The sequence below is a fragment of the Anser anser genome (genome assembly GCF_964211835.1).
Source record: "Anser anser genome assembly, contig: HAP1_SCAFFOLD_270, whole genome shotgun sequence".
In the NCBI taxonomy this organism is placed as follows: domain Eukaryota; kingdom Metazoa; phylum Chordata; class Aves; order Anseriformes; family Anatidae; genus Anser; species Anser anser.
In genome coordinates, this window is record NW_028153832.1 from 1 (window position 1) to 110,825 (window position 110,825).

General features: G+C 42.1%; 4 protein-coding genes across 22 annotated transcripts; 2 read left to right on the forward strand and 2 right to left on the reverse strand.

Moving 5' to 3' along the window:
• Positions 1 to 3,820: 3,820 nt before the first annotated feature.
• Positions 3,821 to 15,201, reverse strand: LOC310891380 (adhesion G-protein coupled receptor V1-like). Of its 2 annotated transcripts, XM_083853652.1 has the most exons (7): positions 14,575 to 15,201; positions 12,879 to 12,959; positions 11,414 to 11,553; positions 8,417 to 9,026; positions 7,255 to 7,470; positions 6,062 to 6,277; positions 3,821 to 4,863 (listed from the first exon to the last, which is right to left on the reverse strand). In XM_083853652.1, exons 2-7 carry the CDS (start codon positions 12,910 to 12,912, stop codon positions 4,412 to 4,414), a joined length of 1,668 nt encoding a protein of 555 aa, XP_083709778.1. In that variant the 5' UTR covers positions 12,913 to 12,959; positions 14,575 to 15,201; the 3' UTR covers positions 3,821 to 4,411. The 2 variants fall into 2 exon arrangements, with proteins under 2 accessions (XP_083709778.1, XP_083709779.1); XM_083853653.1 differs by lacking the exon at positions 12,879 to 12,959 and having other exon boundaries at positions 14,575 to 15,199.
• An 11,646-nt stretch (positions 15,202 to 26,847) lies between these two features.
• LOC310891381 (adhesion G-protein coupled receptor V1-like) lies at positions 26,848 to 63,816 on the reverse strand (the record flags this gene model as incomplete). Its single annotated transcript, XM_083853654.1, has 15 exons — positions 63,781 to 63,816; positions 60,541 to 60,725; positions 57,627 to 57,776; positions 56,436 to 56,531; positions 55,195 to 55,299; positions 53,662 to 53,775; positions 50,207 to 50,772; positions 48,731 to 49,001; positions 47,819 to 47,932; positions 43,618 to 43,757; positions 34,473 to 34,599; positions 34,199 to 34,384; positions 32,169 to 32,349; positions 31,346 to 31,554; positions 26,848 to 26,865 (listed from the first exon to the last, which is right to left on the reverse strand). The coding sequence occupies exons 2-15, from the start codon at positions 60,721 to 60,723 to the stop codon at positions 26,848 to 26,850; spliced, it is 2,460 nt and encodes an 819-aa protein (XP_083709780.1). The 5' UTR covers positions 60,724 to 60,725; positions 63,781 to 63,816.
• Positions 63,817 to 63,957: 141 nt separating this feature from the next.
• LOC310891378 (uncharacterized protein) lies at positions 63,958 to 82,775 on the forward strand (the record flags this gene model as incomplete). 7 transcript variants are annotated; one of them, XM_083853647.1, is made up of 6 exons in its annotated part: positions 63,958 to 65,098; positions 65,572 to 65,634; positions 65,834 to 65,912; positions 69,719 to 69,793; positions 70,100 to 70,165; positions 79,998 to 82,770. In XM_083853647.1, exons 2-6 carry the CDS (start codon positions 65,611 to 65,613, stop codon positions 80,108 to 80,110), a joined length of 357 nt encoding a protein of 118 aa, XP_083709773.1. In that variant the 5' UTR covers positions 63,958 to 65,098; positions 65,572 to 65,610. The 7 variants fall into 7 exon arrangements, with proteins under 7 accessions (XP_083709773.1, XP_083709776.1, XP_083709772.1 ...); XM_083853650.1 differs by lacking the exon at positions 79,998 to 82,770 and adding an exon at positions 70,603 to 70,679 and having other exon boundaries at positions 63,962 to 65,098; XM_083853646.1 differs by having other exon boundaries at positions 63,972 to 65,098; positions 65,834 to 65,965; positions 80,003 to 81,217.
• A 4,042-nt stretch (positions 82,776 to 86,817) lies between these two features.
• On the forward strand, positions 86,818 to 110,807 carry LOC310891377 (serine/threonine-protein kinase PAK 1-like). Of its 12 annotated transcripts, none has more exons than XM_083853641.1 (11): positions 86,818 to 90,900; positions 91,091 to 91,150; positions 92,718 to 92,816; positions 94,500 to 94,612; positions 98,043 to 98,160; positions 98,565 to 98,664; positions 100,409 to 100,605; positions 100,711 to 100,821; positions 102,083 to 102,220; positions 107,589 to 107,648; positions 109,216 to 110,807. In XM_083853641.1, the coding sequence occupies exons 2-11, from the start codon at positions 91,100 to 91,102 to the stop codon at positions 109,405 to 109,407; spliced, it is 1,179 nt and encodes a 392-aa protein (XP_083709767.1). In that variant the 5' UTR covers positions 86,818 to 90,900; positions 91,091 to 91,099; the 3' UTR covers positions 109,408 to 110,807. The 12 variants fall into 12 exon arrangements, 8 of the variants coding, with proteins under 8 accessions (XP_083709767.1, XP_083709768.1, XP_083709763.1 ...); XM_083853642.1 differs by having other exon boundaries at positions 86,818 to 90,404; XM_083853637.1 differs by having other exon boundaries at positions 86,818 to 89,589; positions 90,236 to 91,150; positions 109,216 to 110,806.
• The last annotated feature ends 18 nt before the right edge of the window (positions 110,808 to 110,825 follow it).

The following is a 110,825-nucleotide window of genomic DNA, read 5'->3' on the forward strand; positions in this document are numbered from 1 at the left end:
GGGGATTTTCCCCCGAAACCCGCTGCTTGGGACCCCAATTAGGGACCCCCCCGAAAAAAAAACCAAAGTTTGGGAAATTTCCCCCAAAACTTGTGGTGTGCCTGTAGGATTCCCCCCCCAGACCCCAAATTTTGGGTGAAAATCCCCCAAATCCCTCCCCGTGATGTCACTTTTGGGACCCCCCCCCAAAAGACCCCCAAATTTGGGGGGGAATCCCCCAAAGCTGCTATTTGTGCCCCCCCCCCCCCATTTTGGGGTGAAATCCCCCCGAAGCTGCTGCTGGGACACCTCAAAACCCCAAATTTGGGGAAAACTCCCCAAACCCATTTGTGACCCCAGTTACCCCCCCCCAAAAAAAACCAACCCTTATTTTGGGGAGAAATCCCCCAAAACCCGCAGTTTTGCCCCCCCCCCTTAAAATTTAGAGGAAAATCCCCTAAAAAAAATACATTTCTTACCCCTGCGCCCCCCCCGACCCCAAATTTTGGGGCAAATCCCCTGAATCCCGCTGTTTGGGACCCCCCCCACACCCTAAACGATTTGGGGGGGGCATTTTGGGGCCCCCCCCTTACCTTAAACACCCTGGGGGGTGCATTTTGAGCCCCCCCCCGCACCCTAAATCATTGGGGGGGCATTTTGGGGTCCCCTAAAAAAAATCCCCTAAAAAAAAATACATTTCTTACCCCTGCGCCCCCCCCGACCCCAAATTTTGGGGGAAATCCCCTAAATCCCGCTGTTTGGGACCCCCCCCCCCAAACGATTTGGGGGGGGGGCATTTTGGGGCCCCCCCTTACCTTTAGGGCCTTGGGGGGGGGCATTGTAGGGCCCCTCCCACCCCAAATGATTTGGGGGGGGCATTTTTAGCCCCCCCGGCACCCGAAATCATTGGGAGGGGGCATTTTGGGGTTCCCCCTGACCCTAAATGACTTGGGGGGGGGCATTTGAGTCCTCAAATGAGCCCCCCCAAAAAAGAATTTAGGGAAATCCCCCCCTCCCCAAAAAAAAAGCCCCAAAATCCAGGGAAAATGCCCCAAAATCCGGGGAAACGGCCCCAAAAGCTGCTGCTTGTGACACAAAGGGGGGGGGCACGGGGACACCCCCTTAAAAAAAAACAAACTTTTTTGGGGGAAATCGCCCAAAACCTGCACTTTGTTACCCACGTTTGAGACCCCCCACCCCCACTGAAACCCCCCAAATTTGGGGAAATCCCCCCAAAAGTCCCAAAATCTGGGGAAATTCCCCCAAAACCGCTGCTTGCGACCCCGTTTTGGGGCCCCTCCTCAAAGAAAACACTAAGTTTGGGGAAATTTCCTCAAAAATCCTCAAATTTGGGGATTTTCCCCCGAAACCCGCTGCTTGTGACCCCAATTAGGGACCCCCCCGAAAAAAAAACCAAATTTGGGAAATTTCCCCCAAAACCGCTGCTTGTGGTGTGCCTGTAGGATTCCCCCCCCAGACCCCAAATTTTGGGTGAAAATCCCCCAAAATCCCTCCCCGTGAGGTCACTTTTAGGACCCCCCCCCCCCGAGACCCCAAAATTTGGGGGGGAATCCCCCAAAGCTGCTATTTGTGCCCCCCCCCCCCATTTTGGGGTGAAATCCCCCCGAAGCTGCTGCTGGGACCCCTCAAAACCCCAAATTTGGGGAAAACTCCCCCAAACCCATTTGTGACCCCAGTTACCCCCCCCCCCCAAAAAACCAACCCTTATTTTGGGGAGAAATCCCCCAAAACCCGCAGTTTTGCCCCCCCCCCTTAAAATTTGGGGGAAAATCCCCTAAAAAAATACATTTCTTACCCCTGCGCCCCCCCGACCCCAAATTTTGGGGGAAATCCCCTAAATCCCGCTGTTTGGGACCCCCCCACACCCTAAACGATTTGGGGGGGGGCATTTTGGGGCCCCCCCTCACCCTAAATCATTGGGGGGGGGCATTTTGGGGTCCCCCCCCCACCCAAATGCCTCGTTCTCCCGGGGGGGCCCCCCCCACTTCTGCCCCCCCCCCCGCCTGTACATAAACGCCGCTCCCTCCCTGACCCCAAAGCCCCAAAATCCGGGGAAACGGCCTCAAAATCCGGGGAAACGGCCCCAAAAGCTGCTGCTTGTGACCCGTTTTGGGACACCCCCCCCCCCCCGAAAAAAACCACTAAAATTTCAGGGAATTCCCCCCAAAAACCTCTTCCCCCCCCCCTCCAATCAGGGACCCCCCAAAAGCCCCGAATTTGGGGGAAATGCCCCCAAAAAGCTGCTGCTTGTGACGCAAAGGGGGGGGCGCACTGGGACACCCCCCAAAAAGAAAAAAACAAAAACTTTTGGGGGAAATCCCCCAAAACCTGCACTTTGTTACCCACGTTTGAGACCCCCCCACACCGAAACCCCCCCAATTTGGGGAAATCTCCCCAAAAGTCCCAAAATTGGGGGAAATTCCCCCAAAACCGCTGCTTGTGACCCCGTTTCGGGGACCCCCCCCTCAGCAAAACTCCCTTAACACCCGGGGGGGGTATTTTAGCCCCAAAATAGGGGGCCATATGTGAGCCCTCCCCCCCCCCAAAAAAGAACCAGAAGGGGGGCACCAAATGAGCGCCCCCCCCAATAAGGGGGGGAGAGTCCTCAAATGAGCCCCCCCAAAAAAGAATTTAGGTAAATCCCCCCCCCCCAAAAAAAAAAGCCCCAAAATCCAGGGAAACGGCCCCAAAATCCGGGGCACGGCCCCAAAATCCGGGGAAACGGCCCCAAAAGCTGCTGCTTGTGACCCGTTTTGGGACCCCACACCCCCCCCGAAAAAAACACTAAAATTTCAGGGAATTCCCCCCAAAAACCTCTTCCCCCCCCCCCCCCTCCAATCAGGGACCCACCAAAAGCCCCGAATTTGGGGGAAATGCCCCAAAAAGCTGCTGCTTGTGACGCTGGGGGGGGGGGGGGGGGCACGGGGACACCCCCTTAAAAAAAACCAAACTTTTTGGGGGGAAATCGCCCAAAACCTGCACTTTGTTACCCACGTTTGAGACCCCCCCCCCCCACTGAAACCCCTCCAATTTGGGGAAATCCCCCCAAAAGTCCCAAAATCGAGGGAAATTCCCCCAAAACCGCTGCTTGCGACCCCGTTTTGGGGCCCCCTCCTCAAAGAAAACACTAAGTTTGGGGAAATTTCCTCAAAAATCCTCAAATTTGGGGATTTTCCCGGAAAATCAGGTCCGGAACCCTGAAGTGTTGTTAGTTAATGGGCTGATATCTGACGTCAGCCAAAGGCAGAGAGGAATCCCTGAGGCACTGGAAAATGTAAAGGCTGAACATGCTTGTTCTTTTAGGCACTGAGCTGCACAGGAATACACAGGGTCACTTGCTGCTGACACATTCACTCTGGTCTTGGATGGTTTGTCAGGAATTCCTTGTACAGGAGGCTCGTAGTAGGCCAGGATATCCTGACCTTGCTCCACAGCAAGAGCTACAACGTCAGTCTCAGAAGTGCTGTAGAAAATCTGCAGCTGACCAAATCTTCCCTCACTAAAAGACATTATAATAAAATAAAGTTCTGTTAGTTGACAAAGGATGTCTAATATTCTACATGTTTCTGGGTTAATAATAGAAGTGAACAAAATCAACTGACCCTTTCTGAATTGCTGAAAAATTCCAAATAACACATCAAAATGCATTCCCTTTGAAACTAGTACCAGAATAACTGAGTTATCTTATTTTTTTGTGGATAGCAAGTTTGATTATTTATAGCTTAGGTAGTAGTCTGTTAAGAATGCATATTTGTAAACATTTGGTTCTAGGAGTTAACTTAGTCTTCTTCAGGACTTGGCAGCTCTCCTTACTTGCAAGGAAGAAAAAGCCGGTGACACCCAGACTTATCATCCTTCCTCTAGGATCACATGCATAAAACCTGTTTTCCTTCTCTTATTTTCATCCTGTAAGGGCTGGCCATTTTGTCCTCCTGTTCAAATCACAGGAACAGGCTACCATGCAGGTTTAAATGATTTGATGATTAAACGGACAAAATGAATAGTACACTGTGTACGCTGAGTTTACATTGTGCATTTCAATGTATACTACGTTTAAGTAATTTATGTAATACACAGACATCTACTTCAAAAACAATGTGTTTGAAATGAAAATACATTGAGATGGCAGATCAAAGAATTGATGCACATATTTTTATGAGAGGAGCATGAAATTTGACATTATAGTGGAAACAAAAGTGAAGAATAAATAGTAATTACAAATAAAGCAAACATTATACAAACCTTCGCCTGACTGTTATGTTTGCCAGCAAATTTCTTTCTAGTGGCTCCTGAACTCGATATAAGGATTGATGAAAGAAAACTGTGCCATAAGGATTATCATTGGCAGGTATTATAATACTTGCCACGCCATCTAACCCAATAGCACCACCATTGGAGGCCTGAGTTAATTCTACACGGACAATCTCAAAGAGAAGAAAAGAAAAAGAAGTAATGCAGCTAGACAATTTGTGGTTTTTCTAACAATAATTACAAGCAAAGTATAACATGAAATTATAGCACCTTCCTGCCGGAACATTTCTTGTTTTCCATCATACATATTTCTAGAACAAGTCAAAATTAATACCATCTTCAAGGAAGATGTAAGTGCTTGACTTACTTCTTCTATTTCTGGAACATCATCAGCCAGGATTTCCAATAGTAGCATCTGAAAGGCTTCCCCAGGGGCAAAAGTAATATTGCCTGAGGCAACCTGCAAGTCCTCATCAGCAGGGTGTCCACCAATGGTAGCAACCCACTCAACAGTAACGTTACCAAGTGTCCCAGCATTGCGGATTACTGGCAGATTTATGGGTACTGATCCAGATTCAGGCTCCTCCACAGTAAATTCGGTCATCTGGAACACTGAAGTGCAGCACAAAGAGGTGTATTTCATTAACAGTAATATTTAAAATAAAAACACCATCCTAGTTACTGAATTATATATTTTATTTCACTTGATTGCATTCATTTGCACAATTAAAAAAATGTTAATCAGGTTTAAACTTCAAATTGAACTTTCAGTATCATTTTATCTGCAAATAAAATTGGCATGAAAATTCAGCCCCCACCCAAGAGTTTATTCCAACGTATCCATTGTTCAAGGCTAGCCATGATCTAAGTTTTTAGAAGACGGTCAGAAGGTAATTTTTCCCAGTGAGGAAATTTTTTATCATTTTTTATGTCACGTATGGAAAAAATGTGTCAACATATTCCATCTAAATTGTTTCAAATATAAGTCTTTCTTGTATAAAATCTTTAGTTGTTAAGAATGAAGTTAATGAATTATCCATGTGGAATTATTTACTTTTGTCAATTTCCTTTACATTTTGCTGATAAAATGGAATAACTGAAATAAAGTAGGGTACTAAAGGGAGAAAGAGTAAGTCAAATAAAATGGCTGGAAAACATACACCAGAAATACTGAAATAGAAAAAATAAATAGAAAAGATAAATTTCTAAAATGTCATTAAATTTTTGAAATTACCATTTTTTTCTCAAAACCTGTGTAATGAAACTATTTTTGGAAAGTGTCCACAATCCATTTTGCTGATAATGATAGAAAGAAGAAAAACTACAATAACTAACAACCAGAACATACAAGAATGCAATTTAAGTCATATTTGTACTTTCCAATTTCCCCAGATATTTAAACCTGCTTTGCCTGATTATTTTGTAAAACAATGACACTGCACTATCTAAACAGGTTTTGGCATGTAAACTTAAGCTTCAAGCTATTGCAGAAATGCAACATTTAGAATAGATAAAAAAATACAAATTAAATTAAAATCCATCCCCATTAGGAGACTCCAAAATCCACCTTCGTCTCACAAAATCTTGATATATAAGTTGACTGAATGCTTCAATTTCGCTATATAAGGGCACCATTTGCCCTTACTTACACGTTTTAATTTAGTTTATCTTATTTTGTCCTTTACTGTGTTCATCCAGACTTCCCTTTTTGTATTCTGAAAATTTTTATTCCATTGCCCAGTAATAACTCACCCACAAATCAGCAGATTGCTACTGGACAAGAGAAAATATGCAAATAAGACTCATTTACCAAAGGATCCAAACGGGTCATCAGAAGCCTCAATGGTTATGACTGCCCTCATCAAAGATCCAAGCAAGGCTCCTCCTGTCGTTTGATTCAGCAGCTGAACATAAAAGGACTCCTCAACTTCAGGATTGATATCATTAATTATATAAATTGGCACAGCTTTACTTGTTTCTCCTTCTAGTAAGACAACATCTGATGAGGCTACACTGTAGTCCTCACCTAGATTTGTACATGAAAAAATAACAAAACAATCAAAACACAGAAGAATATTAAGGCATTCTGGTTCATTATGAAACATCACTAATGTTTATCAGCACTAATATTTATCTGTTCTTTTTGCATTCCCTTGTGTTCATATGTTGGTGTGTTTTTTTGTGTTTTTTTTTTCTTTATCTTCATACCCAGAAAATACAATTGTTTATTTCCTAGTGCCTTTTAGATATCTGGATGGATGAAAATAAATCTCATCTTGGCCAAAACAGAGTTTACACTGTCAGTCCAAGAAGCAATTACAAAAGGTCCATTATTATCTTCCATTGAGAAGATCACACAACTGTGACATTTCTATATTTGATTTCTGATAGTTGTCTGGCTTTCCAAGAGATAAAATGAAACAGAAGTACCTTTTTCAAAGGAGATTTTACTAAAGGACATAAGGTCACTCCTTCCCTCGTGGAGCTTTTCAGGGATCACCTGAGAGCTTTACCTTTCATTTGCAAAGTAAAAGTCTTCTTGAATTGTGCTTAACATTTGTCTGTTTCACAGAGGAGTCACCAGCTCTCAATTTCCCTCCAAGAAACTCAAATAAGCCATGTATGGTAGGTTGAAATATGTACAAAGGACTAAGTACTAGCTATATATACTACTACAGGATTTTTTATTTTATTTTATTTTTTTGAGAAAGTGAGTGGCCACCAGGGAAACAAACAGCCAATTCCTTTCCTTAGTTTTCTTGCTAGATTCTTCAGTGATGATATCTCTGAGTTTTTTTAAATTTGATGTAAGGTCTCTTCTATAGGACCTGAATTCCTGTCTCCTAAGTACACTCAGTAAGTATCTCACACTTTGGTATTTTTTCTACTTGTTTTACTAGACTGCATTCAATACACACTTGCTTGCTTTGGTTACTCGAAGCATACAGTATGCTCTTTCTGGTTTAACACAGAATGTGTGTTTCTGCTATTTTGATTTCTTACCAGCTGTTGCAGTTATTGGCATAGCTTTGAATTTCACAGAAACATCTGCAAAAATTCCCCCAGTTCTGGTCACGTTAATGATTGGTCCAACATAATTTTCAGCAACTCGCACAGCTGAAGCTGAAAGCTGAAGTGTTCCAAAAGCATCATCATTGGCATTGATAATTACATGAGCTATAGTCTCACCCACTGATCCAAGACGAGGAGAATTTACAACTGAAATATAAAAAAAACCTCTTAGAGCAAGCCTGAAATGCCTCCTATATATGGCTATACTGTTCATATACATACACCTGAGTTTAGTGGATGGCCACTACTAGCTTTCAATAAAATTTTCATTTTAGATTTGGACAAAATATAACTACAAACTGCACAAGCATATTTTTGATGTTTGAATTATATTATGTCAGAAAATCCACATTCTTACTAACTTATTATTCTACCCTGCTGTGGAGCATACAAAACACCAGTTCTTTGAAGAGGTGAGGTACTAGCAAAATTACTTATTTATTTGTCCATAGGACAATAGAATTTTACACTAGCAATGATGAACTATAAGTAACCTTTCAGTTTCCCAGTAGAATTTTTTGTAGTGTTTCCCTTAAAAATCAAGATTAATGTGGGAGAGTCATGGGGGAGAGGGAAGGGAAATTAGGCATGCCAAGAAGCTCTTAAGCATAAATAAGGCTGTAATGACCTGAATTTATCTGATCGGGCAAACATCCTCTACGCTAAAAAGCCAGCATGAAGCTGCAATTCTACACCACTTAATGTTTAAAAGGCTTTTTTCGCTTTCAGTAAGTGCAACTAGCTTATTTCCTATCATTGTGCTTTACAGAAACAACAGGTGAGCAGGTATTAGCACACAAAACCAATACAGTAATACAGTTGGCCTAAAACACCTGGGATAAAGCAGATGCAGAAGGGAGAAAGAAATGTCCACCCCTGACAAAATTTTGTGGTAAAGGAAATATATGCTGACACACAGAATCTTCATACTTAATGTGAGATACTCTGACATATAACTTACAGGATTCTTAACTATACAGAGTTAGGCAGAGGTAAAATTTTACTGTAATTTCAATTGCTGCATTTTATCCTATTAAATATAAATATTAGCCTACATATTTAAGCTTTGGGTTTACATATGAAAGACACTTACTTGGCCGATCCTGTACTTTGTCGATCAAAACAGTATTGTTTAGCTCCACAAAAACAGATTCTGACCTCTCAGGATCATAATCATCCAAAATAGGCAAAGATATTGTGGCTTCGCTTTCATTGGCTGCGAAGATCACATAACCAGTAATGGGTATATAATCTTCTCCTTGTATTGCTCTAACAACATCAGGTGGAAGAAAGGGTGACTTTTCATCATCACCTAAAGTTCTGTATGTAACCACTACTGTACCAAGAAGACCACCAAGCCTTACTATTGTCAGGGAGATATTTTTTGTTTCTTCCTCAACTTTTATTGGTCTGTTTCTCTCAGAAAAGATGAACAGTCCATATGGATCATCATTAGCTAAAACTGTTAATGTTGCATTAGTGTGATTTCCAAGACGACCACCGGACACATTGATGATCAAAACTGAAAACACCTGATCCAGTTCAGGCACGTTGTCAGGAGAAACTTGTATGGTAATATTTGCTCTCACTTGGCCAACATCAAATGTTACATTCCCATATGCAGAGACCAGGTCTTCTGTAAGATCACAGACTATGACCCAATACAGAGTCACCTCAGACAGGGCCCCATGAGTTCTCACAACCTAAGTGGAAAACACAAAGATTTATGTATTTCTTTGTACTATAAGAAAGAAGAACATAAAAGTGTAAAATGGCATACAGCAAAGTCACAGAATCACAGAATATCCTGAGTTACAAAAGATCCACAGGGATTATCAGGTCCAACACCTGACTCCACACAGGACCACCCAAAATCAAATCGCATGTCTGACAGAGTAGTCCAAATGCTTCTTGAACTCTGGCAGCTCAGTGCTGTGACCATGTCCCTGGGGAGCCTGTCCCAGTGCCCGACCACCTCTGGGTGCAGAACCTTTCCCTAACCCCCAGCCTGACCCTCCCCTGTCCCAGCCCCATGCCGTTCCCTCGGGTCCTGTCGCTGTCCCCAGAGAGCAGAGCTCAGCGCCTGCCCCTCCGCTCCCCTCGTGAGGGAGCTGCAGGCCGCCATGAGACCTGCCCTCGGCCTGCTCTGCTCTGGGCTGAACAAACCCAGGGACCTCAGCCGCTCCTCATACTTCTTGCCCTCTAGACCCTTCACCACCATAGTAGCCCTCCTTTGGATGCTCTCTAATAGTTTATGTCCTTCATATATTGTAGCACACACAGTGCTAGAGGTGAGGCTTCACCAGCACAGAGCAGAGCAGGACAATCCCTTCCCTTGACCATCCAGCATTGCTGTGCCTTATGCTCCAGAACACAGTTGACCATTTTGGCTGCTAAGGCACACTGCTGGTTCATATTTCTCTTGCTGTCAAGCAAAACCCCCAGATCCCTTTCCATGGGGCTGCTCTTCAGCCTCTTGTCCCCAGGCCTGTCCGTACAGCCAGCATTGCCCCTTGCCAGGTGCAGAATCCAGCACTTCCTCGTTTAACTTAATTCCAGTCAACTGTGACCTCTCCAGACTCCAAGACTATTGAAAAATTATTGAGAGAGGTCTTGCAATGACATCAGCCAGCTCTTTCTGTACTTTGGGATTAATCCCACTGGACCCCATAGACTTATATGCATCCAGCTGGAGCAGCAAATCCTGCACAAGTTCAAAGTTGGCTGGGAGTTTATCATCATCACAGTCCTGAAATTCAGAGCTTTGGGTGTCCCCGAGCCCATCATTGGTGTTAAAGACAGAGGCAAAGAAGGCATTAACCTCTGCTTTATTGGCGTACTTATTTGTGAGGTTACCAACCTCAACAAGTAATGGATCAATGTTTTCTCTGCTCCTCCTTTTGCTGTTAGCATACTTTAAAAAAAGCACTTTTTGTTGTCCCCACAGTACTGGCCAGCTTCAACTCTGAGTGAACATCACCTCTGTAGTCCTTGTTCAACTGACCTTGCTTCCAATGCCCACAGATTTTCCTTTTTCGCCTAAATTCTAGAATAAGATCCCTGCTCAGCCAAGCTGGCCTTCTGCCCAGCTTGCTCAACTTCTGACTCTTTGGAATTGCCTGTTCCTGTGCTCTTAAGAGGTGTTACTTAACTAACCAGCACTGATGGACTCCAATACCTTCAAAAGCAGGTTCCAAGGGGACCTCACAAACTAGTTCACTGAGTAGTCTGAAGTCTGCTGTCTCCATAGCTAGGGCTGAACTTTTGCTGGCAGTTTTCCTCCTATTACCAAAGATTTTAAACTCAGCCATCTCATGGTCACTATGGCCAGGACAGCCTCCAATCACCACTTCACCCACAAGACCCTCACTGTTTACAAGCAACAAATCTGGAGGGCACCTTTCTTAGTCAGCTTCCAGAGTAACTGTACCAACAAGTTATTGTTAACGTGCCTCAGGAATTTCCAGTACCTGTTTGTATTGGCTGTATGGTATTCCCAGCTAACATCTGGGAAGTTGAAGTCACCCACAGGGACAAGGGCAGATGACCTAGAGATATCCCTTAGTTCATTATAGAATAATTTGGCAATGTTGTCCTCCTGGCTGGGTGGTCTATAGCAGACTCCCACAACAACTTCATCTTATTGTTATAACTTATTTCCATGTCCCTTAATCCTTACCCGGAGGATCTTAAGCATGTCATTGCCAACTGCAAGCTGCACACAATCCAGCCCCTCCATTATATACAGTGCAAAGTCATTGACATGATGAGTTAAAAATAAACTAATTTTAAAAACAGTGTAATCTTTATCATCTTAGCTTTGCTGTATTTGTTGTGTCATCAGCACTTACTTTAAAATATTCATACCTCAAATGTAAACAAGTAGAAGTAAATTTAAACTTATATAAAACATTTTAGTTTTAAGCTGAAAGATACACTTTAGAAAGTGAAGTATAAAATGTCAAGACAAATGTACATGATAAAGTTAAGTTAAAATGCTGTAGACCTATTATAAAAATATTGCAGAATGCTCTGTAAAATAGACATAAAAGAGGATTGCATAGCAATATGAGACCCAAAACTTTCTAACCTGCAACATAATATTGCTATCTCCATCTTCAGGCTCAGTTCCATTTACCGAGAGTGACTCAGTACTGAACTCAAAGACGCCATGAGCATCATCAGAAGCCTCAATAGTCACAACGATGTGGGATGCAATTCCCAAGCTGGCTGTAAGTGCAAGTGCCAAAATGAGTTATTTTTTTATACCATCTTTTCTTAAAAGCTAAGGAAGTTTGTTACAAAAAGCACACAGAAAAGCATAACTGGAATATTTCTGCTGTTTTGCATTTTGTGGTGTGTTTTTTTTTTTTGTTTTAAATGTGGAATAATTATCCACATGGATAAGGAACTCACTTTCAATAATGCAGTCCTGGCAGCCCTTCTATGGAACAACACTCCAAAGCAACATATAAAATGCAAATATTTTAAGAGAGGATCAAAAATAAAATTACTTGTCTAATTAAGGAAAATGAACTAGAATTTAGGGTAGGGGAGAGTTACGTGGTAAAACACAGTGTAAGCAGTGCAGACAGGACAAAAGCAGGTACTATTTTAACTGAAGCTGGAACAAAGAAAAAGCTAGTCCAGGAAATTCTACTACTGTAATGATCATCTTGTGTGAGATAACTTGCTGCTTAGAAAGAGAAAGAGCCTGGCATTTTAAAAAAAATCTGGAAACACAGAAGAGGAAACAACACTTCCCAGGAAGTTCCAAAAAGTGGTTAAACCACAGACTTACTCTCAGGTTCAAACTGAACTCCTTTGTATTTTCAAATAAAACAGAAAATCAGGCTGTCACTGTGGAATAAATTATTTGATTTCGATAATGGGTGCTAACACAATATTTTCAGGTCTCTAGGGTTTAATTCAAAATCCGCCATCATTAGCGTTTCCCTCATAGTAGGTGCTTTTGTTTTCATCTTATTTCTGCATATTGTATGTTTTTAATTTTCTCAAGATTAAATTATCTTTGTTTTCTGTATGTTGTGACAAAAATAGACTTCAAAAATGAAAAATAATCAAAGCATTCTTTTAGAAAAAAAAGAGCTAACACCACTTTTTATTAAGAGTATTTTTGAGATGCAGAGATCAAAGCATAAAGCAAGTGGCAAAAGAAAGTATCAAAACACACAGTCAGGTAATTTTTAAATTACCTTAAATTTAAAAAGTTTCTCTCCTCTTTGCTCTCCAGAAAATTTTACAAAATTTACAAACAAAGCTAATTTTTCTAACTACTTCTGGAATAACTACATTGTGTTCTATAAAAATACAGCTTTGAAGATAGAGAAGCTGTTATTTTCTGTATTACGGTTAGTATTGACTGTTGTTGAAATTAAGCCTTTTTTAAAATGGGAAAGAATGTTTTGACAGGACTCTATGATATATCTCAAACCACAAGCAAAATAACACTATGATAAACTGTGTCAGTAGTGTAGTTCATGAGGGATATTACAGTTAGCATAAAGAAATAAAGATTAATCCAAAATGCTTACCATGCTGATGGACAGTTGGAAGGAAGAAATCCATGTTCCCATCACCACTACCACTGCCATCATTTCTAAAGAGCTCAGCAACTTTAAGATGACAGACATACAGATATATACACATATATACATTTATAAATCAGAGCGCAAGCAAAGAGAAATTTAAACTATTCTGGACAACAGGAAAAAAAGAGGGAAGCACTCTAGGAAGGTATCAACTTTGCTTCTGAAAGTGTACAGGAGTTCTAATAAAGACTGAAATATTTACATATGCCACCTCTTACTTAATTTATGACATTGGAAATAGCAATGGGAAGTCAGAATGAAAGAAAACACATACACATAGTTTATCTTTCCTCTCTTTCCCTCTTTGTGTCCCCATTTTGTATTTCCCCTTTCTCACTCCTAACTGAGGCTTGTCATGGAGGAATCTAAATTGAAAAAAAAAAAAAAAAAAAGGTAGGGGAGACGATAAAGTCCCTCAAGCTCCTTATTCTAATATTTTCTCACAAAGTGAAAATGTTGGGAAAATCTGCAGAAAACTTAACTAATGGGGACTTCATAAGCTTTGTGTTTGTGTTGGAAAGGCCAAAAAGAAGGCTCATTTTAAAAAGGCTATATAGTTACTGGATTACTAAAGTTAGTTGTAAATTTTCTGTCACAACAATTTGAAAGAGAAAAGTTTGACTCCTTTTAACAAAACAACTATTCAACCAAAAAGACAAAATACGTGAAAAGTCTCAAGACTTTACCAAAAGAATCACTGAGACCATGTTGCACCATAGACACATACAATCATAGCAGAGAGCTGGATTAATTCAAGGAAATCTGATACATCCTCCCAGAAGGGACCACACTTGCAATTTCCGAATTGTTTAAAAAAATAACATCAGTTTAAAAAAAAAAATCAATTTATGGCTGTCAGTGTTTCTAATTACTTTTCCCTCCAACAAGCTTTACAATCTCCGTTAAAATTTTTCTCAAATGGAAAAAAAAATCTGTAAGGTATTCAGGGGTTTATGTGGCAGCACCACTATGCTTTGCCGTCCCTTCAGACTAGCCCTTCAAACCAATAATTCTTTCAAGTGTTTGTCTTGTTCTTACAGACAGTTATCTACGAGCTACCTCTGCAGCTACAGCTCAGCAAACTCCCTATGGCCCTCAACATCCACAGCCTATTACTGCTATAATCCATTTGACCTATGTATTGCAGTTCTTCTGATTTCACTCATGTGGAAGAAAAAACAAAACAAAACAAAACAAAACCAAAACAAACAAACAAAAACACAACACTTTGACTGTTTAGCCTTAAATATTTTATAAATATTCCATATTTTTGAAATGCAACATATTGCTAATATATTTTTGCATTATTTTAGTTCTCATTACCAACCATGAAGTTATACAAAGTGAAAAGCAGCAATTGCCTTTAGATGACCTAACAGATGGCAGTGATACACTTTCCCTAATACATGGTAATAATATACTTGCTATGGGATCTGGTTGTTTCCACCAAGGATTAAGAAAAGAACTGAGGAACAGTTCTTCCCTACGAAAAAAGACAGCTGTATGGGGGTGGGGATGTAGAGGTGCTTTTTGTTTGTTTTCAGAAATAACATAGAAAATAATGCCAAGAAAGACAAGATTTTTATGAACGAGTAGAGGTCATGAAAATACAACTAAGGGACTGATATATGTGCCTTACCTCCTCCCTCTGGGTTCAACAGCTCCACTTTAAACGTTTTTTCTAATTCAGGAATAGTATTATCAGTGATGTTAACAGTAATGTACTTGTATCTTTCTCCTGGCTGAAATTCCAGTGTACCCACAACAGCCTGCAATATAAGAGCTCTTCATATTTTTGTTCAAGTCTAATGTTTTCATCCATGTAAAAAAAAGAAACAGAACCTTCATTTTGTCTTTTTCAAAACATCTACTTTTCCTCACTTAAGCTTTAAAAAAAAATCTGAAAAATCTGTTTTACAAAAGAAAAAAAAAAAGAAGAAGACATCTAAGTTGACATACTGGTGAGCATCTGCATTCATGTACATTTTTCTTATTTTTCTGCACAAATGATCAGTTGGACAAGCAAGTGCAGATACATGCAGGTTATTTTGCTAGGCATATACAAATCCCAGTATGTACAAGCATAATGTTAACCTGTACATGCACTTGAATAATATGGTCTGTAACAACAGCAAAACTCACAAATTGCTACACTGAAAACTCTGTTAAGAAAAAAAAAAAAAGTTCAAAACCAGAGGCTTTTCCTAGACAATGCAACTTACTGCAGAGAAAAGAATGGAGAAGTCACATGATGTATATTTTTAAGTGAATATTACATATCCATTTGCCACATCACCTTGTAAAGTAGTCTTTCTGTGAAAGAATCATAGCTGGGCTAGAGCAGTCAAACCGAAAGCTATCTCCACGATAAATAACTCTAATTAATTCCAAAACAATTATACCACCTTGGCAGTTGCCATACCTGATAATCTTTGGGACTGAAAGCTGTGACTGGCACTGTTCTGTATTCCACCAGAACTGTTCCAAGAAGGCCTTGTGCACGAACTACCAGTAATCTGACGTGTCCAGCTTCTTCTTTAATAGTAATATGGGGCACAGAAGAGGCTGGAAGAATCATTTTATCACCTGGCTGAGGAGGTGGCCCCACAGAGAACTGGAGCAGACCTGGAAGACAAGAATTACTACTTACATGGCTTTTCATAACAAATTTTAAAGATGATAAACAATTTAAATAAAGTGATTGATAACATATCTTGTGATGGTTCTGAAATTAAAAACCACATATACCAGTATACCCTTAAGCCTCAATCACACTATTTCCAGAGATGTGCTGTGTGCCTTACCCTCTCTCACTGATATTCTTGTCAGTCTTGATAAAAGGCACAGCACAATAATAAAACCTTCTCTTCCCAAAAGAGCCTCACAGGCCACGGTTTTGCGTATTTACTGGTACAAGACATATGGAGAAATGACTCTCATTGTCAGGAATTCTCATTTGATGAAAAACCTGGACAGGATCAACTACATGCAGAGCCTTTATTTGCCCTCACAAGAGAATCATTGCTTGTTTGGGCAGGGAAGATTTGAGGCCTTTTTGTAAAATTATAAAAGAAAACTAATTCAGTATTCATTCATGTATATAAACAATGAATTAATTCAAGTTAGATAAAGTGGAATATATGAGATTGCTTCCTCAACTATTACAACCAAGCAAAGTTTTCATCTGACTGGAAAGAACTACACAATAATCTGAAACAAAGCTGTATAATTCCCATCATTGTTACCGTATGGGTGGTCACTGGCTTTGATGCTGATATCAGTAGTTTCCTTTTCTGGATCTATACTTGCTCCACTGGTAGGAGTTGAACCTAGTTTCCCATCTCCAGACACTGCAGAGACTAATGTCACACGGAAATATTCATTTAACTCCGGAATGTCATCATCAATAACATGCAAATTTAACACCTAGAGAAGGACCAAATCATGGAGAAATCAAACCATGCAACATTCTTTGATTAGTCAGTCAGCTGTATCTGCTGTATAGTTCTGAAAGCAAAGGACACTATTTTTGCTCTCCACATAAATTCAACTAATTTCTAAGATAACATTTTATGTCTAGAATATGCTTTCCAAAAACAATGCTTCCAAGCTACTGGAAATGGAAGGCATATTTTCTGAATTGTTTCAAACTACATAAATAAGTGATAATAAATACTTGTTTGGTTGGTTTTGTATATCTTCACAAAAGCAGAGTTTAATTTCCATGTACTGAACATGAAATATCTGATAAATTTTAAAATCTTTTTGAAATCATGCTTATGAAGAGACATTACAGTGATTAATCCAATTTAGAGAGCAAATAAATTGAGCTTATTATACCACCTGACACTTTGACCTGCAGATCATACGATTTACTAACATAACCTTGCTCTAAACACGCTAACACATTCACTTCAGAAAATTCCATCTTTCTTTATGTTTCGATATGGTCGGACAAACATATAGAAAACATTTAAGTAGCTGATCATATTTAGAGGCATGGTAATGAGTAGATTACAAATGTCAGTTGAAAGTCCCTTAGGATATCCCACCTGAAGAGCAGCTTGCTACCAGCCCGTTTCTTAGAGCCATGCACATTAGCTCCTCTGTATGTATGCAGTAAATTGGACCAGTAAGCTGTGTAGCAAGAGCCTACATCAGCCATTTTCTGCCACTAGATAGAGTAATGTGGGCCTCGTCTATGTTGCCATGCTAGAAAAGCTTTGGAAATTTCTGCTATATATGATTGTATGAAATGCAGTGATATCATTTCACAGAGAAATAAAGCTGAATGAACAAACTATTATAACATGAATGAACTATTTTCAGATACCACACGCTTTTGCCAGTCATCACATTATCCAGATTCACAGTTCTAGTGAAGTCACTGGGATCCCTGCAAATGACTTCAGCGAATTTGAGTCCACATTGACTTCTGCAGCCTGATATAAGTGAAACTGAGGATGGTATTTTCTACTCACAATTCATCCTTATTATACAAACAATAATAGAAAGTGTATGTTGTTTCTACAGTACTGTGGTCCCGCACCACTTCTTCAAATAAATTTAACAATTCTGTGCTGTACATCAGGATTGAATTCATTGAAACAGATTATTTTTATTTCTATTTCTAGCACACGCTGTTTATTACCCCAGAATTTTAATCATAGGACAGCCCACGTTGGATGGGACATCAAAAGATGAAGTTCAATGTTTCATGGAAAAAAAAAAAATAGATGAAATAATCCAGCACCATGTTCAACTGCATCTTAAGCACCCCTGGTGATGGGAATTCTACCATAGAACCATACATTGGTTTGGGCTGGAAGGGACCTTAAAGCCCACCCAGCGCCACCCCCTGCCATGGGCAGGGACACCTCCCCCCAGCCCAGGCTGCCCTCAGCCCCATCCAGCCTGGCCTTGGGCTCTGCCAGGGATGGGGCAGCCGCAGCTCCTCTGGGCAGCCTGGGCCTGGGCCTCACCGCCCTCTGAGGGAAGAATTTCCTCCTTCGCCCCCTCCCTCGCCCTGCTGCCCACGCTGCTGTTGGTGCAGCCCAGGGTACGGGTGGCTTTCTGGGCTGCAAGCACACATTGCCGGCTCATGTCGAGCTTCTCATCAACCACCACGCCCAGGTCCTTCCCCCCCCAAGGGGTGCTCTCAGTGCTTTCTCTGCCCAGCCTGTGTTTGTGCTTGGGATTGCCCTGGCCCAGATGCTGAGGTCGGGACAACCCGACCCTGTCCCTAAGGAAGTCGTTCCAGTAGTTGTAAAAAATTTCAAGACAAAACCTCTCCCACTCTATCTTTGTACTCTTTGCCCTCTGTCTTCTCCTGTGGTTTCTTGAGAAGAGAGAGCCTCTGTCAACTCTGGAGCTGCCCTTTAGGTACTGTAATAATGGGATCAAAGTCCCCTTCTAAAGGGTGAAAAGATCTAACCCCTTGAGTCTTTCCTTAGAGGACAGGTTCTCCAGCTCTTTGATCATCTTTCTGGCCCTCTTTTGGACCTCCAGTCTGCCCACATAATTTTTTAATTGTGGGCCTCTGTAGCTTTGAATTCCTACTCTTCAGTGTATCCTGGTATCCTGGTATTTCTTTTTTCTTTTTCTTTTTTTTTTAAACTAATTCAGATAAGGAATTTCGTAAGACTTTTAGAAAGCTTTCTCAGAAGCAGCTAAAGCTTCCCTTATGTATCATTTCTCTTTCTCTCCCCCAACTCAGAGATGCAATTCTGATTACCAATTTCAGGTGTCTCTAAGGCCAGAATATTGAATAATTTCCTTATGTTCCAGTTGCTCGCACACTTTATGCAGAGGAATAGATTAAAGCAGACAGTAATCATTTCAGGGAGACTCAAAAACAGCTATTGTTACAAGAACACCTTTAATCTCCTGTTTCTGATTTTGAATTTAAAAGGAGACAGAACCTGGATAGCCTTGAGTGCAAGAACAGCAATGAATCTTACTATTGCCTATTTAATTGTTGTGGACATAAATTTGAGTTACAACACTCAGATCAAACCTGATCATTTTCCAATTTCGAAAGTACATGGACTATCTACACTTTTTAAAGTATATGTACACATACACATAAATACAGTTAATATTTTTTATGTATATGTACATATATCTAATATGTACATGCACACATGGTGACTTTTGAACTGACATATACACAGAGCTACAAATAACACTTTCTTGTTGTCAGGGATGGAAAAAAAGAAAGAAAGAAAATATATATATAACAAAAAAATAACAACATAAAATAACAAAATAAAAAATAATAATAAGAAAAGCCATGTGAAGTAAACACTCTCTAGTATGCAAACCAGCCAAGCACCCTCAGAAGGTATTTTCCAGGAGGTTTGTAAAGGACAGGATGAATTGTTAATAGGAAGGTAGGGTTTACCTCTGATCTCTGCCAAGGAACGAATGTGATAGTGCCACTGCTATTAGAAAAATCGGTAACAGAGTAATTAATGCCAGTGGAATCAACCTGTGAGATAATGTACTTTATATACACATAGTCTAGGGCTCCCCTTGTACGCTCCACAACACAGGATATAGTGGAACCTTCATCAGCAGTCTGGAAGAAAGCAAAAATTTGGAACGTTTATTACTGTCAAAGTAAATCAAGGCAATTTCATTAAATAACACGAAAATATTTAATGCCAGACAAATGTTCAAGTAAAAAATTGCTGTCATGTTACTTTCAGCTCTTTTGGAGTGTTAGGAAGCTGAAACTGACCTTGATGCCAATCAGAACAATCCTAGTGGAATCTGCAAAAGTCTGATGCCTCCCTGAGGACTATTAAGGTAACAAATAACAATACACTGCAGTTCGTCCTGGACACAACCCCTTTCCTAAAACTATGCGTCAGAGACAGAATCAATATGCTTGAAATGTACCTGTCGAAAGCAAATGAAACTATTGCTTTATAATAACGTCAATATTGTAATTTTCCTTAGCAATAATTTAAAGAAAGATTTGGATCAGCACTTTCTCTAACCAGACACACTATGGATAGAAATAAACTATACCATCATCATTCAGAAAAACAGATTTTTCTCTTCTACTGTCCTCCTTACAATTCTGTATCTTCACAGATAACATGACTTCTGCAGCGACAACGTCACGTCTCTGGAATGAAGCTTTAATTGGTACTGACCTTCTATTTTAGAAAATAACGTTCATAAAATTAACATAGAAAATAATTTTATCTGAAAGTTATTGGAAAGGTTAAAGCTATCTTATGCATTAGATAAATTTCAGGGCTGCTTTGTAAGAAAGCATAGATACTGTGTGTGACTTCAGCTGCCTAGTAGACAGATATGCACAGTTAAACTACTGGTAAAAAAATGCTGTGTTCCTGCATCACCACTAAGAGCTCTAATACTTCCCTGGTGAAATGGACATATGATAGGTGCAAAACAATTACCGTGCCATATAATTATTTTTTTTCTTCATGGTTGGCTGATGATCTGTGGCATCACAGCGTATCAGAGGTACTTGAACCTGAAGGAATCTATTATCATAGCATATGGTAGGCACACAATAAGCAAACTGAACCAAACTGAAAACTAGTATCACTCAGGCAAGACAGTTATTTTAAAAACATCATAAGCACTTTGATTAAAAAAGAATGTAATTAAAGCTCATAAGAGTTCCCAAATGAAAACTATATTAAATTTTTTTTTCCACAAAATAATCCAATACCAGTAGAGATAGCTATCATGTTATTCCCCCTTATAATTGATTAAAGAAGTAAAGAATGATTTATGTTTATTTCAAGCCTCCTCAAAAAGTAGCAAGTTTACACTCTGCATATAGAATGGATACCACTGAAAAAAGATTTCATCTGTTAAAACTAAAACAACAAAAAAAACCACTACTAAATCAACCAACTGACATCAAACATATGCAAATTATAACTTAGTTTATGACAGCAAATGAAGGTGGAAAAATCCATAACACTTTGTCATTGCATGATCTCTAGTAAAATTATCTCAAACACATCATGTGACACAGAAAACTAAAATAAAAATCTTTGCAATAATCCATTCTCAAAAAAAAACCAGAGAATTAAATCTTACATTTTAACTGGTAACTCAAATGTAACAGAAGTGAAGGTAAAATATTTTTCTAGAAAAAAAAAATTAAGCCTTAGTCTTCAGTTTATATAGTAAACTAAATTTTCTTAACCATTTTTTTGTTTAGTTTTTTAAAATTATATAGTAAATCCCAGTGGAACTGAGGTTGTATTAACAGAACATATGCATCTCCAAATCCTAGGAAAACTTTGCTTAACCACAAAAGCAAACACTGCAAAATCTAGGGTTTGTTCAGGTCACTTGGTCCTGCCATTTAGCTTTCTGTGCCTGAAATATCACCTACAATTTCCATTATGACCACCTTACCTCAGGGATACATGCTCCAGTGAAGCCAAATAAACCATTAGCATTATCACTTTTCTGTATTCTTAATCTTGCTGTGGTGTTTTCTTGTGAAATTCGAGCTCCACCACGCACAGAAATGAGCTTTAGTATGAATAATTCTTCTCCTTCTTCCTCTTTGTCATCCTTTGCAGACACGATGAATGATTTATTGGTCTCTCCTTGCCAATACTCCAAATACCCAGAGACAGGGTGGACATCACTTTTTGCAGGAGTTGCATGAAGTTCATAGATCTCTGCTCGTGTCAACTTACGCTCATAAAGCCTTACATCCTGCATTAACCCTGTGTACCTACTGCTGCCGTTGATTCCTGCTCCAATTCTTACTATTCCTGGACCTGAGAAGGAAATTATAATTTTTTCTCATGTTATTGTATTTGTATGAAACAGTCAGCAACTGACTACCTGTTTTTCTTAAAAACCAATGGTAAACTGTTCATTGTCCCTGGATGAGGAATCATATTGATCTTGAGATCCAAAATCAGGAGGTTCCTTGAGCCTCATCTCAATGTTACAGGTAAGTCCTCACAGGCCAAACAATTCCATCCTATGCTGTCCAAGTTTTTCATCCTATTAGTTCTAGCAGCACATTATCATCATCCCTCATTTTTATAAGTCTTAGAGACTTGAGGCTCCCTCTTTCCTCCACAGATTTTCAGAGCAGAACTGCAACCCCTTTTAGCCCTTGTTTTGCTGAACAAATCCTACTTTGTTTCCCTCTGCTAGGGCAGCTGATCCATTCTGATGATACTCATGATTACTGCATTAACCCTTCTGGACATCCATTTCATCCACCACACTGTAATTCCATGCAAATTCCAAACTCTTTTTACAACAGCATTTATATTTCTCTGTCTCCAAACTATAGGATCACAGCTGCCTCATATTCATTCCTACTCTATCCTATTCTGTGCCATGCTATGCTCTTGTGCTAAAACACACACATCAGCTGTTTTCAGTTGCCTTTCAGAAAACGAAAGAAAACAAACAAACAAAAAAAGCTGTGCTCTTCAGTGTATTGTCATACATATGACACTGAGTGGCAGTTGTAGAGATGAGCAACCACAGGAACTGATAAAAGTCCCAGGGCACAAAGTGGAGGATGCTGAGAAAAACTGGGCTGCTATGCACACCACTGTGTATTACCCAACATTCAACGGAGAGAGATGACATACTTGCCTTACTATTGCATTATCCCCAGACACACGCCATCCCCACTAATAAAGAAAATTTACAGCACAGACATATCCTTCTAGCAATAAAAGCATAATTGCATTTCACATATATTTGTTCTAGAAACCGAGGGAGGGAAAAAAAAAAACCCTCTCAGCCTCTCAGCTTAGCTACAGTACTGCAAGTGTGATGGAAATTACTAATTGCAGAAGTACTATTCTTTTTACAAATGGAAAATTTGATTTCTTAAACTTCAACCTGGAATTTTAAAAGCAGAAATAAAATAGTACACCATACAATTAATAGTCCTCTACTCTCACTCAACATCGCAGCAGTTTGAATTTTTTAGAACATTCACACAATTTCCATAGGCTTTCTGAAAATCCTCAAAGAATTCTTATCCATTCCTTTCAATTAACTTAACAGATATAATCATTTCAGTGTATTTCTTCCACCTTTGAAGTGGCTAGACTATGCATTTCAGAGCTTTATATATGGAGAAAAATAGCAAAGGCTCACCATCAAGAATTGCTTCTCCTTTTAGACTCTTCATTCCTCCCAGAACTAGAATTCCATCAACGTAAAATTCAATTATACTTTCATCCAGAGTAATCAGAACGTGAAGCCAAGTATTCTCATCCAGGTATTTCATGACTGATGTTTTAGCCATGTATGTCATATTGGACCCTAATGCTGTATAATGAAGCACTACAGAAACATGAGAATCATTTGTCTGAATTTTCACACCATAATATAAAGTCCCATTATCGTTATCCTTTTCAACTATATAGCCATCTGTACTGACATTAGGAATTAACCAAGCTGAAAATGTAAAATTGGTTACTGCATTATTTCCATTGTTATGGGTATTCAGGACCGATAATGCCAAATGCATCCTCTTTTCCACTGAAATACAGAGCGTCTGTTCCACTGTGATGGCGCCTCATGTGGGGCTGTGATTGTACTGAGCTTGGGAATGATCCAAGCAACAAGAAATCTACCATTGATGGCAGTCCAGCTTGGAAGGTACTAGACAGTATTTCCCAACCTAGTCGGACAACACCAAAGGTGCCTTGCTGTCTCCAGATGGTGAAGTCCGTAATATAGGAAAGGTCATCTTCAGAAAGAGTATCTTCCACTATCTCTCTGTCCTGGCTCTCTGGATCTATAACAAACACTCCAAAAGGGTCATCATTGAAAGGGATCATGACAGTTACAGTAGGACTGGTTTCAGATAACTGACCACCAGGACCAGGAGACCCACCTGCGTAATAGAAGTTAGAGTAAAAGTTAATGATTAAACAACACACTCAGAAAAAAGTTTCAAAGTACTTTTTTTTTTTTTTAATAAAACAAGTTTCTAAAAAAACCTCAAACCCTCCTTTAAGATCCTCTGGACTTATAGCAAATGATCTAACTTGAAAATTACATAGGTTAATTGTATTATTCTTAAAACACTGTGCTGATGTAATTTCAGTAGAAAACAAACCCACATGCTATTTTTCAGCTGTAAAACACACAGATGTCTTTCAGGTGAAACATGACAAGGTCCATCTTTTCTTAATTAGCCAATAAGGTAGGTTACCTTTGATTCGTTTGATAAGCATGGGGGCCAAATTCAATTCTTGTATTGCTCAAAGACTTACAGGAATAGAGAATGGCAAAATCTTGCCTGTTGCCTCTGATACAGAAGTACATACACCTTGCAGAAACAGTAACCAGTTGTGTGTTAAAACTGCTGCCCAGTCCTGGTGTTAGTCATCTATCTTTGCACAGTAAGAATTCATGATATGAAGATCATGTTGTGAATGGAGAATCTCCGTGTTCAAAGTGTACAGTGATCTACCTGTTATAAGCAGGAAATCTTTTGTACATCCGTATGGACTTCACTTACAGGAAAGGCCAACACACATTTTCACTTGTATCAGAGCACAGAAGACCATGAATAGTACTAAAGTGGAATTAATCCAGATTAGGAAATGTGTCCAGTAGCAATTTAAAGTTGTAATTTAAGTCATGTGAAGTGGTAACTACAAGTATTTTACCTCCTCTAGGGAAACAAACAAACAAAAAAGCAACCTCTATTATGGTAGACACACATAACCTTTAATACCTTTGTTATTTCTTTGTTAGTATCTTTGTTTTATATTTTGTGCATGGAGATCTATGTATCTGAAATTCAGAACTCTTGGTTTTTGAAATGAAACTTCTGAACTTTAAGAAGTCTAATTTCAAAAACCAAGAGGCATCCCTTTTAAAGTTCAGATCACCAAAATGTGTTTAACAGTAATTCGGGAACTGAGTAACTCTCTATATATGGAAATCAAGATTAAATGAAAAATAAGACCTAAAACCTTACCAGAAAAGCATAGGATATCAAGACATGATTCAAAGCAATGCTCTTTCTAGTGTTGGTTTCTTTTTGATTGATTAAACATAACTCTTTTCTACCAGATATGAAGGAAATGGTGATATGGAAGACAATACCTGAAGCATTCACCAACTTTAGAATGTAAAATTCATTGAATTCAGGAATTCTATCTGAAATGGCACGTAGTGTTATTGACTTCGACCTTTCACCATCCATGAAGCACACAGTCCCATAAGTTTCATAGAATTCTTCTCCTGGCTTCAGTGCAGAGTTATTATCAAACAACTGCCAGGTCAAAGAAACATTGCCGAAGTGTCCTCTGTGTCTCAAAATCCTGTTCAGTGATACAGAAAGAATGAGAGTCCTGGCAGGCATGCATCAGCGTTGAGTAGAAAAGGAAAATGTGGAGACTCCTTTTACTGTAATCTTCCTTACAGTAAGAAGTAATATACTATGTAATATAAAGTAAAATGCTAATATACTACAACTGTTCCATGAAGCCTTCCTTTTAAAGGCAACCACTTTTGCAGTACAATTCTACTCCCGGAATACGTACTTTAGAAAACAGAAGTAGCATACGCAGGTCCATGCAGAATACTACTGTGAAGCTACACATCACTGTGTCTTGTAATTCCAATTTATAATAATAAATATGAATGCGTAATAGTTCAGAAAGTTAACATTAAAAATTAATATACTTGGACACTCTTAGACAGGAAAGAGAATCATCTACATTTAACCACAAACGTTTCTCCTTTCAGTCATCAAGTCTACTTAAACTTTTTCTTACACTTGTATTAAATTAGAATTACATTCTACGGCTTTCAGAAATCTACTGTTATTTGTGATTAAGAACGTAGTAAATGAAAAGATTTTTTTTTTTTTGGTAACTATCTGCTAACACAATTACACTAATTTCAAAAAGGCACTACAAATAAAAAGTGACCCATACAGTGCCTTTATTAAGAGTGCGCTTACATACAGGAAGTTTGCTTCTGTCGGTTTGCACGGTGACATAAAATGCCTTATAAATAGATTATATCAGGTTGAAGAATTAGTTCAGCTAAACTAGTCCAGCCACAGGAACACATTTATGTTGTTTCTGCTTCCAAAGGTTTTTCTTCTGTGGCGTTAACCAGGGTGCTCTATCCCAGCTGTGTAGCGCTGCTGCACTAACTCCAATTACCTCATTAAAACCTCTGTGTTTTCGGTGGTTTGGTTACATGCTACTTTGACCACTTTTTTATATGCTACACAACTGTCAAAGTAGTGACAGTATGGAAGAGACAGATCCCTAGTAAATATATTTTATCAATGATGACTGAGCAGGTTCCTCAGATGTTGGAGATCTTGGTATCCTATAATTCCATAAAGCACCTGTATATAAGCATGTTTACATCAAAACAATATTCTTAACACCACCAAATCCACAAAAATTATCCTGCAGATTAGACTATAAAGGACAAAAAAACAACAAAGCCCAAAACAGTGAACAGCACAACAACAAACACACAATGAACTTAATATCCTCTTTTCTTGAGACTATTCATATTTCAGATGTATTGACACAAGCATAAAGAACCAATTCACAGCCATAAGCATCTGCTTCAAGGCTTTAAAACAAACAGACAAAAAAAAAAGGATGATTTTTTAAATGCAAGAAGAACCTCTTCCCTAACTATTTGCACTATCGCATTTATTGTGACCTAACTTCTCTTTACAGCCTGTCTCAAGATTTCTTAACGAAAAATCATTTTTTCATCCAATTAAAACCCCATAGTAAATTTATGAAATGAATGTAACAAGGCGAGATGCCAAGTGCATTCAATTTTTAACCCTGCTAATTCTTCAATATATCATGGTGGCACAAAGGAAAATACTTTCAAAGGTCAGACTAATGAAGAGTGTCACATCCGGACTTTAAGTATAGATTTCAATCTGTAATTAACAGATAAAAGAAAAAAAAAAATACAAAAACAGAAAGAAAGAATACAGTAGTTTGCAGTTGAAAATTTCAAAGATGGGTACAAAAAGCCACCTAGTGCCACACAGTTTTATTTAGCTATTTGTTGAGTGGTTTTTTTTCTTTTTCTGTCAGCCTAGGTTATATTGTGCTCAATCATTCAGATTTTTCTGTATCTACAGGTTCCTGAGATTATAACAGAACATCAATGCTGAAGTCTTATTTAGTTACATTTCAACATGAGCTTCTGTGCACTTTTTAATATTTACTGTGTACTCCATAGTATTACAGGTGATGTCTTCAACACATTACAAATCATTTAATCCAAAATTTTGTAAAACTGTTTTTCTATAGTGCACTTCTATCAATGCACACTTGTGCATTTGATTTAATCAAAGTGCTATTTATAAAGTACCACATACACCAGTTCCAAAAGAGTGCAAAGATATTCTTTAAACGTTACTTACCAAAAAATGTTACTTTTGCCTTCTTCAACTGGCTTCTCTAAAGGTTCCAAAGAGAAAATTCCATTAGGATCATCATTTGCTTCAATAATAACTGTTGCCATTCCAGCCTTAAAGATAACTGTATCTCCTAAAAAAGAGGACAATTATTATTATTAAAATTGGAATCAGAAATGTAGGTAACTCTAAATCCAATTATGTTTTCTACTCACTACAATTGCTTTTATACAAAGAAAAGGACAATTATAAAAGTCAGTGAAAAACAGAATTTGAGGTATTCAGCAGCAGGCAAATCAGAGTAAAAGTATTTAAGTAGTGTACCATCCAGAGAGCAAGACGTAAGATTTTCAGGAAAAATGACATGAACTGAGAAGATGTGATTCTTACTACACAGTATCCTTGCATGTAGTTGTTATGTGAGGTAACATTTTCTGTTTGATCATCTGGACAAGTCAAAAGAATAAGATATTCAGAGGTACAGAATAAAAGAGTAAGGTATTCAGAGAGCCCCGACCTTCTTTAGACCTAGAAGAAAAGTATTGCATTTAAACTAAATACAAGCTATGAGCAATGTCTAAGAGTTTATTCACTCCCATATCAAAGAATATCTAAAAGGAAGAAACATAAGATTCTTATTATGTAGATGGGAAGCTAGCAGGATTTCAGTGTGCATATTAGTACAGGTAAATATTAAGGGATGTTAATTCTAACTCCATTGCATTGTCCATAGATGAACATAATGTGTCCACACCCACCCCATTTTTTGTCTTCTTTGAAAGTGTCCGACTAAATTTTGTTCCACGTTAAACAATGTGCTTATTCCTCTAACTTCATATACCTCTATTTGTATTTTCTCTCAGGAACAACAGTCCCCAAAAAAATTTCAGAACAGTCAAGGCCACTGTATGTAACCAATCATAGAAAGAAAACCAACTTTTGCTTTCAGGAATATGTATAGAAATATTCTTTATTCTTAGTGATTCTAGAATGGCTGTAAAACTATATGATGCTCATTTTAGAGGAAAAAGGAGGCTATGGATACCCATTCCCCATGTGCTAGGAGAAAAGCCATGATATGTTCCCAATGGGGTAGTATTGGGAGCTACCAGTAGATCCTGAAGAAAGTTATTAAAGTAGAAAGAGACAACAAAAGAGAAAACTTATGAAGGAAGAAGAATGGTTTTGTCTAATCCTTTCCCTAGTCTGATATTTTATAAGAGACCTGGGTACTACAGTGAATACCAGCCGACCTTGGGAAATAGCTTAGCTGCCTTATACTCAAATTACTGCTTTCCCTGTCAACCTCTGGCTGCCTGCTACCAATGTTCAGGGAAGGATTCAACTCAAGATCAATGCTGCCTTGTGAGAAACTCACAGGCCAGCCGCAGGGTGTCCACTGTAGCATGACCTCAATCACTTCAGTCTTATCGACTGCTAAAGACTAAGACCATCAGAGACTGTAATGAGAACTAAGATGCTTAGCGTGCTTACAGATGAAGAAATCTAATTTTAGGTTTCCTAATCTTGAATTGAATACCTGGTAGGTATTTTACTTTGAGAACGTGTCACACAATCTGAAGGTATAGTCTGATGGTTAATTGCCATCATCTTTCTTTGCTTTATTAAATTACAGCCCCTCAGGTTTCAATGGCTGATTCAATACAGCTTTGCTTTGCATTGCAAAGATTTGCAGCAGATTCAGAGCCTGTTATTACCTCTCAACTAGAGAACAGTAAAAAATGAAGGGCAGTAAATTAAAATTTGATAACACAATTGCAAATGACTCTCCCACAACACCATGAGTTTTGTTGGAGCTAGGTGTGGGGAGGGTCTTTATTAAATACTTAGGGCTCTGGAAAAATTATGAATTTCTTATACTTCACTTTTATTTTCTCATGTATATTACATAACAGTGATAATTTATTCTAAAAGATATGTATTTCAAAAACGTGAGGAATGGGCTGAATAATTTTGGTCATTCCTTTTTAAGTGTAAACTTTGAAAAATAAATAAATAAACAAAAATACGTTATTTCTAAGGTAATAAATCCTTTCTTTAGAGGTGGTCCCCTGGGTAAATTGTGACATATATTTTTCTGCAAATTAAGCCTTTTAAAACTATAGTCTCAGAGTGAAAAAAATGTATGCATACTTTTCGCTACTAATAAAATAGAGCAATTACATACCCTTCCTCCAAAATATGGCAGTTCTGTTTGTTTTTACAAAAATCATGTAGTTTTGTAATACACTCTGGAGCATGAAAAAAATAACTAAAAGAATACCTCTTTTCCTAAGACTGTTGGGTACTAAATTTTGTTTTTTTTTTTTTTTGCTTTGTGTTTTTGTATTGAAGTCCATCTAATTTGGAGCATTTATATTTGAAAAGGGACTTTCACTCCAGTTGTTTTTGCAGGCAAAGTATCAACTCTATCATTTGATTTTTGTTTCCAATAAAATAATTAAGGATGAAAATTCAAACACAGTATGCATTTATTGTATAAAAATCTTGAAGCAAACATTATTCGTATAATTCTTGGCATTTAAATATTGCTTTATGATAAGACCAAGATACTAAGAAATTGCCAGCAAAAAAAAAAAAAAAAAAAAGGAAGACTTACCTGTAGAATTGAAAAGGATAATATAAAATGTTTCATCAGTTTCAGGGGTATCATCATCGTTGATATACACAGATAAATTCTGCTCCCTTTCTCCAACATCAAACAAAATGACACTGTTCTTTCCACTGGGAACAAAGTCTCCCTCTTCAGCTGTTGCATCTCCATTAACAGTAATATACTGGACAACAACAGCGACATCAGCAGATCCATTCCTTAGGACTGTAAAGTTTGCAACACTTCCTTCTTGAACACTCACTGTCACAGGTTCTGAAAATACAAAAGCAACAAATCTGTCTGAGTTCAAGCCTGAGTTGCTTGCATTTGCTCTGTTTTCTTAATTCTCTCTAGTAGGATCTTCCTCTTCAATGAAACAATAAGATGTATGTGATAAAGGTAGGAAATAATTCAGGTACGAGAGAATATTTTGTACCTTGCCTCCTAACTGATCTCAACATCAACAAAGAGAAAAATGACACACACAAAAAAATGGGAAGGTTCTGAAGGAAACAAATATAAATTAAATACAAAAAAAAAAAAAAGTTTGGGGAGCTTTTCCACTTGCTCTTTTGGGATTACGATTTCGCAATGATCTGGTTTGTGAAAAAAATCCGTTTTAGGTAGTGTATGTATTCCACATTTATAAACAATAATATCTAACCTGCAAAATAAATGGGATCATCATTCTTTGTTATTTGTAAAATTGCAGTGGTTACATTGCCCAGCCTGGCTCCACCGGTAGCATTGAATAAACTGATGGTGAATACTTCCTCCTCTTCAGGCACCTGAAAGTATTAAGACATTAATTTCTAGCATACAAAACACTGAAGAATTTAAAATGAAAAGTTAGGGGGATTAATAAGCCAGAGATTTCTGAGTGTTGTTTTTATTTGTCAGTCCTTATGTGTCTCAAGAGGGATGATAATTCATACAGTTATACAGAAATTATCATCCATCTACAGTTTTTGTAAGTAAGTCCCTTCCTCTTTATCTTGCACAGATGACCCAAAAGTTACCTTCCAGTTTTATGTTTCTGATACATGTAGTTTTTTTTACAGCTTTATTTATTTATCATTAGGTGTAATCTTTCTTATATTACTTCAAATTTATCAGCATATAGGATTAGGATTGAAATTAGGATTCCAGTTATCAAGATACGAGTTTCAGTCAAACTTTCCTATAACTTTACCACAGTACAATTACTCTCAGCTTCTACCTTTTTTGTTTAGAGGTATGCACAGCTTCTGAAATTTCTCTATGATTTGCAGACATTATCTCAGTTCTACCCAAGTATTTTGATATTTCCTACAAGTTATTAGGCTCTTGAGAAACACACATTCCTTTTTTCTCCTTATACTCTAATGTTTTAGTACTTACTCTTTGTCCCATATTCTCACCCCAAAACACTGTAAAAGTGTTTACCTCATCTGGCAGTGAGTAAATGGTGATATTTTTTGAAAACTCCAGATTATCAAATAAAATAGTCCCTTGCTCTGGATAGACGTCATTGGTACATGCTGGATCAACAACCCAAGACACACTAACATTTCCATAGTTTCCTTGATTTCTTACAACTCTGTAAACAGCTAAAAAACATAAACAGAGTCAGTGTGCATATTCAGAGCAACAGAAATCAAAAAGGAACATCTGAAACATCTGAAACTGAGAAAAAGGAAATACAATAATAACCAATTTCACTTCTTATGAAACCAGTAACATGTTGGAGTGCTACAGAAAAGGACACACAAAGACAGATTACTAAAGCAGTGCAAACTGCTTTAATTTCACATGTTAATTCTTGCCTGTAAAAGTAATTGATAACTGAATAGATCAATTAAAATCACCCATAGGAAGATTTAACTCTACGTTTCTCTTATATAACACCCCATTCTTCATTCTCCACAAACAGAGCTACTACCTCCACGTTGCACTTTGCACATACATCAGTACTCCATCCCTCCTGTCTGGAAAATTCTCTAGCAATCCTTTTTACTCAGTTAATCCCTCTGTTTTTCCACACCCATACTTCTCCACTTCACTCTCCGCTGCTCATCTTGCTTGGCATTGTACCAATCTGTAAAGTCCTGAGTGGAGATTTTAGTAAGAAGTCTCCTAGACTTCTGTTATCCTAGAACAGGGAAAATAAGACTTGCAGAAGCAGACAGCAGATAAAGAAGTAACTCTAATAAAAAGGAATTACCGGTATGGATGACTTCTCCTTTGCTTTCACTTATTGTTACTGTTAGTTCGTAAGGTAGAAACTGAATGATACCGTGCGGATCATCATTCTTCAAAATGGTTATATTGACCATTGTGGCATTCCCCAACTTGCCTGGCATTTCACTGTAGCCACTAAGTACCACAGAATATAGCTCATCCAGCTAGAAGAGGGAAACTCAGTCAGAACAAAAATACATATTCAACATCCACATCAAAAACAAAATGGTCTATAGTCCACAGTCCCCCATCAGGCAGAAAGGGATACAAACTTAAAATGAAATCACACACATTCTACATGCAATAAACGTTTGTATAATGCTATCAAATAAAGGAAATTGTTAGAACTTTCTATCTCTAAAAGCATCAGTTTCTCCAAGAGTCTATTATTATTATAAGCAAGGACTTATTTTGTGTACTTAATTTAGAATCGCATAATTTCACAAGTAATGTTTGTAACACACTCTGAAATGTAAATTTTCTTTCCTCCAAGACTTCTTAAGATTCCTGGCTTTGTAACAGGTAAAGCAAAGATTTTTAAACCATGGACAGCATGCTAATTTAGAAAGAATTGATCAACTGGCTTTATTAATCTAATGGGACATGGTACTTTCAAAAAAGTATCAGAGAACATTAGAAAAAAATATTGCATTTATCTATCTAGAAAACAGCATTACTCTACACTGGGGAGAACTCAGTGAAACTGGCTGGTGGTTAGCAGTAAAGAAACACACATGAACTGGTTCTTCACATACAATTCAATTAAACAATGGTGTTCAGTACTACAGAATGTCATGGATGCTAAAACCTTACCTGCGTTCAAAGCGTAACTGCTTCAATTAACAGAAAGAAAATCTGAAGGCACCCAAAGATACCATCCATTACTCCAGACATCCTTGGACTGCCCACCATTGGAGGCTGGGATGGCATTCTGGAGGAAAGTGATTATATATGTCCTGCTCATGTATGTGGCTTTTGGCCACTCTTGGAGATAGAAGAGTATAAAAGGACCTCCTTATTTTTTAGTCCTGACACTACAATTCGTATGTTTTTGCCTGAGCATTTCAGCAGGATGACTTACCTAGTCTAATAATACTGCTGTAAGCAGGGAAATACTTTTATCTCAGCCTGCTGATGAACTAGTAAAAACTGGGAATGGAACTATTAAATAACCCGCTGTTTTAGTGCCTAAGTTTTACTAGATTAACTTATGTTCCTGGCTTCTGTAGTGGAGTTCAGACTTCTTATGTCTCCTTTCTTTGGAGTATGTAGGGAAAAGAAACCTGAATTTCTACAGCAGCCTATGCAATTGAAGTTGGAGTTGCTGTGATCCCCTGATTTCCTCATCATATGGTCCTCCATCCCTCCTTCAATCCATGACTGATGACCACCTGGCCCTACAAAAAGATTATTAACCTTCCTAAAACCTTTATGTTTTGTAAAGCTGGCTTTCTGACATCTTACTCCTAGATCAGCTCATTAGCAGGATCAGACAAACACAACTAACTGCTTATGCAAAATACAGCATAGGAATGTGCATGTAAAGGCAGCAAAAAATGCTGAATCACAGCAGCTAAAATTTATGTTAACATAAATGTGGTAAAATCAAACCCTTGCAAACTTCCTGATGGAATCCAGGATGGCTGATGCACAGGAAAGGGAACAAGCTACAGAAAAGCAGAAAGCAAAGAGAAAAGCAACAGACACATGCCTCAAATTGTGCAGATTTCTGGGATTACAAAACAATAGAGATATCAGAGAAATGAATATTCAGGCAAGACTGACAAGACCTGATTTGTATTGATATAAAGTGCTTTCATATGGTGCTTGACTATCTTATAGGCCTTTCAGTCACTCCTCCTCTATCTATTTCTCACACTTAAGAAAAAGAAAGCCTTCAAATGTTACAGAAAAATTGCTGGTATTTACAGGTGAAACCATCTATATTTTAGTAAGTGACAAACAAATATGTATGTGAATGCAATTTAAAGAGAGAAAAATATTAATTCTTACCTCTGGAATCCCATCCATCCTTGTCAGTAGAGTAATTATGATCTCTCTTTCACCAGGCTTAAACTCCAGAATTCCTGTGCTTCCATAAAACTCATTATTATCTCTTGGTTCTACAGTGTAGCGCAGAAACTGTCTGATGAGGCTTCCTCTAGTGCGAACAATCTGCAGCTCAACAGACTCCCCTTCCTGCAAAAAAATAAAATTAATCTTTTTCTAGCACTCTGTTAGAACTAAGTCGTCTGTAATGTTTAAGTGACGTTACTCGGATAGCTACCTTGATGCTGTAGGGACCTCTGGAAGAGGAAGAAAATTCGAACACTCCTCCAGGATCATCGTTTTCCAAAATTGTAATTTCACAAGTAGTAAACCCGTATTTCAGTATCTGATTTTCCACACTGACCCTGAGAAAGGAAGGTAAGAGGTTTTTTTCAAGTTGCAACTCTGTTTAGCAAATCCATACAGAGGAGATCAGGATATTGACAAATTTTATGAATAAATTATGAAAGCCAACAGTTACCTACAAGGATTAAAACAAGTTAAGAATGATACAACATCAGAATGTTTTATCCATTCGTAAAAAATGAATAAATAAATAAATAAAATAAATAATTGCCTCTGAAGTAACTTTTTGTTTGTTTGTTTCTGATTAGCTTTTTATAGCTAGTAACTCTGTTGTTTGTTTGTCTGTTTTTGATAACACATGCACACAACACACAGGAAAAGAAACAGAATAGTGCCAGGAAAAAAAAAAAAAAAAAAAGTTAGTTAAATTCAGAACTACTTTGTACTTGGATCAAGGTATAAAGGAAATTCCAAAATCACCTATGCTGAGATTACACTGAAAAGCATAAATTTCCATTATTGCTTTGTTTGTCAAAGTTTACTACTGACATAAAGAGGCAGAAATTTGACCCTCGATACCATGGATTTCATCCTCAGCTCTGTGTTAGCCTGCCTTCTGTAGATGTGGAGACTACCTGTAGGATCCCTGTCTGACTCTACAAAATGTTGGACCTGCTCTCAGTAGCTCAGACTCATTCCCCTTTCTCATTACTCCTTTAAAGCACATGCTGAATGGTGCAAGAATGAAGTACGTTGACCAAATACGCATACTTCAGATTCCTCTCAGTAAAGGATTTCTCTCTCTGGGCTTCTCCTACACCATCTTGATCGTACTCTGTGACAGGAATGGGCAGTATCTGATAACAGTAATGAACCTTGCATATTACTTGCTTGCCTTTCCTCAGAAGCAGTAATTTTCATCATTTTAAATTTCTTATATTAAAAATTCCAGAGAAGCACTATTGCAGGATGCATCAAGAATACACCTTCAGATTGATGGTCTGCATATGATTTATTACATGTAGTTTTAGGTACTTAGATTCCTTTGCATCTTTCACGTTTCCTGTCAGTATTGTATTTTTCAATGAAATCGTGGTCCTGCATACTGTACATATTTTTGTGCTTTCACTGTGCTACAACCTAGACTTTATCAAACACTATTTCATGAAGAAATGTGATCTATTATATCCAGTTTTTGAAATCAGGCCCAGAACTGTGTCCAGAAGCACGTTTTAAGTAACTGGAACCTACACACACAAAAACAACTTAGCATTGTTGTAGCACAGTCTACAGGACAGGGTACAGGATGCAAAATAGGTAATACCTATTTAATAGAGTAACGTGCTCATGTTTGTTACATGTTTAAAAAAAAAAAAAGTCGGTAGAAAAAATAACCTGTGTTATATAAATTATATGCATGTTAGTCTAAATCAAGATAACTTTCCTTGTCTTTGACTAGAGAAAATTACTCTGTAACTCTAATCAGTTCAGCCATTTAGTTGGGGCAAACTGTATTTGTAGCAGTTTAAAACAATTAATTCATTATTCCATGAAACACTCAAATATCAAACACTGAGCCATGCATTCATAACTTTCATCATTCACAGATCCTACATAAAGAAATGCCTTCAAGCAAGAACCCCATGCCATCAAACGAAACACCAAAGGGGAAGCATGCGTTGTCTGAAGAGATGCAGAGACGTGATTCTTGGGGGGGAAAGAAATGATAAAGACAGTTTCTGTCCAAACCAACCACTTCTAAAACAAAGCATTGATTCACTGAGGACAGAAAACAGTTCACCGCACTTACCCAAAGAACACGACAAACCTTTCTGTCTCTACCCTGTCAACACAGAGGAAAAAAAAAAAAAAAAAAAGAGGATGTAGAAAGTAATGAAAGTGCCACTTACTAAAATTTCAATACTACCCATCTTATAAAAGAACAAAAAACTAACAAAAGGGACAAAAAAAAAAAAAAAGAAAAAGAAAAAAAAGAAGGCTTTCTTTTTACTTTCCAAAAGTTTATAATGTTCTTTTTATGGGAACCCTGCTTGCTTGGCATTTTCCTGTTGACAAAGGCCAGCAAGTGGGCAGTTCCCACTTAGGAGGAGTGACCCCATGACCAATTCAGCATGTCAAGAGCCACTCAAGGTGTTCCCTACCAAGCCCTCCTCAAAGAGCTTGATTACTGACTGCGTGATCACAACTGCAGCAGCCATCCACGATTATAACCCTTTATTAGGGAAATACATCTACGTGCCTCTGTGATATGGTGTTTCATCAGTCTGACAAAGTAATGATAAAAACAGATAAGCACAGAAAGAGTACTGATGGGTACACAAGGAAAAGTAATTAGGCACAAAATCACAGCAAACCTCATTTACAACAATTTGTTAGTTAATCAGATTACCAAAGTAGTATATATACATGTATAACATAAATACAAATATAAGAAAGAGAAGCAGAAGGAGAAAAAGGGGAAAAAGAGGGGACAAGGAAATAAAGGGACAAAAAAAAAAAAAGAAAAAGGGGAAAGGAAAAGGTATTTGCTAATCAAAAGGTTAAAAAATTAAATCAAGTTTCAACCAAGCATTTATAACAAAACTGCCACATGAAGTCAGTCAAAAGGGCAGCATTATTCTGCAATAGTAATCATGTATTTTGGCTTTCTTAATCAAAAATACATTAAATACAAAAACTGTATCGTCTATCAAAGCACCAAAAACAGATTAAAACAGTGTTTGTAAGGTGATAATTGGGCTCCACTAATCTCAAAAATAATTTAAATTTGGAATTCAATACAGACAAGAGTTCACTCTAAATTCTGAGAAGTAAATACATTCACAGACGTTCTTTCGAATAGGAAGTCTGAATTAATTGAAATTTGTTATTGATATTCACTGAAGCTAGGTATATATTGAGACATTCTCCCTTCCCTCAGAAACATGCAAAAGCATTCAAAAAACAGCAAAATATTAACACAATGAAAAGATCAAGGAGAAGATTCCAGAGTTGGTAATGCTAAAATTTAATTATATCGCTAAGCTGTTAGTAAAATAATTTACAACAGAAAATAAAAATGAATCACTATATCAAGTGAGCTTTTGATATGTATTAAACCTAGACAGCTTTCAGGTCAGGAAGCAACCAGTAAAATTCAGTCCATCAACTGGTAAAAAAGAACATTGTTCAGGTGGTTTCTCCATACAAACCCCATCTTGAACACCTGGATCCTTTTATTTATTTACTTATTTGTTTGTTTGTTTGTTTATTTATTTATTATCTGGTCATTTTTTTTCTCTGGCTGATATCATGAGTGGTCAGACCGCTATCACTGCCCTGGCACAGTAATGTTAGTTACTTCTCCAAAAAGTCATAAAACATCCTATGCAGAAACTTAATAGAAGCAGCTAGGTTTAGGTTTCCAGCTCCAAGATGCTGTTAAGCAAACAATGAATGAACGAAGCTGTGGCTGCCCCATCCCTGGAGGTATTCAAGACCAGGTTGGATGAGGCTGTGGCCAACCTGATCTAGTAGGTGCCATCCCTGCCCATGGCAGAGGGGTTGGAAGTGGATGATCTTTAAGGTCCCTTCCAACCTGAGCCATTCTGTGATTCGAAGAATGGTGCACTCAGTAGTATTCTTTATATCTATACTCTAAGGCATATACATGTAACTTTTCATAACATAGAATGCATATCCCTAACAAGAAATTTTTAAAAAATAGTATTGAAAAAAAAAGAAGAATTAAGAGAACAAAGATAAATTAGGAAAGTACATTTTAAATTTAAATCCAAAATGTTTGTTGTAAAGTATTCTCACAGGTTTACTTTTTTCTAGGAATAATAAAAAAAAAAAAAATCCCAATTCTATTGTTTTGAACAATTACATTGTAATGCAATTATCATACTCACATCCTGCAAACTTTTATCCTTTTAATCCAAATGCTTGCTTTTCGGTTCAGTGTACTCTTCATGTGCTAAACCTAAGTCCATACAGGGCTAAACCAGGCAAGGTGAAGCGTTCAGCAAATAGCTGCATAATACTTCCAGCAGCCAGCTCAGATCGACCCGGAGGAGCTACGGGGCTGGACACAGGGTCCGTGCCACCAGAGAGCTGCCAGGACACCAGCCCCATCCCCTGCCACGTGCACTTCCAACCTCGAAGAACAGAGGGGCGTTCATATACCACCCTTACACCACGGAGGAGATGCTCCCAGACTGCCTGACACTACACGGGTCCAGTTCAGTCCCGTTTCACTCCTCGTGGTATGTGAAACCAGCTCTTTAGGTGTTCCTCTGACAGCAGTATGGAAACAGGACAAAGAGGGCTATTCAGAAGCAGCAATAAAAGTTAAAACAGCTGCTTTGACATGGTGGCTTAACCGTGGCCAGCAGCTCCTCCAGCTAGTGAAAAGAACTCTTGACCAGGAATAAGGTGATACCAATCACTGGGAAAGCCACTTCCCTGTTTTTATCCTCAGCTTATTTCTTCCTGTAAAATGGCTATGTATGGACATGAAGTTTCATATCGTCACAGACAGTAAACCCTGGCAATGCTTATGATGCTGCCAAAAGAAATACAACCTCAAAGTGTGTAAAGCATTTCTTATACAACAAGACTAATGTGAAATGACTGATCATTAGGGAAATTCTTTCAGTAAAAAAAATCATAATTATTATGTAGCAAGAACTACAGATGAATTAGGACAACTGACAGGAGCTTCAAAATGTTTCTTACACTTTTTTAAACATGCAGTACAAGAAAATAGGAGAAATTAGAGTTTTGACTAAGTTTAAGGTACCATGAGAATTTCAATGTTAAGAACTAACTAGAACCACAAAATAATTAAATAAATAAATGAAAAATAGCTTTGAAGTTAATAACTTTTGACAAAATCTGGAATTTCTGCAGAACCTGAGTGTTCTGAAAGACACATGAGAAACTTAATTTCCACTGTGAATCTACATGGCTGTCATTATTAAACCACACTTCTCTAAAAGACTTTCTTTTCTATCAGGGTATCTCAAAAAGGGGGAAGTGAAATTGCTTGTGGAACATTACTCAATTTGCTTGCATTCAGTGTTCACCCCCTCTTCAATTTTTTCAGGATTATCTACTGATTTAATTAGAGGCAGGCTCTAGCTCTAAAGAACTGCATTAAAGTAGGATTTGCCACATTAGACTTTCCATAGTGCCTCTCATCAGAGGAAACACCTTCTCTCCAGGTTTAATCCATCATTTATTTGATTTTTGAGGCTATTTTAATTTTTCTGAGTCATAGCAGGAGAGATATGTTGTTATTTTGAGAAGTAATGAAAACAAGCAGTAGGTGTCCAGCGCACTCATTTCAACATTCTACTATTTTCAAATGACTTTTTCCCCGTTAAAACGCAGTCTGATCAAACCCTTGAGGCATCCCTGGAGGTTTTCAAGGCCAGGTTGGACTAGGCTGTGGGCCGACCTGATCTAATGGGTGGCATCCCTGCCCATGGCACTGGGGTTGGAAACTGATGATCTTTAAGGTCCCTTCCAACCCAAGCTATTCTGTGATTCTATGAAAATTTACATAAGTAAGATAGATATGGTTTTGAAACAGACACTAACCAAAGGGAATTACCAAGTAAGGAGAAAATCCTAGCTCCATTAAGCAGTATGGCAGTGAGTAACCCACAACACATAAACCCTTAAGCCCTGTCCATCAACACTACACAGTGATTTAAATGGCCCTCCTATGCTTTTCTAACTTTTTGACATGTAGCAACCTCTAAAACCCAAAAATGTTTAAAAACTGCCAGATATTTCACAGTGAAATAGTCAAGTCTGTATTTTACATTTGTAATTTTCAAAAAATTACTTCATAACTCATAGGTCTAATCATTTTCCACATAAACTGATGACAGAATGTCAGCCTATGGAAATCTGTATCCCATCACAGAAATCACTAGAACAATAAAAATCTTCAAATAACGTTGCTTCAGTTTATTATATATAGTAAATGAGATTTATGTCGTAACATATGCATATGGATCTGTTCTGGCATCCTAACTTCCATGAGTTAAGACTCAAAAAATGCTGGAGCATAAGGACTGCCTAAACAGTTGTCTGTTTGTTGATTATCACTTCCACAAAATAAAAGTGATTTATCCCCAGATCCCAAAGTCTCCAAGTTCTCAGTCTCACCACCACTCACTCATGAGCACAAACACAGGCCACGTCCCCAGCCCACATACCCTGCAGGTTCTGGCCCTCTGGTTGTGCCAGGTGCCAAACTGATAGCTGTCTGCACCTTAACTGGGGGGCTGATAACTGCCAGTGAGAGATTACGTTGTGTAGAAGGAAAAAACAGCAATCAGATTTAAAAAAAACTGATTTCTGTTTGTGCTTACCAGGTAAAATGAACAGCCCTAGTATGCATATATGCTCTCACAAAGCACACACACAATTTCCATGGCCTGTTCCACCTACATTCATCAAGAAGACCAAGGTCTTTCCTTTCTCACATAGATTTCACTACAGACATCTGGTTTTATTTATGCTTGGTCTCAATTCAGGCCTATTCAGATAGGGCAGGCATTCAACCTGAATCTGCTCCTAAAAAAAGAAAATATAAAGAAGCTTCAGCAGATACAAGACTCTCTTGCTCCTTCATTACTCATCATTACTCATCTGTGTTCTTTGGAATCATATTTTTCATGTTATACATTTTCCTCCAGTTTGTGGACAAAATTCAGAGCTAGTTTTAATATCTGTGGTCTAAGTATAGAGAGCATAAAGCAAGAAAGGATAACATTGTTTTTAATGGCTTGGAAAAAATATAGTTATGGATGCACTTAAAGCTTATTTAAAATTGAACTGCCTTGACAATACCACTAAGCCGTAAATAATACATCCTTGTTAGAACTAATTATTTTGATTATTTTACCCGTGCTATTAATAATTGCAATACATTGAATGCTTATGAACATATGTCTATGTCTGTAGTTTCATTAAAGTTCTTACATGCTTTCTTTTCTCGCTGACTTATGCTACAATTTACGGAACAGTACAAGCACATCTACAGCACAGTGCATCTTTGTTTTCATGCTCATTCACTACTGCTGTGAGGTGCTGGCTGCCAGCCTCGGAAACTGAAATCTTCTATTTGTCCACAAAATACCAACCAGGCTGAAAGCAATAGCACGGGCGTACACGTAACCCTGCCAGTATCCTTCAACCCTAATTTGAAGAGTCATGTCTAGTACTGAAAGGATGATCTCTGCAGTCATTTCATTCTTGGCTTCTGCTAATTAGTTGAAGTGAGGGATGCTACCAAGGTCTAGAGAAAAGTTCAGATTCTATCTCCTCCTTGCTTACTTCTTTTTCCAGGACAGACCACCTGTTCCTCGGTTCACTCTCTGACCCTGCCAAGTGTGGGAAAGCTGCTTACTGTTGGCACACTTTTCACCATCCACTTCATGATCAACAGAGCCTACGGCTTGCACCATACACAGCAAAAGCAGAACACTGGTTGTATTTGTTCAGCTGCCAGTTCAATCCCTGTTGCAGCCACCATTTTCAAGGTATAGCCTACAGTTGTAACTCAGGATAAATGGCAGAAAACTGTACTTTCACACACGTGAATCAAAAAAGTTACCCTTTCATGCTGCTTACTTCTATCTACTTACTTGTTTACCTCAATACCACTCTGCATTCTTGGCCACCTTACACTCAAAACTTGAACCATCATTTCTAATCCTAGTTTCCCCCTTTGTGCCAGAGACTCTAAAAAAATTCCTTGAGACAAACCAGTTTCTCCCACAGAAAGAAAGCGGAGAACTGCTTGCAATAGTCTCTGTTTTTATTCTGAAAAGGATTGCCTTTTTAATGTAATGAGTAGCCAAGGTAGAATAAAATAACTAGTTCTGAACTACATGCATTAACCAGCCACCTTTTAATCAAGCAAGCCAATCCCGCAAAGGAATAACATCTTCCCTGTGTGCCATAAAGATGTTCGAAAACCATGTTTTCTGAAATGGGATCTTCTAGTGATCAACAACAGCGTGAGGAGCTTCTTGCCTATTGTTTGCTAATGTGGAATCACTGTGGATATCTGTTGTGGATATCTAAGAGCTAGCCTACGCTTCCTGTACAGAATAAAAATACTTCTTCTGCATAAGGTAAGGACTATGTAAGTAGTAGATGTTCAGTGTGGAAGCTGGTGCTGGCAGACCACTGTAGTATGTTTTCAGTAAAAGTGGAAAACGTACCTTAGACAAATAGGAGGTAATACAAGAGCACGTGTGGTGGTATTTCTGTATTTACTTATGTAACTGAGCTGTGGGAAGCAGGACAGACGATATAGCCAAGACACTCTTGTTAGTAACTCAAAGAGGGAAAAGACTCCTGATTATAAACTAATTTAAGTTTTCTGAACAGTGTTCACATGCAGATAATAGTATCACCTGAGGGCCCTTACAGCCTGTTATCCTAAAATCCTCCACTAGATGAGAAGGGAGACCAGAACACTGTGCTTCAGAAACCCCACTGCATTCTCATTAGCAGAAGACTGCAATAATAGTCACACTGGGATATTCTGGGGGCTATGAGCTGACAGAAGTATCTAATTATCAAGGAATATTGAACATGCAGATCAAACAAATAAACTGCAAGTCTAATTCTACAGTGACACCCAAGTTATAAATGTTTTTTCTGACAGAAAAAGTTCTGCATTGCTTTTTAGTTCTCACTTTAGTTTTTCCCATTATCTTACTAAATATTATTTTTCCGAAAAAAAAAAAAAGTGTTAAAACCAAGAGCTATAAAAAAGATCAAAACTGAAAGAACTTTCTAAATAGCATACAGAATTTTCATGAAAATATAAACAGTTAAGTCATTAGATAATAAATGCAAAATGGTTTCTTACATTGATCTCCAGTCAAAGAACCCATACACAGTCTGAAACAAGGGCCCACTATTTCTTCAGACACATATCAACACAATGCAAGCAATACCATGTAATTAACACTGTGCTAATCTGTTATGCATAAATTGAGTACTGCAGCTGATACATATGAATAGAGAATAGGGTACAATACCTGTCCAAAGTTAATAACACAGTTTCGTTCATTTCAGGTACATCATCAGCTTTAATGGTGATGTTAATTGTGGTATCACTTTGTCCAGATAAGAAAACCACGGAGCCGTTAAAAGGACTTATATCATCCTGTGTTACCGCCTTTTGATTGGGACCAGAGGGTTTCAAACTCCAGAACACAGTTGCTTGACCATCAGTCCCATCTCGATGCAATGCAATGGAAACCTGTGAAACACATTAATTTGTTGTGACTTGCAAAAGTAGATGCAAAACCGATTACTCCCTTGCAAATTACTATTTGAATAAATAATAATAAAAACAAAAGTTTGGCCAGTTCTAATTTGAGAATGGGAAATGATCTATCTTATTCAGGATTTGTCTCAGTCCTACTTTACATGACTATGCTCGCAATTGGTGAGAGAGACTAACTGCAGTATCTTTTGCTCTGTGTGAGCATCAAGGGCTAACTGGTTTTAGATACTTACACAGAAAGCAAAGACCAATCTCAGTTCTCTGGAAATCAGTAACAGATTATTTCAGAGCATTTTTTTTTTTTTTTTAAAGAAGAGAATATTTAGGATAAGACAGAACTTACAGGAAGGCTTTTCCTCACATTAATTGTCAAATGCTACACTGAATACAGCAAACTCCACCTTCTCCAAATAAGTTTTCCATAGCAAAAGACAATATAAAAAGGCTTACTTACCAGCGTAGCAGGGGAATCTTCTGGTTCAGAAAGAATAATCGGTAGATTGCTAATAAAGCCTATTTCTCCATTTGCAATATCTGGAGTAATCCTCAAAGAAATATTTCGAATTTCGCCTAATCTAGGACTCACAGATGGGACTAGAGGAATTCTATTCACCAGTTCAACTCCTTCCAGCTGTAGGAAAAAGTAAAAGAAAAGTGAGAAATAAGAAGCCTCAGCACCAAGTCAGAACAGTTCTGACATTTCAGAGTAATTTTCATATAAAGGAAGTATACATCTCCAGAGCAAATTCTTCCTACTGATAGCACTGCTGTTATAAAAATTTGTAAGTAGACATGTCAAAGAAATTAAGTGGATATTGTTGAGCTGTCAGCAGAATGGTACACCTCCCAGACAAATCATGTTAGTGTATGTAATTAAACACAGATCAAGCCAGAGAGAGAGACTCTGTTCCAGATCAGCTGATACATTACTAGAGCTATTAACAACAGTCATTGATGAGCAGCATAGGCAATTGTCTAACATCATTTTTTGTGTCTTGCATTGATAAAAATCTAGGGAAATCACTGAAGTCATAATAATTTACAGCCCTTGATCAAACAGCCAAATAATAATCCACTTTTCTTTCCTCTCCACAAAATTTTAAGGAATTCTCTATCTAAGAACTACCAGAGCCACATTAAGAATTTAAATTCAGTACAGTATTTCAAAACTGTATTTTACTTGTCACTGCATTTCTGATAGATTATAGATACTAAGAGGAAATAGATTTTTTTTCATCCTTTTCTTTAAAAGGGAAGCATCACTCGCTAAGCCCAGCACCAGTAGTGACACACCAAGGAAAGCAGAACTTGCCTGTTTAATTATTTCCTTTAAATATTATTTATTCCATGTGATTCTGTCTACATGCATCATTACAATAAATGTTTCCATAACAGATTTGCATATATTTCTGTGAACATTTCACTGGGGCATAAACTCCCACTGACATTTTTTCTTGGAGTTATCAGGTGTTATCATAGAGTAAAGCTTTATTTTTTGGGGATAAAATAGTGGCCTTTCTTAAATTCATATAGTAATCATGGTTCACCATTTCAAAAGATGATTTTTAAAGTCTTACAGTTCTTGAAACCAAACTCTATAAATATGTGGGCTGTATCATATTTTGTTCCACAACTGCTTGAGTAACACCCAGAAATATGCATGAACATTTATCTGATGATAGATGGAAATGTTTTACAAATACTGTATTTAGTAACTGATTCTCAACCATTCCAACTTGTTATCAAAAGTCTGAAGAACAGATGATGGCACTGTTTGTTTCTCCTCTTTTCTGAGCTTTCTCCTAGCATAGGCCCCGATTCTGCAATTAACAGGATGAAAGTGCACCACTGTGCGGTTATTAGCTCAGTAAACTTTCTGAAATACTACACAGCCAAAACAATTTGCTCTATTTAAAGTGTATGCTGTATTTGGATCCTGTATGGTACCTTTGGAATAAAGTAATAATCAATAAAGAACAGAGATTTTACTCTTTCTGCAATGTTTCCTTTAGTACCTTTTAAAGGAAACCAGTACAAAGAGAAAAAAATATATAGTTATTTGAACAATAACAATTAGTTTATGAGCTTAATTTTCAGAGTTAATCTTCCTAGCTATACCAAAAACCGCATCTCTGATTACAGCACGTTATTTAATTGAAGGTGTCACTAAGGAATATATCTCACATTAACATTATCTCCTGTACCTTTATTCATCCTACAGTTTCATTTGCTTCTCTGCTGATTCCTGAGTCAATTCTTTATTTTGCCTAAGTACAACTCATTCTAAACATGTTCACTGAGATTATCATTTATTCACGATGCAGAAGGATTGTCACAGTGATAAATAGTGGTGTTTTCCTTCTCTATGAGTTTCTAAATTAATTATTTGAGCTGGAAAGCTCCTCTGATTTAATTTCTTCAAACAAAGATTTTATTTATAGTTCATGGAGAAAGTACAGAAAAAAAAAAAACAGATTGGAATCTACAGTTTGAAAATCCAGGCAAAGTGCTTGGAATGACTGAACATTCTGAAATATTTATCAGATGTGTGTCTTGACTACAGTCAAAGGACAAAAAAAAAAAAAAAAAAAAAAAAAACATTGAATACATGGAATTAGACATTTAAGAATTTTGTGGATCTCTCAAACCTCTTGCAATCATAAAACATACTAACGTGTTCTAGTATTTCAGAAGGCAATTCCTAATCTAACTGTGAATGCCATAAATAAATAAATAAATAAAATTGCATATTAGATAAACAATATAATTCTGGCAAAACTTTTTGTTCTCATTATTCCTCCTGTAAGAGAATGTAGGGAGAAGGATGTGGAGGGAGGAAATCTTTCAAAGGTCTTAGAAGTGATTACAACGTCTTTGGTAGACTATAAGGAAAATATAAAACCTGGCAAATTTGAAATTCATGGATATAACATCAACACCTTCAACGATGATAAAAGTTATCTTTTACAAATTGAGATAGAAAAAAAAAAGGAAAGAAAAAAGTGAAGAAAACTATACAGGGAAAAAAAAAAGTAAGTTCTCCTAACAAATTTATATATAAATGCAATATAATATACATATAATATATAATGTATATTTGACCCTTTTTAATTTAGAATAGTTCAGCTGGAAGAGCAAAGATCACAGTATCACAGAATTGTAGGGGTTGGAAGGGACCTGGTCAGGCTGGAGAGTTGGGCAGGAAGAAACCAGATGAGGTTTAACAAGAGCAAGTGTAGAGTCCTGCATTTGGGAAGGAACAACCGCAAGTATCAGTACAGGCTGGGGGATGACCTGCTGGAGAAGGACCTGTATCAAGCCCAAGATACATTTACTTGCATGTCATTTCTGAAATTTTTCCTGCTTCAGTAATTTAATTTTAAGAACCTTATTTTTTTCACGTTCCAAGTCAGAGGCCAAGCAGAAACATGCTTCAAGGGGCAAGCAACAGACAACGCTGATCTCATTTTGATAAATTCCATGATTAGTACCTGAATCCTCTTTAGTTTTAAAATTTGTTTAATTACTAATGATTAGGGATAGAAAACTTTATAGCATAGTTATGAAAGATGTCTTTTTAAATAAGAAAATCTTTGCTTCAGAGCTAAGCACTTTTTTTTTTTTACAGGAATGGTCATTTAAATTACAGTCAAGGGGAAGGATCAATTATTGAATCATATTCCTCATATTAAATAAGCTAAAAAACAAAAACAAAAACAAAACAGCTGAGATACCTGTATGAGGAAATGAGCACCATTTTGAAGAAATGCATCTTTTCTTATTGGTATACTCAAAGTATGATGTGTTTTTCCTTCTGGAAACAGGAGGATGCTGTTTCTAGACATATTTAGAATGCCATCTTTTGCTCTCTCAGGATCCAGAGCTCCAGCTGGAATATACAGTGCAGTATAAACTAACTGCACATTTCCAACTGTTCCTTTCTCCCTTACAAAACTCAAGGATAAAAAGCGTCCTGTTGGATTACTTTCAATCTTCTGATTCTCCAAAGGATAAAACTTTATTACGCCATAAACATCATCGCTGTCCTGAATGTAAAACAAAAGCTGCAAAACAGAAAACAGCATCACTTACTCAATGCTACAATTAATATACACCACAGTTTTCACGTTTTCATGAAAGTATGTCCTGACTGTCATCATACATTTTTATCGTTAGTGAATTGGCACTCAAGAAAGAAATCAGATTGACAGCCCCAAAGTGTTGCTTGTGCACAAGCAGCACACCACTGATAGCAGCAACTTTCCTGCTATGCCTCATCTATGTCAGAATGAGCTTTGAATAACTGATTTTTGGTTCAGCAGCCAAAGTGAATAATTTGAATATATTTCAGACTGTGAAAAAATCATTTAATTCACCAAATTCATTCCAATCATATGTTCAAAAAGCAAAGTAGGGACCTGAGTCACAGAATTGTCAGTAATGCTAATTACCCCTTATTTAAAAGTTCAGAGGTTAGTCTTAATCACTAAGCCATCCTCTTGAAGCTGTTACTCTGTGTAAAACATTCCAGTACCTACAGCAAATAAGCAAGTGAAAATAAATGCTCAACCTTCTCTTAGCAAGCAACCAATCAAGATAGCAGTTATGCAATGATATTTATGATGGGAATATTCTAAGCTAAATGCTACTGCATTAAATAGGTCTGGCCTTATAAAATATGTTAAGCCAAAGACTTTGGATGTGGCTCTTTATACTGAGAATACATCAGCTTGCTTCACTTAAACTCAAGCACAACTACTTCAATTTAGCCAATCCACCAAAACTGGTGGATCCTAATCCTAATCCTACTCCCTAATTATTATCTATCACCTCCTCAAAACAAGTTCTGAAATCAAACTTACCTCAGATGGTTCGCTGACTTCTGCGCCTCCCTGTATTGTATGAGCTAAGAGCTTCAGAAGATAGGGCTCTGCTTCTTCTGGTATGTTATCATCAATAATGGTCAGTGAAAGTGTGACCAGCATCTGTCCTTGATCAAAATGTATCTCCCCGGTCTCTGGAACAAGGTCTGCAGTCACAGGTGACAGATCACTGCTATTTCGAGTTATGACCCAGGTCACAGAAACATTTCCATGTGTTCCACCATTTCTTACGATCGTGATCCCTTCAAACCTGTGGTTTTGAATGAAAATAAAAATCTGTAACATGCAATTATAATTAATATCGGTTTACTTAGCTATCTGTTCCCTGGAAGATTTATACTGACTTCAGTGGAATCGATATTAACTGCTGCTACTGACATTTGAGTCAGGACTTAAAATTTGTGAAATCATACCACAGAAGTAGACTTTTCTCAGGTTGCTTATTCATGAGATAATATACATAAAGACATGAGTAATATATCTAAAGACATTAGTTAAAATTTATTTTGTTTACAGTAAGAAAGATACTGAGAAGAGGAAAGTTGGCATGTTTATATTTTTTCTCAGGAAAGATGTTAAATTTCAGAAAACTTTTTCTCAACTAAATTTCTACACTGTTTTATGGACTATATCAAAATACAATTGTCAGGCATGAGTGTTTAAATAATGATTTTATTTAAAATAAAGTGACTCAACTATTTGCCTATGCACTGAAATATAATTTATCAATATTTGTGATTATGGAAATGTCACGTTTCCTGTATCTGTGTATAAGAAAGAAAAAAAAAAAAAGTGAATATTGAAGTGCTGGGCTCTACATACTAGAAATTGTTCATAAAATCATAGGTTGATACATTACCTCTTTCTCTGGGGATGAACCACCATCACTAGCTAGCAGTGGACATTTTTACTAAAACTGGCAATATTGTATAGATATTAGTTCTGCTTGTAAAGATTTGTGTGGAGATTTGTTTTTAATTTATCTGTAAAATTACATGTATTTAACTTTTTTGGAAGTCTATGGGTATTCAGTACTTCACAGAAGACACTCACCACCATTTTTTAACCAGAGACTGACTTTAAATACAGTATAGACAAAGATTTACTGGGAAAGGAAGCCTGAAATATATTTTCCACTTGTATGAATGGGTGTGTGGCCGCATCACAACTTCACTGATCCATCTTTTAGATTAAGGGTTTTTCAGTATTTTGATAATGTCATTAAATATTTACAGTTCTCATATATAGTTCATAAATATTAAAATACTTCTGCATAATTAGACATTTTCTCCCTTGAAAATTCTATATCGTTTATAATAATTACACAGTAGGTGATTTCTATATTAATTTTTCACTACTGATTTTATAATTACTGTCAGTGAAATCCTAAGGATGCTTTACAGTGCCAAACAAATCCCTTAACATGACGAGATACTGTTTGAAGATCTGTAGTACCTTGAAATTTGGTCTTCATCAATGATAACAGTTTGAGTAAACAGGATACTGTTGATTGAAAGCACTCCATAGGGTTTATCATTTGGTTGGATGGTGACGTGAACAACAGATGGATTAACCAAAACAGCATCTCCCTGTAACGTGTCCTTAAGGAGCATAATTTGGAAGGTCTCAGCAATTTCTGGTATGGCATCATCAAGGATCTTGAATTTCATATATACTTCATGAACTAGAGGTGTGAAGACAATAGTTGTATTTGGCTGAAGATCTAGGAAGTCTAAATTGAGCTGCGCATGTGCTGTTGAATTCCCAGTTATGATGGTGTAACTGACGGAGACTTCACATTCATCAGGTCCAATTAATTTTCCACTGTCATCCTTACCACGAATCACTTGAATTGTGAGCATTTCGACTTCCTCAGGCACCATGTAAGTGCTCTGAGCAAATCGCACAGGGCTGTCATTTTTCTTAATATTAATCTGAACAGAATTCCTTGTGGTGTTGATTTCAGCCCCTCCCTCCACACTCCTGAGATGAACAACAAACAATTCATCATTTTCAGGTATCTGGAAAAATAATAGTAGCAACAGGGTGTAAGTCCCATTTCAAATATAAGCAGAACACTTACTTAGAAATATGTTATGTATATTTAGCAATAAAGGGAAATAATATAAACATTACAACCCTTTTCACATTAAAATAAACAGGCAAAAAGAAACTCGCTTGCAACTTTGAAAATCCCTTCTCAAAATTGAATGTTTCCATTTTCTAAGACATACTTCTATGCTATGGAAATATGAAAAAGTGGGAAAAGACAAAAAAAAAAAAAGGGCAAACAAAAACTAGGCAAGAATCAGATGAAGCTCTATCTTTCCAACTAGAGAGTGTGAGGAGATCCAAACTCAACTTGTGGAAGTTGCTCTGCTTGGACACAAGTGTTCCTGACAGTTATTTAGTCTGACATCTTTATTTGCTGATGTTAACACCATTTTACATCTATGCATGCCTGAAAGAACAGAGGAACAACATATGAACACAACCTACCTTGGCCCTTTTGTTCCTATTCAACGGGAAAAAGAACAGTTCCTACTTTCAGACAGACTCACATTCCCAGCACAGCTTCAGTCACAGCTCTGAGAATGTGCTTGCTGATGCTTATCTATTAATTAGACTTTGGCATTTCTACATGTGGTTTGTTTAGAACTGCACTTTAGTTTTAGCTCTTTAGTCTCTAATAACTGATGCAGCAGACAAAAAAGAAGGGTTTATAAGCCTTGAATTGCAGAATTTAATATTTTTTACTTTATATTATTACATTTTATTCCCCAGTCTTGATAGGCTAAGTCTGTTTAACTGGAAAATATCATTATTTTATTAATACAGAGAGATTAGAAGGAAATATTTAAATATTACATAAGATCCTCACATCTCATTCTTGTTGTGGACTCTCAGAAAAAACAGTATTATTTGCTTCTGAGATAAATTCCACAACAAAATTGCTTATGTGTTACTAATGGCATTGCTTTGTTATAGGGCTGATGAATCCTTTCCATGTAGTTCTGTTTACTGAGCAAAAAAAGTTCAGAATTCCTTGTGGTCCAATATTTCTTCTCTTTTTACACATTTGTTAATTGGCCACCCTTAGATCCTGTTTCAGGGCACAAAGGGTATGCACGCCGCTGTCTTTGTAGCTGAGGCCAATTTTGTCCCTTGTTTGACTTGTGGCACTTAAACTTGCATAATATTATTGACTGATGCAGGTTGTTTGTTTTTTTTTTCCAGCGTGAGATTTGCAAGCTCTCTGTCACCTCTCTCCTACACTACTATTTCCTATTTTATCTTATTAAAATTGATGTTAACTTACGCTTGTTTTAGTTCACTAGTTCATATACTGTCTTGCAGTACAAAAATACGCATTTGACAGTCAGAACGTACATGCCATTTTAGTTGCAGATAAAATCTTAGTATCCTACATAAATAAGGCATTGTGGAGCTTTCAATTACATCATGATTGACCAATAAATACATGAGTCAAACTTCGAATATAATAGTATAAATGATTTCCAGTGCTGCCTTGCCTCTTTAATTTTCTCTTAAAGTTGCAATTATACTTAAAAAGGAAACCTGCACAGGAAAAGTACTATAAATGCAGAGCTGTGGAAATCAGAACTGCAGTCCCCTACCTTCTGTAAGGCTGCACAATTCAGAAAAATACTTGTTTCATTGGTTTCCCTAACTCAGATCCTAAAAGCTCAAATTAAGTTCTGACAGTAGTGTTACTGGATTCTTGTGAACTCTATCATCATCATCATCAATAAAGGTTTTTGTGCAAAATTCATCTTTCACATACACTTGTGAAAGACTTTCAAAGAGTGGAAAGACGTTGACTAGACACACCAAATACAGATCAAACTTTTAGAAACAGAAGTTTGAGAGCATTTCTCAGAATAAAAATAAATAAAATCACATCCTCCCAAGAGAAAAGACCCTAATAATTTATTTCTGTGTGTAAGTCACTGAAATATTACATTGAATTGGAAAGAGATGTTTCTACACTTCAGCACCCCAGGTTGGCACAGCCTCTTAACACTAGAGTATCAGTAGAAATGTGGAAGGACATTTTTTATAACTAAGAGTAAAAAGGAAACAAGCTGCTTTACAGTTCTGTGCTCACTTCTGAGACACACACCTTTCACCATTATTGTTTTCTTATGAATTTCTTACTAAGTTGTTTTGTATCATATATACTTATTTTGATGTCTCAGTTTTCCCTCTTAAGCTTATTATAAAGGAAAAGAAAAACACAAAAGAAAAGTGCAGGTAAGAAAAAAGGAAAATCACAAGTTGCAAATTAGAAGAATGTTTTGTTTACTCTGAGATAAAAAGAAAGCCTCACAACCTATGAGTTATGTTGTGTTTTTTTTTTGTTTTGGTTTGGTTTTTTTGTGTGTGTGTTGTTTTTTTTTTTCAATTGGCCAATCTGAAAACAGAAAAATGTTAATTATCACCTAGTATGCATGCTTTCCACAAGACTGCATGTTTGTTTCAGGAATCTCATCTATTTTTAGGATTTTTTCAAATATGTTTCTACCCTGAAACATATTTGAAAAAAAAAAACCACAAACAAACAACGACAAAAAATATTTTTGAATCTGCCTTTTCCCTGTGAATCTTCAATGTGTAATATTCTTTCTTTAGTGACAAAGATAACATGTCTGCTCAGCCAGGATATGCACATAAACTAAAACTATTCACTGATGAGAATTAAAGAGGGAGCTTGGAAAGAGTAAAAATAATAGACCAGAGAGCCAAAATTTAACATCACTTCATCAAATAGAACTGCTTTTAACCTTATTTAAGCCAAGCCTTTTTGTAACTTATTACTCTAAGTCTTTCCAGAACTTCAGTTAACCTTCTACGTATCAAAGCCTAAGATGAAGTCAGCTTGTTCCTACCTGATCATCAAGCACTGTTAAATTATAAATCAGCTTTGATCTCCCAGGTGTGAATGTAATATTTCCCTTAGCTGGACTTAGGTCTTCTTCAGCTGGGTTTGGACCATCTTTTATCTGCAAAGAATTGATTTGTCTGATGAGAAGTCTATAAAGCAGGAATACAAATCCAGTGCAAGTACAATAACCAATATGCAGTGTGACTTGCATAACAAATGACTATCTGTTCAGCCATCTCCAACTTACAACTTACATGAACATTCAGTTGTGAAAATCTGCTCTTTTCTGGCAGACAGTGTAAGTCAGAACAACCACTCTGAAGAAATCCCGTATTTCCAGAATAAGAGGAAGAAAACTACTTCCATATAGGCCTATGGGGACTCTTTAGTATATTCTGATGCATAACTGACTCTTTCATATTACAGAAAGGATATTCATGCAAATTCAGTTTGAATCAATAGTATTTCATAATAAATTCCAAGACAAAGTAATAGTACTTACTGGTTTTGTGTCCCTTCTATCTTAACTTGTGATATTAAAGATACTAAATTTAACAGTCAAACTCAAAATACTACAAAGCCTCTTAAAGCCTCTTACATATGGGATTTTTTGGTTTTAGAACATTTTGTAAATTATTTTTCAACATACATATATAATGATGTGAGACAGACCTAAGTAATTGTCCAGAGAGTAAGATTTACTGTACCTTAAAACAAACATATTTGCAAAAAATTGCACAGAGAATCATATTCAGTACTTTAACTATTCATGCTATATTTAGTATTAATAAAATCCAGTGCAAAGCTTTTCTGGTTTTGACAGGTCTAGACTAAAGCTTTGAGGTCTAGATTAAAGCCTTACCCTATAGGACCAGGCAACTAGTACAGAAATATCTATATGAAAGATTTTATATATAATTTTAAAGTAAATAATAGAGTCTGAGCTAGATAAGAAAAAGAAAGCAATGAAGTCAGTAATTGTATCACATTCAAATCACATATGTAAATAACAGGATAAGTATTCAACATGATTAATTATTTCAAAAGCTTCATTTGCAGGGGATTCAAGATAGAGATCAAGATACAGATGATTATAGATACAGAAATTCACCAAATCCTGAGCACTCACAGTTCAAAGTTGGGATAATCATTAAAGACTCACTTGAATATTTGTATGTAAAATAAATATTTTTTAAAAAAATTAAAAAAACTTAGATAAGACACTTCTTACATACTTAATATGCATTATTTTCTAGTAATACATACTGATGTTGCCTCACGTACCTTTCTAAATGACAGAATATACTCGGTTTTCTCTAGTACCTCTTAACGTTAAACAGTCAATTAAACAGTCAGATAATTACAGTATTTTCTATATGACGGTTAATATGAATCCCTTTTATGAAACAGATCTACCTAATGTAGATGTAGGTATTTTGTCCTTCTTCCCCTTTTGCAAACACTTCAATAAATTATGATTACAGCCTCTCAGTTTAATCCAACAGACTACTGTATGAAGTCTTTTGGATAAACTCACCTCAAAAGTTATGACGACCGTCCCATAGGTTCCCCTCTCTCTAATTAGAGTGAGCGGCACAAATTCATTTCTGCCCCTGGGCTCATTCACTGTGATTAAGGCAGACTAATGAGGAAGAAAAGGAACAGACAATCAGACACAGATCAAATATCACAGCAGAATGAAGAAACTGTTACCATAGAAATATCAAACTCCCACAGACAAGTTAATCCAATCCGCAAACCAGTCCACTGATGGCATACATTTCCTAGCAACCAATTAGTTCAGCTAATGAAAACCTTAAAAGATTTCAGATAAAAATGTATCACGTAATGCAATTTGTGTGTTTTTGTTGTTGTTGTTGTTTGTTTGTTTCTGTAAATGAACATAGTCAACATACACAAAGCACTGACATATCATCACTGGTATTTTTAGGAGCTCCTACACCCATTAAAAATAGGTTTTCACCATCATGAAGTCGTTTATTAGATAGCTAGCTATAAATGTACTCAGGACAATCATTTAGGTCACTGGTCACTTTTTTAGGCTATTGTAGGTAACAGATTTTGAAGATATCCACAAATCCCAGAAGCAGCTTGGCTTAGTACTGTGGCTCTAACATTTTCTTATGTTCTTATGTTTTTTCAGAGAAGTCCTATACAAAATTATATTGTCAGAATGCTGTCAATACGGCATAGCTACTCGTTCTACTAATACAACCTCTGTATTATTGCAAATATCATCTGCTGGAGTAACAACAGCATCTTATCCCAGAGGGTGTTATAAAATGCATATATTATGACAATGTTCCCTCAGCTTGTCAGTCAAGTATAATAAGGCTCACTACTGATGGTAAAATGTATATATTCTCAAGATTTTCAAATCACATTTTTACCTTTAACTTTCCTAGGGTATTATTCCTCAGTTTCTTCCCTACTATATTTAGATCTTGACTTATAGATGAGGGACAGTGATACTGAACAACTTTAAGTAAGTTTTATCTTTAAGATGAGCAACATTGATATCCATCCAAGTGCGAGGCTCTCAGGCTATTTCTCAATACCTAAAAGCATACAGTAGTATTAAAGCTGTATATATGCATGAATTACATACATATGTATGAATTACCTCTAGAGACGGTTTAAAAGATGTAACTCAGAATCAGTTTTCGAGGGATTCAGTTGAATAACTAACCAGCATCTTTGAAAATTTCACCTTTATGCTTTATAAAATTTTCATATATACCATATAAAAAGCCATACCATGTTAAAAGAAATTATTCCAAAGGCATTGTCATTTGATAAGACTGTTACAGTGACAGACTTGGGTGAGCCAAGCTTTATCTTTGCAGACGGTTTCTAAAATTAACAAAAAATAAGATATTAAATATGGTAAATATAGGCAAAAATAAAAGCATCTTGATTTTACTGTTTTAAATATTATTCTCTGAAAATTGTACATCTTTTTATTAAATATTACAGTAAAAATTATTTAAAGCAACAGAATGCACCAAAATAATTCTTCCTTATTTAGGAAGTATATTCTATATGGTCAACAGCAAAGTGAATGAAACAAACCTTTCGAATGATTACTTACAGTTTGGCAATCTACTAGGAATAGGGAACTAGGTTTGAAGCATGTAGGTCTGCCAAGAACTCAAAAATTATTCTTTTTTTTCCTAACACTTGTATAAAACTGAAACTTTGAAGCTATTATGTGAAGTGAGTTATCAACTAAAGGAAACTTATTATTTACAGTGTTGTAAAAATGAGCTACTACATTTACATGTCAAAAGAAGAAGGAAAAATATAGACTTCTACATTCACTGCCAACATTTCCCAAAATGTATTAAAAGCATAAAATTTTTCTTTACAGAACTGATTTCAAGCTTAGTCATGAACTGCTACCTTAAAAAAAAAAAAAAGAAAGAAAAAAAAAAAAAAGGAATGCAGGCTCCTCATAGAATGACTCACGTGAGATAGAACCATATGCACAGATTTATCAATATGTTTTTTAAAAATGTTTGGTTGTTCAAAGGGAAGTCTTGTTTACCCTCTGCAGGACTGGAAATCATCCTGCTTTTTTTGCTACTTCCACCCTTTCTTGTAGGTGCAGTGTGTAGGAAAACAGGAAAGGCTGACCCTTCACAGTCTAATTCCTTGGCACTCCAGCACAACACCTTCAAATACCAACAACTGAATGCAGCGTTTGCTGAAGTTTCAGACTATGTCTATACTGCACAGCAATGTCACATAGACACCCACAGGAACAACAAAACTTTCTTAAAAGGAGCAATAAGAACCATCCTGGCTAGTCTCCAAATTTTAGTTCTTACCTATTAAGACTCAGACCCACAAGCATGACTGCACAGAGTTCTACAGAATACCATTCATTTCTGTCAGATTACATAGCATTTTCTGGGCAAACGGATAAATTGAAAAACTTAGACTTACTGGTAATGTCAAGTAAAATGTGAATGTCTCATCAGCCTCCGGAAGATCGTCATCACAGACAGATATATACACTGTTCGGTTTGTTTCTGTATCAGGTATAAATGCAGCCGCATATGTGTCAAAAAAGTCTCCTGTATCTTCTCCATAAAGCTACAATAAATACACAAGTGAATGACATTTTCTTCTTCCCCTACAATCTTCTTTAATATTATTCTGGACTAATTATATGGATTTCATGCACTTTTCTATGCACATGATTCCTCCCACTGTTTACCCTGCCGTTATACAATTTATTTCTAGACAGAAAGTACAAATAATAGCCCCTTGTATCCATGCTAAGTAACCAGAAATAACAACACTTTATTCAGAACCACTTATGATGTCCTTCCTTAAAACTGGTTGTCTTTTGCTTAATGTACCATAGGACCAGTTTTTAATTAAAAGATTGTTCTGAGCACAGAGCTGCACACCATGTATTAACTCACCTGAATTAAACTTACGTTAAGATGCAACTGTCTTCTGCTTTCCTCTCTCACTCTAGGAACTAGAAGGAGCTTAGGAGTTTAACCTAAATTAATGTTTAGATTGCCAAAGCTGGGCAAGCTGAATTTTAAAATGTAAAGCTCTGCTTTCACATCATTCAACAAAAGAAAATTGCACCAAATCAAATATTAAGTAAGGTGCTTATAGGACAGAGTACAGAGCCAGTGGTGTCAAGATTGGCAAAATCTGTAGGCTAATTTTACAGTTTGAAGCTGAGACTAAATGGCATAGTCCTCTTCATCTTACCTGTTTTTGCAAGATTTTCTTGACTGTGACCTGATGAACTCTCAAATTCTCCAATGCATTCAGTAAGTCATTTCAAAAACATCCCCATGGCTGCTACACCTTAAACTACCACCCTTATAGGCACTGATAGTTTGAACAGACCACTGTGAAAAAAGCTATTCTTTTTTTGAGAATAATGAAATTAGAATTTCAGTGAAGAGAAAACAAATTATAGTCGATATTTTTGTGTCTGTAACCTCTCACTGGACATTTTGGTAACTGTATTTTTAAAGTATCTGAGCCAACACTAGACCTACCAAAAGACTTTTATGAAAATGGATTTTTACTTTTATTTTTCTAAAAGAGATCAGGTCTAATACAGAAACTAAGTTACTCTGTTTGTTATGGCAACATATAACACTACTTTCAAACTAAAATCACATTTTCTCAAGGTTTCCTCCTTAGACATTAATAAACTCTGAAATCCCTACAGATCAATTTCTATTCATTGTGATTTTTAAGGTATGTATTTTTCATATTCAGATACAGGAGAATAAACTGTATCACAGTGTAGATACACAGTTTATTTTGCCTACCCACTGAAAAGAATCATAAGCAGCACATCTCTGCTACACTGCTGTGTTGTCCTTACTCACACCCAATAGCATCTTACTCCATGCACATATAGTTTAACACACTCTAAAGGGTTTAATCATTTAAATGGAGTACAATTGAAATCATGGTTATTAACAGCTAAAAGATAAAATCAATGATGTAAAAATAGTAACTCTGACTTCTCAAAGAACTGACTCAAAAACTGGAGTAGCTATTAAAATCGTAAAATCATGGAATAACAGAATAGTTTGGGTTGGAAGGGACCTTAAAACCAACTCCCCTGCCATGGGCAGGGACCCGTCCCAGCAGCCCAGGCTGCCCCCAGCCCCATCCAGCCTGGCCTTGGGCACTGCCAGGGATGGGGCAGCCGCAGCTCCTCTGGGCAGCCTGGGCCTGGGCCTCACCGCCCTCTGAGGGAAGGATTTCCTCCTAACATTTAACCTAAACCTGCCCTCTTTCAGTTTAAAGCCATTCCCCCTCGTCCTGTCCCTACACGCCCTGACACAGAGTCCCTCGCCAGCTTTCCTGCAGCCCCCTTTAGGCACTGGCAGGCCGCTGTGAGGTCTCCCCGGGGCCTTCTCTCCAGGCTGAACAACCCCAACTGCCTCAGCCTGGCTCCATGGGAGGAGGTACTAAACTGCAGGTTCTAGAGTAATCTTGAAAAGGAGAAGTCATTACGTAGATGCATTTTCATTATGAATGCACAGCTAGCATTGATATCAAACTTTTTCCTGAGCAGCTTGAGCTGGCTCCTTCAGGAAATGTTTAAACCGTTTTCTTGACACCACTGACACTGACAAAAGGAATTTGCTCAGTTACAGAAAATGGGTTTGGCTTATCCAAACCGTAGAATCACGGAATATCCTGAGTTGGAAGGGGGCCACGAGGATCACCAAGTCCAACTCCTGGCTTCACACAGGACCACCCAAAAACTACACCATGTGTCTGAGAGCATTGTCTACACACGTTGAACTTCATCAGGCTCAGTGCCGTGACCACGTCCCTGGGGAGCCTGTCCCAGTGCCCGACCACCTCTGGGTGCAGAACCTTTCCCTAACCCCCAGCCTGACCCTCCCCTGTCCCAGCCCCATGCCGTTCCCTCGGGTCCTGTCGCTGTCCCCAGAGAGCAGAGCTCAGCGCCTGCCCCTCCGCTCCCCTCGTGAGGGAGCTGCAGGCCGCCATGAGGCCTGCCCTCGGCCTGCTCTGCTCTGGGCTCAACAAAACCAGGGACCTCAGCTGCTCCTCGTACGTCTTGCCCTCGAGACCCTTCACCATCTTTGTTGCCCTCCTTTGAATGCTCTCTAATAGTTCATGTCCTTTGTATTTTGTATCACCCAAAACTGTACACAGTGCTCATGGTGAGGCTGCACCAGTGCAGCGCAGAGCGGGACAATTCCTTCCCTCAAATTGAAGCACTGTCCCAGTGAAGTACCACATTCCTTTTTGTTGTCTTGGTACAAGCATAAGCAACATTCAAAGCTTCAAAAATACATTAATATTCAGTGACGATACAACTGGCATGGTTTCTTACCGACACAATCGCTGTGACGTTAGCAGGCTTCCCTGTTCTCTCGATTACAAGGCGTATAACGGTTGTACTTGTTTCATTAACTACAAATTCTGTTTGTCCACTGAATTTCACTTCTGTTTCTCCAGATGTGAAATGAATGAGTAGCAATAAAAGCAAATAAACTAATAAAGAATCAGAGGGCATCCCTATAGAGGAAAAAAAAAAAAAAAAAGGAATAATTAAAAATAAATTGTGTATCTAAAACATGTAAAACAACCTCTGTTGGCCTTTCCAATGCAGTCAACCTTTCGGGAAGTGTTTCTGCAAATCCTTCAGGTACTGTGATTTTCTTGTAAACTTCAGAAATGAGACAAAAACAAGCACAGGTCTCAGCCATAATCAAGTTAGATAGCATAATTATCTTCTGGATTCAATTCTGTTTTCGTAATTTTCATCTAATGATATTCCAAAAAACATACATCAATGTTTTCCAAATGGAGGAATAAGTAGCTTTTAAGGCAAAAAAATATTTAAAAAAAAACACAACTGTTTTCATATCTAACCAACAAAAAATAGCTTGAGGGTTGACAGTCCAATACTTCTTTTATTTCCACTTTTTTTTTTTTTTTTTAAATCTGGTGATTCTCTTTAGAAATATAAATGAACTGGCATGAAAGGTGAAGACCTGGATGTTTGTGGTCATCTCATAGACCATTTTTGACATTTTATGGACCATGAAATGTTCTTAAATATTTACATATTTACATGAGATTCTTTTGACTGCTTCTCTTATCTCCTGATTCTTTCACATTCTCCTGTCATACAGAATCACTGTGGCACATTTTAATGTGATCGTAACCTTTGCACAGACAGATATTTATTTTTATTTGTTTATGCACAATGTCTGGTTTTCTTTTCTCTTAAGATAAGACAACTTACACTAAGGTGGTTTATCTTTCTTACATCATAGATCAATTACATGATGTAATACACATTTTTAAGTTCCAGTGAGGTCATCAGGTATTGATACTCTTAAATATGCATTTTTAAGAGGCTTTGGCACAACAAACTGCAAACAGATGCTATGTTATGCAGAAGCTCATATTGTGTACAGTGGGGATCAGAACTAAGCACTTGGATGTGGAATGGAGCAAATTTCTGCCATGAGATTCTGAGCAATTAATGAACAAACCAAGAGAACATAAAGACCAGAAAGTATTGTGGCATGGATCTTTAATGGAACCAGTTCTTTCAGCAAGTTTCTTTTAACTTGCAGTCACAATTTTATAATTTTAATTTTAAATCTCTGTACAAACAATACAAATAATATTTGTGTAATTACATTTAAATAAATTGTCACTTTGCATAAAATTATGCTTCCAAGTACTGTGTTTTTCAGGTTAATCTGTCAATGTCAATTGGATGGATTGTACAGAACATACTGCATATCAATTATATTTAAGCTAAGCTGTGTTAGCAAGAACTCATCCTCATTACTTGTAACAGTTAATGAAAGTGCAGTCAGAAATGGTCAGAAGATTTTGTAAATTTATGAAAATTTCTGAAAATTACTGAAACATATTTTTTAAAGTGTATGTCAAATTTGTAATCAGAAAACACTTCAGATCCAGTATGGATTTTAAGTCTTATATGTATGCACTCAGATAACATTTATCTTCTACTGAACAGAGAACAAACTAGTCATCAGACAACTAAAATTATCAAAGCTTCAGAAAGAATTCAGGACTTTCTTTCTTCTTACAATAAATTCTGTCTGGATAAGGGTTAATTCTACACTGTGGGGATTAGAAATAAAACTGCTTTCAGACAATTAAAGAACAGACACGACATAAGTTGCAAATACAGACAAGAACACTAACAGTGTCTCTCAGAATTATGAGATTGGTGGGATGACAATATCAGCTGACTTTAATTACTTGCAATGAAACATTCACCTAGCTCCACTGAACATCACTGAGGGAATAGGTTAGCAATGAAACTCAGTGCAAAAAATCAGGGCCAACCATTACCTCGATGAAAAATTTTACAACGTACTTAAAAAGTGTTTCATTATTTCCATCAAGAAAGTCACACAGTAAAATAATTTTACTGCAGAACTTCACACTGCTACAAACTGAACTTTTATTACTGTGAACACGGTCATTCAAGATCTCTATGTTTTTTTATTAATAAGTAAATGCATAACAGACTTTCAGGAACAAAGTTTTTCCTACACGGTGATCTCTGTGGTGATGTTAGTGCAAAAAATGATTACCATAAGAAGCAAAGATGAAAAATACATTGCAATAAAAATCAGGACTTAAAATCCTCCGCATCTCAAAAGCTGACTCTATTAATCTGCAAGATATTTTTATTTTTTTTATTTTTTTTTTATGTGGAACTGCTCAGAAAAATACAAGCCTTCAAGCCTGAAAGTGAACAGTTGCATAACCTTTGTAAACTCCTAGACAATTACACTGTCTGCAAATGCAGGCATCATCCATACTAAACTGAGGAATTTGTTGACCTTTTAGCTTCAGCTGTTACCTTGTCATAGACTTCGCAAATATCTTCCCACGGTACATGCTTCTAGTAAGTAATACTGAAAACATGATCCTTCAGGGCAAGATTACAAAGTTTAGGATTACTTGAATTCTATTACTTCTACTAGAGAGCATTCTAAAACTATAGGATTACTCCTGTGGAACACGAGAGGTTTCACAATCATACCATCAATTATTTAGCTGGTGTGTATTCTTCCTTGTTACATTATTTGTACTAAGATTTACCTTGCACAGCCTGCCAAAAGTAGTTTTTACTCTACTGACATAAACTCAGCTTTGAAAATCATTATTACTTTTTTAAAAATGATGTAATATAGTAAATACAACATCAGAAAAGATTTAGAGAATGCAGAACAAATTTATTCAAATAACCAAAAAGATATTATAGGTCACAGTATTTTATTTTATTAAATACCAACTCAATTTGTGTACTAAATTCCTGGTTTTGCTACACAAATTTGTATTGGAACATAATTTGTTCCGTATGAATTGCAAAGCATAGAGTTCAGCAGAAGCCTTTGTAAAATCATGGATTAAAAAATAACTCTTCCCCACCTTCCTCACCCCAGTATATTGCTGATAATTTTGATTTTTTTCAAATGAAGCTGAAACTGTAGTTCTTGTTCACTGCTAAGTTTTGGTAAACCATGCATTTGGAGGTAAACCATGCATACTCAGATCGCTTCAGGGTAGGTACCTGACAGCTTTGGCCAGTTTTTGAGGGAGGTAGCTGCCTGGGTACCTTCACTTCCCTTCGCTGATCTTGTTTTGCAAAACTTCTGGGCTAGCTCCAAATACAGAACTGCTTGTCACTACCAGCTGAACACCCCTCCACGTTAAGACCCTCCCAATTTTGGCCCTACTTTGGAGGTAGCTGCATGCCTGCTAGCTACCATTGCCTCCTCCAGGGAAGCTTCTGCAAATGTTTGGCATTCTGCCTGAGAAACATTTAGCTCTGGGTATCAGCTGCAAAGCCCTTCAGGGTACGGACACCACAAGTTTGGACAAGTTTAGAGGGAAGTGTATGCCTGGTAGCTACCCTTGCCTTCGCACCTCGGCATGCTTCTAGAAAAAAAGATTTGCCTTCCTCCAAGAGAGATTTTGTTCTTTGTGGATCCTAAACTCGGATCCCTCTAGGAAGTGTAACAGAGAATTTTGGCTAATTTGGAGGTTGCTACATGCGCGGTAGCTACCTTTGCCTCCACCACATTGTACTTATGAAAAATTCTGTGTTACACGCGGAAGTTCTGGAAAGACCATACCCAGATGGGGTATCTACCTGAAGTCTGGCCAAATTGGGAAGGACGTGCATGCCCAGTAGCTACCCATTCCTCCTCCCAGGCATACTTGGTGAAATTTTTGGGCCTCTTCCAGAGAGAGAGGGGCTTGTGGATTCGGTCCGCAGACCCCTTCAGGTTACGTACCCGAGAACATTGGCCAAAGCTGTCAGGTACCTACCCTGAAGCGATCTGAGGAGAGGATCCCAAACTAAATCTGTATGTGGAGGTAGCCACAAAGCTCTGGCCAACAAGATCCGCCAGCTGTGTGGCATCCAGGGCAGCATTCGTAGCACAGACGGTTTGTATGTGGTCTTGGACACTGGCTACATGTGTCTTTATGGTGTCTGGGAGACCACCTGCCTGCGACCATAGAGACGCGGTCCTCCCGGCCTGCTAGAGCGGCCCCCCGCGGTCCGCCAGAATCCCAGCGTCCCTTGCGCGCTCCCGCCCGGCCTCAGCGGCTTCCGGCGGCGGCAGAGCAGGGGCGGCGGGAGCAGCGAGGCGGCGGTAGCCGCGGCGTAGCGCGGGCAGGGCCAGAAGGTGCAGACGGTGATGGTGCAGCCCATCGTAGCCTTCCTGCGGCCGGGGGGCGACGGGGGAGCGGGTGGGGGGCGGCCCGGGCCTCAGGGGTCTCGGCCCGGGCCTTGAGGCCTTGTTCCGGGCCTGGAGCTCTTGTCCCCGTGCTGAGCCCTTCACGCAGCGCCGCAGAACCTCATCTTCTGCTACCTGCAGAGCGTGAGTAGCGCAGGGAGAGGACGGGGAGGGGATGGGGATGGGGATTTGGGGGAGGGGTGGGGGGAGCGGGGAGGGTCCGGGGATCCCCCTCGCTGAGTTTTCGGCTCTCACCGGTTGCTCGGGGCAGGTTTGTGGGGAATGGAGAGCTGTGCGGCGTGCTGGTGGGTACAAGGAGCTGCTGCGCAGCGCGGCGTTGCCCCCTCGTGTTAACGGGAGTGGGATCGTGCAGCCGGGCGTGCAGGAGTGTTCCCTTGTGACTGGAAACGTGTTCTTCAGCAAACGTGTAGTATTCACCCGGTCCTATAACACTCTAAAATGTCAGACTGTTAATTGAAAGTGCCCCTGAGAGTTGCTCCTTGGAGTGTTTGGGAGCTCTAGCGGCTATGGTTAGCGGGTATTTCTGAACACATGAGAGAGAACAGAACTACTCGCGGTGTTTGTGTGCCTATTTACTCTCCTCCTTCATTCTGCAGAGGTCGAGGATCCAGGTGTGGCTTTCCGAGCAAGTGAACATGTGGATAGAAGGCTGCATCATCGTGAGTATCAGCACGACCCCGCGTTACGTCGTTAGTTTGTTTTCCCTCATTCACAATCCTATTTTTTCTTGTCAAGAGAAGCTAGCACAAGGGAAAAAAAAATCGCTAACAATTAGTCTTCATTGTCCAGCCTGGGTCAGCAAAGCTGACGATGGTTTGTGTTGTTGCTGAACTAATTGCCACTGTTGCTGATTTCTAGGGCTTTGACGAGTACATGAATTTGGTGCTGGACGACGCAGAGGAGATTCACTCCAAGACAAAATCAAGGAAACAGCTGGGTGTGTCGTGCGTCTGTGCAACCCGAGCGACGCGCGGTCTGAAACCTGCCTGGGTGAGCCTTCTAGGTAGCAGCACTGAGAGGTACCAACCGTGATGGGCAAAACCCTGCTCAACCACAGGAAATACTTTCTGAAAACGCGAGATTATTCTCAGGTTCTGGGCTCTCTCTAATCCCCTCTTTCCCTTCTCTGTGCTGCAGGCCGGCTCATGTTAAAAGGGGACAACATCACTCTTCTACAGAGCGTTTCTAACTAGAATTTGCCATCCTTAGAACAAAGGTGGCTGCCGTGCTGCGGAGTGACTGAGTGCCAGGGGAACGCGGCCCGCTGGTAGATAGGAAGTTATTTGTAACTGGGGTTGCATGCTGAGGTCAAAAGTCCTTCCTTTGTGGACTTCCTTTTCTTTTTGCTGTGGATCTGATAAGTTTCGCTAACGGTATGTGCTTTCTCGAACATTACATCTGCATTATGCGGCCAGGGTGGACTCGTTCAGGGCACGGAAGCCCCACACGGTCCTTGAGCTAGCAGGGTGCTAAGGAGGGTGTTGGAGATTTTGCATACAATTGCAGCCCTTTGTTGCTGCAGTGACAGGTTCCTCAGATTCTTTCTAAACGGGGTTTAACTTGTTGAGAATCTTTTTGGGAGTGTTTATTGTGGATCAATCAGTAAAAGTATCTTAGTGGGCCCGTGAGGGATTTGGGGCTGTGGTGCAGTAACCCAGCGTTTACAAGTGTTACTGCTACGCATGCCTGTCCAATAACGTCTCCAGATCAGAGAGTGAGAGCGGGCAACTGGTTTGGATTAAATCTGTCACTTCTTGCTGCTTTGGACAGAGCCTGTAGATTAAACCCTTGTGCTGTTCAATAAGCTGGGGTATCAGATGTGTCGGTTGGGTTTTTATCACTTGATTTATTTTTTTTATCCGTCTGGAGATCTGTCTGTTCTATTTAAGTTTCCCCAAGAGAGCTGAGTTGCTTGGTGCATCGACCAAAGATCAGTTCCCTGGCTGACTTGGGACAACCAGTCCCCTCGTTTTTCTGAGCACAAAAAAAAAAAAAAATTGACTGTAACTGTAACTCAGAAACTAAGATTACCTGAATGGAGAGAAATGAATTTTGATGCACAGGCTGTGCTAGAAATCTGTTAATCAACATTCAGTTTTTCAAAACTTCAATTTGTGTATCACCATCATGAAAATTAGTAAATTCAAGGTGGGAGATCCTTTCCTGAAAGGGAAGGACAGAAATACGAGTCTTGCTGTGGGGCCTACCCAGCGCAGTTCTGCCATTCCGAGAAGTAATACGTCAGGAGTGTCACAGCAGACGTTCCCAGGAAGAAACCTTTGAGGGGCAGCATGACACACTTTATTGGCTAAAGCAGCTTCAGCTGTACAGCCTGCTGCCGGGATGGGGAATTCTAAGTTGTGTTCAAGTTGCTGAGTTCCTTTCAGCATGTAGTAAAGATGTAACGTGCCGATGTGGTTTGGGAACAGGAGGCATTACGTGTCACCAGCAGTGGGCACACAGGGAACAAAATAGTATCTTACGAGGTCCTCCACATCCGCCTTTCATTTTGTCCTTGGTTTGCCAGCTGGAGCTTTCAGGAGGCGAGGAAGGAGGCTGTCCCAGTGAGTAGTTCAGGTGTTGCAGGGTATTTGTGATGCAGTGCTTGTAAAATTTACCTGCCCGCATCTCCTGTTACAGGCAGCCCCCCCCGGGCCCTGTGAGACGGGGAGCTGCTGCCCGGGCTTAGGCCCAAGGTGCCCTGTCAGGCCCAGGGCCGCCCTTGCCCTTGCCCTCGCCCTGCCCTTCCCTCCCGCTCCTCAGCCCTTCCTCAGGCCTTTTGGGCCGTCCGTCCCACCGCCCTGCCCCGTCCCTGCCGTCTCCCGAGGGAAGCAAAGAGTCCCTGGGCGGCCTTCAGGGAGGAGGTTCTGCTGAGGAAATTAAAGCTTCCCCCTTAACGGGCGCCTTGCGAGTTATTGAGTTCCAACCTTCTGCCTTCCTTTCGTAGCAGTGCCTCTGAGGGGTGTGCTGTAAGGTAGCCGTCATCTGGCGCGCTGCTCCTCCGTTTCCCAAAGGAGCTGCCCTCAGGATCTGACTAACTCTGGATGCACCCGGTTGTCACCTTAATTTCTCCGTTAGTTTGCTGGAAACAACCTGCTTGGGTGACCGTTGTGTTTGTTTCTTAAACCTTGGATCGAGGAGGTCTCTGTTTCCTTATGCTGATGTTCACGAGGAAAGTGCAGAAGGGATGCTTACTGTTGCCCGGGTCGGTACTGTTGCCAGGATGGGAATGTTTAGCCTACCGGCCCTCTGGTGCTGTTAGGCTGCACTCGGAGTGTGAGCTCTGGGCCTTATTTGGAAAAGACTGCGTTATTTGAGTGTACAAACCCGAGATATTCTGTGGATAGGTGATTCTCGAACCACGTCAGAACCACTGCTGGAGTCGGACGCGTGTTTGACTGATCAGGCGGAGCAGGTGAACTGAATTTGTTGCTGGATGGCGAGGTGTTCTGGGGGAAGAGCTAGTCTAAGGAAAACTTCCTCTTACTGCCCCTTCCCATCTCAAATGGCCACTGCCTGGGGAAATTGCTTCTTTATGAGATTAACTACAACGTTACAGTGAGGATGAGGAATCATCATTACTCCCATAGTTATTTGCTGCCAGGCCGCAGCGTTGATTTCAGAGATGTTTTTTTTAAAAAAAAAAAAAGGAAAAAAGAAAGGAAGTATGTATTCTTTTACATACTCTCTTTTTCCCGAGAGTAAATGTTGTAGCTTCAGCAGTACCCTTCCTCTGGAAACGATTCCCAGTGCCTGCTCAGACACTGGGGAGGAAAATGACCGAGAGAGCAATGGAGGAGAGCCACCCGATATAAAGAAAGGAAAAAAGGGGTTATGGATGAAGGGAAAGCCACTACATAAAAAATTGGTGCTATCTAAAAATTGGTTAAGGGTTTGGGACCTGCAGGTGCTGCCTACACGTGCGTGTGTTGCAGTCGTGCCTGTTGCCACTGCGCAAAATGGAGAGAGCTTCTTTGTCGAATGCAGCATGAAAGCATGCGCCATTGCCTGGAAGAAAAGCACGGCCTTCCCTCGTGTGGGACTTCTTCCCTATTGATCTGTGGTTTACCTGAAGGTTTACCATAACCTGCATCATATGTTTCAAAACAAAAACAAAACCCAACACCAACATTAAAGGGTGGCAAGGCAGATGCTCATCTGGGGACTGCTGGGACTGACAGGCATTGCTCCGCACCGGTCCTGACAGCAGCACCAGCTGCAGCGGCGGTGGTGGAAGCATGGTGCGAGTGTGGGGAGCCACGGCCCCTGCCTGCGTCCTCTTCCTCCTGCTGGTGGCCCTGTGTGCCCGGGGTGCCCAGGCTGCGCCATGGCGACCACCGGGAGCAGGTGGGTGGGCAGGGCCGGGGCCAACACCAAACCCTGGGCGGCATGGTGCTGCGCGGCACGCGTATGGATGGAGGGGACGGGGACGGGATGGCAGCAGGGCCGGGCGGGCACCGCGGGCAGGGGGCAGGCAGGAGGCAGAAGCCCCGCAGGGTGGCACGGTGGGGCCGTGGCTGCTGCGGGGTTGTTTCCTGCCGGGGGGGCCGGGAGCGGCGCTGGGGCCGAGAAGCCCGGGTCTGAGCCCCTGTGGGGCTGAGGCCGCTGGCCCCTCTTGGGAAATTTCCACCTGCATCTTTGTCCCGTGACATTGCCTCAGCCCCCTCAGTCACTGCAGGGTGCTGGGGAAGAGGGAGAGCACAGCATGCCATGGCAACGTCTCTCATCTCTGCTTGATTTTAGATGATGACGATGTTGGCTCTCGATATCCAGCTTCTCAGCTGGATCATGGTTTGGAGCCTCAGGAGGATCCCCGAGGTACGTTGCGAGTGTGCTTCCTTGAAGGAAGATGGCTAATGGGCTGTAATAGTTTATTCAGGGTCTTCCAAGTGCGTTTGTGCCTTGAGGGGGCTTGCACAAATGAGCCCTGAATATTTCTTCACTTGGAGAGATGCCACCCCTGCCCCTCTCCACAGAGAGGGAAGAACCCAGGCTTTTCTTCCTGCTTGGGCCATGTCATTACCTGAGCCCCAGCCAGTGCCTCCCGGTCACTGAGGAAGAGGCAGGCCCCAAGAGGCAATGGAAGCTCCCCTTACCTGTGTCTGATCCCACTTGTGCCCACAGGCAGTACTGGTCAAGTGCCTCCATGGAATCCTGCTCCTGAGCCTGCCAGTATGGGTCCCACAGGTGGTAAGTTGTCCGTGTTCATTTCCTTGCTGTTTGTTAAGGGTTTGTTGAGCTAGCTCAGCAAGGGTTCAGCTGCTCACTGGCCAGGGGGCTTCTCCATGACAAACATGGATGATCATTTTTCCCGGGGTCTGCACGCTCCCCCTGCAGTGGGGTCTTCCTTTGTGTCCAGCAGAGATCTTCCCGTAAGAAACACCTGAGGGGCCACATCTTTGGCGGCGTGGTCCCTGCGGGGTGTTGCGCACAGCCTGGAGAGAGGATTTGGGAAGAGGCCAAGAGGGAGCCTCCAGCTCAGCAGGCCCCTTTGCGGCTTTGGAAATCCTGGCTCGTGTCTGGGTCCCACATCCTTGCCTGAGCCCCCTCCAGTCGCTGCAGGTCACTAAGGAAGAGGTAGATCACACCATGCACGGGGAATGTTTCTCTTCTGTGCTTGATTGCAGCAGTTCTCGTAGGCTCTGGCTACTCGACACCTCAGCCTGATGTGGACCACAAACTTGCAGCTGATACCCAGAGCTAAATGTTTCTCAGGCAGAATGCCAAACATTTGCAGAAGCTTCCCTGGAGGAGGCAATGGTAGCTAGCAGGCATGCAGCTACCTCCAAAGTAGGGCCAAAATTGGGAGGGTCTTAACGTGGAGGGGTGTTCAGCTGGTATTGACAAGCAGTTCTGTATTTGGAGCTAGCCCAGAAGTTTTGCAAAACAAGATCAGCGAAGGGAAGGGAAGGTAGCCAGGCAGTTCCTGGGTATTGCTATACATAAGACCCGGACTGCTGTGCTGTATTACACAATATTTATTTAAGCTGCAGCCCGGGGGTCAGTAATTGCCCCAGGCTGCATCCCGGGGGGGCCTGCCCCAGCCCTTGGAGGAGGGTGGGGGGGCCGTGGGGGCGGTGTCTGTGCCCACGAGGACTGGGGGCTGCTGGGCCGGTCGTGCACCTTCCACTGATCCGCTGCCGGGCGTGGGGGCCGTGGAGGCCGGGCTGGTGGCAGGCGGGCCGCTCTTCCAGGCACTGATGGTGGCCGCTGGCGTCGGGCCTGGCTCTCAGGCGTACCACGGTGGTCAGGCCGCCTGTACGGGCTCACGGAGTGGCTGCGGGTGTCAGTCTGGGCTGCCTGGGCTGCGGCGAGGCGCCTGCGGAGACAGGAACTTGCTGAGGCCGTGCTGCGGCTGCGGTGCCAGGCGGGTGCGAGGCAGCAGGGTGCAGGCACCCGGCTGTGCGTGAGCTGTGGGCACACAGTGCTCTGTGCAGAAAACAGGGTGCCCTGTGCCCTCGGCTGGGACTCTGCTCCCCTCCACATCCTGCCCCAGCTTGTCTCCTCCCCAGCGCCTCGCCAGCCATCCTGACCTGCCTGCTCTGCACGTGCTGTCCCAGCAAGAAGACCTGGCCCCCGCAGAGACAGGGGTCCACAGCCGGGCTCAGCACGACCGGGTCCCAACAGCCACCGGCTGCCCTTTTTCAGAGCGCCTTGCAAGGACCAGTACTCAGCTCCCTGCCCGGCCCTGGCCCTGGCCCAACAAGGTGACGGCCTCGGCTCCCTGTTCGGGGAGGTGCTGCCCATCCGCTCTTTGGGATGTGTAATTAAACACACAAGCTCTGTGTGTGCTGAGGACACGCACGCTGGCAGCGCTCAGGTGCGGCTGTGACACACCGACTGCCCCTCTCCAAGGCAATGCCCGCAGCTGGCAGGGCTCATCCCCATGCTCCCAGTAGCTGGCACACCTTGGCTGAGGCGGACACCTGCAATTCAGGGCATCCCAGAACAGGGTGCCTTGTGCTGGGGGGGAACTGGCACTGCTGCGCTTCTCTCTCTGATGGCACCCTCTCTCAGCTCCTGCATTTCTCTTCCTGACCTCGCTTTGCCTACGGCTGTCCCTGGCTCTGCTCTTGCTGCGGAAGGGCCAAGCTTCGCTAAGACCAGCAACAGAAAAATGGGCTCCAGAACAGAATGCCCAGGAATTAGAGGCCACCTAAAGCACTGGACAGCAGAAATTTCAGAAGAGTCTGGTCAAAAACTAACTGCTCACTTCACAATACGCTAACGACAACTGCTTCCTGGCTGGCAGCAGCCACATAATAATGTTAACAAAGATACGGTAACGAATTTGGGAGGGGGAGAGGAGGAGAGGGAGCGGGGGAACAACAACTCACTGGTTTTTCTGCCACCAACGCCTGACAAGCACACAGCATGAAGTACACAGCTATCAGAAGCAGGAAGGCAACCAAGAATGCCACAGCGCCTCCTATGCAGTAACGGCCTCCTATGCAGTAACTTCGGAATTTTTGGGGCTTTGCAGTGTTTGCATTGTTCTCCCCATCCACGCCTGCAAGAACAATTGTGGACATTGCTGTGTCCTGCGCACTACTGGTAATCTCACCGGAGGTCTGACATTGCCAGGAAGTGTTCTGTTTCATTTGGTTAGCATCTTTGAGCAAGTGAAAATCCTCAGGCCGCAATGCTTCCTGAGGTTCAGCAGAAGCTGGGGAATCTGCCAAAGGCACTGCAACTCAAGGCACTCTGGAGCCTCCCTTTTGCCTCTCAGCTTTGTTTTCCCTCCATCCTTTGTTTTCCCTGCCATAATGCTGAGGGCCCAGTGTCTCAGGTTTGCTCCCCCAGCTCTTTGGAGTTCTAAAAGGTCTTAGGTGCTTGCCCACCTTCGCTGCTCGAGGCACACTCGGAGCCTTAGGGACAAAACTGAACAAAATTCGGGAGCCCAGGAGTGCCAGTGAGGCAGTGCCCCATCTGCACTGGGTCAGGGCATCACTCTGGGCCTCAGCTCACAGGAGGGGTCCCGTTTCCCATCGTCTGCTCAATGGGCTTCTGACGGCCTCGTTCCCCCAAGAGCAAAGTTCCAAAATCCCTGGGAACTGGGTGCGCTGGGAGGTGACCCCTCTCTAACCACAGCCACAGAGCTTTGTGAGCGTCTCTCCGCTGCACTGCTCTCACATGCTGTCACAGCCCGGGGAAGACAGCCATCCTCAGGGAGCCACTCCTGCCTTCCTCTGCAACACTTGCTGCCTACTGACACTCTTGGGTTTGGCTGCTGACATGAGCTGCAAGAGCGGGTACCAGGGCAAGAACCTGCACACGCATGCTGGTTCTGGTTGGTGACAGCGGATGACCAAGAAACAGCCTTTACCTGGTGGGGCAGTTGACTTCACTGGCTCTGTTCTTTTGCCAGGGAGCGGCAGCGTGCGACCGCTTCCTCGCCAAAGCACCTCCTTCGGCACAGTCTCTCTAACCAGCTCTTTAGAAAGAAAGCAGGACAGTGTGACTACAAGGAACTGCTCCTCCTTGAACCATATTCTGGGCACAGTTGCAAGCACACACCAGTTGCTGCTGGCTGGATACCAATGTTTGCACGGAACAGCTCGGACCACTTATGGTAGTGCTGGGCTAGCAGCTGCCCCTGGGACACGGCGTGACCCACAAGCGGCAGCAGAGGCTCTCGGCCTTCTCTGAGGCTCACCAGTGCCTGCCAGGTGTGAAATTGAGTGTCTCCGCTCTGATCCATCCCTTCCTGCTGTGCAGGTTACGGTGTGTCCACACATGGATTTAGAACCTCAGCTTCCCAAGTCTTATGGCGGACAGAGTGAAATATACCCACCAGGTGCTGCCTTCTCGAAGTACTTTCTGATTTTCCCTGTGATGTGAGAGGACCTCAGGGAAGGTTTTACTCTTTCAGCTTTATCCTTTACTCTTAGAGGACCTGAAGAGAAAGTAGGAAGTTAACTTTGGCACCAGTGCAATTTGGAGAAGCAGGGCTTCGTTTGTGAAGTCAGTGAAATGACTTCCCACCCCTGGGATACCAGCTGGGCTCCAGCGCCGGAAGCAGCCGAGGGTCTGGCAAAGCCCTCCCTGGGGACACTTCTGCAACCAAAGACCCGTGAGAAGTTTCTGTCACATCGACACCTACATCAGTAGCTCTATGGCAGTGCCCTGTTTGCACTGGGTCAGGGCATCACTCTGGGCCTCAGCTCACAGGAGGGGTCCCGTTTCCCATCGTCTGCTCAATGGGCTTCTGACGGCCTCGTTCCCCCAAGAGCAAGGTTCCAAAATCCCTGGGAACTGGGTGCGCTGGGAGGTGACCCCTCTCTAGCCACAGCCACAGAGCTTTGTGAGCGTCCCTCCGCTGCACTGCTCTCACATGCTGTCACAGCCCGGGGAAGACAGCCATCCTCAGGGAGCCACTCCTGCCTTCCTCTGCAACACTTGCTGCCTACTGACACTCTTGGGTTTGGCTGCTGACATGAGCTGCAAGAGCGGGTACCAGGGCAAGAACCTGCACACGCATGCTGGTTCTGGTTGGTGACAGCGGATGACCAAGAAACAGCCTTTACCTGGTGGGGCAGTTGCCTGTGTTGCCCCTGTAATTTTGCCAGGGAGTGGCAGCTTGCGACCGCTTCCTCGCCAAAGCACCTCCTTCGGCACAGTCTCTCTAACCAGCCCTTTAGAAAGAAAGCAGGACAGTGTGACCCTAAGGAACCGCTCCTCCTTTCGAGGACAGTATCTTTGAAAGGTAGTGCTTCTCAAAAGACATCCCTAAAGTTTAGAAGCTACGGCCTGGGCTTCTGGGGGAGGTACTCACTACTCCAAACAACATGTCATTCACAAAGAAAAATCTAAGTGTTCGACCCCTGGCAGTCTACCAGCACAGACAGCAAAATCTGGCCTGCTGCGAGACCAGGAGATTGCAGGAGATCTTCTTGTTCACATCGCACATAGTGCATTTTTGGCACACTGCAAGATGTTGCTCAATTCGTGCCTTCAAAGAGGACAGAAAAAAGCTGCATCCAGTTCAGAGGCAGGAACAGCCCTTCTGAGAAGCATGTCCATCCCATCATGCTGACTCCATCCCATGGGAAGGGCAAGAGTCACACACATCAGGCTGAGCCGCAAGCTCTTGAACCATGTTGTGGGCACAGTCGTGGGCATCAGGGAAGAGCCCACAGTCCCCAAACAAGAGGAGAAGCACAGCCAAGTCATTTGAAACCCAACTAGAATTGGACAGCTAAATCAGCTGAAACTGAGGTAAGCGCCAAGGGTGCTTTTCCCCTGCAGTGACATGTGTCTCCCGGCAAATGAGACAGCAAGGACTGCTTGGGCTGTGCCTCCTGCCTTGAACTCGCCCAGCTGCAAGCAGCGCTGTGCGGGAGCTGAACACAAGTTCAGCAGAAGCCCTTTGCTGCTGGCTGGATACCAATGTTTGCACGGAACAGCTCGGACCACTTATGGTAGTGCTGGGCTAGCAGCTGCCCCTGGGACACGGCGTGACCCACAAGCGGCAGCAGAGGCTCTCGGCCTTCTCTGAGGCTCACCAGTGCCTGCCAGGTGTGAAATTGAGTGTCTCCGCTCTGATCCATCCCTTCCTGCTGTGCAGGTTATGGTGTGTCTACACATGGATTTAGAACCTCACCTTCCCAAGTCTTATGGCGGACAGAGTGAAATATACCCACCAGGTGCTGCCTCCTCTAACTCCTTTATGATCTCCTCTATGATGTCAGGGGATGTTGGGGAAGATTTTCTTATTTCAGCATTGTCCTTCGCTGTTAGAGGACCTGAACAGAAAGTAGAAAGTTAACTTTGGCACCAGTGCAATTTGGAGGACCAGGGCTTCGTTTGTAAAGTCAGTGAAATGACTTCCCACCCCTGGGATACCAGCTGGGCTCCAGCGCAGGAAGCACCACAGGGCACCACAAAGCCCTTCAGGGTACGGACACCACAAGTTTGGCCAAGTTTAGAGGGAAGTGTATGCCTGGTAGCTACCCTTGCCTTCGCACCTCGGCATGCTTCTAGAAAAAAGATTTGCCTTCCTCCAAGAGAGATTTTTTTCTTTGTGGATCCTAAACTCGGATCCCTCAAGGAAGTGTAACAGAGAATTTTGGCTAATATGGAGGTTGCTACATGCGCGGTAGCTACCTTTGCCTCCACCACATTGTACTTATGAAAAATTCCGTGTTACCTGCACAGCGCTCACCCGAGAACCCCCTGCTCAAACTGGCAGTGCCGCAGCCACACACAAGCGCGGGCCCTTCCTGATCCTGGGCCGAGGCCAGGCTCCCCACAGCCAGCCCTCCTCAGGTCCTGACCCTGCACAGATGGCCGATTTTGGCCAGGGCGCCCCATGCCAACGCTCCTACGGCTCAGCTCTCCTCAAGGAGTACAAGAAAAAATTCCTAACTCTTTGGAGTCAGGGCTGGGATTGCCACATGCTGGCACAAGCAACTGGAACCAGAGGGGAGACCCGAGGTGCTGCCACCACCAGAGGTAAGAGATCCTCATTTGCAAAATCTCACTTGAGGGTGGCCATCTCCTCCCATGTGGCTCCTTTGAGGAGCAGAAAGCTCGGGTCGAGCTCCGGAGTCCCCTCTGGGGGTGAGGATGAGTTGTCTCCCCGTGGATGGGCCCAGGGTTGGAGGGCACAGGGCTGAAGCTCTGTCTTCTCGGGGACAGCCAAGCCTCACCTTCTGTCCTTTGCCATGTACAGGCCTCAGCTTCTTCCTCCCTCAGATTTGTCTGGGGCCAGAAGCCGAAGGAGAGAAGGCTCTCAGTTAACGGTCAACCGGTGCACGGTTAACGGTTGGACCTGATCATCTTGTTAGCATTCACGAAGACACATAAGCCACAAAGTGCTTATATGAAGGTGCTTTTATTAGGCGCTGGAAGTTAGGGGCATGCCTGCCCAAATCTAATTTCGTCCGATTTGTTCACTCAGTTCTCTTTTATCTCCTAAAATATTACATATGCATTAAGTTTTACAACACATCTATGCATATTCATTTCCTAGCTCTGCCTAGCCCCGCTTCGTATGCTAATTATCTAATCGGTCCTTCTGTGCTTGCGTATCACTCTCTGGTGGTCGTCCGGGTGGTCGTCGGGATGAAGTAAGATGTCTTCATCAGAGTTGAACTTTTTACCTTTTCTTCTTGCGCATCCTCTCTGAGCCCTTGATCGCAGTCCAAACCGCAAGGTTGGTTTGATCCAGGGTCCAAGAGGCCCCAGTTATCTAGATGTCTTGCAAACTGAGCATTCTTTGAGTCCTCCTTACTCCTCATGATGAATTGGTGCATTACCCCATTAAAACAAAAATTAGGAATCAAGAAAATTACAAAGATTAGGATTGTCACATTTCATAAGTCCACCACTTCTGCTCTATGTTACATTCGCTCTTCTGGTTGGGTTCACTTGATCTGGAACAGATCCTGTCTATTCCGTTTTCATTCCATTTCGCCTCCTGGGTTCCTCCGATTCTTTCTCTGTAATCCAAAGTTGTTATAGGCCGGTGGAGGGTATTGGGGATGTGGTTCCATATGCCGAGCAGTGGTTTGCATCACTGTCCAGTTCCAGGTTGTCTTCCTTAGAATCAGACTTTTCAGCGTTATAAATGTTAACCAAATTAGTACCCCTACAATCACCAATATAATTACTGTCTCCAGTAAGGATTTAACCCCATTACTAATATTCCATTCGCTAAAAATTTTATCCAACCAGCTTGTTGTCCTATCTTTCTCTTCCTGTTCTGCATCTTGTTCCACTCGAGCCAGTTGTTCTATGTCATGTTCTACATCAATAGTCACATTTGGAATGTGGATGCAGCAATGATCAATACGATCTTTTAGAAATCCGCATACTCCATGTTCCTTTAATAACATTGTATCTAATGCCAATCGATTTTGTAGGACCATTTTAGTTGTAGCTTGTAGTTGGATATTAAAATCTCTAAAGCCTTACTTGTCCTGTAAGTTTATAAATCGTTTCTCTATTTCGATAAGTAGCTACCTGTGCAAATAGAGATTCTAATGCCCAACTGAATTTTAATTCTATCAGTTCCTTTCATTATGGCAAAATCTTTAACCAATCCTACCAGTAAATTCTCTGATGATTGCCCGTGTGGGATCTGTACCACTTGTGTCCATGGTACCTGGTCCTCCCTTTTTCTTCTAGATCCTTTTTGGTGGGCTACCAATATCCCTTTATCCAATTTTGGATATACCAATATTTCTCTTATCCCATAATCTGTGCTATTTTCATGTGTTACTATGCACCGGTAGTTTCCTTCGTTGACATTAGTAACACTAAACAGGGTTAGGGTGGTAGCTCCTCTCAGTTGTAGGCCCAATTCTGGGGTATTACTTACGTACGCCTTCCCCTTCCATGCAGCCTTCAGTCCTGTATTGTCCCCAGTTGTGTTTATGTCTATTTCCTGGCTCTGTCCGGAGTCATTTATTTTCCCCCAGACCAGCTGTAGAGAGCTAATTGTTATTGGTTTATCGTCGTGCATTCCACATTCCAAAGTAACATTTTCTCCTTTGAATATTTCCTCTTTCTTATATTTTTCTGGTATTTCTAGGAGCCCAATTACAAGGTATTTACACAAAACAATTACTGTTGTCATTACCGTTGTTAAGAACCCCGACATTGTATGGTTATACGCGCTTCATCTGTAGTTTTGTATCTCCGATTGCTTGCACTGACCACAGTTCAGGAACCTTTTTCACCCGAGTGTAATGAATCCAAGCATCCACCCCATCTACCTTTACAGCTGTAAAAGTAGTCAATAATACTTGATAAGGTCCGGCCCACCGTTCTCTCAGGGGTTCTTCATTCCAGTTTTTGATGTACATTCGGTCGCCTGGCTGAATGTCGTGGACAGGGTTTTCCAGTGACAACGGTCGGTTCCACACCAAAACACTTCGAAGTTGAGCTAAAGTTTTGCCAAGAGACAATACATAATTATAAACATCCTGGTTCCCTGTTATGTGCATATTAGGATTTGGTTCTGGGGATTCGTAAGGCTTTCCACACATAATCTCGTATGGGCTTACTGCCATTCCACTCCTTGGCTTTATCCGTATTCTCAGTAAGGCTATAGGCAAAGCTTGTGGCCATTGTATTTTGGCTTCCTGGCAGATTTTACTGATCTGTCCCTTTAGAGTTTGGTTCATCCTTTCTACCTGTCCACTAGATTGGGGTCTCCATGCAGTATGTAAATGCCAAGAAATTCCTAATAGCCGACTTACGTCTTTAACCACAGATGCAACAAAGTGCGGTCCCCTATCCGAGGATATTCCTAACGGTACCCCAAACCTCGGAATGATTTCCCGCAAGAACCATTTTACTGTCTCTTCAGCTTGATTGGTGCGACAGGGAAGGGCTTCTGGCCATCCGGAAAAGGTGTCAACCCCTACTAACAAATACCTATATCCCCTAGTCCTAGGTAACTCTACAAAATCAACTTGCCAGTAATCTCCTGGTTCTATCCCTACTCTCACTCTTCCCATTTCAGCATGTTTTCTTGCTACTGGATTATTTTTCAAACAAATCTCACACTTTGACGTTACTGATTTTGCCACTGTTAACATATGTGTAGAGGTAATGCTACGTTTTAAAAATGTTACCATTGCCTCTGCACCCCAGTGACACTCATTATGTCTTGTCTGAAGTATTTCTCACATCACCAAGGGGGGTATTACTACCTGGCCCGTAGCGGTTACATACCGTCCATCAGAGTTCTTTCGGGCCTTTAGGAGATTTGCTAATTTCTCATCCTCTGGTGAATATCTTGGTTCCTTGGGAAGATTAAGATGAGTGGGGCCTACCTTGAGTGGTACCAGAGCCATCACATTCCACACCTTCTGAGCAATTTGTCGAGCTGCTCGATCTGCCAACCGATTCCCTTCTGATACCTTTGAGGTTCCTCCTTGATGGGCTTTGCAGTTGTCCTGGTTCCAGTTAGGACAGAGTTAATTTTTCCTCATAGTAGCTGGTAGGGTGCTATGTTTTGGATTAGGATGAGAAGAGCGCTGATAACATGCTGATGTTTTAATTGTTGCAGAGCAGTGTTTACACCAGCTATCCTGGGCCTTGAAAAGCAAGTCCTATGGCGACATGGCATCCCAGAGAGAATTGAGTCAGACAACGGGACTCATTTCCGAAACAACCTTATAGACACTTGGGCCAAAGAACATGGTATTGAGTGGGTGTATCACATCCCCTATCATGCACCAGCCTCTGGAAAAGTTGAACGATACAATGGACTGTTGAAGACTACACTGAAAGCAATGGGTGCTGGGACATTCAAAAATTGGGATACACATTTGGCAAAGGCCACCTGGTTAGTCAATACCAGGGGATCTGCCAACCGAGCTGGACCTGCCCAATCAAACCTGTTACGCACTGTAGAAGGGGATAAAGTTCCTGTAGTGCACGTAAGAAACATGCTGGGTAAAACAGTCTGGGCTACTCCTGCCTCAGGAAAAGGCAAACCCATTCGTGGAATTGCTTTTGCTCAGGGACCTGGATGCACTTGGTGGGTAATGCAAAAGAATGGGGAGGTCCGGTGTGTACCTCAAGGGGATTTGATACTGGGTGAGAATAGCCCATGAGTTGAATTGTAGTATGTTAATTATTATATAATACTGTATGTCGTCACTACCATGATTGCTATATATCATAGATGAAAATGGTGATTAATTAGAATGTATTGGAAAGAGTGTAACCTGAGCATGACATAAATGGTATGGAATAAGGGGTGGATATCTGTCCTGGTTCCAGTTAGGACAGAGTTAATTTTTCCTCATAGTAGCTGGTAGGGTGCTATGTTTTGGATTAGGATGAGAAGAGCGCTGATAACATGCTGATGTTTTAATTGTTGCAGAGCAGTGTTTACACCAGGCCAAGGACTTTTCGGCTTCTCGCTCTGTCCTGCCAGCGAGCAGGCTGGGGGTGCAGCAGGAGCTGGGAGGGGACAGACCCAGGACAGCTGACCCAAACTGGCCAAAGGGGTATTCCATACCATCTGGCGTCATGCTAAACAATATATAGGGGTGGCTGGCCGGGGTGGGGGGCCGGCTGCTCGGGGATAGGCTGGGCATCGGTCAGCGGGTGGTGAGCAATCCCATTGTGCATCACTTGTTTCGTACACATTATTATTATTAATACTATTATCATTATCACTATTATTATTATTATTGTTATTATTATATTCCTGTCTTAATAAACTGTCTTTATCTCAACTCACCGGCTTCACTTTCCCGTTTCTCTCCCCCATCCCAGAGAGGGAGGGGGGAGGGTGAGCGAACGGCTGTGTGGTGTTTAGCTGCCAGCCGGGTTAAACCACAACACCTTGGGAGAGATGTTTCTGTGGCTTCTGAACGCCCCAGGGCAGCTGTAACACCAAGCTGGAAATTTGGGAGCAAGGATGAGGTTGTGGGATGGAGGGTCATGGAGAAAGCGAAGGGGGGCAGAGGTGTGAGGAAGCTTGCATTAAATTAAACATTATCTGAGGACACGGAGAAAGAGAAGGGCGGGGAGGCTGAGGATTTGAACCCATTGGGAGCTGAGAGGGACATTTCTGCCTGCCCTTGTGTGAAAGGCCTGGTTTTCCTTATCCCTATCAACCCTTTCCTTTGAATTTACACATGAATGCCTTCTTTATTCAATATCTCAAGCATCTCCTGTGCTTTGCTCCCCAGTGGACCCAGCAGTCCCTTGCAGCCGTGGGGCTCCAAGTCTCCCATTTGCTTTTCCAGTGTGAGCCCCGCATGCCCAGTGGGAGCAGGAGCAGCTGTGGGGCAAGCCATGATCTGGGGCTTGGCAGGGCACGTTCAGCTTTGGCTGAAAGCTTTCTGCTCCCACCAGCTGTGATATAATGGCTTTATTGGCATCCCTGGTCTCTAACCTCCGGCAGCCTCTTGTACTTCTGGATGGGGCTGGCAGGTCACTGCAAGGTCTTCTGTGCATTGCTGTTTCTCTTTTGGGCAGGGTAGGATTTCAGCCCCAGGAGCTCTCATCCCGTAGTCAGCCCATGTTGGAGAGGAAGAATGGTAGAGGATGATTGAGGATGATGGGCTCCTTCTTATAAACAGCTCTGAAGATGTTTCCTGGGTTGCAGATGTTCCTCGGTGCAGAATTTGCAAACTGAGATTCTGAAACTTCAGCTTCCTAAGTGTCACTTCCCAAAAGGATGACAAGCAGTGGGTGCCACTGTCCCCTGAGGACATTATCCGGGGTCCCAGGGTGCAGCCGTGAGACAAGATGAACCCTTTGAGCACCGAGGGCTCTGAGGTCTGCACGTGGACATCCCAAACTGACCTCATGCTGCCAGGAAGTGGATGCCCAAGAGGATTTCTTGGTCTGTTTGGCTGTGGTTAAGACTGAAGCTCTCTTAAAGGCTGCTACGTGAATGTTTCCCATTATGTGAGATGTTGTGCTTACCCGTTCCAAAAGCTCCAGCGAGACGGCAGTCATCCAAACAGTTGTGAAATACGTAACAGAGGAAACATTTACTCTCCTCTCTAGATCCATCAAGATCAGGTCGTGAAGTGGTGGGCTTAAACTGTTACACAGGAGGCTAGGCATTGAAAAAAAACTGTTAATGGTAGAGCAAATTCAGACAGGATTAGCCTGTCCTGGGAGCTGGTGGTATCTTCATCACCTGCCCTTTTTATGAGAGAGCTAGTCTAACATCTCGACTAACATCCAGATTTAACATCCCGCCAGCCAGATGGAGAGGACAATGTGCTGAGGTCTCTGCCATCTGTTTTCCTGTCAAATCCCATACGCTGATAGATAAATATCGATGTGTGAGCCTCGTGTCTTCATTAAGAATGCAATAGCAAATTTCATGGCCCTCTGACAGCAAAGCTGCTGGTTTTGAACCAGTGTCTTTATTGCTATTGCTGGAGGGAAAGGATGAAGCATTAAATCAAGGGCTGGGGAAAAAAATGATGCTGTGCTTCACTGATGGAGAAAATCATGGTCTAGGGATCCTACTAGAAGGTAACAAATACTGCACCCGCATGGCACATGTAAACCTTCTGGTAAGAGCTCTGAAGGTTCAAACGTATTCTGAAGACACAGCTGGGGCAATTTGGCAATCGCTGGGCTTATGCCAGGCATATTTTAGTCCAGGTGACTTGGACAGCAGGATCAAATGTCATCTACACCACTCACCGGTGGCACAGAGCCCACAAACCCCCTGTGCTGTGTTACTCAAGAGCAGGCTCACCATGTCGCCATGTGAGAGCAGCATCAATTTTTTACCAGGGGGTGACCTCCTGCTGCCTCCGGAGCTATTGCTGGTGAACTGAGTGTCGTGGATGGGCAAACACCTCTGTCTCAGGAAGGCATTCAGGGCATGGCACACGCGGGCACTTCTTGGTTAGGAGCAGCCTGATCTGACAACTCTTGTGCTTCATTTCCATCCCCTCTCCTTTGCAACCCAGCTGCTGTTAGGCTGGGAACATATAGCAGGAAATACATCAGGAGAGCATCATTTCAGTTTTAACTTACATCTTGTTTTATTTGTGCCTTCTGCAAACTGATCATAGGGCTGGATTTTTGGGGTTGTTTTTATGTAGTGTCAATTTGCAAGCTGTTATCCATTCATTTCTGCAAAGAAACACAGGACTTGGAGTTGTTTGCAAACTATTTACATGTACATTTTACCCACGTGTGTAGTGCAGCAATCTGTTCATTTTCGCTCTTACTGTTATAGCATCAGATAAATTAAGGGGATTGGACTCCTGAGCTGGGACTTTGCAGCAGATATGCCTGCATCTGAACATGACTGGTATGGACTCAGGGGCACTATGGCACTCGGCGAGCATCTCAGGATATCTCTGTTCTCCAAAGAAGCGATGGATAGTGGTGCTTGTTTGTCTGCCAACACAGGACTATTTTTCCTTAATGTTTCCTTGTGGTCTCGATAGTGCCCTGCTGGGCAAATTGCTCTTTGCTGGCACAACCCCTGTGCTGTTTGCTTCACTGCTAACATCGGCTGCAACTTACCACCGGAGTCTTTGTTTAAAGTCCCGATTATGAACAGATCTCCCATGTGTGCATCTTTACAGCTGTTCTTTCTGGCCTTCCAACACGCTGCCAGTAGAGCTCATTGAGTCAGGAAATAGTTTTTCCATCAGGGATCGGTCTCTGCAGTGCTGCAGTTTTTCTGGGATAAGAGGGCTGTGTCCTGGGAGAGTTTTGGTCCCTTTCCTACCTGAACTACTTAAACTGGTAAGGGGTTGCAGAGAGGTCACAGCGATATTGAGCTAATTCCCATGGCTAAGTTCATCTCAGGTTCCTCTGACATTATTTGGGAATCTGCATGGAGGGCAAAAGTTAATGATTTCCTTTCCCAGAGCTCCCTGTAGAGTCAAAGGGAGGCAGAGGTTCCCTCAGAGGTGATGCAGAGCACCAAAGTTATAACCACTGACCACTCAGGGGACTCACAATGACCGTACTTTTCCTCCAGACATCTCTCTCAGGGGTATAAAGTTAGGTGGGGTGTCCTCAGCCACCTTTCCTGCTGGTCTCTGCATCCTCTTGGGAACAATTCCTCTCCTTCTGACACAAAAAGCTTACCCCGAAGGCAAGGAGACTCACATCAATCTTGTGACCTCATTTCAGGAGGAAGATGAGATAAAGCTCTTCAGATGGAGGCCAGTTCCACCAGCCTCAAGAGGATCAAGTTTGGGAAGCTGAAGGTGGTACGTCGGCAGTTGCTGCAGAGGTACGAGCACCAGCCCTTCATCTCCTGCCTGGCGGGTTTCTACAGCTGCCGGTGGAAGCGGTACCAACGCAGAAGGACCGAGCCTGGGAAATGCTGCTGCAAGACGGTAAATTAGCTCAGAATCAGCAAAGACATTCATTTCTGCACTGGGAAAAGTCAGTCCAAGCTGAGAAGCAGTTGATGCTGTGGGTCAAAGGCCTGACCTCCCTTAGAGCCCAGCGCGGTCTCTTGGTGTCCTAGATGGCAGCTCCAGGGGCCGGAGGGCTTGCTGTGCTTCTCTGGCAGGCTCAGTTTGTCTGTGCCACCATGGAGAGAGTGTCCCCGTGTGGCTGGTGGTGTCGGGCAGCTGCGGGTCCCTGTGGTGCCAGCCCTGCTCCAGCAGGGCCACCCCGAGCAGGGGGCCCAGCCCCACGTCCAGGCGGCTGCTGGAGATCCCCAAGGAGGAGCCCCCAGCCCCTCTCTGGGCAGCCTGTGCCAGGGCTCCGGCACCCGCCCAGCCCAGCAGTGCTTCCTGAGGGGCAGAGGGCACCTCCTGGGCTCCAGGCTGGGCCCGGGGCCTCTGGGCCTGGCCCCGGGCACCCCTGAGCAGAGCCTGGCTCCGGCCTCTCGGCACCTCCCGGCAGTGCTGGTGGCCATGGCTGGCAGCCCCCGGAGCCTCCTCTGCTCCAGGCCCAGCAGCCCCAGCTCTCGCAGCCTCTCCTCGTAGGAGAAGGTCGGCTTCAGAAGGTCCAGCATCAAGCCACGTGTTTCACGGACAGCCTAGAAGCAAGCAGTGACTGCTGTTTGCTCTGCTTGTTTCGGAGTGAACGAGGCTCTGACCGATTGTCCTTCTTCTCCCTCTCTAGCGGGAATGCGTGTTTTTCCCATTGCTCGTTGGAGCTTTCTGCTTTTCTCTTGTCTTCCTGTACATGTGGGGTGAAGCGAAAAATGACTACAACAACTTTGACTGGTAAGTGCCACGTTTTCCTCCTTTCCCACTTGGGTTTTAATGAGACACCCCAGGTAGGCCGGGCACTTCAGTCACGAGCCAAAGCTTTGGTCCCTTCACATCTTGGTTCTGGCACCCAAAATGAACTCCCAGGGTCTCCAGAGGTGCTGAGGCTCTGCCCTTTGCTTGGCTACGGTGTACAGGTTTAAGTGTGGATTTGTGAGAAAGATAACAACCGCTGTTGCAAAAATAGTGAATGAAAGGGACTAAATGGCTCTTTCCTTCCCTTAGTCTTCTTTTCTTTTTTCCTGTTCCCTCTGAAGAAGCGTAGTGGCTGGCATCAGAGGTATTGCAGCAGCTATCTCGGAGCAAAGAGAATTGCATGCTCCCAGTCTGGAGACAGAGAAATAACCAGTGTGGTTTTATGCAAATCCTTTCCTTCTGCACTGTGTAGGTAACAGTTATGTAAATCTGGCCCCTAAAATTAGATGCCATACAGATAGCTCAAATACCATGAGAAGGGGAGTTGTAATAATGTTATTCATTGTTATAATAATATAATATATACATATAATATTACATATTATATATATAATATATATAATACAATATAATATATATGATACAAATATATAATAATAATTATATTATATAATATATATTATATATAAAAGATATATGTAATATATAATAATATATAATAATGTGTAATAATGTTATTCAGGTGTTATTCATGTTATTGAGCCTTTGGATAAAAAGGAAAGCTTCCCTCTCTCTCCTTGGGATACTCCTCTGTAGCTCCTCCAGCTTTCTGGCATTTTCTCCTTCAAATATATTTTCCCTGCAGCCCCTGTGCTAACGTGCCACAAGTGCTATTATAAGGTTTTATTGCTTTTTAGGTATAACTATGGGAACCTGGGCTTCTGGTTCCTCTGGTCTCTTGTTCTCCTGGTAGTGGCTGCAATCCTGTTCATGTACATCGCGCTGCTGTTGGTAAGTAAGGCTCCTGTTAAGGAGTGAGTTACGGGTCTAGAAAATAAATACAGGGATGGTTTAATGTGTCAGACCAAAGTTCAGCCTTGCCCTGACACTTGACAGTAGCTACCTGGGGAGGACCGGGAACACAATGAGCATTTGTGGTACTTTCTCCCACCTGCGGATGAGCATTTTCAACACAGGTGTCTCTGAGCTAGATGTAGGTTCTGTGATTTCCCTCAGTGATTTCCCTTTGGTGAACTTGACCCATTTCTCCATCAACACAAGCAAAGCTGTGCCAGTATTGGTTATGTGGAAGCTGAGTTTTGTTATTTGACAGCAGGGAAGTATGGAGATCTGAGTCTTGTAGTGGTGATGTGTTGTCAAAGTAGAGTTATTCCTCTAACCCTGAACTGTAAAGCTCATGAGAAGAAGGGAAACATTATCACTAAAGCTGCCTTGATTCTCTCTGCCTTGCTGGAGGGTTTGTCTCCAGTTGGAGACTGCAGATGTGGTCACAAAACACTCCTTAAATTTATGCCCAAAGAGGTTTATGTTCCTGACGTCTTCACTTTTCCAAATCGCATTAAATTTTCCCCACTTTCCGTCTCATTCCTGCTCCAGCTTTCATTTTGAGATGCCAGGTGCTGAGGTTGAGCTTGTGGCTTTGACTCACCTCTGTGACCAAGGCAACTGGCTTTTATCATCAGTTCCTGCTGCTCCTACCCGTTCATTGACGTCTCATCATATAACCAGCCTGTAAATTGCCCGTGGCAGGGAACCTCTCTTAGCCTTGCTCACGCAGTGCCCAACACAACAGGTTTCCGAGGTCCTTTGTCCCTGCTGAAGTACAAATAAATAGTGATTTTATTTCAGTGCTAGCAATAAAATAACAAAGTGAGAAATAGGACAGCTGCTTGGCCATGCTACAAGCAATCAATAGCATTATAAAAGCTGTGGAATAACTTCTCTCTAAGTAGGACAAATAACAATATTTAATTACAAGGATTTTGAGGTGTGCTGGTGGCTGTAGAGCTTAATCTCTGTTATTTAGCTAGGTCTACCTAGCTTTCCTGGTGTTAATGGATCAGTGTGGGTAGTTTGGAGGTTGCAATGTTACTTTGGGCAACTGTGAGCTTTGCCAAAGATGCATGTGCGGTCAGGATCCGTTTGCTCCTCATCTTCATGAAGCTGTTAAGTAACCCACCTAAAGTCACTGGGTATTTCTAAGGGCACTTGCCCTGCTTGCTTGCATCGCTATGTCCATCATGTCTAATTTGGCAAGACTCCTGCATGCACTGATGTTAAGTTCTGGGAGGCACAAGGCTGTTCGTGCTCCTGCTATCTCAAAATGTGCAGTGGCTTTCCACAGGGGCAAAAGAAGCAGGGCATGGCTACAGCAAGTCAGGGACCTCCCACCTTGGGGTGCATCAGGCTACTGCTATCCTACCAAAAACATTCATCTCCAGAGGTTCAGCACTCTTGAGCAACCACAGCCAGCTGGCACTTCCCTGAGCACTTCTCCCTCCTACCCAAGTGATGTTCAGGGGGCGTAACACAGCAGAAATACCTTCTGCATTGAGCCACTGGTGGTTCCTGTGATGTGTGACTTCCCTACAAGACTGTTGGTATCACGCATCATAGCTAGACTTAGGTTAAACCATGGTCTGTTCTTCACCAGGTCTTAGGAGCACGTAGAGACCCTTTTTGAACCATGGTGGGCTGTGACCATGTTGGCTCCGTGTGAAAACTTGCGTTTGCCTTGTTTCCTAAGAGGCTGGCTGTGCTGCCTGCCTGTTATTTCTCAACAGTTTTTGGCTGAATCAGCGAATTTCAATCACCTGGGACAGACATCCTGACCTGCAGGGACATGGGATGGGGATGTGGAGGAGGGAGGATTCCACGTGTTGCAGGAAGGACCAGAGATCTTCACCCAGGCAATGCTTCCTTGTGATGTTTTACATCAGCAGCCCAACATGTCAGAAAGCTGAGCACGCTGATGCCCTTGCTGGAGCAGAGTTTTTACAGCAAGCAGTGCTTGGCGTGGTTTTGTTTGTGAGCATCGTAGTCTCTTCCTCCACCCAACTGAGGCCTGGAGGCCTCCTTCCACGTCCTTATTGTGAACTACTGAAGCAAACACTCTTCTGCCCAGCAGCCACCAGTGGCTGAACAAAGTGCTGCACGACAAAGCACTTGCTGTCTGTGCAAAGGCTCTCTCCGCCTGCACGCATCAGGGTTATTTTCTTCAGACAATCAGTTTCAATGAATTTAATTGTTATCACTCCCAAGGCAATCTTCTCATCCCCATTAGAGCTAAAAGGTTAAGCTGCGGGGTCTTGTTGTAGGACAGTTCAGGCTCAGGGGAGAAGAAAAATACTTTCTTGTTCAGTCTTTCAAACACAGAAGATGATATTTGCCTCTCTGCAGTTAAACACATTCATTCCAAGGGGTTTTGGGGAGGTAACTCGTGACTGTATAATGTAAAGGGGTTCAGATGTGCTGGGGCCTCTGCATTCATACACTAAGAAGACGACTCAAAATTGTACGTTGGTAGTGAAGTCCAAAGAGTGACCTCAAGCCTTCATCCCTGAGGGACTGGGGTATCATGGAAGCTCTGAAAGCCTGCATTTTTTTTTGCCAGAAAGTGAATGTAGAAACCTGGCTTGTGCTGTCAAGCCCCCATTGCAGTGAATCCCAGGGTATGTGTAGGAGCAGTTTGGAGGAGCCAGACCTGCTGGTGGTGGTTGTCCTTTGGCCTGAAGAAGTCTTGCTGTAGGTGGAACTGTGTGAGACACTGCTAAACGCAGCTGCTCTCCATGGAAGAGCAGATCAGACAGGTCCTGAGGCAGCTTTTGAGGAGCCAGAGCACACAGAGGACAGATCTTGTCCACATCACATCATCTCACCGGTCCATCAAGACGTGTTCTCCTCCACTGACCAGTGGAGCAACTGCGAGAGTTCCTCCTTCACCATCCGGGGATGAAAATTGGTGATTATACTTCTTGTAAGCTGGTAATGAGCTGTTACCTCTATCCATAAAAACGAGCTTTTCCTCCAATGGCATCCCCAAATATGCTGCATCTTTTGTAAGAAAGTTACACAGGAGTAGCAGGGGAGAGTCTAGTTGAGCACGGCCTCTGAAGTAGGTGTTTGGATGCACCTTAGGCAAGGACCAAGTCTTCGTAACATTGCTTGCCGAAAAGGGGAGATTTTGAAAGTGTCTTTTCCCTTCATTTTTCTAAAATGGCTTATTTAAATGTGCCTGGTTTAAGATCTTCAGCAGTAATTCAGTTCTCTGTGAACTGCTCCCGCGGTTACTCATCATGTCCTAGGTGTAGGATTCAATTAAAGGAGGCTGACATGTCAAGTAGCCCTTAAAGGCTGATCTGTATTCTCTGCTGAGCTTATCTTGCCTCAAATCAGCATCATCCTGGAAGGAGAGGGTATTTGTAGCTGGGTCAGAAACACCTTACATTCCTTTATAGTTGGGTTTCAGGAGAACAGCTCCCCTTCCCAGCACATTATTGCCCTAAATCTCTTTGTCCTGCTTTCACACAGTCCCACTGTGTTACAGTCTGCAAGGACCTGGATTATAAATTATCATCTCAGTGGAGCACTGATGACTGCTAACAGATGTTTTTTCTCTAAACCCTCACAGGTTTGCACAGCAGCAAGGCATCTGGGCTGGTGAAACTCATCACAAGGCACCTGGGCTGGTGAAACTTGTCACCAGGTTCATCAGTTGTCTGTGACAACCTGAAGCTAGTCTCCAGAAGAGCCACGGACTGGTTTTCCTCATCCTTTACTTGGTGTTCAGGGCATCTCAGGTTGTCCCCTGCCCTGGCTGGGGTTTTTGCTGTCCTTAAGGGACCCTGATCCCCAAGGGCTCCAACCTGCCAGCAGGGAAAGGAACACACCAGCCATAGGGCCACAGCTGGGGATTAAAAATTAACCTAATACAAACCAGAGGTTTTGAATCTCCAAGGCAGTTTTCCATGTTCTGAGACGTGCATTTCTTGCATTTCTTGCAATTACTGTCACTGTGTGCCTTCCTTTGCTCTCTGCTCTGTTTTTCTGTTTGTTTGTTTTGTGTTTTTGGTTTTTTTTGAGACTTTTATTCCCTGAGCTGTCCCCCATGGATGATGTGCCTTTAGTGACAACAAATACATAGAAAAAAAGTAAGGTTGCTGCTCTATTTTTCATGTCATGGCTGCTGGCCCAGGCCATATTCTATCTATCAGAGTGCAGTCACAAAGTGTGTACCCCAAAATGCTCAACTATCTGTCACCCATGAGGAGGTTTTGACCCTACAAGGCAGTTTTGGTGAGTGCTTGGCCATTTCAGGAATGTATTTACTGTAGCAATAACCGCTTCTCTCCATCCACCTGTCCTGCCTTGCCATTGTGCAGAAAGGCCTAGAGTAAAGTGACTTCCCTATACAAAAATAATTCTAGAAATGCCTCATTTTGTCATTTTGTACCAGGATGCAAATAATCTCTTCTTGCTTTCCCAGGTCCTAGCGATGTGTTTGCTTGCAGAAGGTCAGCAGCTGTACCTGCACTGGAGTCACAAGGTGGGGAGAGGGTTTTCTGGTAACCCTAACCATGCTTTAAACCATCAGCCTGTGGTGTTTCCCTGCGTGCAAAACAGCTTAGATCATAGGAGAGAGGGAGGAGGTTAATCTTAGGAGGCTTTAAATATCCATACTAATGATATCTCCAAGTGAGCTAATCACCCCAAGCTCCCTGCGCGGTCAGATGAGGGAAATGAACCCTCTGAGGATGCAAATCATCCAGCTGGTCATAGACACTTAAATTGAGATGAGATGAATCACACCTAAAGTACCTTTTTTCCCCACTGGCTCTAAAAGGAGCCCGTGGTGACTCACTGAGGTGAGGATGTCTGCATTTAACATGTCTACATGTGGTTGCATGTAGACAAAGGCAAAGTTTCCATGAGGAGCACAGCGTAAGTCCCTGTAGCAGGACCCAACAGCTTTAAAAACAGTGGCCGCTTCCTCTGCAGAACAGAAACCTGGCTTTTCCAAGGCATTCTGGTGCCCCGTGTCTTTTCGTCTTGGGGTGGTTTTGGAAAAGCCACGTGGAGTTTGGAAGGCATAGAAACAACTCCTCAGAGAGCTGTTGCTGCAAAATGATGCTTTAGAAACCACCTTTCTTAAGAACTTCTTGAAAGCCAGGTGAGGCTTTTAAAAAAAGAGCCATGAAGCTTAGGGGAAAGCGTAATAAGATTGCAAATCTTGCAGTGGAGTGGAATAGTTGAATGTCAAAATACTCGATCCTCTGTTTCTTCATTTACACAGTGGAAACGATCAATTTTACTATCAAAAATGGGCTTCCAGAAGATCCAGAAAGCTGTAGAGCAATTTGTGGAAAACACCAACGCTGCATCCCTATGTGGAAGAGATTAGGGACTGATTATTAGGATGCTGATCTGTAGGATCTCCCTGAAGACTGGTTAGGGCCTTGGTCCAATTTCTACTCGTGTTTAGTTCTCAGCAGGCAAATAAGGTTCCAAGAAGAGCCTGCCATCATAACTGCTTGGTACCAACCTGGGCAAGAAGCCACAGCACAGAATGAGCTACCCCTTCGCTTTTTTTTAGTTAAAGATTAAATTCTTATTTCTGAACTACAGAAATGTTTGCAGTTGCTGAAGCCTCTTCCAAAGCAACTCAGCATAAGGAAGCTGTGCTGATGTCTCTTTTGGGTTTAACTTGGTGTTTCTGAGTTCAGCCAACTACAGAATTTAACGATAGTTGTTCATCTAGGCTCCATCTGCATCAACAGACAGAGAGAGGCATCCCTTATCATAAAGCAAGTGGAAATGGATCACCTCTGTAAATTCCTCTCTTTCTCCCGTGACTAGAGAGGGAGCCTTGAGGGCTGACTCAGGTTAGGTACTTAACTTGTAAAATCAGTTTTGCCATGCAGAAAATCCAATTTATAGCACTGTGGGTCTGGTTTTAGTCCCATTAGATCTCTTTGTCTATGAAGTGGCACAGCCAAGCTTGTGCATCCCGAATGTATTGAGTCCAAGCTGATTAAAGAAGCCTGTTAGGCAACTAGATTGCACACCCTATGCAGAAATGCCAAAGCTTATTAATGTCCTTTGTATCTCCCCAGATTGGGACTTTTCTTGTCCTGGGCTTCTCTATCACAGCCCTCTTCATATTACCTGTACTCTGGGGAGATCAGTGGAAAACAGTCCGCCTCTCGTTCCAGGTAAGAGGCTTGTTTGAAAGGAGGTTCTTTGAAAAAAACAACTGGTTTCTTGAAGTATTGTGTGGCAATCAGTGGAAAATATTCCATACGTGAAATGGTTTTCACATGGGTTTTCCTGGCAGTCTGTGCAGTTTTGTATAAACTTTTATTAAGACTTAACATTTCCCGTAGGGAGGAAGGAAGCCAAGACCTGAGGTTTGGTATCAAGCTATCTGTTTGATGTAACATGTCTCCTTTGGGGAAGTTGTATCTTTTTTTTCCCTTTTTTTTTTGGCAAACTTGTTGTAAGTGCACTGTTGATTAGCAGGTGCTGAGGGCAAGTAAATCAGATCCCTTTGGCTGGTGGGGTTACTGGAGTGAGAATTCAATCCCTACTCAGCTCATGCCAGCTCAGCAGCTTTTAGCATTAGTCCAATTTCAGTCTCCTACAACCCAGAAGAGCTTCATCCCCTGAGGATGGGAATCAGGGCTAATGCACTGGCAAAGGTTAAGAGAAAGTGTCAGCTTCTCCTCCCTTTTGCAGACTCTAGGGGAGGAGGATGGGGAGAAGGAGACACAAAATCTTTTGGGTTTCCCACAGGTGTGGTTTATTTGGGGTGTTCATGCCCTTTGTGATGCTTCAGCTGGCCTCCTGCTGCTGTTCCCAAAGGACACCAGTCTTTAACAAATCCTGTGTCCTCTCCACTAGCCCTGCATAACTATCTCAAATATCCTGGACGTCTCAGGTGGCACCTTTGTTTATGCAACTGCATCCTGCTTCTGGTCAAAAGCAGTTGGGATCAGGTGTCCAGGGCAGACAGTCTCACACACAATGACATCTCTCAATGACTTCTGCTTTTCTTCAACCCTTACATCTTAAGAGAGTTGGCCAAGCGATAGGAAAGGCTGAGGAAATTCGAGTTTGTTGACATTAGATTGATGATTTAGTTGCAGTGGAGATGACTGTTACATGGATAAGATTGGATTGGAGTAGATTGGATTAAAACTGGTGCTCTCTGGAAGGTGTTCACAGGTTATGATGTAGTAGTAAATGTGATTGTTTGCCAAGCCATCCTGGACAAGGACAGACTCGTCCCTTTTGGCTGTTTGAGAGGAAAGGAGAGCTTTATACTGAAGTGAGGAGCACTCCTCAGAGCAGGGAACCAGCCTGGCACATCTCTCTCCCCTGACTCAAGATGAGTTTTGTGGATCCAGCCTGGGTGTGGGAGATAATGAACTGCTGGTGTCCACAGCAGGAGCCCATCTATGAGGGAGGCTGCAGCTGTGTTGGGGCTTGTTTCTGTCTGTATCCACACTTCATCCTTTGAATAAAATCCCTTTTTCTCCTTTCTGATTCAAAATAAAGTTAATAAGAATCATTTAAGGAATAAGAAGTCTTTGATGTACCAGTCCATACTAGAGTAAAGGTATCACTTCTTTCTTGCAAAAAAAATGTAGAGTTGGCTGTCCAGCAGTGATGTAAAGATCCAGTATGAAAACAGTAATTCCCCTTGTCCTTTTTGGCATCAGCCAGAGTAGAAATGGACTGGCTGCAGGAATTGCTAAATTGCTGAGTAACCGATGATGAATAAGTGGCTTTCCCCTTTATTTCAATGGGGGATTAAAATGATTGACGTTGGTGCTGGCAGGTTTCTAGGGGACTCTTGTAGTAATGCTCTACTTCTTGCATTTCCTTCCCTGCAGGTTGCAACCAAACAGATGAATTTGCAGCAGCAGCCCAAGAAAGAAGTGATTATCAATGAAATCCTGGTAATGAGGGAAAACAAAAACCCCAACATCGTCAACTACTTGGACAGGTACGTCGTGATTTGAAGGGTTCACCGAGGGGCTCTGGAAAACACTTCCTTGCCACTGTCTTAAGTGATCCATCTCAGCTCAATGTAGATCTAGGACGATCTTGCATTGCTTAATGGATGTGGCAAGGTTGGGGTGTGGGTCGCTTAGTGGTCTCCATCTATATCCTAGGAGAAACAAGTGTCTGAATTGGTATTAATGGAGTATTTAGGCTCTCTTTAGAGATGCTGACAGCAATGGCATTAGCAGCATGCTGTCAGGACTCCATTTTCCAAGGCGCTCTGCCAAATTTCACCCGACAAGCCATTTCCTTCCGGATGCTACAGGAGAAATGGGAATCCCTTGAACTGTGTTATTTGTTTTCCTCTTCCTCTTCTTTCCTCCTCCCTGAGCAATACTAACGTTCTGCTTGCAGAGGAGTAACCCTTCAATGTTCAGATGGTAATCGTGTCCCTGTGGCTGTCCACTGAGGTTTTCTGTGTTGTAGCATAGCAGTGGTAAGGCTGAAGGATGCGTGACACATAACTAAGCGAGGCTGCTTTCTTGAGGGTGTGTGTAAGGGAGGAAAGGAGAGGTGGCACAGAGTGGAATAGTCCTTTGGGAGATAGAGAGAACGGGCTTATTCCTTGCTTGGAGCTGGGTTTTGTGGACCTGAACATATGCTTAGATGTGTTACATCCATGTGGGATGACTCCTTGAATCCCTGCAAGCCTGAATCATTCACCTTATGCTCAAGCTAGTTGCAGTGGAGCTGCAGCAGGGTTTCCAGCCTGCTGCCCTCGTCAGAAACAAGCAGTCTTGATTAACTACAAGTTTGGCTTTTTGTAGGGAAAACTGTGCCTAGATGGGTGAGCTTCAGACTTTAATCTTGGCAGCTCATCTTCTGAAGATGGAACGGAGGGATGTGACCCAGAATCTCTTCTGGGAATCGGAGAGAGAGAATTTGGACACTCGCTTGCTCTGCATGGATATCAAAAGCCTATCAACTGTTGCCTTAACATCTTCCTCTGATGTCCTAGCTAAAAAAAGTACTTCTCATGCTGCAGCATCCACTGTGGTGCTGAATTTATATGGTGCTGTGTTCCGTGTTATAAGTACGGATGTAAAGAGCTGCCTTACCGAAAGGACAAAGCCTGCTGGTGAAATTTTGAGGAAGGGGTGTGTTTGTGCAGGGAAAGTGGTGCTGGGCACTCTTAGAAACAGCAGAAATTACCTGTGCAAAATGAGCAAAGCAGAAAAGAACATTTAAGGATTGCATGTGGGCTGAAAGTGTGTATTTCTCCAGGCTGATCAGAGGCTTTGTTTTGGGAAAACTGTTTGAGATGCATGTTCTTCCTTTAGAGAGAACATCCCCGTGTACATGCACATGCCTTGTCTAGCCAATACATCCCAGCTGTAGGGTAGCTGCACGTCCTGCTGTCTTGTTTAAACTTCCAGCAACAAGAGCCGCTTCTTTTGTCCTCGACTTTCTCTCACTAAGCTTTTTCAGGGGGATTAGCTTTTGTTCGAGTGCAGCAAATGGACAGAACAGCAACGAGGGTGAACGCTGGGGGTTCTTGTGCCTATTGTGGGGCTTTGCAAGCGCAGGATCTTGCTGCTGGGCAGCTGCATCCCTCCTGCCTGCCCTAATGTGCCTGCTGGTTTCCTGAGTGCTGAGTGAAGCTGGTGTTTGAGCGCTGCTTGCTGGCTTCCACCTACTGCTGTCACAGAAGGAAGGATGTGCTGGCCGCTGTGGGACCTGTTTCCTTTTTTGTGGTTCTTTTTTGACAGTGCAGACAGGTACTCCCCCCCTTCTGAGTACCTACTGGAAGCTGCAAGATGCTCACCAGTATAAACCAGCCCTCCCATCCCTCTGCCTCAGCTCCTGGCCTTATGCAAGGGTTTCCAGTGTCTCTTACCTGCCTTTACCTCTCTTACCTACTTCCTAGTAGTTACGAGGTCTTACTAGATGTTAAGAGGTCTGGCTGGCTCACAGGCCCCCAAACACCACCGTGCAAATGGGGCATTTAGGATTCAGGCAGTTCTCTGCTGCCCTGTGTGGCACAAAGGTGTGCTGGGAAGCTTAAGCCCTAACTCAACTGTACTTTTATTGCTGAGTGTAGAAGCATGCGTATCTGAAGACAGTGACCCTGCACAGACAAGCAGCCACTTGTGCTGAATTACCTTCTGGTCCTGCCTGTGTTTTTCTCCCGTGTGAAAGAGGCCCTCAGAGACCTGTTTCTAAATGTAGGCACCTAAAGTTAGAGGATGCCCAGCGTGAGGCAGAGCACAGTTCTGCCTCGGGGTTTCTTTTGGAAGAGGAACCCTCGTTAACCTAACAAACCCCACAAACCCTCATTTTAGGTGATAGCCACTGTTACGGAACTGCGCTTCCCAGTAACCCCAACTCCCAGCTTGTATGTGTCGACTTCTTGATGAATTCTCCTGCCAGCAGGCAGAAGCTTGCAATTTGATTCTCTGCCGCCTCTCTCGACTCATCCGTCTGCTCCTTTCCAAACGGGGCAGATAAGCTGTGAAGGTGGGGTTTATGGTTTTCAAGCTGATGGTTCCTTCCTTCAGGAATGTGTCATCCTGATGCATCTGTTGTGAAAGGTTGTGTTGATTTTTTTCTGGATGGGCCCAAGAAGGCAGAAGTGGTTGGTGATGATTTTTTTTTACATGAGTTAATGCTGGTGCCTTCAACCCAGGTCTTCTGCTTCTAGGCATGAGCACACGTGCTCCCAGCAGAGAACAATATCCCAAATGGATGTGAAAAGTCACCCTCATCTCAGCTTTTTCCTATTTATCTTCCTACAGGCTTCCTACAGATGAGATTTTTCAAATGCACGATGCTTAAAAAATGGTGTTCTTGAAAAAGACCTGAAAAGTTGTACGTGGGCAACCACCCAGGACTGTCCGTGTGCCTGGGCAAGGGTAGGCCGTTGCTTCGGGTAGGAGGATGCCAGTGGTGTCAGAACAGCCCACAGCCACCTTTTTCAGTGCAAGAGCCCTTGAAAAATCGTGCTGTGCACCAGCTGTTTAGGGATGCATGCTTGGACCCCGTCCTTTCCTGGTATCTCTTTCCTCTCTCTCCCAGTGTTGGAAGGAATCGTGAGCTTGTCTCTTTCTTAGCCTGGGCCCTTCCCATGGCAGAAGAAATCAGCCTTGCTTTTGTGGGCAGGAAACTTTGAACCTGCTCTTCCATCACCTCAGCCCTGTTTTCTCCTCAGCTTTCTGCACTCACCCTTTGTCTGCTCTTTCAGGTTGTGGTCAGATCCTCCAACACACAGAAGTTGCCATGAGTACCTGGTGCCCCAGTACATTTCAATATTCTGTTCAAGCCTCATGTTTCCCTGCACTTCTAAGATAGCTTTAAAACCCAGTGCGTTCTGACTCAGGAAACGGTGACATGCTCATATTTGCTTGTTCTAAAAGCTGTTTTTGGCACTTCAGCTACCTTGTAGGAGAAGAGCTCTGGGTCGTCACGGAGTACTTGGCAGGAGGCTCCCTAACAGATGTTGTGACAGAGACCTGCATGGACGAAGGACAAATCGCAGCTGTGTGCCGAGAGGTAAAGCTGCACCCACAGCCTGGGCGAGCTGTGAGGAGGAAGGGGACAGGGCTTTCTCTGATGTATTCTGCTGGAGGAGCTGTCTACAGCTTCTCTACTGCTGCAGTCATCTTCTCAGAGGATGGATTTCACTGGGGAGGTGGTGGCATGCTCCTGTTAGCTTTCACCCTAGAGTGAGGACTGCAAAATGGGGCTGGAATCCTTGCGGTTACGCCTGTTTTCTTCAGGGCTAACCTGTCCTCCTGCTGGTCCCAGTGGGGATGTCTCTGTAGCCCTGCACATACTGGATATAGAAAAGGCTCTAAAAAGCTAAGCCCGTGCTACTCAAAATGCACATTGTTAGAGTCCATAGCTGGCTAAATGTACTTAATGCACAGTAAGAACCTCTTCCTTTCTTTTTTCAGTGTCTCCAGGCTCTGGAATTCCTCCACTCGAACCAAGTTATTCACAGAGACATCAAGAGTGACAACATCCTGCTGGGCATGGACGGCTCCGTCAAACTAAGTATGAGGGGAAGAGCGCTGGTGGTGACTTTAGTTATCAACCCAGGCTTCTTCCCTGCTACGGGACAGGCCTGGTGGGGAGATGGGTGCTTGAGATGCTTGGTGCTGTGGTGGTGGAGGGTGTGTAGAAATGCTGCTGTAGGTATTTTTGTGGCATCTGTTTCAATGGAGATTGGCAAGCATAAATCCCTGTGAACTGCTAACAGACGTGCAATGAGATTTGGTGTTCATTTAGCCTTGGGCCATCTGTTTGTGTTGTGTGAAGTAACAGGATTTTAATGCACCTCCAGTCTAGAAAGCTGGGTTTTTAGGTGGAGGGTGACAAGCCTTTCTCCGTTTGTGATCCGTCGAGTCTTGAAAATACTGCAGGTACTTGGGTGATGGAGGTGGGTGGAGGGGAAGTTGCAATCTGTTCAGCTAGAAAGCATTTAATCTTACAAACCCAGTGTGTAGTAGTGTGTAAGCGATTAGAGGTGTCTAATTTCTTATATTAGGAGTGAGTTTCTATAGCTGAGTAATTGGTAACGACAGACACGGAGAAGGCTGAGGTACTCAGCAACTTCTTTGCCTCCGTCTGCGCTGGTAGATGGGCTTCCCAAGTCTTTCATTTCCCTGAACCCGTAGGTGGAGGCTGGGGGAGCAAAGTCCCACCGACTGTAAGTGCAGAGCAGGTTCGAGACCACCTGCTGAATGTAAACAGGTCCAGGTCTATGGGACCTGATGACATGAATCCCAGGGTCCTGAGGGAACTGGCTGATGGGGTTGCCAAGCCTCTCTCCATCACAGTTGAAAAGTCCTGGCAGTCGGGCGATGTCACTGGTGAGTGGAAAAATGGAAACGTCATGCCCCTACTCTTCAACAATCAAAACAAAGAACTGAACAAAGAGCGCTACTCTTCACCAATTAAAACAATTAGGAGACTTTTCTTCTCAGCAAGAGCGGTCAGGCACTGGGACGCGTTGCCCAGGGAGGTGGTGGAGTCCCTGTCCCTGGGGGTGTTCAAGGCAAGGTTGGACGTGGTGCTTGGGGACGTGGTTCCGTGGGTGACATTGTTCGTAGGGGGATGGTTGGACCAGGTGATCTTGGAGGGCTTTTCCAACCTTAATTTTTCTATGATTCTATGATTCTGTGATCTTTTGGAAAGTCAAATGCAAATAAGACAGGGCCAAGCAATTTCCACAGGAAGGCTCTCCAGCTTTCTGTCTTCTCAAAGAAAATAATAAGTACCAAATAGGGAACTTAAATTTATTCTGAACACAGTATTTGCTCTAGAAAGCAAATTGTGTTTGAGAGATGGTACATCTTCTGGGGAAATATTATCTCTGGGACTGAAAATACGACCAGATAATACTGGTGGGTGTGGGTGGAGGGGGGACAGACTGGGCATTGCTTTCTGTTTTCACAGACCCAGGAACAGGCTTGAGAGCATGTGTTACACAGTGTATTACAGCTGCAAAATGCTGCAGTGCCACGTTTCACAGCATCCATGTACAGCTCTTTACTGATCACCAGCCTTCACATCGACAAGTGAGCAGCTCTGTGATGTTGATGGCCTCAGCGAGTCAGATTTAGAAGCTTACTCCTGAACACCTTGTTAACCACAAAAGCAGGCCTCCTTTGCAGCAGCAATGTAGCAGGCAGTGCAACAGGCTAGCTTGTACCACAGCTGTGGCATCAGTACGTGTTGTTTTTGGAGAAACCTGCTGATTTCTAACTTTTTCTTCCCTCCTGCTTTGCTTTTCCAGCTGACTTTGGCTTCCGCGCCGAGATCGCTCCCGAACAGAGCAAGCGCAGCACCGTGGTGGGGACCCCGTACTGGATGGCGCCTGAAGTGGTGACACGAAAAGCCTCCGGGCCCAAAGTGGACATCTGGTCACTGGGGATAATGGCCATCGAGATGATCGAAGGAGAACCCCCCTACCTCAATGAAAACCCCCTGAGAGTAAGCGAGTGCCTTTTTTTGCCCTCAGGCCTTCGCTGAGCCTGCTGGTTAACCTAGGCTCTGGAGGAGGCAGGTGAACCTCCGCTGTGGTTTCATCACATGCAGCTACACGTCTCCTTGGATGCTGTAGTGAGAAGATTGTGGTCATTTAAGTTAGAAGCCATGGCTGGTTCTGGGTGGCAGAGGGCACAGGCTCTTCCTGTTGCAGACCTTCAGGTAGGGTCTGAGTTAATCATGTGGTGCATCCATAATTCCCCCCCTTCTGGAGAGGCTGACAGGGGCACCTTCTGGCCCCAGAGTGCCTGGCTTCTTAAATCCTTGTGAGTGGGGAAGAGAGCTGTCCTTGAATTCGAAGAATACCACGTTACTCTTTTACAAACAGGGCTTTTTCTTGCTGGTGCATTGTTCTTCTTGGCATGCTCCCAGTAAAGCTCCAGGTTTAACAAGCCTTTAGTCAGGCTTTGCCCCTGCTGGTGTCTTTCCCTTCGTATTCTTTAATGAAAGGGGAAATTCTGTCAGTTTGTAAGAATGCGGCTGTTCTTGGTGTAAGCCAGTTTTATGGCTTTTTTTCCTAAGCTAAACAGGACGAAGGGATCTAGAACAGTTCTGTTTAACTTGTTTCCGCCTCTTTGACTGGAGGTGATTTTGGGAGAGAAGTGCAGCAGTGAAGAAATGCGAAAGGAAAATGTTGGTGTGGAGTTAAATGAGGATGGCTAAGCAACGGGGTGCTTTGCTCTCATTTAACTTAACTTGTTGCAGTTCCCAGGCTATCAGACCTCTACCTTGAGGTGTGATGAGCGATGAGCTCAAAAGGCCTCTGCCAGATGTCTGTTTCCTTTTAAAAGGCATCTAGCGATTTTCTTTTAAGAATAAAATTTTGCAGTGGATGAATTCTGAATTTCCTGATTCTTAGAAAATTCTTCATTCGCAAGCAGCAGCAAAACGACTCCACTCGTTTCTGTAGGGTGTTAAGTGCTGCTTGAGAACCTACTGGCCATCTTTTGTAAGGGACCAACTGCATCTTTAGAGTATTGACTTTTGAGGCCTTGTGCAATTGGGCAAAGTATCGAGAGAAGAAAGCCTCCTGATTATTCAGGGGTACCTTCCCATGAGGATATAGTTATTGCAGGAGTCGAGCAATGGACAGAGCTGTGCCAGCCAACTTCCCTATGTAAACACAGTCTGGACTGCTGGTTTTGTCCTCTTAATCCCTTGAGAGGGCTGCAGGATCCAAACCCAGATTACGAGGGTAAAGCAAGAAAGGATTGGATCCCATCCACATAAAAATAAGGCCGGCAGCTCTTCTCTTTGCTGAAACTTAAGCATTTCTTCGTCACCCTGATAAGGGTTTTTGTTTTGGTTTTGTTTTTCCCCATTGAACTGTGGGGAGGGAGAGGAAAAATGGGTGCCTCTGTAAACCGCAGCTGGAGTCTGACCTTCGTAACCTCCTGTTTCTTTGGTGCTTGCTTTGCTTTAGGCCCTGTATCTCATTGCTACTAACGGGACTCCGGAACTGCAGAATCCAGAAAAGCTTTCACCCATATTCCGAGACTTCTTAAATCGCTGTCTTGAAATGGACGTGGAAAAAAGAGGTTCTGCAAAAGAGCTGCTCCAGGTAAGTGCTGGGGAACAGGACGGAATTAAGCATTCTAGAGTGAGAATAGGCACGCGGAGAAATGTCATTTGGGGTCTTAAATACTGCGTCATCTGAAGTCACAAGCACAGCAGAGATGATTTACCATGAAGAAACGAACAAAAAAACCCAAAACGAACCAACCAAAAAACCCCAAATCCATACCGAAGCGTTTACAGAGTACTTTCCTTTTTGTGCTGTACTTGCTACTGGCAGCAGCTGTGCAGCGTGTTCTGTAACCAACCTCAAATAATTGCCGTGCCCCGAGCCTGCCAACTGCTGAGCCCCTTAATTCCCGTGGCTTCTGCACGCAGCTCACCCTAACATCTGGCTGTGGTGTTGCGGTCTGGCCATGCTTGTTCCCATTTGGATAACAGGAGGGCTTCCAGCTATCGAATGCTCTGGTTGTCTCCCTTCTGGGGGAGAGTTCCCAAAGCTTTTTGGAAGGGGCACGTCTTGCACTAACTGCAGCAGTTTGGCGTGAACACATTTTGCCAGATACAGCTCTTCCTGCAGAGGTGATGGAACCAAGCTTGTGAGAAATCCTCAGTTATTTCACTGAAAACCTGGTGTCTTTGTCTGGACTCCTGGTGAAAGTGAAGGACGAAGCTGCCAGGCTTTTTACCAACACAGATGAGGAGTGTTCATGTGTTTCCTTTTGTCAAACCTCCCACGGGGGTGGAAAATGTGCTTCAGCTCTTTGTAAAATAAATCTGTGATGATGGGGCCCTCAGACCTCACCTGTGAGACAGTTGTCTCTTTTTTGGTGTTCCTTTCTTTCCTTTAGTTTGTTTACTGGGTTCAGCTTTGGGAGTGCTGCTGCCTTTCTGAGACTCTAAAGAAGCATTAATCAGCGGCAGAAAGAATGGCAGTAGATGAAAGCTGACTTTTTCTCCTGGACTTGCCAGCTCCAGAGTATCAGAGAGCAGCAGTGCTGTGTCCCTTGGGGCAGGAGAACATTGGGACTGCAGCATTTCTGCCTGCCTTTACCTTTTGGCCTCGGATTTTTCCACCTCTGAAGTGTGTTCAGATTGGGTGGTTGATCCCTTCTGGTGCTCAGAAATCCTGGGGGACTTAGGGTGATTTCCCTTTGGTGAACTTGACCCATTTCTCCATCAACACAAGCAAAGCTGTGCCAGTATTGGTTATGTGGAAGCTGAGTTTTGTTATTTGACAGCAGGGAAGTATGGAGATCTGAGTCTTGTAGTGGTGATGTGTTGTCAAAGTAGAGTTATTCCTCTAACCCTGAACTGTAAAGCTCATGAGAAGAAGGGAAACATTATCACTAAAGCTGCCTTGATTCTCTCTGCCTTGCTGGAGGGTTTGTCTCCAGTTGGAGACTGCAGATGTGGTCACAAAACACTCCTTAAATTTATGCCCAAAGAGGTTTATGTTCCTGACGTCTTCACTTTTCCAAATCGCATTAAATTTTCCCCACTTTCCGTCTCATTCCTGCTCCAGCTTTCATTTTGAGATGCCAGGTGCTGAGGTTGAGCTTGTGGCTTTGACTCACCTCTGTGACCAAGGCAACTGGCTTTTATCATCAGTTCCTGCTGCTCCTACCCGTTCATTGACGTCTCATCATATAACCAGCCTGTAAATTGCCCGTGGCAGGGAACCTCTCTTAGCCTTGCTCACGCAGTGCCCAACACAACAGGTTTCCGAGGTCCTTTGTCCCTGCTGAAGTACAAATAAATAGTGATTTTATTTCAGTGCTAGCAATAAAATAACAAAGTGAGAAATAGGACAGCTGCTTGGCCATGCTACAAGCAATCAATAGCATTATAAAAGCTGTGGAATAACTTCTCTCTAAGTAGGACAAATAACAATATTTAATTACAAGGATTTTGAGGTGTGCTGGTGGCTGTAGAGCTTAATCTCTGTTATTTAGCTAGGTCTACCTAGCTTTCCTGGTGTTAATGGATCAGTGTGGGTAGTTTGGAGGTTGCAATGTTACTTTGGGCAACTGTGAGCTTTGCCAAAGATGCATGTGCGGTCAGGATCCGTTTGCTCCTCATCTTCATGAAGCTGTTAAGTAACCCACCTAAAGTCACTGGGTATTTCTAAGGGCACTTGCCCTGCTTGCTTGCATCGCTATGTCCATCATGTCTAATTTGGCAAGACTCCTGCATGCACTGATGTTAAGTTCTGGGAGGCACAAGGCTGTTCGTGCTCCTGCTATCTCAAAATGTGCAGTGGCTTTCCACAGGGGCAAAAGAAGCAGGGCATGGCTACAGCAAGTCAGGGACCTCCCACCTTGGGGTGCATCAGGCTACTGCTATCCTACCAAAAACATTCATCTCCAGAGGTTCAGCACTCTTGAGCAACCACAGCCAGCTGGCACTTCCCTGAGCACTTCTCCCTCCTACCCAAGTGATGTTCAGGGGGCGTAACACAGCAGAAATACCTTCTGCATTGAGCCACTGGTGGTTCCTGTGATGTGTGACTTCCCTACAAGACTGTTGGTATCACGCATCATAGCTAGACTTAGGTTAAACCATGGTCTGTTCTTCACCAGGTCTTAGGAGCACGTAGAGACCCTTTTTGAACCATGGTGGGCTGTGACCATGTTGGCTCCGTGTGAAAACTTGCGTTTGCCTTGTTTCCTAAGAGGCTGGCTGTGCTGCCTGCCTGTTATTTCTCAACAGTTTTTGGCTGAATCAGCGAATTTCAATCACCTGGGACAGACATCCTGACCTGCAGGGACATGGGATGGGGATGTGGAGGAGGGAGGATTCCACGTGTTGCAGGAAGGACCAGAGATCTTCACCCAGGCAATGCTTCCTTGTGATGTTTTACATCAGCAGCCCAACATGTCAGAAAGCTGAGCACGCTGATGCCCTTGCTGGAGCAGAGTTTTTACAGCAAGCAGTGCTTGGCGTGGTTTTGTTTGTGAGCATCGTAGTCTCTTCCTCCACCCAACTGAGGCCTGGAGGCCTCCTTCCACGTCCTTATTGTGAACTACTGAAGCAAACACTCTTCTGCCCAGCAGCCACCAGTGGCTGAACAAAGTGCTGCACGACAAAGCACTTGCTGTCTGTGCAAAGGCTCTCTCCGCCTGCACGCATCAGGGTTATTTTCTTCAGACAATCAGTTTCAATGAATTTAATTGTTATCACTCCCAAGGCAATCTTCTCATCCCCATTAGAGCTAAAAGGTTAAGCTGCGGGGTCTTGTTGTAGGACAGTTCAGGCTCAGGGGAGAAGAAAAATACTTTCTTGTTCAGTCTTTCAAACACAGAAGATGATATTTGCCTCTCTGCAGTTAAACACATTCATTCCAAGGGGTTTTGGGGAGGTAACTCGTGACTGTATAATGTAAAGGGGTTCAGATGTGCTGGGGCCTCTGCATTCATACACTAAGAAGACGACTCAAAATTGTACGTTGGTAGTGAAGTCCAAAGAGTGACCTCAAGCCTTCATCCCTGAGGGACTGGGGTATCATGGAAGCTCTGAAAGCCTGCATTTTTTTTTGCCAGAAAGTGAATGTAGAAACCTGGCTTGTGCTGTCAAGCCCCCATTGCAGTGAATCCCAGGGTATGTGTAGGAGCAGTTTGGAGGAGCCAGACCTGCTGGTGGTGGTTGTCCTTTGGCCTGAAGAAGTCTTGCTGTAGGTGGAACTGTGTGAGACACTGCTAAACGCAGCTGCTCTCCATGGAAGAGCAGATCAGACAGGTCCTGAGGCAGCTTTTGAGGAGCCAGAGCACACAGAGGACAGATCTTGTCCACATCACATCATCTCACCGGTCCATCAAGACGTGTTCTCCTCCACTGACCAGTGGAGCAACTGCGAGAGTTCCTCCTTCACCATCCGGGGATGAAAATTGGTGATTATACTTCTTGTAAGCTGGTAATGAGCTGTTACCTCTATCCATAAAAACGAGCTTTTCCTCCAATGGCATCCCCAAATATGCTGCATCTTTTGTAAGAAAGTTACACAGGAGTAGCAGGGGAGAGTCTAGTTGAGCACGGCCTCTGAAGTAGGTGTTTGGATGCACCTTAGGCAAGGACCAAGTCTTCGTAACATTGCTTGCCGAAAAGGGGAGATTTTGAAAGTGTCTTTTCCCTTCATTTTTCTAAAATGGCTTATTTAAATGTGCCTGGTTTAAGATCTTCAGCAGTAATTCAGTTCTCTGTGAACTGCTCCCGCGGTTACTCATCATGTCCTAGGTGTAGGATTCAATTAAAGGAGGCTGACATGTCAAGTAGCCCTTAAAGGCTGATCTGTATTCTCTGCTGAGCTTATCTTGCCTCAAATCAGCATCATCCTGGAAGGAGAGGGTATTTGTAGCTGGGTCAGAAACACCTTACATTCCTTTATAGTTGGGTTTCAGGAGAACAGCTCCCCTTCCCAGCACATTATTGCCCTAAATCTCTTTGTCCTGCTTTCACACAGTCCCACTGTGTTACAGTCTGCAAGGACCTGGATTATAAATTATCATCTCAGTGGAGCACTGATGACTGCTAACAGATGTTTTTTCTCTAAACCCTCACAGGTTTGCACAGCAGCAAGGCATCTGGGCTGGTGAAACTCATCACAAGGCACCTGGGCTGGTGAAACTTGTCACCAGGTTCATCAGTTGTCTGTGACAACCTGAAGCTAGTCTCCAGAAGAGCCACGGACTGGTTTTCCTCATCCTTTACTTGGTGTTCAGGGCATCTCAGGTTGTCCCCTGCCCTGGCTGGGGTTTTTGCTGTCCTTAAGGGACCCTGATCCCCAAGGGCTCCAACCTGCCAGCAGGGAAAGGAACACACCAGCCATAGGGCCACAGCTGGGGATTAAAAATTAACCTAATACAAACCAGAGGTTTTGAATCTCCAAGGCAGTTTTCCATGTTCTGAGACGTGCATTTCTTGCATTTCTTGCAATTACTGTCACTGTGTGCCTTCCTTTGCTCTCTGCTCTGTTTTTCTGTTTGTTTGTTTTGTGTTTTTGGTTTTTTTTGAGACTTTTATTCCCTGAGCTGTCCCCCATGGATGATGTGCCTTTAGTGACAACAAATACATAGAAAAAAAGTAAGGTTGCTGCTCTATTTTTCATGTCATGGCTGCTGGCCCAGGCCATATTCTATCTATCAGAGTGCAGTCACAAAGTGTGTACCCCAAAATGCTCAACTATCTGTCACCCATGAGGAGGTTTTGACCCTACAAGGCAGTTTTGGTGAGTGCTTGGCCATTTCAGGAATGTATTTACTGTAGCAATAACCGCTTCTCTCCATCCACCTGTCCTGCCTTGCCATTGTGCAGAAAGGCCTAGAGTAAAGTGACTTCCCTATACAAAAATAATTCTAGAAATGCCTCATTTTGTCATTTTGTACCAGGATGCAAATAATCTCTTCTTGCTTTCCCAGGTCCTAGCGATGTGTTTGCTTGCAGAAGGTCAGCAGCTGTACCTGCACTGGAGTCACAAGGTGGGGAGAGGGTTTTCTGGTAACCCTAACCATGCTTTAAACCATCAGCCTGTGGTGTTTCCCTGCGTGCAAAACAGCTTAGATCATAGGAGAGAGGGAGGAGGTTAATCTTAGGAGGCTTTAAATATCCATACTAATGATATCTCCAAGTGAGCTAATCACCCCAAGCTCCCTGCGCGGTCAGATGAGGGAAATGAACCCTCTGAGGATGCAAATCATCCAGCTGGTCATAGACACTTAAATTGAGATGAGATGAATCACACCTAAAGTACCTTTTTTCCCCACTGGCTCTAAAAGGAGCCCGTGGTGACTCACTGAGGTGAGGATGTCTGCATTTAACATGTCTACATGTGGTTGCATGTAGACAAAGGCAAAGTTTCCATGAGGAGCACAGCGTAAGTCCCTGTAGCAGGACCCAACAGCTTTAAAAACAGTGGCCGCTTCCTCTGCAGAACAGAAACCTGGCTTTTCCAAGGCATTCTGGTGCCCCGTGTCTTTTCGTCTTGGGGTGGTTTTGGAAAAGCCACGTGGAGTTTGGAAGGCATAGAAACAACTCCTCAGAGAGCTGTTGCTGCAAAATGATGCTTTAGAAACCACCTTTCTTAAGAACTTCTTGAAAGCCAGGTGAGGCTTTTAAAAAAAGAGCCATGAAGCTTAGGGGAAAGCGTAATAAGATTGCAAATCTTGCAGTGGAGTGGAATAGTTGAATGTCAAAATACTCGATCCTCTGTTTCTTCATTTACACAGTGGAAACGATCAATTTTACTATCAAAAATGGGCTTCCAGAAGATCCAGAAAGCTGTAGAGCAATTTGTGGAAAACACCAACGCTGCATCCCTATGTGGAAGAGATTAGGGACTGATTATTAGGATGCTGATCTGTAGGATCTCCCTGAAGACTGGTTAGGGCCTTGGTCCAATTTCTACTCGTGTTTAGTTCTCAGCAGGCAAATAAGGTTCCAAGAAGAGCCTGCCATCATAACTGCTTGGTACCAACCTGGGCAAGAAGCCACAGCACAGAATGAGCTACCCCTTCGCTTTTTTTTAGTTAAAGATTAAATTCTTATTTCTGAACTACAGAAATGTTTGCAGTTGCTGAAGCCTCTTCCAAAGCAACTCAGCATAAGGAAGCTGTGCTGATGTCTCTTTTGGGTTTAACTTGGTGTTTCTGAGTTCAGCCAACTACAGAATTTAACGATAGTTGTTCATCTAGGCTCCATCTGCATCAACAGACAGAGAGAGGCATCCCTTATCATAAAGCAAGTGGAAATGGATCACCTCTGTAAATTCCTCTCTTTCTCCCGTGACTAGAGAGGGAGCCTTGAGGGCTGACTCAGGTTAGGTACTTAACTTGTAAAATCAGTTTTGCCATGCAGAAAATCCAATTTATAGCACTGTGGGTCTGGTTTTAGTCCCATTAGATCTCTTTGTCTATGAAGTGGCACAGCCAAGCTTGTGCATCCCGAATGTATTGAGTCCAAGCTGATTAAAGAAGCCTGTTAGGCAACTAGATTGCACACCCTATGCAGAAATGCCAAAGCTTATTAATGTCCTTTGTATCTCCCCAGATTGGGACTTTTCTTGTCCTGGGCTTCTCTATCACAGCCCTCTTCATATTACCTGTACTCTGGGGAGATCAGTGGAAAACAGTCCGCCTCTCGTTCCAGGTAAGAGGCTTGTTTGAAAGGAGGTTCTTTGAAAAAAACAACTGGTTTCTTGAAGTATTGTGTGGCAATCAGTGGAAAATATTCCATACGTGAAATGGTTTTCACATGGGTTTTCCTGGCAGTCTGTGCAGTTTTGTATAAACTTTTATTAAGACTTAACATTTCCCGTAGGGAGGAAGGAAGCCAAGACCTGAGGTTTGGTATCAAGCTATCTGTTTGATGTAACATGTCTCCTTTGGGGAAGTTGTATCTTTTTTTTCCCTTTTTTTTTTGGCAAACTTGTTGTAAGTGCACTGTTGATTAGCAGGTGCTGAGGGCAAGTAAATCAGATCCCTTTGGCTGGTGGGGTTACTGGAGTGAGAATTCAATCCCTACTCAGCTCATGCCAGCTCAGCAGCTTTTAGCATTAGTCCAATTTCAGTCTCCTACAACCCAGAAGAGCTTCATCCCCTGAGGATGGGAATCAGGGCTAATGCACTGGCAAAGGTTAAGAGAAAGTGTCAGCTTCTCCTCCCTTTTGCAGACTCTAGGGGAGGAGGATGGGGAGAAGGAGACACAAAATCTTTTGGGTTTCCCACAGGTGTGGTTTATTTGGGGTGTTCATGCCCTTTGTGATGCTTCAGCTGGCCTCCTGCTGCTGTTCCCAAAGGACACCAGTCTTTAACAAATCCTGTGTCCTCTCCACTAGCCCTGCATAACTATCTCAAATATCCTGGACGTCTCAGGTGGCACCTTTGTTTATGCAACTGCATCCTGCTTCTGGTCAAAAGCAGTTGGGATCAGGTGTCCAGGGCAGACAGTCTCACACACAATGACATCTCTCAATGACTTCTGCTTTTCTTCAACCCTTACATCTTAAGAGAGTTGGCCAAGCGATAGGAAAGGCTGAGGAAATTCGAGTTTGTTGACATTAGATTGATGATTTAGTTGCAGTGGAGATGACTGTTACATGGATAAGATTGGATTGGAGTAGATTGGATTAAAACTGGTGCTCTCTGGAAGGTGTTCACAGGTTATGATGTAGTAGTAAATGTGATTGTTTGCCAAGCCATCCTGGACAAGGACAGACTCGTCCCTTTTGGCTGTTTGAGAGGAAAGGAGAGCTTTATACTGAAGTGAGGAGCACTCCTCAGAGCAGGGAACCAGCCTGGCACATCTCTCTCCCCTGACTCAAGATGAGTTTTGTGGATCCAGCCTGGGTGTGGGAGATAATGAACTGCTGGTGTCCACAGCAGGAGCCCATCTATGAGGGAGGCTGCAGCTGTGTTGGGGCTTGTTTCTGTCTGTATCCACACTTCATCCTTTGAATAAAATCCCTTTTTCTCCTTTCTGATTCAAAATAAAGTTAATAAGAATCATTTAAGGAATAAGAAGTCTTTGATGTACCAGTCCATACTAGAGTAAAGGTATCACTTCTTTCTTGCAAAAAAAATGTAGAGTTGGCTGTCCAGCAGTGATGTAAAGATCCAGTATGAAAACAGTAATTCCCCTTGTCCTTTTTGGCATCAGCC

Bases quoted from the DNA above. Each gene is read 5' to 3' on its own strand.
- LOC310891380 (XM_083853652.1), bottom strand. From the start codon at position 12,912: ATGGATTTCTTCCTTCCAACTGTCCATCAGCATG. The intron at 11,554-12,878 runs GTAAGCATTTTG...TTGCACTTACAG, and splicing joins TCCAACTGTCCATCAGCATG to CCAGCTTGGGAATTGCATCC. The intron at 4,864-6,061 runs GTAAATGAGTCT...GCTGCACTTCAG, and splicing joins TGACCCGTTTGGATCCTTTG to TGTTCCAGATGACCGAATTT.
- LOC310891377 (XM_083853637.1), top strand. From the start codon at position 91,034: ATGCCTCATTTTGTCATTTTGTACCAGGATGCAAATAATCTCTTCTTG. The intron at 91,151-92,717 runs GTGGGGAGAGGG...GTATCTCCCCAG, and splicing joins ACCTGCACTGGAGTCACAAG to ATTGGGACTTTTCTTGTCCT. The intron at 92,817-94,499 runs GTAAGAGGCTTG...CCTTCCCTGCAG, and splicing joins CAGTCCGCCTCTCGTTCCAG to GTTGCAACCAAACAGATGAA.